Source organism: Lineus longissimus, chromosome 13 (assembly GCF_910592395.1).
Source record: "Lineus longissimus chromosome 13, tnLinLong1.2, whole genome shotgun sequence".
NCBI lineage: Eukaryota > Metazoa > Nemertea > Pilidiophora > Heteronemertea > Lineidae > Lineus > Lineus longissimus.
Window position 1 is genome coordinate 2,708,038 of NC_088320.1, and position 139,721 is coordinate 2,847,758.

At 41.7% G+C, this 139,721-nt stretch overlaps 9 protein-coding genes across 16 annotated transcripts; 4 read left to right on the plus strand and 5 right to left on the minus strand.

Annotated features, from left to right (window-relative positions):
• Positions 1–262: 262 nt before the first annotated feature.
• LOC135497987 (zinc finger protein GLI4-like) lies at positions 263–35,867 on the minus strand. Its single transcript, XM_064788095.1, has 18 exons — positions 35,630–35,867; positions 27,769–27,852; positions 11,851–12,063; positions 11,429–11,549; positions 10,843–11,003; positions 10,581–10,721; positions 9,992–10,186; positions 9,540–9,745; positions 9,276–9,396; positions 8,585–8,733; positions 8,263–8,412; positions 7,863–8,027; positions 7,572–7,742; positions 7,317–7,418; positions 6,962–7,141; positions 6,510–6,642; positions 6,203–6,313; positions 263–5,979 (listed from the first exon to the last, which is right to left on the minus strand). The coding sequence occupies exons 2-18, from the start codon at positions 27,833–27,835 to the stop codon at positions 3,581–3,583; spliced, it is 4,785 nt and encodes a 1,594-aa protein (XP_064644165.1). The 5' UTR covers positions 27,836–27,852; positions 35,630–35,867; the 3' UTR covers positions 263–3,580.
• A 628-nt stretch (positions 35,868–36,495) lies between these two features.
• On the minus strand, positions 36,496–46,927 carry LOC135498461 (cullin-1-like). The gene is made up of 18 exons (XM_064788728.1): positions 46,820–46,927; positions 45,918–46,157; positions 45,324–45,495; positions 44,933–45,100; positions 44,294–44,435; positions 43,874–44,037; positions 43,554–43,716; positions 43,058–43,188; positions 42,638–42,852; positions 42,393–42,441; positions 41,930–42,182; positions 41,300–41,508; positions 40,961–41,053; positions 40,707–40,822; positions 40,239–40,344; positions 39,971–40,084; positions 39,639–39,744; positions 36,496–39,416 (listed from the first exon to the last, which is right to left on the minus strand). Exons 2-17 carry the CDS (start codon positions 46,067–46,069, stop codon positions 39,664–39,666), a joined length of 2,328 nt encoding a protein of 775 aa, XP_064644798.1. The 5' UTR covers positions 46,070–46,157; positions 46,820–46,927; the 3' UTR covers positions 36,496–39,416; positions 39,639–39,663.
• An 84-nt stretch (positions 46,928–47,011) lies between these two features.
• Positions 47,012–52,204, plus strand: LOC135498462 (DAZ-associated protein 2-like). Of its 2 annotated transcripts, XM_064788729.1 has the most exons (6): positions 47,012–47,457; positions 47,825–47,866; positions 48,402–48,494; positions 49,895–50,001; positions 50,226–50,348; positions 50,479–52,204. In XM_064788729.1, exons 1-6 carry the CDS (start codon positions 47,454–47,456, stop codon positions 50,605–50,607), a joined length of 498 nt encoding a protein of 165 aa, XP_064644799.1. In that variant the 5' UTR covers positions 47,012–47,453; the 3' UTR covers positions 50,608–52,204. The 2 variants fall into 2 exon arrangements, with proteins under 2 accessions (XP_064644799.1, XP_064644800.1); XM_064788730.1 differs by lacking the exon at positions 47,825–47,866 and having other exon boundaries at positions 47,015–47,457.
• A 3,439-nt stretch (positions 52,205–55,643) lies between these two features.
• Positions 55,644–59,548, plus strand: LOC135498025 (uncharacterized). Its single transcript, XM_064788152.1, has 6 exons — positions 55,644–55,675; positions 56,234–57,675; positions 57,971–58,093; positions 58,315–58,533; positions 58,725–58,957; positions 59,261–59,548. Exons 2-6 carry the CDS (start codon positions 56,247–56,249, stop codon positions 59,363–59,365), a joined length of 2,109 nt encoding a protein of 702 aa, XP_064644222.1. The 5' UTR covers positions 55,644–55,675; positions 56,234–56,246; the 3' UTR covers positions 59,366–59,548.
• On the minus strand, positions 59,545–64,250 carry LOC135498026 (KAT8 regulatory NSL complex subunit 2-like). Of its 2 annotated transcripts, none has more exons than XM_064788153.1 (9): positions 64,089–64,250; positions 62,996–63,273; positions 62,594–62,793; positions 62,142–62,256; positions 61,850–62,013; positions 61,224–61,472; positions 60,792–60,949; positions 60,325–60,459; positions 59,545–60,087 (listed from the first exon to the last, which is right to left on the minus strand). In XM_064788153.1, the coding sequence occupies exons 2-9, from the start codon at positions 63,229–63,231 to the stop codon at positions 59,986–59,988; spliced, it is 1,359 nt and encodes a 452-aa protein (XP_064644223.1). In that variant the 5' UTR covers positions 63,232–63,273; positions 64,089–64,250; the 3' UTR covers positions 59,545–59,985. The 2 variants fall into 2 exon arrangements, with proteins under 2 accessions (XP_064644223.1, XP_064644224.1); XM_064788154.1 differs by lacking the exon at positions 64,089–64,250 and adding an exon at positions 63,554–63,653.
• LOC135498024 (cyclin-T1-like) lies at positions 63,810–78,966 on the plus strand. Of its 4 annotated transcripts, XM_064788149.1 has the most exons (12): positions 63,810–63,970; positions 64,758–64,839; positions 65,071–65,199; positions 65,434–65,494; positions 65,754–65,816; positions 67,251–67,340; positions 69,843–69,888; positions 71,154–71,244; positions 71,403–71,549; positions 71,738–71,818; positions 72,036–73,742; positions 75,222–78,966. In XM_064788149.1, exons 1-12 carry the CDS (start codon positions 63,819–63,821, stop codon positions 75,279–75,281), a joined length of 2,709 nt encoding a protein of 902 aa, XP_064644219.1. In that variant the 5' UTR covers positions 63,810–63,818; the 3' UTR covers positions 75,282–78,966. The 4 variants fall into 4 exon arrangements, with proteins under 4 accessions (XP_064644219.1, XP_064644217.1, XP_064644218.1 ...); XM_064788147.1 differs by having other exon boundaries at positions 72,036–78,966; XM_064788148.1 differs by lacking the exon at positions 67,251–67,340 and having other exon boundaries at positions 72,036–78,966.
• Positions 78,967–89,413: 10,447 nt separating this feature from the next.
• LOC135498159 (uridine phosphorylase 1-like) lies at positions 89,414–97,489 on the minus strand. Its single transcript, XM_064788336.1, has 8 exons — positions 97,321–97,489; positions 96,494–96,608; positions 93,245–93,406; positions 92,625–92,739; positions 92,270–92,340; positions 91,844–91,982; positions 91,464–91,610; positions 89,414–91,094 (listed from the first exon to the last, which is right to left on the minus strand). Exons 2-8 carry the CDS (start codon positions 96,602–96,604, stop codon positions 90,952–90,954), a joined length of 888 nt encoding a protein of 295 aa, XP_064644406.1. The 5' UTR covers positions 96,605–96,608; positions 97,321–97,489; the 3' UTR covers positions 89,414–90,951.
• Positions 97,490–100,163: 2,674 nt separating this feature from the next.
• On the minus strand, positions 100,164–109,233 carry LOC135498448 (uncharacterized). Its single transcript, XM_064788716.1, has 5 exons — positions 109,217–109,233; positions 103,247–108,218; positions 102,873–102,991; positions 102,404–102,538; positions 100,164–102,236 (listed from the first exon to the last, which is right to left on the minus strand). Exons 1-5 carry the CDS (start codon positions 109,217–109,219, stop codon positions 102,030–102,032), a joined length of 5,436 nt encoding a protein of 1,811 aa, XP_064644786.1. The 5' UTR covers positions 109,220–109,233; the 3' UTR covers positions 100,164–102,029.
• Positions 102,166–130,969, plus strand: LOC135498450 (uncharacterized). Of its 3 annotated transcripts, XM_064788722.1 has the most exons (4): positions 102,166–102,247; positions 116,233–116,540; positions 116,890–118,984; positions 129,287–130,969. In XM_064788722.1, exons 3-4 carry the CDS (start codon positions 118,684–118,686, stop codon positions 129,412–129,414), a joined length of 429 nt encoding a protein of 142 aa, XP_064644792.1. In that variant the 5' UTR covers positions 102,166–102,247; positions 116,233–116,540; positions 116,890–118,683; the 3' UTR covers positions 129,415–130,969. The 3 variants fall into 3 exon arrangements, with proteins under 3 accessions (XP_064644792.1, XP_064644790.1, XP_064644791.1); XM_064788720.1 differs by having other exon boundaries at positions 116,233–118,984; XM_064788721.1 differs by lacking the exon at positions 102,166–102,247 and adding an exon at positions 112,753–112,917 and having other exon boundaries at positions 116,233–118,984.
• Positions 130,970–139,721: the final 8,752 nt, after the last annotated feature.

Genomic DNA, 139,721 nt, shown 5'->3' on the forward strand with positions numbered 1-139,721 from the left:
CACATTCCCGATATTATTGTGTTGTAGCCTGACTATCATTGTGACAATTATGTTACAACCTGGTCTACCTGAGGGTGAGACACCTCGACGCGACCACAGAGAAGACAGTTCACAGCCTTGTTGCCAAAAACTGGTGAAACTAGTCAGAAGCTGTTCTCCCCATATCCACGGCAAATGACATGCATTACATTACCCGAGGTGAGCACATGGTCCCTGGACCATTTCATCTTATGTCCTCAGAAATAAAGGTGAAACGACTGAATCAAAAAGGATTTTTTATTTGAATCTATATCAACATAACATAGTCTAATATCTCTATGGGAATCTACAGAGGGTGTTATTATAAATGTATATAATGGATAAAATACAGTGCCACCTGGTGGCCTTAAATGTAACTCTTCAAACTGTTTGAATGGTTTGAATGGTCAAAACTGTGAAGAAGCATGAACACATTATAATGGTGGAGCCCCTTGTGACCTTAGGCACTTCACTTTACTTCCACAGCTCCATTCATGAATGCATGGTAAAGCCATGGCAAGCAAAATGGCCAATCCAAGGAACAAACCATCAGTAGCTGTGAATAATATCTGGCTGCAGAGAGTGTCACTTGGCCCATCATCACAACTTGCCTGTTTCCCGATGAGTACCTCTTGCAGTGGAATGACCAAACTCTGCCGAGTTATAGGGTCAACCTCTCTTGATTACGAAGCCATAACGACTGACATGATGTTGGAAACATCAAAGGCTGACCCCATAAGTCAGCCATCTTATCCTTCCACAACATGCTTCACCGCTTGGGGCGCTAATCAGAAAAGAGGCGAATTGGCACCCACCCATAATGGCATGGGAACTGCTTGTTACCTTTGTAGATTTTGTTTCAATCAATTTGTTCAACTCTGATACTAGTTCACTGACTTGAATTAGAACACTCTCTCAGTGAATTTGATTGACAGTCTCAAAATGTATGTTTGGAAAAAACCCACTTCAACAAACAATGAAAATCATTGTTCTAACAGCATGTGACATAACCCTACTTATCATTATTCTCAATTAATTACCCCTTAGTCATTTGTCATTCAGCAGTAAAATGTTAAGTACCAGTACATTAATTATCAAAGCAGTGTCAACCCAGGTATTTTAACCAAGAATACAGACTTTCCAGTAGGCCTAACATTCTCTCGTTTCTAGAAACTAAGACGAAAATGTATGCTAAATTTGGCAGTTTTATATATACAATGTACAATCAATGTAAACAACTCCTCCTCATCAAAATCTATTAATTTCGCACAAAAGCACAATTTCATTTCAAAAGTAATCCATGCATACACTTTTAGCTCAAAATTTTGAATGCTTCATCTGGTATTAGCCAAACAAAAATTTAACAAAGATAACTCTCTTCCAACAATATATGGTTGGAGCCCACTTACATTTTTGAAAGTTAACTGTAAGCAAGTTACCCCCTGACCCCGACCCCCAGAAATGCCATACATTTGGCATCTTTGACTCACCAAGCATAGGCCTACTGAGCCTTTTTGTGTGTTCTACTGCCCCTCCCCCCAACGTCAAGTCAAGTCTTGCAGCAGGTGTATTTGGAAAGGTGATGTCTAAGTCTTAATCTTTTCAGGTAAAATGAAATGAAATGTTATAAAAAGAACCTCAAACAAGGAAAATGCATGCAAACCTAATCTCATTTAACATGATATGTATGTACAACATAAAATATCCTTAAGCACTCATTATGGACAAAATCAACAATTAAAACTTGGACCACATGGACTTTCTTTCATGCTCTACTATAATACAGACAAAACTGGTTCCCAGACAAGGCTAGTCCATGGCCAGGTAACACATTGATGCAAGCTGAAATGTCATATATCTGCGACTCAAATGAGTTTTAGAGTATTACCATTTGAGTCAAGTCATACGTGTAGGACTACAGCTATACATGTGTACTTGGTGAAAAGAACCATAATCATTCATTTACTTGGAAAAGTAAACCAACGTCATGATGTACTTAGTATCAGGATGTCTCACAATGTGGATCAAGATTCAAACCAATTTTCCAAAAATCTATTACACCCCTTAAGAATACATAATGAACTTACCAACAAAAGGCAATGAAATTAAATGGAAGAGTTCATTACAAATGCAAAGTTGTGACAGGTTGATAACCCTCTCAATTAAAATGAGCATCTCAAAATGTTAAAAACCTAATCTAAGTAACCAACAAAGTCCTTATCTACTCTATATTTAAAATTAACCTAAAAGGCAAGAATTCCCTTCTATACCCCCATATCAAAATAGCTGATTCAAAATCAGAGGCTTTTTAATAGCTGGGGCATCATTATTATGCTCAATCCACGCAAATGATATATTTCAGTCAGTAACTGAAAATCGTCAAGTATTATGCAACTTGTAAATTTCTTACAAATATGAACTGCTATAGCAGAAAAATCTATACCAAACATGTAAAAAAACGGCACACAAATTCAATGAGCTTCCACTGAGATTCAGAGTGCATGCACAACAAACTCTTTTTGTATCACTGTAGGCCCTAGAAAGGCCTGTTCCACTGGCACATTTTCCCACTACAGTGGCAGTCCAAAGGGTCCGTCGGAAGCAACAAGCAGCAGGAAACATCACTTATAGAATCAGACCTCTATGACATATTTTCAAAGATAGGATATGCAATAAGATAATATCTAGGACGACATATTTTCTGGAGAAAGCACAATAAAAAAGTACTTGGTTTCTTAAAGTCAAATCCACAACACAGGATTCAATCGATTCAATCCTCGAAAGCCAAAGCTTAGAGGACGGTCGAATTATATCTATGCTTCATGTAAGTAGATATCATGGACAGATACTAGCTGAAAGACACATGATAGAAAACAACCCCCTCAGTGAACACTATTGCCCTCAAATTAAGCTTCAACATTTCACCAACAACCCTATCTTTAGTCTCCGAGACCCCCGACGACATTGCGTCTTAAACCCAGCACATATGATATGAAATTATCAATAAACTCTACAGTAAACAAACAAATTATATGAACTGTCTTCCTGCACATTCTAAATCTAATGGTAATATTTGAGATTTATCTGTCGTCTGCCATATTCAAACAAATTCAGACACCTGCGAGTTCTCTCAGTACAGCACTTTTGTCATTCAAAACCTTGATTCTTAGCACAGAAATGTAAATATGACGATGCATTAAAATAAAAGTATCTAAAAACACATTTTGTACAGCACCATGACATGTCTTATGTCACCATTATGAATTATGCTCAGTCTCCATTCTTTGTTTTGAGGGAAGACTTCATTTCTGAAATGAGATTCGTGGCATAGTTTGGGATGAAACTCAACCACACATAAATGCTTCAGTTGAAGATGCCACACTGTACTTGGGAAGGCCAAGTGGGCCTACCAAGCCAAGATGCAAAAATGATATCGATGACTGCTGTATTATTGTGCTCCAAAAATGACACACCTAATATACACCTTGTTTCAGAATTGAAAGCTTTCAGTGTTATCATAATTGCTTGAAATGTTCAGAACAATATCTATCAGGCATCGAGTTTAATATTCCTGTTTCATCTTTGGATTTGGCATTATGAATTTGCTCTCCTCTGCCAACTGTGTCAAAACGGAGTTCATGTCGTTCACAACCATATTTGATGTTGAAAGCATTGACGCCTGGGAACCAGGTTTCATATCGCACGGCGTGCCCCGGTACGATTTCTGGCTCATGGAAGAAGGACTCATCAGTTGGAGGCCATCAGGTGTCAAGGGGGCCAGGTTCTCCAGCAGACGATCCATGGACCCTGCACTCATGTTTGATAGAGCACTCGCACTCTCCATACGCATATCTGACGGCGTCTGCACGAACTGACCTTGACTTTGGCCGGCCACTGAACAGCTGTACTCGGGGTTCACATACTGTCCATACTGCTGCTGTGGAAACGACTGTGATCCTTGAGGGACGTACACTCCATTCTGATTGGCTCCAGAAGATGGTATATTCTGATTGAAATTCTTTGAATTTTTATCAGTTGTGCTGGTGACTTGGTTACAGCCCGGCGACATTTGCATTCCGTTGAAATATGGCGGACAGCTACCATTCTGATTGGTTAAGCCATTCTGGTCCTGGTTCACCATATTTGGCATGTTGATTTGAACATTCTGCGGTTGTTGTCCGCCCATATTCTGCTGAGCATACGGCGGCATAGGCATTGGTCGATTAAATGGTGGCGGCTGTGGCACAACAAACTGATTGGTCATTTCATTTTGCGGTTTCATTTTTGATGCGTTTTGATTGGCTAGCTGCTGGCGTATCTGATTTCGCGAAACTGTCTTTGCATTCGGTGGAATCTGTGATTGGCTAATGTGCGGAACCTGCACCTGTGGACTGTCACAGTTGTGCTTATGATTTTCGAATTCCTGATTTGGCGGCAGTGGTTGGCAGTTCATTTGTTGTTGTTGATACGGTGGATAGCATGGCTGCATGGGGCCTGGCGGTGGCGGTGGCGGCATACACTGATTCGGTGGCCTGTCACGCTGACCATTAGTATTAGCTGCCATGTTGGCCATACACTGTTGCTGCCCATTCTGCATTCCACATGATTGCTGCATGGTCATCCCAATATTCTCCTGCTGCCCACAGTTTATGGCACATGGTTGCTGCCCGAAGCAGATGTTTGGCGCACACTGCCCATTCACGGGCATATTGCCACACTGTTGCATGTGAGGCGCCTGCCCGAAATTGGGATGGTTATTGCCCTGAGGATACCCGAAGTTTTGCTGGTAACCATAGTTACCATCAGCGGCCATATTGGATTGTCTTGACACATCCATTACTGTCCCGCCAGACATGGTTCCTGCTGGTGGTGTCACCTGGTTGGCAACGCTTGCACTACAGTTCGGTATGTTCATTTGCGGGTTGCTATTTTGCGAAAACTGACCATTGGGACTGAGCTGAGGATTATTCGTGCCTATTTGGTCGTTTGGACTCAACTGCTGAGTACTTGGATTCATGCCAAAGTTTGTAGCCTGACCTTGACCTTGCTGCATCTGTCCACAGTTGCCATGGTTACCAGGACTACATGTGCTATCAACATTATTAATCATCGGCGATGGCATGTTTGTATCGATAATTGTGTTTCTCTCGTTAAGGAAGTTGCGCATATCGTCCGGGATTAGCAACTCGTCCGAATCCTCCAAAAGCTTCTCTTCAACTTCCTCTTCGTTGCACGTTTCCATGGGAACATTATCACTGAAATATTGCGATCCAAAATCACCGCCCTCGTCCTGTGTATAGTTTGTCGCGATGCTGCTCTGCGAGGAGCGAAGATTAGCATTACTGCTCAAGCGGCTATGAAGACTCTTCATAGATGACGGCACGGGTAGAGGGCGCACTGTGTTCAAACTATTAAAGCGTTTCTGTAGTTGTCGTAAAGCTGAGAAATTTGGATCAATTGAGCGCACAGGATCGCTAGCACGCCTGTACTCGTTGTTTGGGACCTCGTGTGGGAGGGGAGTTCGTGATGGCGTACACGACCGCCATCCCTCATTCTCCCTCCGCGGGTTCATGTTCATGAATCGAGACATACACTCGTTTGGTTGTCCGTTTATGTGATTAATATTCGACGATTGTGATTGGACGAATAAATTCGTATTGCTGCCAAGATTTGTCTTCTGCATCTGAGATGCCATTCTGTTCACTTGTTCATTCGACATTCCGTACCCAGGCAAATTTCCCGTAATGTCATACTCGTACGGCGAATTCGTTATACTCAGCCGTGCTGAGATTTGCGACACATCGCTCGATCTGCGGCTGGAGAATTGACTTGTGAATGGCGGATAGGGACTTGCTTCAGATCGCACGCTACTCAGGTATGAGCTAATCGTACTCGTGTTGCTCTCCCGTCGTCCTCCTTGGTAACCTTCCCCGGTTGCCGGCAAGTCTTGAGAATTCAACCCTGAAATGTCCGAGATAATTATCAGTGAAGAGAACATACTAAGAGCATGACAACAACTGCTACCAGTGATCTGAACAGAAGCACACCTTAGCAGCTCATACTGCACTCATTTGAGCCTGTCCCAGAAGGAAACAGGTTGTACCCACTTTGACATGGGGGCTGCAATTGGCCAACCTAACCAGTTCACCATTGTGCCCCATGATAAACAAGTGGACAGTCATACCTGAAAGTTCTGATATCCGCTTCTGGTTGAGCGCCCCCTGGCGAATCTGCGTAATCTTCTGGTTCAGCTCCGTGAACGATTGCTGTTTGTTACATTTTGACTTGTTTTCACCTGAAAGAGAAAAGGGAAGGTTAAAGTATTGGCCCAATACCTTGGTGAGACCAGCTCATGTTTACTTATACCCCTCATCTGTTAGATCCTGAAACACAAAGTATGGTCTCGACCAGCATTGCTACTTGGCCAGCACAACAGGGGACAACCACGTCACGCCCAAAGGTCACAATAGTCAACTCGTTATTCAACTTACTTTTAATGGACGGTAGCTGCGGAAGATTCTGGCCGATATTCATATTGTTTGAATATTTACTCTTCATGTTGGCCTTGGTCCGGTTCGTGTTGATACGATTGGCTCTTCGCACGGCTAGGTTACCTTCCAGAATCTGAAACAAACACAAGTTGAGAAAGACATTCTTTAATGTTACAGTAACCAATGAAAGACCAAGTAGCCTCAGTTTCTATTTGACAGATTCTGTATGTTCTCCTTGATTCATTCGATCTGGTCATTGACGTAAAGTGACTGCCCAAGGTTACAAGTAACAGTGTCTCCGCCTTCTATCACACCACAATGCCGAACTATTATTCTGGTCCCCCTCAACCTCTACATGTAGATCATGCAAGCATCCCTTTGAGGACTAGTGATGTAAACTACAAACAGATTGTTCGAATCCACAGTGTATTCTTCCTAACAATTTCTCTTACCTCATCATCCAAAGGTTCTGGTATCTCGATATCGTCCTCAAGCTCATGTGCACTGACGAGGCCACCACTGTTTATGTGATCGTCTGACAAGGGACTGTCGCCATTCATGTTAATCTCCACGCCGCTGTCGTTGTGGTGCATCTGCTGCGGCTGTGTCGACCGCACAGAACCAGAATTATCCTGGAGTAAGATGAGAAGACGTTATTGAGGTGTCGTGATGAGGCAAACTCAGGATCAATTCAACAAATAGATTACGGTACATCATGCTCCTTCAGGCGTCCCTGAGTTATGTTTACAGACAAGGCACTCCCTCACAATAGCAGCAACATGACATAGGTTTGAAGAATAAACTTACCTGTGAGCTCCTGCGGTCACTGGCACCAATCTGCATCGCCGTGACGACCAAACACTCCTCCATCTTTTTACTATTCTCCTCTTCCTTGACCTTCTTTTCATCCTTGAGGATTGAAACAAAACAAAGTTTTAATTTTTTCAACAACTTTAACGATGCAAATTAGTCCAACTTGTTACCAAACTAAACTGCATCAACTTCCTCATGATATTGTTGTGACTACGGAGAAAAGATTGACCAAGCATTGGAATCACTTACCTGATCCTGTGAGGGATCTTTACTATTGTTGTTGTTGTTGTGGGGTTCTCCTCCCTTATGTTTCTTGTTTGCGTAAAACTCCGGCCCGTGGACAGTCTTCACGTGTTTCCGCAGTGAGCTGGGGTCCGTGTAACGCTTAGTGCAACCAGGTGCTTTGCAGATATAAGGTTTCTGGAAGGGCATATTGAAATTATTTCAAAACTTCTCCATACATTATTAGCAGTTGAAGACCAGTGATTCCCGAACCTAATGAAATAGACATCATCAAATTAATGTCTTATGAATACTCACCGCATTAGAATGTGTCCTGTTCTGATGCTTGGCCCGGTCCGACGCGTTGCTGAATGCCTTGGTGCATCCTGGGAACTCGCACATATATGGCTTCTCGCCAGTATGTGACCGAAGATGCGTCTTCAAGTTCTCAAGGCGCGAGTACGCTTTATTGCATCCCTCAAACTGAAATAAGACGAGGGTAAGTCAGACATGGACAAACATCCTGATTGATAAGCAAGTGTTTTTCAAGGTGAAACTGTTATGACTGTCTTGCTTCCCAGGGACTAATCTCAAATTGAATCCAACTCGAGTCACACACTTTATAGGCAACCGAAATTTGGTTACCAACTGAATTTCTAACCAAATGAAGGAGTGGGTCAGAAACAGCCGGGCTAATGCTGACAGACCAAATACTTACAGTGCATTTATGTGGTTTCTCTCCTGTATGCCGTCTCATATGCACCACTAACATATACTGCGCTTTAAACGGCTTCTCTTCCCGGCTGCACAAGTCCCATCGACAAACAAAACTCTTCTTATTCGCTGCTATATGGTCCAGGTTTATATGCTGGAAAGGTAAAACAATCACGTCAAGACTTGCAAGGGCCTGGTCTTAGTCAATCAGCTTACAGAGAGAGAGAGTGCTTGGGCAAAATATCACAACCAACCTCAACAATGAACCTCATCTGTGGACAACGCATTGCAATGTACATTGAAACCACATATGGCCTGTAACTTACCCTGACCAACTCATCCTGTGTCTCATACTCTTTATTGCACTCCTTCCAATGGCAGTTCGTCTCGATAAAGTCTGGCTCACCCTCCACTGGGATCCGGCCAAAATCATACTTAGAATCAGGCGACGGCAAGCTCGCTGTACCAGGCGAATCTATAAGGTATAAAAGATGCATTACTCTGAAGCAGAAAGGAGATGTTTAGTCTTCATTATAGCAGATTATTTGGTGCTGGTTTTATCTTTGCATAGGACTTTAGGCCAAAGAGCCTCGTACCCTTTGGATATTGTTTCTATTTAAGTCACACTTTTTACAACAATTTCGGTCAAGAGACAACAGGCGCTTACCTCTCTATCCAAATGAAAGCAAAGGAGGAAGATAATGAATGAACTGACATGCAATGGTAGCAACATTAAAATGAAGTGAGCCATTCGAGTTGAGAGCACTTGGGTACCGTAGGAAGGAAACTGCGCAGCCCAGAGGGAATGTACACTGTCGAAGAGAATCACTCTCTCTATCACATGAGCATACGGGGACCAACTGGGAATTTAACTCAGGAGCTCAGAGTTGACATGCGCAGATGTTTCCATTGAGCCACTTTGACAGCCCATTTGGCTTGGGTCATTTGCTTTGCACTGGCATTGGCACAAAGTAGACACCTCAGACCAAGATTTCATCAAGTCTGAGATAAACTCACCCTGAAACATGTCCATCGTGTCGGGTTCTTTCTTGATCTTTGTGCGTTTGGAGTCAATCGTCTGCTCGACAGTGCTGCTCACAACACTACTGCACGCATCCTTCGCTGTCGTCGATGGCAGCTGAAATATCATCAAACAAACTGTATTTCTTCATATCAGATTGGTTTTTAGTTCTCAGTAACAGTCAATATCTTTTTGATAGCCGGTTTGAAATTAAGTTTATTACGGTCTGACAAGTTTGAGCTGGCCATTTGATCACTAACCTGTAAATCACTTTTTTCATATTTGATATTCGGCGTCTGTAATAATGTCTCTCTCGTGTGTTGCTGCCCGTGCATTGGCTGTTGCCTAGGTAACATAGCAGGATGCATCATGGGATGGAACCATGGTGACCCTGGAATGCTGCCGTGGCGTAGTAGCGGGTTTGGTGGGAGCGGCTGATGGGCCGGGCTGGCGGTACCGAGGGAGGCTGCAACAAAAGCAAATGTGAATTAATACCTCATTGCACTCAAGTTGTCCAGTGGGGGCGTTCCCAACTGACATGAACTGTGTTACGCTTTCCTTATATTGTAGCCACAAGTCGGAGTGGCAGGCTGCATAAGACCATCACCGCTTTTTAGCCTGACCAAAGCTGGCCAGAGCTCTCAAATCTCCTTCTTTAGGTGATACTGAGGAGTCATTAATAACATAACTTCTACTGGTACCGTTTATTTACCTGCAGACAAATGACCGTAGGAGCCACTTGCAGCACTTGAGCTTCTTGATTGGACGAAAGGAGTGAGTTGCAGCGATCCTTCAGAGCTTCGTGTGAGACTCTGAATATCAAGGTAGTCCGATATTGGTGAGTGAGACAATGCCCTCTTTCTGCTGCGGCCGAACAACGACGGATGGGGGCTGGTCAGACGAGAACCTGAAAGACAGTCATGATGAGGAGTCAATGTTTTGAACCCAAGGATGGGTGGGGGCTGGTTAGACGAGAACCTAAAAGACAGTCATGATGAGGAGTCAATGTTTTGAACCCAAGGATGGGTGGGGGCTGGTCAGCTGAGAACCTGAAGGACAGTAATGTGAATGTGGAGCTGTCCCAAGACTCCAGCTCATGTGCTTCAGACCTGCTCCCAATGAACAATAGTAAGGAATACTGGCCAAGGCACACTACTCTGACCACAAAGCTCTACGGCTCTGTGGTGGAACTCTCTAGGACAGCCGAATTCGTTACTGACCGACTGTTTAGCATGCATCTCAAAGATTTCGAACACAGAAAAAGGAGAAGACCCTTCTCCTCTTGTGAGGACAGCACTTACTCTCTACTGATCCAGGCAATGTGATGCTTCCACTTCCTGGCGTCGGTGGCACATCATACATGCTCCGCTGACTCAGACTCTGCGTCGACGCAAACTCTCCCGCTGCCGCTAGGTTACTGGGGACGAGGTGTGATGGAATGCCTGCAAGCAAAGGACCGATTATTCAAACTTTTGACTTTGACAGACGAATCCCAGCGCACCACAAACATTTGAGCGTCACTCGTACAAGATCTGAATTCCAAGCCTTAGCTTCCTCACATACCTGCAAAGCTGGCAGGGCTGTATCCTCTTGTCGCCAGAGGTGACTGCAGCACCGTCCTCCGATACTGCTCCCACTGGAGGCGGGAGGCGAGCGCGTCACTTGCTGTGCGGCCCTGGAGGCCAAGGAGGGAAACGTCTGAGTGGGCCGGACTTAACGACAGCCTGGAATAGAATCGGGTAATGATGTACAGATGCGTTGGAGTGGCCAACTGTAATAGCAATCACGGATTAGGGTGTGATGAAACAGCATTCTGGCCCTTTCTTCCATCAGGGGTGCGAGCATTTGAACATTTTTTAGTACCCTAATGCCCATCACCACACTGAACTATACATATCATGTCAGAAGATTATCATAAATGACGTTGCATCACATCAACACTGTAGATGCCCCAGGACTTTGCCACAGACTATAGGCCAGCAGGCTCATCTAAAAGATGGGCAGGGGTGTGGATGGATGAGACTACAGCTGTAATCATACCCAGGGAAGGCAGAAGTAGACAGTGATCAGTTGGGGAGGGGGGGGGGGGGTTGATCACACACTCTTGGTAGATGTAGGAGGAAACCTACACTGCCAGTGTTATACTTACCCAGGGTAGGGCTGATGAAGAGACATGTGTGATGGTGGCCAGTGGTACCGGCCCTCATGAGTGTGGGCATTGATGGGCAGTGGTGTGTTGACAGAATATGGCAGATAAGACAGTGGCAAGCCTGTAATGATAAAACAAACAGATCTTAAGTGTCCGTCCATGAATAGAAAGTGATAAGGTGGGGGCCAACGGATTTGACTGAAACTTTTACCATTGGTTAAGTTTTGGGACAGGATTATTACATGAACTGAGTCACCTGAACTGCACACATCCAATATTTTCATACGCAGCCAACCTTGGTGTAATTGTCAAGTGCGAATTGGCTCAAGGAGATTAAGAAGATGAGTTGTTGGTTATCGGCGCACAAATTATCAAGGAGATACCAAAGGTTTCTCGAAGTTTTAGTTCATAAATAAACTTACCAAAATGTGGATCCACTAGCCCATTCCTCGGATCATAATACGGCGATAAGCTTGGGTAGTGTAGAGGATGTCTTATGCTGTCAATAGGTGGAGGTAGTGGTGTAGGCCCCACGCCCCGATCTTGTGTCTCCGGCCGATCAGCCTGGGTGGTACTTGGCTCCTCTGCCCCCGGGCTGCGGGCAGGGTCCGCGGTTTTTGTCTTGATCGGACCTTCTGTAAAGATAAAACAAAGATAATGTATAGTAAATTTTATCAAATATTTTTTCCCTCGAAACTGCGATGTATGAATAAGATGTTATTCCCGCCTTAAGTTTTTACTGGGCCGTTCAAAACTCTTGCATTTTATTAATGTGTCTCCTTTAACACACAACAACATCAAATAAACTTCAACAATGTAGGTCAAACGTTGCCCTCACACTAGTAATTGAAACTTCAATATTTAAGGTTAATATTTCCCCACAGCTTCCCATTAAGATCCAATTACCCTTAGTCTCAGCGGGACAGATACCCTCCGACCTACAGAGATAACCTTCAACCCATTTTCATACATCTATGATAACATCGTACAGTACAGAACACCACTTGATGCTGTGCATACTTGGAAATGTCTCATTCGAAATGAGGCATAAAGGAATTTGAAAATTCCATGGAACTTTATCAAAGTCTGGAGCCATGTTTTGCCTAGATCGGAAGCAAGACTGGGTCAGATAGGACTCGGGTTGGTGATGGGGGGGACCGAAACCTGGGGGCTGTGGGCCAGGACTGGAGGTTCAAGTATTGATATTTTGAGACGGAGGGTATCAGCAAATATTTTAAGAGCAGAGCTCAACAACAATCAAAATAATTATTAGCATCTTTTTGTGGGATCCAGGAAAAATAGTTTGTTTGGAGATGGCCCCTTCTAGCTCTTGTTACTGCAAATGTTTTGTTTTATATTTGGTTGTTCCTCAGAACTTAATACAGGCAGACAGCAAAATCACTGAGCAAAACAATCAAACAGCAAGACTGCTATGGCACATGTAGCTATAGGACACGCTGGGTGCAGTAAAAATGAGATTGAAACACCTTTCCGTACAGCTGGGTGTCTTCACCATTGATATCAGGCAGCTGGGATGAGTAATACAGCCGGATCGGGTGCTGTGGTAGAACAAGGAAAGTTGGATAGATCTGATGATGGTCTGAACACACACTAAACACGAGTCTGTTATATGTTTACGCCATTTTCAACATCCCCAGCACTACCACCAAGAGCGCTGAATGAAAGGTTTTCAAGATCTCGGTTAAGTTACTTTAATTTCCTGCTTAGAGAATGTGCACATCGGTGTTCAATTCATTTTTTGTGGCTCAGGTAAATGTAAATTGATGTTGCCATAGTACAGCATTGCAGTACAAATGTTGAGCACAAAAGGGATGTTAGTTTTGATTGTAACTGTACAAAATGTTTATGACTAAGGAGGTCAAGTTAACAGCAAAATATATTAGACCTGGCCTGGCTGACATAGGCCTCTGTGTTGACAAGTTGCAGACAATTATAAGCTTTGTTTTTACTAAAATAAACATCTATTACAAAGCGTTTGTCTGGATGTTTTTATCTGTACTGCTGATACTGGTATGGAAGAGTCTGTTGGCAGTTTAAGGGGCCATCTCAGCCGCCATTTTGCATCCAGCATCATTTTTTGAGGTATTGTATTGTATCGAGGAGACTAAACACTCGCCCATTATTGTGTGCCTTGTCAAACTGTTTCAAAGATAGCCTGTTATCTGGAGCTGAGCTTTCTCAGGTCTTTTCGAGTGACTTTAGGGGGGCCTATCAGAAATCGGTCGATTTCTCAGACCTTTTTACTGATAGCAGTGGGAGCTGAGTACTAAAGGTGTTGAACACCAGTAGTGATATGACGATCAGAGATAGAGGGATGATTATACAAGCTATGACGGGCCATTTTCGTTGCCAGCAATTGCGATGCTTATTGCCCGAAGGCAACACCCTCTCCACAAGTCACGAAGGTGTTCACCTGTTCCTCCTCAACCTGACTCAGGAGTATTTCGGACCATGGCATCACCACTACTTCTAAACTCCTCCAAAAGCAAGTATGATCATGATGATTAGCCTTATCTGCTGATCAGTTTCACGTTGAAAAACATACAGAGAGGTATCAATGATGGCCACACACGCTCGTAAATGTTTTACAGCCATCATGAAACAATACCGGAAGTAAAAACAACACGAAAGGGACCAATGAAACGTCAGATACACTGGAATACGCCTTTAGCTTACCAGGTGTTTTACAGGGCTCTTGAAGTCGAAGCATGAATATAACAAATCCAGTATCGACTGGACAAGTTTTGAAGTGTATCAATACGCCTGGACCACACAAGTTGATACAGCGCCCGATTGTTTATTTTACACAGGAGAAGCTTTGAGTTTGAACTTGGAGCCTGTGGAGCCAACAGTAAGGTGATAGGTTTTGAGATGTAGGCCATGACACACTCAATACACTCAAAATAGTGGGGGTGTATTCAGTAATGGAGCATGCTTTATGAAAATGTCAATGTCTTCTTTGACTTCTTATGTTTCCGACTTTGTTCTTGACTGCCTGTATACCAATGTTTTTTCACCTTGTTATCACCTGGTTCAGCAGTGTATGGGTCATACAAATGCGCTAGAAATCATTTTTAATTGTTCTGATATGTCTAACCAACAGACTGCATGGTGACACAAATTTATATCATACACTGTGTAAAGAATGAATTCTTGATTAATGCAAGGCACAGAGTTTTGAAGAATGGAAAAGTCAAGTTTGATTTCTCATGTAGGGTTTTTCTATGAACAGGTCCTAGCTCAAAGTGCTTCCTCATCGCAGAATCTTCCAGGGAAGAATGTTCTGGACTTCTATTCAGGCATCAATCAACCTTCAAAATCTAACTTGAAAGTGGAAGGGATTTGAACCAACGACCCTTCGGTTCAGTCCTCTAATCAGGGGTTCTTTCGTTTTTCATTCATCAAGAAATGCTCTTACTAATGCGCTATCGGAGCGAGGGGGGGGCCCCGGGGCCCAGGGGGTAGCAAGTAGAGGAAGAGTACAAGCAACAACCTGTTATCCTCCATAAACACGCAGGTAATTTACGTCATTTTTATAACCAAATCCCTCACAATACAGTTTCCATTATACACCAACATAGTTTGATATTTTAAGAAAACACCGGGAGTAGGTTAGAAACACAGATTGAAAAGGCGGCCTGAATGTGCGGAAGGACCATACTATCTGTCATTGGATGAAGCTTCCGGGGTTTGATTCAACTCAAAAGCACATCATATTGTAGGAATTCCACAGATTCATTGTCATCATTTCACACCAACTGAACAAGAGCGCTGTATAAATCTGAAGTTATTTCTACACCCAATCTACATGCAAGTCAAGTCAACCTACACTGAATTAAAGAAATAGCGCGTTCCACTATAAAATAGCTGTCCCTTGTCCAGGACAATTTCAAGATTTTGGCCGAAGATGATTTCAGATGACGGATCGGTATAACCTAAATTTTGATACAATGCGGCCACACCTGTTTTCTCTGGTGATGAAAGAAACGAAAAAATTTCCACGAAAAAAAAGAATTGATCTTTTGTTGCAACTGGACACGTGAATGCTTCTTTTTCTTCTTCTTCTGTCTGATACTGGTCATCGTCCTCTCAATTCTGCACCAGTCACGAAGGTGGCGGTATAACAAGTCCATCCAGCAAATCCCACTGCATCATGCCACACATCCACCACTAATTAGAGTAAGGTGAGCTCTTACATAACCTTGTAAACATTGCTCAGATGTAACAGAGATGCAACAATTTATATCAGATCAGTTATTGGTATGGATCAGCGCAAGTAATCATCAATTGATCAGATGTCTAACACAGATGGTTAGCTTCTAAATAGATGTAATTTGTAGTATTCAATCAACAGGGATGTAATGATTCATATAGAATCAATTGACTTATGATAATGGTGCAGACAGCCAGGAGTAATATTTGATAGACCAGACGTTGAGTTTGTTTGGTGCAAACTGACGGTTCAACATTACAAGCAAGCAGAGGGCTCGAGGCTACAACAAAACCAGATTGCTTGAAGAAATAATTCGCTTGTGATATCGAAACATCGCTAACCTGCCAGAAAACCAGATGTTATTCCGCAAATTATATATACTGCCAACACTGTGATGAGATGCGGAACACCAACCCTAAATATTTTCAAACTAAACAGAAAGGTGTTCCAGCAATTGGTAGGTCAAGGTCGGGAGTAAGACAAAGGTGCATGTACGTTATACCATTGTGGCTTTCGGCCAGCGTTACTTGGCACATACACCATACTCCAACTGTAAAACCCAGCTCATGGGCCACCAAGCACAGCTTCGGCCCCTACTTCAGCCCTACTTTTAGAGAAATTTTGCTCAGAATCTGGCAAATTACGACTCAGAAGTGTAGCACTAGTTTGATGCAGAAGAGACATGAGGTATGCAGCTTCCCCATACACTGTTTCTCAAACCTGGAATGTGACGTTTCTATATTGAGATTTTCAAAATACCTCCATATTGTCGCTGGGGATGAGAGAGATGGTATCACTGTATAACCTGGCCCGAGGGCCACTCAGCAGCCTTCAGTTAACACAACTACTGTCCCTGAAGTTCAAAGGCATGAGAGGACGCAATAGAAAGGGCAGGAAAGGTAAACTTTTCAGACCCGGTACCCGCATCATGGGGCCTGGAGGTGTGATCATCTCATCTCTGGAGCTGGTGAACAAGGGTTACGGCAAACTTTGCCTCACTACTAATATTTTGGGGGTTACAGTATAAGTAGAGGTGTACCTTACTGCATAACCACCAAAATTTTAAAAAAAGGTTTCCAGACCAAATTCGCAATTGTGTGTGCCAGTAAAGGGTGACCTTTTGAGACCCATGCTCTCATTGACCCTGGGGATTACCGGGCATGGGACCCTTCAGCCTGGGGAGCTGGACCAATCCTATTATGGTGTGGTCCCAGCCTAATTCAAATTCCGCATCATATACACAGCCTGCATGGTGAACATCAGTCCAGGGTGCAGCTAGTGCAAGCACTCCGAATCAGGACTCAAGTTACATTTATCCATCAAAAATGGAAAACAAAAATAAACAGCGGTAGAGGTGAATAACAATCAAATGTGGTCATGATCTGGGAAACTCAGTTTCAATCAACATCAAGTGTACCAACAAAGGATCAAAATTGATGACTTAGTGTGATAATACTCTAGTACCAGCGATGTAAGACCTCTTCTGAATATCCTAGTTCAAGCTAGGTGGCTCTATGCAGCCATTCAGCATGTTCAATTTCGATAGGTATCAAGTTAGCACACTAAGTTGTCCAATGGTCACCACAGCCTGTATTTTGATGAGTACGGGGGGGGGGGGGAGGGGGTAGTAGTTATTGACCAGTCTTAGAACGGTGAATCTAGAGTATATACAATACAAATGAAAGTGTATTAGCTAGGCCTATTGCTCCTTTTTTATATTGTTTACTTTTCTCTGTCATTGATGTCAATTGATGGTAACCTTGACAAGACAAACATGAATTTGTTGATCCAGCAATCCTTCGTGGCAAGTATTGGTCCTACTTCTCCATGCAGGGAAAGTTAACTAATGTGTTGGTGCAGATTTTCAGAGAGAAGGTACAATCTCGAACTGAGGGGCATTATGTTCATCTCAATGGATTTAATTGGCAAATGAATGCATAGATGGATGCAAAATCAGAAAATGGCTATCCAATTTTCAAAATTCAAATTTCAACAGAAAGATTTGGATGGATATTTTGTATCCATAGGCTTACCAGGATCCTTCTGTGAGACTTGACAACTCATTACTATACCCATGTACATGTTAAGTCATGGTTCACCTTTGTTAACCCTTACAAATCTTGGCTGAAAAAGACTTTGCATAATGATATTAGCACACAAAAACATCAACAGATCTTACCTAAAACTTCTCCCACAGCCAGTATTCCAAATTATTTGAAATCTAAGAAATTATTCCACGCAATGAATGATTAGGCTATATCCGAAATTGAAAACACAGATACCGACACCGAGAATGAATTGAGTTTTGTCATATCCCGATTTCTTAATCCAAGTTTAGCTGTCCTTAGTATTTAGTTAAGAAACTTTCCAAATTTCTTATAAATTTTTCCTGTCTTTTAGAACCCAACTGGTTTAGATGCCCCTCATTGTAACAGACACATGCTCATTATCCAAAATCCATTGAAACAGTTGCATTTACTTCATTAACATTGTCATTATGAGAGGAATTAGGCCTAAAGGCCCATTTTATATCCAAAATATGTGACTTGCGTCTCCCAAAAATATGTTTAAGACATCTTGATAGAAGATCTTGCCAACCAAACGATGGCCAAACAAAAATATCCTTTTCCTTTTTAAACTGAAACTACCAAATTTGTCAAGATGCTGTAGCATACTTCACGACTTTGGAAATTTGTCAAGTCTTCTGAAGAAATGGCAAGAAAGTACACAAATTCACTTGTTGTGTTCAAATACTCAATCGATACTCCAGTTATTCAACGAAACAACCTCATATTCCAGCCCCGACACAAGTTTTACACATCTCAAGACTTTGGCAAATATGCTGAGTAATCCAACAAAAAGTCAACAAATCGAAGAAAACTGCACATATTGACGAGTTGTCCCCAAATACTCCATGTTATATTCCGACATGATTCCACAAGATGTACAGTATGTTCTAAATGTTTCCTCACTCGCTTGAAACTGATCTTTCTCGTCTGACAGTAGCCGAGCAACTCCTGGGTGGTCTGCACGTTCTCCAATCTCCACTTCACTAGTTTCTATACAGCCCACCGACCCCATGGTTGCAAATCTATAGGGCACCGGAATGCCACTTTTCAACAAGACAGGCATATTGTCTGGGTAGGATTCGCGTATTGTGGCCAGCGGATCCCCGCATTGTTGCGATAGTTGCTACAAAAGCTTGCCACATTGTCACCATTCATAGAGAGGAGATCATTGAAAAGCTCCGGACATATTTATCCAACTGGTTTTACCGATTTCTAAGTCTTGAGATGTACCTGCTTGTGTGTGTTGATTGACGTTTATGATTTTCATTCATGCGCACTATGACTTGAGTAGTTGTTTAGCAATTTTTCAGAATGTCTGATTATGCTGAGATTTATTTTATTCAAAGTGTCATAAAATGTTTGAGATGAAGATGCAAGGGCAATTCATTTCAATTCAAGCCCACTGGGTGACACATTCAGCAGTTCTGCAATGTTCAATCCAAGATGGACATTCTAGATATCGGACTGGGCCAAAATTAGGCAACTTCCCAGCCCTCACCAGGGGCATAATAACAACTCCCAAGAGTAGAGCGAACACTGAAGAAGAAAGAAGGGGTCACTGCATTGAACCAGTTTGAAGTTAGAAGTTAATTATCATCCTCAATCAGTGAAAAGAAGTCACAATACTGACAGTTGTAATGGCCTCATGAACCCTCCTTTATGCTAACCCTTCAGTTCATCAGAAAATTGACCATTGTGCTTATTTTTAGCCCCTTACTCATCATGGAACCCTTTGAAGTGAGGCAGTGACCCAAGCTGGACCAGTGTGGCAGGGTGAGGTTTTCATCCACCCCTAGCCCAGTGTCTCAGTCTTCATGTCCCAGCATTTGCTCTGGCCCAGAGGACTTTCCAATCTTGGGCTTTAGCAAGATTTGTTGCCTGCCACTACAGTTGGATACCCATTCAAAGGCTCCATCTTCAGCATTTAGAAAAGGAGGTATTTTGATGACCCTGGCCTAGGCACCAGGTACAACGAAGCCCAATCATCCTCAACAGTTTACAGCATGCACTGGACATATGACGACAACTTCAGATACGCCCTCCTCGGATCCTATAAACGAAAGTGACGACTTCAATATTGAAATGTCCAATGACAACATATTTGACACATTTTAGTTAGTATTGTTCATGTTCCTGGAAAGGCAGGACTGGAATCTGAGAGGTTGGCAACAACTAAACATTGTCATTGAGAAATCAGCCAACTATGAACTTTCATCTTGGAAAGTACACCATTGCACCACACTGGCATACATGTAGTCAATCAACTTTTACTTCGAAGTGAAAATTTATCTCTCCGACTCTCTGTTAGAACTACAGATGTCACTACTAGTAGCTAACAGAACATTTTCTGCAACTTCAAAAGAGTTTTTAACAAATCTGATACCGCTCTAATGGTTTTATACCAAAGAGAAATGGCTATTCAATATATCTTCTAAACTTGGCAAAACCTCTTGGGGTTGTAGGAATTTCGGAACCAGATATCAAAATGCCCAAAAGGCTTGGCTGTGGGGCATAGCAACATTTTTCAAGTTTCAGATCTTCGATAAAATATCATCCAAAATGGTATTGAATATCAAATATTATGAATTGGACACTGCGACCACTTTAACAGAACCATTTTGAAAGAGGAATTCTGGAGATGAGGGACAATTTCAATAACACTCAATTTTTAGAACATCATGCAGAGATCTGCAAAAAATGGCCAAATTCCAGGACTCATTAAGATCTCCTCTCACACAGGGGAACCTCACATTATAGAAGTGCTCTATAATTTAAACGAAATGAGATTGAGCGTTTCGTTACATTGCTAGAATGGTCATTAGGACTAATGAAGAAGGCTAGACATGTTAAATATTTCAACTCCTTGATATTTTCGCAGAATAGTGAACATGTCGAAGAACTTCATTTCCTTATTATCTTTATCAAGAGTTCTCAGATGGGTCTTGTCATTCTCTTACAAGGCCTGATCCCAGCGCCAGGCAGTGCTGACATCACATGTTTTTGGGACCAGTAACTTGCCACATTGGTGACGAAAATGACTGCAATTTCTCCAAAAACGTCAGCAAAAACATCATGAAGTTATTTTACACCATTTAATTGAATTGAATAAGTGGATAATTCAAAGAAAATGAGATAGCATCTTCCCTTACAGTAAGAGTTGGATGTTCGTTAGCGCTAATGAGTAGTGGCAGGTATAGCAACACCAGGAGCCGTACATACCATACTGTGGCTGTGTTTGTGTACATTTCTAGTGGGAAACTGGCACCATACCACAAGTTGAACTACAGAGGAAACTCCTTTACTCAAATATGTTTGCAGGACTGCTCATTTGGTTGGCCAGACTTACATACCTCCATTTCACAATAAGATTCTGCACGGCTACCAAATTAGCTATCTGGTTTCCCCCCCCCCCCCGTTATTAACTTTTTGATGACAGGGTGACTCTAACAAAGACACCCTGCAAGTCACAGCCGAACCCCTTGTATAGCAGGACTTACTGCCTCAATCTTGATCAACCTTCTCATATGTGATAACAGCGGCAGTCCACTAACACACCAGGAAACAGAGTTTCCCATACAAAAGCCTCCCGTTGTCCCAAACGGGTGTTAACCAACCCCCCAATACAATACCGAAGACCACACTTGAAAAAAATCAACCATATTTTCAAACAGACGCACCAAGGGTAACCATTAGCGCACATATCCTTGAGCTAATCATAATCACCAAATGTCACAGAAATTAAACACCTTTTGAAAATATCTGATCCTTTTTTATTTAACGACATGAAGCAAATTCTGAAGGATACAATTCGAGCAAACTTCCCCCAAGACACACCCTAGCGCCAAATGCCATACACATATTGCGATAAAAATCTTCCCTTAAAAGGTTAATCAGAAATTACCCCCTTAAACGCGCATGTCAGATTCGATTAAGTGAGGACAATGCACCTTTAAATGGGGACAAGTCTGCTTTGAGAATATCAAAGAATCTGGCTTTAATTTAGTCACTCCGGGTGTTCGATTACCAACACATTGAAAACGCATGTAAATTGAAAAACTGACAATATCGCGGCAGAATCGGTGAAAAATGCCCCTAAATGGACGGCTTCTATCGTCATCTCGGGCCATTCTCCGGCCATTACCATTATTACTGCTCCCGCACCACTAAGCACGAAATCTGTCAAAAAAACTTATGCGCAAAGAAAAATGTGATATGGAAACCTGCCCACAAAAGACAACCGGAGACGAGGGAACTTTTTAGATGGAAAAAACCTGCAATTATCTGCTCGCATACCACACTACCTCCAGCCGACCGGGTATTGTCCGTTCGCAAAACGTCCGGTGATTTGCCAAATCGAATTGGTGCTACAATGAAATCATTTCGAGACGGTACGGTGCTTTGAAAGTTTGATTGTAGACAATGTTTTATCAGTTTAAATTGTGCTAAGAAGTGTTTTTTTGTGTCTTCTTCTCAGCTTTTTTTTGAAACGATCCTGAATATTTTTTTTCAAAATATGTTTTTTCGAGAAAATTTGAGCGACTTTTCTTTGAAAATCACCCTCTCAGCAAACAATAGCTCTTGCAAACAGATGAAGTATCATGCTGTTTTGGCACCTAGATATGTTTTTACAACATGGTTGATAGAATCTAAGAAAGGACCCCGCTTTACAGAAATAATTTTTAAAATCATCCAGTTTCATTCATTGGAGTTCACATTGAATATCACCCTATTTAAAACAGGCACACAGAATCTGTGCTCAAATTTGAGATCTTTACTGTAAGACGCTGCCACCTTTTGCCAAATAGCGTCAATTTTACAAGACCTCCAACAATAACTGCATGAAACAGAACAAAACTTTGAATTTGCTGGAATTCTGAGTCACAACCAACAAGCTTGGACAAATCATCTGCACATCCCGAACAAGATCATACAGTGATCATTTTCGGACTCATCTCTGATCCTTTGACAGTATACCACATTCTGAATCAGTATCAATGAGCCCTATGACCAAATATGGTCACCTTCAAGTGGATATCCATCAAATTGAACCCTAATCCACTATAATATACTTAGTTATTGTTGACATTATCTAGATTGTGATATCCAAATTGCAAATATCTCAAATATCTTAAGATTAAACAATCAAAATTTTATGAATGAATTTGCGCCAAATGTGCTACTGAAATTTAATCGGAACGCTATATATACTTTTATGAATGCGAGAAACGATGCTTTTATGAATGCCATCCTGGACACAGCCAAAAATAAACATGGTATCTCCACGCTCATCGCAGCCTGCGGACCTCCCACACGATATTTAATTCATGTCCATCATCGGTTTTGTTACAAGACAAGAATTATCATAGTTAATCATTTGAGGAGAATAATATGACATGGGTCAATGGTCTAACACTATAGGATGTGACGGGCCACTGGTCTAAAGGTATTTATGAAGTCTTATAAGTTGCCGATCTGAGAAAGACTGCCCTTTGCCTCAACTGTAAAAGGCTGCCCAGTTTAAGTGCCATCACAATAAAAGTGTCACCATTTATTGCATTGAGAGTAAAATCATACAAGTGAAATCACGAAGAAATAAGATGCAATTTATGTCATTCTTTTTCAATTTCAACTACAACTAGGAATTTCATTAATGCATTTGATTCAGCCTGCTCTATTCAACAAGCATTCGCAGTCTGTACAGAAGCTTTCCCTTTGCATTTGGGCAAGTTTTACACATATTTCCACAAATTGATATTATTTACGAAAATCGCAAAAATAAAGCGTCTGCAAAGTATTGGGTGTTTACAGTTTGTGTTCCGTTATCATGATACTGTTCTTCATGTGGTATCATCAACTTGATCATCCTAGATTTCGATCCCGATCTCCACCTATCGCAATCTGATCATGTCATAACTGATTAGATTTGCCGATCTCATTTTCTCCTTTATCCACTGCAGGACATGAATTATGGCCACCAGGTGGCTTTGCGGCTGTGGGTGGGGATGCCTCTGATAAAGGAGACCACTTTCAAACAGTTTCCTGAAGAAGTCCAGCTCCCCTTCCATTTGGTTTTTTTAGCTTTTCGCTGAATCCACAGATCGGAATCGGTTTTGGATTGAGATTTTTCATTCGGTGCTAAAGCCTGTTTTGTCCTCGACCCTCGCTCTAAACTCTACGTGACGGTGTATTACAAATCAGGTTTTCTTGCTTGCAACCATCATGGTTGAAGTATTTCAGGCTTGTCGGTCACCAGCCAAGTTGGTCAAGAAGTACTGGCCAAAGGTTTGTCAAGTGGAGAGGTCATGCAACAACTTCATTGAAAGTAAAAACAATACAGGAGTTGAACTAACTGTTTGCATAGCAGTCAAGAAGCTGCCTAGAGTACAGACACTGAAATGCAGATAGAAGAAACTGGCTGACTCTCAAGTACTAAGCTTACTTTGTAAGTAGACAGGTGAACTCTCGTAAACACCTCTATGGCTAGGTTCAGATATCCATGAAAGTGCTTTTTATCATGAAAGACGCAGATCCTCCTGATAAGATGGTGCCAAGTTTTACTACATCCGCGCGTTAGTAAATAAACACTTCTAGTAGAGGCCCTCAGTTCAAGGGGGGGGGGGAAATACTGACATCCAGTTTGTTATGGTTAGTAAGAGAGATTCTAGAGGATGTTCTGCAGTGGCACAAATGATTCATACTTCCCCTCCTTGCCAAAATGGGGCAATACAAGTACCTTTGGTGTTGCTTGAATTTCAGTTCAGACGAGGTGATACCCTCTTCAGACGATCAATCACTTTGCTTAAATTTCTTTTGTAATTTCATGCGCTACTTTTGACTTTGACCTGAAAGCTGTCAAATTCATCATATCTGATGGAAACTTGATGATATTCCTGCTGGTAAAACACACCTGGCTAAAACAAGATCAAAGTCGTCACCGGCGAATTTGAGACGATTCCCGTCCAACCGATTCCGAATATGACAGTCAGGAGCACTCTCAATTAACGGAACAATCGTCCATACATGTCAAATCGTCAAAATTTCCGAAGTGCTCGCAATATAAAAAGATTGCCATCAGTCGTTGTTTACAAAGTGGTCCTCGACCCCCTAAATTCTGTGCTTGATACTCGGCCGTTTTTAGATTTTGATTCATGCTGAGGTAACGTGAGTTGTCTGTACATTATGGTGTACTTTATGTACAAAATGTAAAGGATATCCTGGCAAGCTTGTATGAAATAGAATTCTATATCTTTGTGTGTAAAAATACATAGAGGTGGTGTGAGGATAGAGTCTACATGTGTCGGCATCGGTAAACATAGTTTTGAAGCAAAGTTGAAACATGTTATTTCCGTGAGGTCAGATTAAAATCGGCATTCCGCCATTCTTCAAAACTTGTCCGACACCGGATGTGTATCCTGATATCATTTGGGAGAGTCCCTGTTTTTGGTCACTTTGATTATCATCAGAAATTGACAGAAAAGTGACATTTCCAATAAGTTCTAAAGCAGCTCTGACAAGATGTGTCAGAGGGTGAGAATGAGAATGAGAATGCTTCTGTGTTTGAAGGTTTCCATAGCTTGATACATTTCCACCCAGCCATGCAGCCTTCGTTAATTTTGACTGACATGTTTAATCCTCTGTCCAATCAAGGAAATGATTTTAGACTAATTACTGAGATTCTATTAATTGCAACTTAATTAAACCAGGTTTTCAGTATTCTACGGAAGTGTAAACTCCGCAGGAGATAAGAAGCCGGCAAATGTTTTAACTCAAGTGGTGGCAAATATACACATCTTAATTAATGGGTGCATTACCTGATGCCTCCGTTAATAACCTATTTTTTAAGAGAGACAAAGTCTTCCCAGTAATAGGCTTTAAAGTGAGAAAATGAATGCGAAAATATAAGACACACAAAATTTTCTGGGTTTACAGTAATATCTGAACAGCAGATAGGAATGTATAATATGACAGCGCAACAGTTCAACCTTTGAGCGTTTAGTCGGTGTCTCCCCAACAGGATTCTGTCGACATAATTTCAATATTTTTTCAAGAACATTTCGGGTCCGAAAGATACTTGGATGTTTTCTGTGTCGATGGCTCTTGACAGACTTTCTCCGCCCAGCCAAGTGACCACCATGTCATGGAGTGTGAATTCCCTGTATTGATGACTTCGTGGTAGTTTTTAACACTGCGATGAACTCGGTCGAGAATGTCGGCCATTTTCAGATTGCGATACTTCGACACTTCAAGTCAAGAGGAGAGATTTCTGGGAATTGAGAAGGCACTGGAGGCCGGTTTTAGTGCTTAGAGAACTCCCATTATAATTCAGTGACAACTATAATGACAGATGGCAGCACCAGTCACATACATGATGGTCTTGGGTCCTCAAAGAGGGAGGGGGGTACTGCAATGCTGGAGCAAATTTAAAATGTAAGAGTACCTCCTTTAAAACGGAAGTCTTGAATTGAAACACTCTTTTCACACAAAAACTTCCCGCACTTTTTCACAGGAAGTCTGAGTGATCAGTTTCCCTTGAGGATATGGTATCATGAATATGGAATGGGGACATTTCATACTTGGTATTCTGACACACTTTTGGAACCTGGATGTATAGTATCCCAACTTTTTGCATGAATCATGGCATGAAATGATTATGTGGAGACAGGCTTTTAAGAGCTAATTTACTTTCTTCAATGACAGTACTAAGTAGTTTTTCTGTAGCTCTGATAAGGTTGTATACAATTCTGCCTCAGGCTCCTCATTAATCACGCAGCCAACACAATATTTTGTCACCGAACGTAAACAATGACGTGAATCCAAAAATAGAATCTTACTCAGGATCCACAAAAAAGACATTTGTTTGTTAGACTTTCAAAGAATTAATGCAGGAGGAGTATTTTTTAATTGGTTTTCAAAATCACTTCGCAAGCGATTTTAGTCGCTGCGTCCCGCATGAGGAAAGTGAAACACCCGTCATGTTTTGCCGGAGGATGGAAATGATGCAATCAATTCAGCGCGTGGAGATATGTGGGAAGTTTGGCTTGTCTTAAGTTTGCGTTTTGCCCCATAGTAGGCGCTTACAACACCCAGTCATTTGCAGCTTCCTTTGTGCTCCATAAAGATAACCTACTCTGGCCTTGACTTGAGATGGTGTAGGCCCTGGCCTATAATATATCATGTATCAGATTATCGTTTCATAATAAACCATCCTGTTTTTATCAAAGGAGGCAGAATAAGATTTCAGACTCCAATGAGTAGATAAGATTGATCAAATAACAATCCAAGTACAGTTTGTGTCAAAAGTAAAATAAAGCATGTAAATAACCTGGCCAGTTTAATGCACAAATTGGTTCCCAAACTTCTCCCCAGATGGCAGGATGGCACTCCTGAACTGCTGCAATGGCCTGGAAGAAGGAGAGGGTTCTTGTCTTGGTGTAATACATTGGGAATCTCGACCTCGTTGCCACCGAATGCACTGAAGTTACCACAAGAGTTGAACGCACCACCACGTAGGTTTTACGTGTGTCCGCCAATGCTGCGAATGCCTGCTATGTCGGCTCAAAGGTGTTCTGTTGGTACACTGTTTACTTTCGGTCATACTACACCCCGTATGCCTCAACAAATGATTCCAAGACCACAGATCTGTTTTATTATTACACAGGTAGCCTGTGAAAATAGTACTGTTGGAAGATCTGGCTGAACATCCAGGATGCCGGATAACTTCCAACACCATCTTGTTAAATTTCATACTCCATGCATTGGCTCCTTATCTCCGCACCAGGGCCAATGATCATGGTAGCAATTAGCAACTGTTTGCCCTTTGCAAAATAACAAAGATCCTCAGCAACCATTTTATATTCCCAAAGAAGAGCAAGTTGCTTGGCAACCATTTGGGATTTAGAAAGAACAAAATCCACAGCAACTATTTTTCGTTTTGCGAAATCCTTAGCAATGTGTGCATTTTGAGATGGTCCCTGCAGAAAAACTCATTCAAGGTGAAGAAAGTGATGAAAAATAGCATCCCATAATGCAACACCTACCTTTGTCGCCATTTTTTCTTTTGATTTCATCTTTCACCGTCCGACCCTCGTCTGTGTCGGTCGCCATGGCAACATCTGGCAAATCTGTCAACGAAAAGTTAGAAGTCATGAATATTCATTAAAAAAATCTCAAGATTTTGACAAAACATCCAACTAGCAGGTGCAAGAAATAAAATTCCCATCTTGCAGTTTCAGTGTCCTCTGGCTCCATCACCACTGCATAATTCAAAGTATCGAAGAAAAAAATGGAAAAAATTAACTTAAGAGGGTTAATTCCAATATCACTGAAAAGTGAATGGGTTAACTGAGGTCCGTCAGTATCTTTATCATCTCAGGACTAAAGATGTCCACTATTCATCCCATTCTATCCTAACAGTTGCATTCATCCCCAGCCAATCCCAGTCCCATTGTTCTGTCAGCCCCTTGGCGATTTTCACGGACCACCACACCCCAAAAGATCACTCAGTTGTGATGAGCAATACAGTGACGCTGTCACAATATGGCGTTACGTAACCAGGGCAACTGTAGATGCCGCTGACCATCGCCAACGGAAACATGTCTCATTGTGAGAAGCTCTGATGCAACGAAAGCACAAAAGCAGTGCCATCATTTGAGTAAATGTTTGTCGATTTTTAGCGACTTTTCCAACGCTGCCTTTGAAAAAGTGTCAAAGTTGACACAGATAGGGCCAACAATGAAATTGATAAAATCGACTGTTGACTGATGGCGCGATTTGTGAGAGCGCTAAGACGGACAAACCATGATAGGACACGTCTCACCATAAGTCACTAAGGAGGTCAGCGCAGAACAAAATGTCCCGTTACATTTTTAGCCATGATGTAATCAACATTACGGAGTCTGGGTCATTCGATTTTTTGGTTAAGTTTTCAAATTTTGCAATGGATGGCCTGCGTTGCTGCAACCTGAACCTCATGGTCTGTACTCCCTTAAACATAGCTGGGGTTAAATCTTCATAAGATGCAAAAACCTTGGTGGTCAATATGGTGTTGTTGAGGATTCGTCCTAAATATTACGGAGGCTAGTTTTAGGTGAATGGCTAAACTCTCCAGCAGAGTTGTGTCCACTTCTACTTCCTACATTTAGACCGACAGTAGTTCTCGGATGATACCTCGGATGATACGTATTGGATGCGTCCAAGAGCCACCTTCTTTACAGAATTCCGGAAGAGACTAGCGCCAGGCCCGGCTCTTTAATCACAGGACATTTTCAAACAAGTCTCAACAAAGGCGCTAAACAGCTCAAGAAATTTGGTGTCAGAATTGTCACCATGAAGAAAGACCCTAAACTATCTTTGACAAGCAGACTATGGACCATCTTCAAAATGACTTGTCCAGCCCCAGGGGAAAAATCCCAGACAAAAAATCACATCCTTTAGAAAAACTGTGAAAAACCTGTCTCTTAAATGGTTGAATAGGAAGAATAAAAAAGTGTTTTTCTTTTTTTAAACTCAAAAATTCATTGTCATTGACTTGATCAAAAGCACTTCACAGCTAAGATCCGTTGAACCATCTCCCAAGCTCTAGACGACAGGCCTTTTTCAATTGCATTGTTCTTACACTGTTTAATTGTGAAGAGGGTGCCACATGTACCCAAATTAGCAAAGATTTTAAATTTTTCTCTTTAAATGTTTGTTTTTGTTTTAAGGGATAACTGACCTCAAGCATTTTCTATGCTCGAAATGGGTCATATTGCGCCTTAATCCTGTCATTTCTTGTCGGAGATAGCAATATAGACTACTTCAGTTTTTGAAATTCCAAATAACTGCTTGTACAACGAACTCACCACGCCTCACAAAACCTCCTGGCATGCCTGACCCCTTTTGACAGGCCTGATCCCCTCACCCCGTTGTCGTGCTCCCACTTACAACCCCTTCCCCTGAATTTCTGACAACCGCCTTGTAATAAGTGGCGACATTGTCCCGCCTCTCAGTGAACAAATGTAGCGTGAAGAGGTGACAATCGCCAGGGGCCGAAAATAAACCCTCCTCCGCTCATCTTATTGTGGAAGCCAGACGACTTTCCCATTCAGAGCACACTCTATCATTTATATGACTAGTTTATAGTCATATCTGTACATAACATGATTATTAGTTCCACCCGTGTTTGATACCACCCGCCTTGTTTTGTGGACGAGTTACCGCCCACAAAAATATCAGCACCCCTGGACCTACCGGTCACATCTTTGGGATATCGTCACCCTGCCTAAGTCATCTTGACCTGTTATGTAACACCAGTAAGACATATTACCAATTGCATGTTCGTTGTCATGTTCATTGTCATGTTTTTACATGTTATCCTTAGTCAGTTGCAAAATAAATTTGAAATAGTTTGGAAAAGAATCAGTTTTTTCCATTTTTCTCAAAAGTAGAAATATGACTTGGGCAATTATTTTATGAGGTTGATGATATAAACTGAGGACTGGTGTCAACCATTATACTTGTAACAGAGGAAAAACATCAAGGTCCAACCGGGGATTGAACCCGGGACCTCTCGCTTATAAGGCCATCACTCTACCGACTGAGCTAAAGGGAATTTCCTTCTAGCCTGGGCTAGTAGAAATGATGCCACCACTACATACTGAAGCAATTTTTCTCGGGAGCTCAGGAGCATACAAAAATGGAACACTACTCTACATACAAGTCCCAGTTAAACATTTACTAACTTAGGGCTTTGGAATTTTAAAAAACCCAACTCCATCATGAAATGTTCGGACACAGTTCATGAAACCAGACTAAACGTTGTGAGAAAAAAACCCTTTAAAAACACATTTATCCCCTCTGGACAGTTTTTAGGGACTTGGTGACCCCTCGGTCAATAGACCAATTATCTTAATTTACACGACTAATTTCACTATTTGTGGACTAATTGACGGAGAATGACACACAAATGTAAAGATCACGACAAAATGGATGGATCAACAAAGTGATTTTTACTTGTCATTAAATCAGTTATTTGCAGAACAATTTGAAGAAGCATGTCAGGCCAAAGGCTTTTTAATCAAAGATTAAGTTCTCAAACAGAGGAGTATAGGATGTTTCAGTCAAGAATAGATAAAGATGATCGAGTTGTCTTGACCACTTTTCTGTCACGAAGCAGACTGCTCCCTGACCCTTGCCAGAGTCATCTTCACCATTGAGACCATTGACTGAAGGTAGAACCTGTGCATCTATTGGAGATTCGTAGACTCAAGAGGTTGTAATCCGGTCAGAGTTGTGTTCACCTTCAGTTGGAGTGCCCTTCAAATCGTGATCACTTCCTATCAGATCGTCCCTCAAGAGTGAGTGACTTGGCTGTGCATTGTTTTTGACCCTCACTTCCTGACACATTCCTGTCTCCTTTGCAGCACCAAGAGGATGCTTCTCTGCTAAAGTGGTTGTAATCTCCTCTCCTGCTCTTCTTTTTCAAACTTCCTTGGCATTGCACGGTCCAGCAAGTGGTTTCAGACCAATGCAGGACATTTCATTGTTAGTTTGCAGAGCTGTCGGGGGATACCACCTCTCCTCTTCTTCCTCTTCTAAGTTCTACATCATTCACTCTGCACTACGATGTGTTATTCTTCAAGGAGTATTCCTCCTTCAAGGTGGGATGCCAGTACAGTTAAGTGCCAATGGGTCAACTGGCCCACTGACTCCATCTTTGGCCAGTAGTAGAGTTTCACTTGGTGGGGTCTTTGGTTTGCCCAGTGGTACACATGTAGCCACCAGATACCAAGGCAAGCTACATAGGACTATGAATTCTCCACCCAAGACAGATCTTTCCGAGAACTAAAGTTTGTGCGATACCCTCTTTCTTGCAAGCAATATCAGCATCTCTTCTCGCCCCATGAAACCCGGATGCAGTTATTTTAAGATAAGATGGCTACCAGCTGATGAGGCCTGTTGAATTGATTTCTTTATTGATGAAGAATTGTGTTAATTGATTATCTTGAATCAGTAGCAGTTCACCTTGGAGAGGGGGGCAAAGGGGGTGCCTAGTAACAATCTTAGGAGACTAGAAGAGGGGGGAATGGGGTACATTATCATGAAGTTTTCTTGTAATTCAGGTTCAAAACCGGAAAAAAATTAACAAAATTTTTGGAAATAAGGAATGCAAAGTTCACAAAGATTGAGCAAAAGTTCATCGAGGACATTAACCAGCATCACTGAATTTTTAACAAAGCTAGTTCATTTTGTGTTTGTGTTAAAATGGGTGTCAATGGCATCTAACTCAACCCAGAGGGGTAGCTTATCAGAATCGGGTCGGTAAACCTCAGACAACATCCCCTCAAAAATTTGCACTAAATCCACACCAAATTCTTTCCCATCTTTGTAGACTAAGTGTTTTTATTGTGTCTTTGACTAATACTTTGCCTATTGTCCGTTTCAAAAGCAAAAAATCAAAATTGAAAATACAACTGGATTATTTTCAAAAGAGGTGAGTACAGTGTTGTCCATGTCAAAAGGGAAATGGTCTTGGTATTGTCTGCGACATAAAAAGAAACAACGACCTATTGTCTGTTCCAAACAAGAAGTCAGGAAGTGCACTGTTATTTACTAATTGAATTGAGACTGAAGAGTCGAATCAAATGATGACTGAGCAAAATCCCAATCTCAAGCAAGGTGACCAGGCAGCTCAAATGCGTCGAAAATAGGAAGTTTTGGCCGGTTTAAGTTACCATTTCAAAATTTCAGCAGCGGACATGACACAAATCAAACAAATTCATTTTTCGGCCTCGAGACTTGGTGCTGTAACTTCTCAGCTCTGACAATGGTCATTGCTATTCCTGGTAGGACTCAATAGCCTAAAAGTCCACCCGAGACTTTTTCAATTAGATCTGAAGAGTGGCATGATTGTTGGCGGTGAATGGATGAATGGCTGCTTTGGACTGAGAAATGGGTGCCAGATTGTTACATCTTACAATGATGCACATACATTTTGTAGGCAAATACTGGGGTGGGAACCAAAGGATGTTGTAGCCTACACAATGTCCATTACATTGAACAGAAGGGCTACTTTTACAGACCTTTTCAAGCACATTTGCTGTTGTTGACAGTGCATGCAACTGTTGCCACGGCATGACACAGTGTGTGTCTCCTTGGACAAGACCCTTCACTTGACTTGCTTTCTCAACATTGAAAACTCAGTCAACTTGGTTGTTACAATCAAAACTCAGTCAGGAATGGTTGATTTGGACAAACTGATTTTTAAGAACTTTCCGTTTGGACCTAATTTGTTGCAAAGATTTTCATTCATTGAGATTGGATGTATCCAAACTCATTTGAAAAATTATAATTGGTCATTAGACATCCACTGGAGCACTGTCCAGAGTCTACCAACAGCGCAAAAACCACTTCTAAGAAAACACGAAAAAAAACTTTCTTTATTTGTTGTTCTTCATGTCCATAAACTTTTCCCTTTTATCTTCGTCCCCTTTGCGCATCGCGATGGACAGAAGACGATCACAGGAGTACATTCCAGTCTGTGTGTCCTGAATAGTTGCAGTGGAGGCGGGCAGCGCACGATTCACCAGCGAGAGCAGGGAGTCCGTGTAGGCGCTACGGGGTGCTATAAATTATCACCAAACGTATTGTCCAGTTGTCCTGAAAACGCATCCAAAAATAGGAAAAGTGACACGATTGTGTCATTCTCTCCATTTTCTCGGCCCATAATGGGGACATCAATAACACCCCTGAGGTGCGGAACTTCGTAGGCTGGGTTCGATTGAATGAGCCGTCTTTGCCAAGCGGATGCCGCGTTTATGCAATGATGTAACGCAATGCGGTCGAGTTGTGCCAACTGAGTGTACCCCACACCGTTCCCCACTGGTCACTGGTCGCCCTCCCAAGTTTGACCACTGGGAACTTGCGTGGGGCAACCTTTTATAGGGAACCGAAATATTTCTGCAACAATGAAAAGATGAGAGAAAGATCTTTACTGTAAGGTTTCAGTTCTAAGATGTTTCCAAGCTTTTTCCCCTTAGTGTGTACCACACCACTGACCAAGGCATTAGGGTGAGAGCAATTTTCATGTTGCTTAGACAATCAGTTCTTGGTTGATGGAATGAATTCTATCTGTACCTAACTTTTGAGATGGTCCCTTAAAGATATTTGGAAATCTTCTCTTGAACACTTGAAGGATGACCCACCATGTCTCAATATTCAGTATATACATTGTCATTGGTCGTCCCCTGTTCTCGACATGCATATTCATAGGGATTTGACTTTTTCTTCAAAAATATTTAAAAAAGTACAGATGTAATTGTATTTTGAGATGTTCCCTAAACTCATGAAGTTTGCAACAAAGAATGGCATGCATTTCCGATGGTAAATCAGTAGAAAAATCAACAAGAAATTTAAGACAGTGCGCATGTGTTTGGTCTTACTTCTACCCATGATTGCTTTCAACAAAATCGTTTTCTTCATCTGAAAAAATCTGCCAAGATGTTTTCTCCGTAAACTGTGTTGCGAATCCTGGCTTAAATTACCGACCGCTTCATTAACGAAGTAAAGTAATTAGCAAAGTTCACAGTGCACTTCCTCTGGGGACAATTAAGATATTCACGATAATGGGACCCACGGGAAATTACACTTTTTTTTCTGCAGAACTCCAAGGGAGGTACTGGCTTGGCTGCCATTAACTGCACTTTTTGAGGACAATCTTGGCAAAGAAAATGAATGGAGTGTCTCGATGCCATGCAGGAACTAATGCACAGTAGAACCTCTCTATAAAGGGCACCCACGGGACTGAAAAGCGCTGTCCTTAATAGAGAGGTGTCCTGATTAGAGAGGTCAAATTGAATTGAAACCACCCAATTTGGGACCAAAACTATTGTCCTTCATAGAGAGGTTGTCCTTAATAGAGAGGTTGTCCTTAATAGAGAGGTTGTCCTTAATAGAGAGGTTGTCCTTAATAGAGAGGTTGTCCTTAATAGAGAGGTGTCCTGTAGTTTACAGAGTACCTGTGTAGGGGGCGCTACAGATATTCATCCGCAGTTGTACAAAAACAGAGTTTGTATTTGTAATGTTTGTAACCATCTTCTGATCAATTTACCAAAGAAGATCCCGCTATTCAGGGGTATTAGAAACATTAATCATTAACAAACTTTAAACCAACAAGTTCTAGCCAGTCCTGTCTGATAAGGGAGGTAAAAATTACATAATGTGATGCAACTGACAGAAATCGAACTAAGGATTTTACCCACTGGATCATCCAACACTAATGTTCCCACCACCAACAGCTATAATCCACTAAACGGTGTAAACACTGATTTCCTCAAAGACCATAACCTGCTGGGGGCATCTGGTTTCGTTCAGAATACATGGAATAATGACTACAGCAACTGGTTCAAAAAAGTTTAGTTCTATATGCTGGAGTCACCTGTACTCAACATATAATGCACACTTTAACCCTTCAGAGCCTGAGGGCAGAAAAGGTCAGACTTTGTTTAAAGGGAATCTATAGGCAGGTATAGGACAGTTTTAAGGGAGAGATGAATAGTGCTCATTTTTGGCCCAAAAATAATTTTGGCATCCCCCACCCCATACAAATGACAATCAATGACGCCTGAACCTAAGTTAGTCCTGAGACAGAAGTATGAAAAAGTAGGACAACTGATGCAAAAATGTACTCAAGATAAGTACAATGATAATACATCATGACGTATTTCAGAACAGACAATTTGACTGACTGAGAGCTCATAATTATCTTCCTTCTCCTTCTCCTCTTAAAGAGTTGAAATATTCTGTAAGTTATTTCCAACGGTCATATAAGGTAATGAAAAGTAACAATTTGAAAAGAAAAAGGCAATGCAATGCAATGCAAGTATAGCCAAATAGATATAGAAACACTGTTGCAAAACTTACACGCATCCACTTTTTCAGAACAGAGTATAGTCCAATGGATATCACTAAAGCATCAGTAACTTCATCCAAAGTCATCAACTTTCACTAAGCGTTTTCTCAACTATTCCGACGAATATTTCTAAATTTCTTTCACAGTCACAATCCAATGGTTATAAACTTTCCAACAGTACTCGTAGTTCTTCCTACTTATCTCCAGATTTGGTGAAATCAGTGAGTGAAGCAGACCTCCATCAGCCCTCTAAACTTCCCTCCATGTGGATATTAATGTATGCTTATTTATGTAAATTAGCGTAACCTTTAACTATGACCTTTGAACTCATGAGGATGACTGGCGCTAGGGTTGCGTTTTCTCGGTAGATGGCGATACCGTACAAGGGCTAATTTTCCAATAATGGCAATATTGAGTGAGACAATGCGAGCTTTATGGCTTGGGTACATCTCTTATCTGTGCCTACTTTTTGTAGGAAACTTTTCAAAAATACAAACCTGGTCCTCCTGAGGGGGATTCCTTTCCTTAGAAACTTCATGTTAGCCGATAAAATGATCAGGGAAATCCGTGTGTCTGGAAAAGAGGGGCACCCAGGCATTTCCCAAAGTCATCGCCAAATATTTCAAAGGATTTATTTCGAATAAGATGGGGCAAGCCACCCTTTGGTCTGTAGCAGATGATGTTAATTTGAAAATGCTACAGAATGGGTTTCTCCTCAACTCCTTTCATCATCATCTGACGGCCCTAGATCGACTTCCATGATTCAAAGTTCAGGCTGGTAACTTTTTTCTGAATGAGCAATTACCTTTTCCGTCTCAAAAGACGAATAATATTCATGAACCTTCATCTTAAAGTTCATTGAAAACATAAGCTTGGATACAAATTTAACGTCTCAGTTTTATTTAAATAGTTTTAGATGCACAACTTATAGCATATACATTAACTGACAATACATTACATTTTTTTTTGTTTTCGTTGGGCTCCTAAGCCAGTCGTTTCAAATCATTCACCACTTCTGGGATTGCAAGTAAATTACTGTAAATCTTGCTCTGTTCCGTCTGTCCCATGGCTAACATTCTCCACAAATGAGAGATTTTTGATGCACTCACCTGTGATAGTTATCACCACTCATTTGCGTGGTACTTTAAATTCCCAAGAAAATTACTGAGCGAATACCTTTTAGCTTAACGGGTCTAGCCCAAGCACTCTCAACAAAACTGATTCGGTCATTGAAATAGCATTTCAAATGTTACCAACTTCAGACCACCCGAGACAATGCAGAGCTGAAATTAGCAGTAATTGCAGGTAGCCAAAACAAACCCAATGCCACTTGAAGGGAATTTCAAAAAGAAAAAAAATCCCAGTCAGAGGCTCGAGCTATTGTACACTTATCACAAATTATGTTAAGTACTTTCTTTTAAAGGTAGAAGACCTGTTGCACTAGTTGGGTAATCAACAGCCTTGATACAAATTAGGTCCTTCTGTTGCCCAAGCACAGCTAGCAATCGAGTTTGCCCACTTCTCCCTTGATACCACAGAACGAGGGGGGCCTTCCCTCAGAAAAATTTTGGTACATTTTCCAGGTATCTGAGGCTAAAATCAGAAGTAGTCATTGGCTTCTTGGGGAGAGGCACCCTGTTGCTCTCCATTGAAAAGGGAGACGTGCGGCAAATGCACCTCCCCTTATCCAACACTGCATGACCAGAAGCCAGAAAAAAAGGGGCCATACATAACCTCCTCATCATTCACTGGTTTTGTAACCACAGCAACCCCACCCCCTCCCCAAAAACACGCTTACTACATGTATTTATACTGAATACAAAAGATTCAGTGTACACATCATACACTATCTATTCCAAGTGCTTTGTTAGTTTGCGCAAACTGTAAATTTCTGGACAATATTTTGACACCTATGTACAAATTCAACACAGAAATCTAAAAGTGGGACATGGCCCCTTATTAAATGCACCTCGTAAATACCATTTGCAAAGTGAAGTCAAGCTCTTGAAATCTGAGTCGATGGACAACTTGTTTCGAGAATGCTGTCAAGCCTATTTGAATGTTTCCCTCGAGCTCCGAAATCATTCAAACTTTTTTCAAGAAACACTGTCACACTAACAACAACAACCACTCAGTCCACTTGATTTCACTTTGGGCCCAGTCAGCAACGTGACGATAACTTTAACTGGGTGTCAAGTCTGATTGACTAAACTGTAGAAGATAACGCCCAGTTGACATCAACGAAAAGTTAGTGACTTAACTTGTTTTGAACAACAGGATACAGGTATTTAAATGTGCGCTTGTAGTCGATATTCCCTCATACCACCCCTCACAAGACGTCACCCCTCGAACTAAACTAGTAATTACGAACAAGGAGTGGCACCATATCAGTTTATAAACATTTGGGAGTTACAGTAGGTATGTATATGCTGTCAGTTCGACATATCCGTATCCATTTCATGATCTTACGTATGGTTATTTTGAATCCTTTCAACCATACGTAAAATCGATATGCAGGGGTGATTTTTTGATTTGCAGAAACTTGCTACTGTCCTACCATCACAGGAATAAGCATAGAGTGTTTTGATATTTACAGCTAGTGCTATTCATGGAGAAAACTAAAGGACAACTGCCATTGAAAGGACTGACCCCTAGTCCATCCCAAATATAGTTGACTCTAACCAAACGGGAGAACATGGCCTATTCACATTTGAAAATCGCAACATAGAAATTTCTAGGCACTAAGAAAGATAGCATCACACGAAGACTGGCTCATCATAATATTCCAGATGGATAATCGTTTTTCCAGGGTGGTCTTCTGGTCTGTAAAACCAAAAGCTTACAACAGGAGAGCCCGCAAACCGTCATATCTCATTTAATCATGGTTTGTCAAGTTATATCATGAGCAGCATGTTACATCTTGAACAGCCACGTGACATAATGGTTAGCCAATCTTGTTTCAAATAACCGGTGCTCTACGTGACAAAAAATTACAAAGTAAAACAATCGTTCATCATAAATTGTGCAATTTTTCAACAAACTAAGAGAAATCCCTTGAACATCAAATACAAACTGGTACATGTGACACCTCGGGACCACCCCTTTCTACAGGGCGACTTAAAACAAATGCCACGACAAAGTTTTTCAAACCAACGACCACAAAAAGGTGGTCATCTACACAGAACAGGCCAAAGAACCCTCAAACTGGAGTTCGATGAGGAGCAAACAAGCTCATATCGTTCAACACTTTGTTTTCTACCTTAAAAATTTGGCTAAAGGGAAAATCTTAGTCATTGCATTTCTGCTGAAAAACAGAGACTAAACACTAGCCAAGAGCCATGAGATGACCATTTTTGTTCACTACACAGAATCTGATGAACTGGGAAATAAAACTTAGCATTAATTTTCAAAAGTGGTCACCCACCACTTCTCATAGTTTGTGACTTGAATGCTCAAATATTACCAACAAAAATCTTGATACCCAATGAGCATTCATTAGTTTATTCAAATGAAAAATGTACCCCCCCCCCCCAAGATGTTGCAAATCGCATACACACCAATCTCTTTTACGAGGGGTCAAGTGTAGAAAGATGCCGAGAGCACAAATTGGTGGTTTGCAGCATGCCAATGTCCAACAATTACAATATTCTAAAGCCAAACTGCTCGAACTCGTGATCACTCAGAGTAGTCAGTCAGGTGAATTGAACTGGGAGACGTAGTCCGGACGTCCAGATTTTTGCGGGCAGGAAGTTCACACGCAATAGCCACACAAGGATTCAAGCACATTGGACCGGCTTCCTGGAAAAGAAGGAGATGAGAGATTGCAGAATTGTAGAGCAGCAGGTGAGAATGTCAACCCACCTTCACAAGGCCAGCCAGCGAACGGCCAAGAAGCACATCCATCATTACTGAACTTGGCGTATTCACAAATGCAACTTAGACATTGCAAAATTTCATCTTTAGTCCATTTCATGAGAAACACTTCTGCACATTGTTCTTCAAGAAAAGAAATTTACTTACTCATTGGTAATTGCACTGGTGTGATTTAAGCAAGATAGCTGTAGGTGTCCTTCTGTCCTTCCACACGCTCTAAGTATTCCTTCTCTATAAGAATGTCTATACATTTCTGAAAAGAGAGGTCAAAATTAGCATCAAGAACATGTTTCAAATTCCCTAAGAATACAACCAATCACGATACAATGGTGCCAACAGGAAATGCCCATCCACCTTCCGATGGATTAAACTTGTCAATTCCAAAACTCTCAGCCTGAAATGACCAGTAATAAGCTCAGCATAACTGTGATAAGACGTGTCTAGGTACCAAATTGGTCCAGCAAATCTCTCAGACGTACCTTGATTATAGGCACTCTTGGTTTAAATCTTGACGACAGTTGATTAAGGACCTCGGCCAGCAGCTGCTGATGTTTGAGCACTTTCCTCATCTTCATTATCCTGACAATGGCAGCCTGAAACAGCAAAAGCATATTTTACGCCAAGGCCAAAACATACCCAGTTAGTCGTGTTGCAAAGAAATAAAATCACACAGAATCAAACTAGTACAAGCCCTAATGTAGACGCAGAACATCACTAATCCACTCAACAATCCCGCACAGCTCATACCTGTATTAATAGTTTCCTGTCTTCTTCTATATGTTGATGTGTCGATTCCTGTTCTGCTTTCACCTCGGTCTTCATCGGCACATTGATGTTCACACGAAGCTTCCGGCTGAAAATGAGCAAATTACCAAAGATTTACTTTACCAAACGGCTAGCGTGACAGTTTATTTGTGACCACATCAAGATGCTCATTAGGCTAGAGCTTTTGCCTGGTACTAGGTGACAGACTGGTATTGGTTGTCTCACTTAACAATGCAAAGGAGGAGCTAGAAAGTAGGTCAAACCACGACAGCAGCCAGGTTTTGAATTTGATTGAATTAAGACCTGGGAATAGCTGGTGACAAGACCTCGAGATTGACAGCAAGACAAAGGAGTCTTCTTGGCCAGAATAGGTGATCATCAAACCCAGAATGCAATATACAATACAAATATATGATGATGAAGTGAGGAGAGCTAGAACTTGTTACTTACTTCTTGTATTGTAGGAATAATGAAAGAACCGAGCAGGGCTGGAGGTCGTTTTCATCATGCTCAGACACCAGCAGTTTAGATTTCAGCAGTATCTGCAGCACTTGGACTAACGTGTCCTGAAAAGGGAGACAGGGTCATGTAACAACAAGGAATGACAATCAGAATGGTCCGCACTTAGTTCCAAAGAGAAGTGATAGGATCAACACTGCCAAGAAATGTAAACTTCAAAATGTCTAAAGTTGGCGAGTCCCTACCTGTTTAATTTGTGTACTTTCTAACAACTGCTGGACTGAGAAACTATCTCCTTGGTTGTACTGTAATAATACGGCCATCTGAAACGTGGACGCCTGCAACAAATCAAGACCTAAGTGTTAGACTAAATGGCAATGTGACTGGATGGTTGTGCAGGCAAGTTCCCTCTGACCAAGGCTGTATGTTACCAGTCTTGGACATCTCACCAGGTTGTACTCCAAGTCCAATACACTGTAAACAGATAGAAGTTGGCGAATTCCTTCTTTCTTTCAATTGGTGATGGACTTATCATGTTTCCAGCCAATGCGCTTTGTACATATGATCAATGAGCATATTCCTACCTGTAAAGTGTATCTGTTTTTGAAACAATTTGTGACCAGTTCTCCCTTCGACATCTGATAAAGCCACATGAGTTTGCGGCCGCTGTGTTGGCTACCGTAGAATGTCGTAAACCGCTGGAAGCTGCGCTCTAATTCTATCGGTAGGACAAATGAACACGACTGTTGGAATGGCCACGAGCCTGAACTTAGCACCTGGATGCAGAAGTCAACTGAAAGAGAAAGCATTCTTTCATTAGTTCATGAAACACAATACAGACGACAGCAACAACCGTTTCAGTGCGTTCCCGCGACTTAGATCAGCTTGTCTTCTGGTTGGGTACATAGATCGAGTGAAAACTGCTGCTAGTGGCTGAGACATCTGTGGTTCAAGAAGTGGTTCTCAGCCGCACTAGAAAACGGTCAAGCAGTCCAACCACTTACTGTTACACATGTAGGTTGAATTCCTGTTTTCACCAGTTTGCTCATGGGCTGCTTACTAGTCTATTGGCCTTGACGAATCCTGCACTAACGTCAGTGGATTAGAAATGGATATTTTTCCAGTGTGAATCACAGTTGGCCACAGTTGTGGCCAAGAGTAAGCTATATCCTTGTTTTGACGAAGGGATTTTCAGTTATAACATTTCGACTTACTGTCTAAGGGTTCTCCCGAGTTCTGCAGATGTCTCTTGAACTGCTCATTAAGATCTTTGCTCACTCCAATATCCTGGAACATGCGCTGCAATTTGGAGGTGTACTCGAAACCGCACGCCTGCTTCAGTTTTGAGATCATGCTAGCCTCAGCATCATCGCTAGCCGACATGTGCTGTACCAGCCGCTTTGCGAGCATCTTGCTATAGAACTTCTGGAACACATCCTTGTCTTCGATGTATTTAAACACAACCATCTGAAGAAACACGGTAACATAATTGGCATCAGCGTATTGAAGTGTGGCTTGAAATTATTCTCTGGAAGCTTTTTCTTACATGAACTGATATCATTGTTACCCTCTGAAGTCTCAAAGTTTCCATGAAAAGTTCTCGCTCCGAGTTAGCTTGAAGTCCTTTAACAACTGAAAACCGTCAGATGACAAACGATTTAACCGGGAAATACTTACAACTTGATTTAATGTATCCTCCAATTCTTGTTCTTCTGGATTCTTTGAACTGGAAGAGAATGAAGATAATGCTTCAGGTGGCATTGCAAACTTCTCCAGAAGGGGTCAATAACACAATGGCGGTCACAATTATGCTTCGATTTTAACATTACCTACCACAATTTATGAAGTTTTGTTGCATGGACATCGACTTTGGTGTTGGATACTTTTTAAGAAGTCCACCAGCTGAAATGCTGCTACCTTACCTTTTCTTTAAGAGGAGATCACAGTAACGTGCCAAGAGCTCTGGTGACTTGCTGGAAGAATTTGCCATCCGCGTGACGGCGTTATTATTGATAAAGCGGCCGCAAGCCTTATCCAACGCTGCAACGAAGCCAGCGTCGTTGTTGAAGGCAGTCATCACGAGGGCATTGTACTTCTTGTGGACGTCGAGTATCGTCTGTACATATACTTTGGGGTCCTGGAATGTGAGAGTGCAAGGTAAGCCTTGATGTTTATAGTTACTGATGACCAAATAACTTACTCAGCTCTGATTATCACCAAACCAATAGGGGTTGCTACGGATCACAGACTACATGAGCGCTTCAAAAGCATCACACTCGCACTCCTCGATTAGAGCTTCTCAATCAGAAGCTGACGCTTGAAGAGTTAATCCTCTGACTTACATTATGGGCTGCCTCGCCACACTTCTCGATCGCTGACAATCCCTGGTTGTGGATGTGTGTCTCTAACAGAGACTTCAGCTCACCAAGGCCATCCTGGATCCGCGACACGAGTTGGTACATACGACCAAGATCTAAAATCAGAAACAACGAATTTGATTGGAATAATTGGAATGGAGAGCCAGTGGCTTCCCAGACTCGGGGCTTGACACTGAAGATTGTGAGGGCAAGGCAAAACAGGTTTTAGGGCAGGGTATTTTGTTTTTTGGCTTCAACCAAATGGAATGTCACCAAGGCAAAATGCTTGTCAGATTCAGGCTTGTTTTCAACCAATTTAAGACTGCTTGGCAAAGGAAATTCTTGATGATGTTATGATTGTGTTTTATCTCTACAATCTATTCTAATAATCCAACAGCCATAATTTCTCAGAATGCATCAGAAGTGCTAGTGGTTTTACAGTAAGAGCACCTGGACAGATTTCATTGCCCTTATTACCTACCATCATTCTTATCATCATTCAACAAATTCTGGAACTCTGAGTGGAATATTTCGAGATGTTTCTCGATCAGTACTTTCTCACAGACCCTGGCCAGACTGTCGTATGTGCTCTCATGAAGGTAGACCTGCACCCTTCGTTGTTCTTCTACCAATCGGGCCTCTGCCTGGAAGAGAGAATTGTCAACGTTTGGGGTCATTTTGAGGTGAACATTTTTCTTAGGGATAACTTTGAGACCTTATCTCTTTTTAAGAGTGTTACAACAAGTTTCAATATTACAGGCCTTTGACCTATTTTTGAGCTATTAGCCATATTACACTTACCTTCTTCATGTACTCGGTGACAGGGTTTTGTCGGAGAAACTCGGTGCTCTCACGTGTGTAGAACGTTTCCGTGTCCTCCAGGAAGTGACTCTCAAAATGATCTTTATAAACCGTTAACGTGGGACCTTTCGAGGTGGGCTCCTCTTCATTCAGACCCAATTCAACTGGAAACAATATGAACACATTACTAAACAACAGTGCTTTCAACATTCTTGTCCGAGGATAGCGGCAAATTGATCTTTCCTTAGTGGCTTGAGATTCTGTGCCTACTATTATTGCAAATTGAGTCATCCAGACATGTTTTTGATGGGTCGCCTCTAAGTAAGGCTAAAAATTAACAATCCCACAATTAAGAGAAGTGTTAACAAGGTACGTATATTCCCCTGGCCAGCAAAAATTTGTACAAGAGAGCAATCTCACCATAGCAATTGATTACTCCGCTGACTAATCTAGTGTTGATGGTCTCCCCACTCCTCTCGCGCTCGATCAACTTCAACACGGCATTTGTCACCTGCTTGTTTAATTGTTTGAACAAATTGTCTCTCCAAGTGACAAGTGCAAGCTGGAAATAAGATCATATTCATATATCAACAATCCGTCTTCAACTAACTGTCTATAACAAACAAATTTCACTTACAAAGTGACTCTTGGATGGATCACTGCAGTTTTGTCTGTGTCCTTGAGCAAGACAGTTTACCCTACTTGCTTCTCCCTTACTCAGGTAATGGGTACCAGGCTTGCCCGAGGAGTAAACTTACAAGGCTTGCCTGAGGAGTAAACTTACAAGGCTTGCCCGAGGAGTAAACTTACAAGGCTTGCCTGAGGAGTAAACTTACAAGGCTTGCCTGAGGAGTAAACTTACAAGGCTTGCCTGAGGAGTAAACTTACAAGGCTTGCCTGAGGAGTAAACTTACAATGGACCAGCATCCTGCCAAGAGGGACTGAATAAGTCTTAGGCACTTAATGATAAAGAAACCAGGACAAGATCTGGCTCAGATGAGCTGTTCTGCTGCTCAGACGAGAGCCAAACAGACTAATACACCATCATGGAATACTTACAGAATAAATCTCATAGATTCCCTTCCTGCCCTCGTCACATTCTCTCCGCACCCAGTGTCGGTTGAGATATGCGCACACCCCATTTAACACCTTGCTGGAGAACTGATACTCTTCCCACTGTTGGGTGTAGAACTTCAGCACAATCTCATCCATGAAATCCTGTCCATCCTGAAATAACAAGGAAAGGAATATATCTTTATTGTAGGCCACCTATCTAAAAATACAAAGATAGTCCAGACGTAGTTTAAGGGAGACTTCACAATAGGAGTCAAGCTGTCAAGTGTAAATGGGAGGAACATTTTCTTCCAATTTGAAAGTTACAGAGTGTCCTCACTGAAGACAGATGAGACAGGCAGCATCCACAGGCACTTCCAGCTATCTGCCAACTCACCTTCCTTAGATTCTCCAGGTAATTTTTCAGGAACTCCCTTAGCCGTCTGTAGAGCTCAAGACCAACTATTTGTGCCCCACCCTGCGGCTGACCCTTCTTGGACTTGGAAGTGGGCGTCCTTTGCTGACCTTGATTAGACTGGTGGACACTTGTGCAGTAATTATAAACATGTCTGGGTGTGGTCAAGGAATGAATTTTAAATTGTTGCGAAAAGGCAGAACAGGATATTGAGGAAACGCTCTCTATTATTTTGATAATTTGAACATGAGTTAATGGTTCTGGCTCCGAGTGAACATTAAGGTTTGGGTAGTCAGTAAGGTCCAGGCTGGAATTCACTTCAGAATGAAGAGTAGATGTTTCTTTTTCAACAATGATATGAAGAACACTGAGGGTGCGACTTTACTTAGGGCTTTGATAGCAGAAAATTCAGGGAGGTGGAGCCAAGGCAACTATTCGTCTATGACGCTGTGCAAGCATAAAAGCACTTATTACTTAATATAAGTTATCAGTGCAACAGTTTAAAACCGTTGTGGAATCGAACCAAAAAGTTAAGGCATGTTTCTCCTCCAGCATGAAGAGACTGAATAAGGATACGTGTAAAGTTCCATGTAACGATTCTTCTTCATACTCTGTCGTTTATAGACATGGTCTATTCCAGATTTTAGATCATCCCATATCTGGTCCAATCCTATTTGCCTCAGACCATGCGGGTTAGATCCACCACCGCCACGCGACACACTGGCCATGTTTGCCTTGGAAGGATTTCACAGGAATATCAAGCCTTTTGTTGCTTTCTTAACGGCAGATTGATTATTATCTATTCAAAATCCTGATCTGAAATGGAAAAGAAACTTGAGACCTTATTATGAGCACCATAGAATAATGTGACATGTCCTAGTATTGCCGTTACCGTAAGAGGTGTGTTGCAATTTAAACAACAGAATTGTTACTGTTAGGACCCGACATGAAAACGGACAAGGCCAATGGTTTGCGCACTTTGACTAGTAAAGCCATCTTTTCCATTGGTGTCTAACCATGAATGTAGGCCAAGCTAGCTTCAACGTCATTTTCAAGTAAGGGGCGTATTCTCATCATGATTCATAACGATACAGTAGCTTCACAACACCTGTCGACACGAAAAAATAGGAACACTACACACCATGCATGCTACAGTTATACACTGCCTGCATGCAGACTGCCACTGCCAGTCACCGAGGGTCAGCACGGTCAAATAGCAACCACAGTGCACGGCAAGAAACGAGGATAGAGGACAATCAAATCACCCATCTCTTATCTAAATATTTCGACCGAACTAGACTCCACCACCGAGTTTCACAAGCGGAAATGGGTCTTCATCAGATTTTTTGTTGGGCACACAACAAAAATGGCGGATCAACTTCGAAGTCGGGGGAGTTTGTCATACAAAATTCTTTGAAGGGAAACATCGGGGCTTATTATGTGGATTTTGGCGTACTAATTTTCTTCTTTGCAATTACCATTATTGATTTAGAAGATTTAGAACCAATTCTTTTATAAAAAAATGCTGTAAAACACTTTATTCCGCGATCATTCTTTCCACCAAATCCGATCCAGTCCAATAAATTGTTGTTTCACGCAATTTCACGCGGTGACCCCGAGATCTGGGTGAGAACGCGGAAACTGCTGACGTTGTACGCAAGTGGGTTTCACTTTTTGGATTTCCTTGGGAACAAAATTACTATTTTCTCTAGAATTACACAAACTATTTTCTTGAAATTTCATTATTGGGTGCAGTGAAACTATATATATCTTTTGCCACCAGTTTTGATAAGTGGCGTGCATTGAAATTCTTTTGTGCATCATCAAAACCTGTTGTTTTCATCATCTGTTTACAATTGTTCTTGTTTATTGACCTCTCAACCAAGGGCCACATCGTCATAACCAGATATACGAAGCCAGAACGACCTGTGCATTGTCACTGTGGTTCTCGTGACTCGTGACTCACAATTGCTTAACTGTAAAACAAATCATATCTTGTCAAGTCTTCGAACAGAGCACACCACTCACCAGACTATCAGACCAACCACAATTAACAGGAGACTACGTCACTGTGACTGTCACTGAACGTCATATTCTAAAAAAAAACGAAACATGGGTAAGAAATAGAAGAATTCTAGCTGAATACTAGGCCTAGGCACATTGACATTGTATGATAGTATGTCATGTATATCACGACTAAGCCAAATCCTGTGCTAATTTCAATTGTAATGTAGGTTTAGGCCTCTGCATACAAGGGCACATCCTGAGATACAGGTTTTTGATACTCCTACATCGTATACAAAATATCGAGAGGCGGAGTATATACTCAGACAAACAGTAACTTTGGACATGGAGGTATTATTAATACCTCCATGCTTTGGAAGAGACATGAGGCGAAATTGAAGGTTGTTAATTTCTCTATTTTTCACCTGCAAAAGAACCTTCTATTTCATGAGTTTCTTCAATTCTTCTTTCAACAACAGGAAATGACCAATCAAGGAGCAACTCTTCTAATACTAGTCCATGTAAGTTCATCAAAAAGAATTCGAAAGGTCTGCATGACATTTTTGACAAGAATTTGTAGCTTGGATGTGCTCTCAACCCAAACAAGCATGGTGGAATGCTAACATGGTTGATTGTGATTCAAACATATTTTGTGATGTAACATAATAACATATATTCTAACATGTGTATGAAGGAGCTATTGTGGCATGATTGACAATTTCCTTCCAGACACATTCGATACGTACTCTGCCTGGAAGATATAATATTTTACCCAAATTACCTTCATAGAGTTGCTCCATCCGTCAAGATGAATTCCACACTGCTTGATCACCTAGAAGTTCCAAAAACTCTTCTGTTGGCTTTCAGATGATTGCAAGTCCCCCCCCCCCCCCCCCCCATCAGTAGTCAATCCTTATAACAAGACTTTGACTCCGGGGGTCCCCTCCCTGTTTGGAAATATATTGGTGTTAATGGATGATTCCAAAGCTTACCATCTTTGATATTCATAGTGGAACTCTGGTGTTTTTTGATCCAATCAATATTTGTCTTTTCCAGCCCACTCCCAGAACCAAAAAGGCAGATCGCCCTACCCACAGCAGCAACAGGCAAGGGGCTACCCAGCCCAGCAGCCAATGCAGCAACAAGGAGGTAAGGGAACAAGTCTGATAGTTTGGCGATAGGAATTTGAAGAAGGTGTTACATGCCAAGTAATCTTGGAATGATTTTTACATATCTTTTGACATGTTTGAGTTCTTGTCCCTGTCCCTGCCCTGCACTTATTGGTTTTGGGCACCTCAAGGTTCAAACATGATTTGATCCGTTAAGAACCTCATGGTTTGATTTCTGTAACCTAATTGAAAGTATTTGGTAGGTTGAGGCATAAGACTAAGAGAGGGATATGCATCCTTGTGGATAATGAAGAAATTCCACCAAAAATCAGGACTTTTCAAACACAGTCAGTGATACTACAAAATCCTTTGATAATGATTGACCGGTTGCCTCAAAATTCCAAGGCTGGAAAGGTGATTACAGGGATTCTGACAGTTCGAGGAGATGTTTCTGCACAATAGTTCATGATGCATCCCAGCATTACACCGGATACAGAAATTGTTTAAACTTATGATGGTGGCAGCCACTTCTCCTGATTGAAAGAGTTAACCTGCTTCTATTCATTCTTCAGTTCAGGTCGCCGGGTACCCAACTGCACCATACCCGGGGCAGAGAATACACCCATACCCGGGAGGAGTCCCAGGTTTTTAACCCTCTAGTATCCAGTGCTGTTCCTGCGTCATTTGTAAATAAATATTGTGTGAAAGCTTTGAATTTTTCTGTGATATCGGAAACAGGTTGCTCTCGCTGTTTGTGCTGTAAAAAAATATGTGTTTTCTTAAAATGATGAAGTGTTGTCCTCAGCTTCCAGTTCGAGTAAACGGTTGCCTTGTAAATTTTATTTTATTGCTGCAACTGAACATTTTATGCCCCCCCCCCCTCCAGGAAGAGGGGCATGAAGTCATGATCACAATGTCTATTGAGAACTTCTGAATCTGTCACAGGCTTACACCCCGCTTCCTCTTTCAGGAGTTTTAGACGTAGAGGCCAAATTCTTCTAGCCAGATTCTCTCCGATAGAATATAGACCAAAAATGTTGTATATTTCTTTTAACAAATATTGAAAGATGCAGTCCAGTATGTCCGACCACAAGCCATGTAAAATATGTTTAGAGTCACAGAAATTTCCCACATAAGTACATACTGGCAGTCACAAATACCTACTGGTATGCAAAATTGCAATCATTTGTTGGATAATTTGCATTTCTTGCAGCCAAAGGCACAAACCTTTTAGACTCTGCAGTTACAGCTATCAACAAATTTGAATAAACAGTTACAGCTATGCACACATTTGAATTGTGATTCAGACTAGTATGTACCATGTACAACCATTCCATTTTGGAGTCGGGATCACATTATGCCTTAATAGAACTTACAGTAGAACTTGTCTCCTACAAAGAGAAAGATATCAGTCGCCCTCAAATATACATTTTTTTCCAGGTTACCCAGGACAGCCCTACCAACAGGCACCCTACCCCGGACAGGCGCCTTATCAAGGACAGGCTGGTCCAGCCTTCCCAAATGAACCACCACCGCCATATTCACAGGTAAGGACATTATGTTGACCTTCCGTTCAGCACCAGTAGTCCCGTTTCCAAGGTCCCACTTCAAAAGTTGCATATTGGTCACTTTATAGCATGCAGTACTGATAGTGTAGTAGCCTACAGTTCACTGACCTGTATTTGTTGCGCAACAAAAGTTTTTGTAACTCTACACATGATACATTTGTATGTTAGCAAAGCAAGCCTTATAACATCAAATTTGTTTGCAGGGACAAGGCAACTACCAACCCCAATACCAATACCGACCACCAGCGCCAAACCAGACTGTTGTAGTTCAGGGTGGATTTGATGCTGGTGCCAGGTTCGGACCTGGACAATCTACTAATATTCCTGTAAGTAAATTTCTATTCTCCAGTTGAACCCATTTGCAATAACAGTCAGTGCTTTGTGACAGTAAAAAATACTTGCCATTATTTTCACCACACATGTATATATATCTATTCACCGTCTGTCTATTTACAGCCACCACCACCAGGGTGCATGCCAAATGCTGCGCAGATGGCGACAGCTCAAGGCCAGAATGTCGTCGTTACCCAGCGTCCTGGCGACTTTTGGACAGGTGGATCTGATGGCGGTTACACGATCTGGTAATGGAGACGAAATCGTTTGAATATTTTTACGGAGCACAGCAACTTGATCACAAGCAAGCTTCATTTCGACATTAGGAGTTGATCTTTATGATTTTAAAAGGGGCATATGGGATGTCTCAGTTTTAGAAAGAGATAAACGACATGTAGAAAATGATTATCTTTAGTAGCTCTGATTAGCTGTGAATGAATTTTAGCAGTGAAGAAGTTTTGCTGCTGTGAACGACCTTGTGGGTTACAATGACCCCTTTGCACAAAATTCCACCCAAGTGATCTTATTCATGTCTAGTGTAACTTAACTTGTACATTTATAGTGTTTCACGTGGGCCTATTACACCCGAAACAAACAATATAATGACTGAAATTACTCCTCTAGGGTCAATTAATATGAAATTTTAGTCGAATCTCACTATCTGTACTCCATTGATATTCATTTTGATGCAATCTGACTCTGACATAAGTACAAATGTCAAGCAAGGCAGTCTCTTACTCTGATGGATGATCATCACCAGCATCTGACTGGCAGGAACAAAATTTCATTGGTTGGTTGCTAGTGACCAAACGCTCGGCTTCAACTCTTGAAAATCTGTCACTTAGAACTCTGGGATTGTAAATATTGTGCTCCTTATTTAAGACACGTTTCATTTCCTCAACTAACGAAAAAAGTTATAGAGGTTTCAGAATGGATTTTGATGGGTATAATTGTTGTATCATTGTACATACTTTGTAGATAGTCTTTCACATAGTTGCCTATCCAGATAAACGTATTATCCAGATTCTTCATAATCTTATACCTAAATTCTAATATGCATGAAATCAATTAGGCAGATTGTGGTTTGTTCTGACACGGACTAACTCCTTTGTTTGACGTCCGTCCATGGAAAATGTACACCATGACATAGAGAATTTCAACTTCTTTGTAAATTGTCTGACTATGCACTATATTTCAAATCAGCTATTTCTTGGTGTCTTTTAGTGCTATCTTCAAGTTACCTGTGAAAGAGTGCCTACCCCGTGTTCTCCACAATGCCCTTCGTCCAGGCCCACCACTTAAAATTGTTGACACTTTAGCACCCTAAAAGTTTGCAAAACACTGGGTAGGTAATGGTTTTCTTTCAGAACACTTTGACAGACTTTGCTGCCAGCTTGGGAAAAACTGAAATGGAATCTAAATTGTGTTAAAAACATGGCTACAACACTCAGTCAAAGAAATTTCGAATGGAGAGCACTGGTTACCATCTGTAATTTGACTACTGGTAGCATAGTTTTAACTGCATGTCTTCGAGCACACGGACTTGTTATTCTTTTCTATAAATATGTGACTGTTACACAGAACTGTCTATCAAACTTAATTGTTGATCGAATAATGCCTTATGTTCATTGTTTACATACGCAGCAATAAAGGCACATTCCACATACCAGTAATTGGTTTTCAGTATTATTGAAATATTTTTAGGTAAAAAAATCTTGTACTTGTAATTAACAGTAAATCAAATGAGCTGTTTCTTTAATGGATAACTTTATGTCTAAATGTCAGCGACCTCTGATATATGTGAATAAATGTGTATAATTGAAAATAATAAATCTATTGTATAATATTACGATGATTCGTCAGTCTGTGAAACTTTGGTTGAGAATTGTTTTCTCCTGGTCTTGTGTGGGTTACGTATGTTGTCTGATGAGTGTCCAAGGCAACATGGTCCGGCTTGAGATTGTGACTTCGCCAAGAGAGAGGCAAGGGGCCATGCAAGGAGGGAGATGAATGTCCCATTGTTGTGTTATGGTGTCTCTTCCTGGGTTGTGCTTGTCGCTGATTAGTGTCCAAGGCAACGTTGTCCAGATTGAGATTGTGACCTCGCCAGGAGAGAGGCAAGGGGACATGCAAGGAGAGACATGAATGTCCCATTGTTGTGTTATGGTGTCTCTTCCTGGGTTGTGCTTGTCGCTGATTAGTGTCCAAGGCAACGTTGTCCGGCTTGAGATTGTGACCTCGCCAGGAGAGAGGCAAGGGGCCATGCAAGGAGAGACATGAATGTCCCATTGTTGTGTTATGGTGTCTCTTCCTGGGTTGTGCTTGTCGCTGATTAGTGTCCAAGGCAACGTTGTCCAGATTGAGATTGTGACTTCGCCAGGCCTAGGCGAGAGGCAAGGGGCCATGCAAGGAGAGACATGAATGTCCTATTGTTGTGTTATGGTGTCTCTTCCTGGGTTGTGCTTGTTGCTGATAAGTGTCCAAGGCAACATTGTCCAGATTGAGATTGTGACTTCGCCAGGAGAGAGGCAAGGGGACATACAAGGAGAGACATGAATGTCCCATTGTTGTGTTATGGTGTCTCTTCCTGGGTTGTGCTTGTCGCTGATTAGTGTCCAAGGCAACGTTGTCCGGCTTGAGATTGTGACCTCGCCAGGAGAGAGGCAAGGGGCCATGCAAGGAGGGACATGAATGTCCCATTGTTGTGTTATGGTGTCTCTTCCTGGGTTGTGCTTGTCGCTGATTAGTGTCCAAGGCAACGTTGTCCGGCTTGAGATTGTGACCTCGCCAGGAGAGAGGCAAGGGGCCATGCAAGGAGGGACATGAATGTCCCATTGTTGTGTTATGGTGTCTCTTCCTGGGTTGTGCTTGTCGCTGATTAGTGTCCAAGGCAACGCTGTCCGGCTTGAGATTGTGACCTCGCCAGGAGAGAGGCAAGGGGCCATGCAAGGAGAGACATGAATGTCCCATTGTTGTTTTATGATGTCTCTTCCTGGGTTGTGCTTGTCGCTGATTAGTGTCCAAGGCAACGTTGTCCGGCTTGAGATTGTGACCTCGCCAGGAGAGAGGCAAGGGGCCATGCAAGGAGAGATATGAATGTCCCATTGTTGTGTTATGGTGTCTCTTCCTGGGTTGTGCTTGTCGCTGATTAGTGTCCAAGGCAACGTTGTCCAGATTGAGATTGTGGTTCACTAGGAGACCAACAAGGAACATACAAGGAGAGATTTGAATGTCCCAATGTTGTCAATTGCGATGGCTCCTCCAGGCAGAACATGATGCTGATATTGATTTCAAATATTGACCGAGTTGTGTCAGTGACGGTCGGTTACAGAGAATATTCAGACCTCAAAAGGATTGGCGACAACTCCTTGTTTGAAATGTGGGGCTTCAGTTATGAAAACACTGGAGATTATACAGCGTTGAAGCGGTCCATGTCCCCCTATCGGTAAAAGTGGCGTTAAATGCGTTCTCATTAATATCCCGAGTACGGGTCCACCATAGAACCAACGTTTTTATGCCTGATGGATGTGAGACCAGTCGCCCAAGTTAAGAGTGAACTTGTCTCTGCATTCTGGTTGTGATTTGTCCTCGAAAGACCATGTTTCGTAGTGGTAGATGTTAACAAGATTTGCCCTGATGACCTTTTGATTTGATATAAGATAATAGACCATGGAGATTAAGGCCGAGGTGCAGGGCCGTATTTAACTTTTTTGTCCAGGGGGGGCAGTGAGATAGATCGCCGAAGGCGATGTGCATATGCGCCGCAGGCGCATCCGAATGGGGGGGTCTGGGGGCTCTCCCCCAGAAAAATTTGAAAATAAAAGGTCTGAAATGGCATTTTCCTGGCATTTGGAAGTGTGAATCAATAGTATTTTTACTCTAAAAAAGGACCACTTTTATGAAGTATTTTACGAAAATACCACATTTGGACAGAAAATGTTAATTTTCATAGTTTTAATTGTGCAGGATACCGTTAACAAGCAATAACAAGCTAGTCTTTACCTAATGTTGCATCATTGTGTATAACCATAGAAGACTAGGGTCAGGGCACTGGACTGGTCAGATTATCAGGCTATCATGCTGGTAAAAATACGGCTAAGATTAGTTTGTCTTTTTATTACTGTCTGAAAATTTTTTTTTCAACATTTATTGCACAGGGGGGGCAGCTGCCCCCCCTGCCCCCCCTCTAAATACGGCCCTGAGGTGCAAGCGGTCTTTGTTTAAAGACAATAGACAGTGTATTGGGTTAATACTGCAGTGTCTTTCAACTGCCTGCTATGGGACGGAATAACGCACCAGAACGATCAACGCGCATACCATATATGCAACATGTCTTGACTGAATGCAAAAGGGTTAACTGGTACATGTATATATAATATTCTCAATTCTGTCATTTAATTTAATTTTTTCAAAAATTTCTTTCTGAGCATATGCGGAAACCGTTTCTGGTCTGATATCACTTTAGATTTCATAAAAATCTCCACTACTAAAAAGGTGAGAGCCAAAAAGCGAGGTCTGTGAAGTCTTTGGTCTGTAGAATAGACCCTGCCCCCAACTGACAACTCCACCTCCACGGAACTCAAACTTCAACGTGAGTTAATTGTAATCTTACTCTCTAATACATGTAATAGTGTCTAAAAACAATATTCAGTTAATGGAATTACACTTTTTTTCCATTACTGTTTGCTTAATATTGCCCTACTGCCTTTTTCAGGAATCAATTTTGAGCATTATGTTTACAACGTAGTTATTATAACCCCGGCCCCCTCACTCAAAATTTTTTGTGACCGCATGCGCGTACGGGAAATGTACGGAAAAGGGTCACTTTTTCAGGTTTGAGGTACGGAGAAAACCCCGTTCAAACCATGAAGAAAGGGTCAATTTTGCCGATCAGTTCCGTTCAATTTCTGTAAAAAGGGTATGCAGAGAGTCCCATTTATGTGCGCCCCGTATTTTAGGGTCCACACCCCGTATTTAAGGGCATCCTTTTTGTTCGGTAAACGACCACGCCGCAGACACGTGCTTTCTCCCGGTTTTTCTCCATCAACGAGGACCCCTACTTAAGGGGTCTATCATTTTCTGTGTTCCCTACCAAAGGGGGTCACTCTGAAATTCTGGTACAAGCATAGGTACCCCCTAAATTAATGGAGTGAGGGGGCCGGGATTATAACAAGAAATATGACTCTAAAAATGCCAACTACTTGCAACTATACGTCCATCACTGAAATCTTAGTGTATTAATTGCTCGCTATAAGCTAAGTGATTGCGCCCCTAAACCAACTGACACCTCCACATACATCCACGGAACTCAAACTTTAACGTGAGTTAATTGTAATCTTACTCTCTACATACCAAAGTGATTTATCTAGGAATAGGCCTACAGTTGAACTTCACTGAAAACTAATGATGTTTTGATGAGTTCAATGAATCCTTCAATTCCTTTCGGCTTGGTTTTCTTGGCGAACTGACGTCCGACAATGACCCGTTACGCCATTGCCACGCATATTGTGAAAACAGATCTATTTTTGGACGAAACTCAGCCCCTCACAAACTTCGGTCAATTTCGCCAGTGATGACACTGCTTCTAGTTCTTTTTGTAAATCATTTCATGCTTAGATAGGAGGTGGCTTCCTTTCTTCGATGTCTTTTTTTGGATACATGGGGTAATGACCAATTGCAATGTCAAATTGTATAGAACTTCTATACAATTTGACATTGTGTCATAGTGTCTTCTATTAGAAGACACTCATTTGGGACCAAAATCACTCTCTTGGTGTCTCGCTCTATCTGATCTACTGTGTGCTACAGCTATAAGAGAAGGTTCCGCTATAAAATTGCACTCAGATGAAGAAATATTGACTGGCATTCTTTTTTATAGATAAAGAAGCAACATGTATCTTCGCTGGAAAGGACAGATGATTCTGCAACGTCTCTTCACTGATTCAAGTTTGATGATTGTGTTGAATAAAGCAAGATGTTTGACAACACAACAACAGAGAGTTTGCAGAGTTATGCTTACAACCCCAAAACAACAAAAGCTTGCACCAGTTTGTGGATTCCCAAGTGGCATTTCAGAATATTTATTTGTGGATGATGGTGTCATATCAAGACGGAGGATAGTCACTCCAATCAGATGTTATTCAAAAGGAATCATGGGGGATGCAACTCTAACTGACACTTCGTCTATGTATTCATCAGCTGGAGGAAATGAACTTGCAACTCAAGATGAGCCGGGTCCCAAAAAGCCGCTTGACTTTATTGACAGTTTGCATGCACAGCTTCGGCATTCTGATGTCAATGCAACTTTGAATCTTGTCACACAGTTTGATAGTCAGATGGTTACAGAACATGTCTTTCACTCCATTGTGAAAATCTACTATCATTTGCGTAACCTGCCCAGTGTAGATCGCGATGATGCCATCACAGATTTAAAATGTGACGAGCGGTTTCAGCTTCTCTGTGTCATGGCTGCAAAGAAGGGACGATTCAATACACCGCGGCAAGTGCTGAGAACAATCAACACGTTGGCCTTGATGAAGTATAAGAGTGATAACAAAATCATGCAGGTCTTCTTAGAATTGGCAAAACACCATGTGAATTTTTACCACTGTGCGGAGATTGTCCATCTTGGATTCTTGTTGTCCAAATTTGAAGAAACTGAACAGGTGTGCATTTTGAAGCAGCAGCTGACTTTGGCGCTGAAACTCGTGCTTTATAAGGAGATACAGTTTCTGAGTTCCACACAACTTTGCAACCTCTTGACCGCGTTCGGTGAGAGTTTAGGTGAAGATCAGATGCTGCGAGTCTTGGGTGCTTTGCTGATACAGAAGGATAGCAGCAAATTCAAATCATATGAAACTCTGTTAAAGTTATTGGCCAAACTGAGACAACGAGATATAATGTTGATAAGAGTGTGTTTGAATAAGATCCGACACCTGGTGAAAGTTGACAAGTTCAGTGACGAGAGTTTGTTAATTGTCTTGAACAGTTTAGTGGACCTTCATTACTATTGCCAGCTGACCTTCACAGATCTTGCTCATCATATCTCCAATAAAGAACTCGGTGCTGCAGAAATCTGTGCCTACCTAAATGCATTCTTGGCATGCCGCAATTGCCCCAAAAACATTATGGAAAAGTTTATCTGTGGATTGGAAAATGAGTTTGAGAGCTTGGAGATTGCCAATATTGGGGAATTAAACTGGTTTTTGCGGCCCCTTGTATTGTCAAATTGGAAGGATGGACGTCTTGGACATGTTTTGACAACAATGAAGAAAAGGGCAGATGAATTGGTTGAAAGGATAGACTCCAGTATCCAGAAAGGTATTTCTTCTCCAACCATGGTTATTTCGTAATTGCATTTGCCTTTGGTTGCTCTGTGGCTCAGGGGATAGGTCTTAGAAACCATAGCAAGCTCCCCAGTGACCGGAATTTGCTGTTGATGTCGGCCTCGGAGAGCAATTGGTTCACATTGTATAAATTTACCCGTCTTGCATGTATTAGAAAGAAAAGGCAAAGTGTAGTTAACATGTAGCCATGTGCAAGGTTATTGTCTTGTGATGATTTTTGAGCCGATCGTTCATTGTGACTTTCATGCGCTGAATTCTAATCTTTGCAGGTTCCCTTGCTGGCTACTCGGAGCTGCTTGTGAACTTGCTTGTGGTTGGGTATCGAGTGGAGGATCTGCCCATCAGAAGTGATCTACTGGACAAGTCCATTCAGCAAGTACACAGGATAACTGGTAAGATCCAAGGACTGTGTTTGAAAAATAACAGAATTTTCATGCGTACACTGTGGGACTACATGTACATCAGTGAATGACTTGTTTGCTGATGTTGGTAACATCATCCAAGTGGTCTGGTTAACTGAGTGTTTTAACCTGTGGTACCGTAGAATAGGCACTCCAATCTACAATAATCAAGCAGTTGGGCTTTTTGGTATAACCTACTTGTTTATTTTTAGACATTACAAAACGCATTAAGGTCCTCCATGACGTTGGTTTGGTGTGCCTCGCCCACAAGACGGCGACAGGAATAGATCTCGCCTGTACGTCTTGTCTCAAAGATACCTTAGATACCGTGATTGATAAGAAGAACACTCTGGTACAGCCCATATTGTCTCGCATCCTTGGCGGTGATATGTTCACAGTCGAAAAAGTGTTTGAGTCCGGGATACTACTAGGTAAGCTTGTCTCCTTGTTACACAGTGTCCCACAGAGTTCTGAGATCAAAATGTCCCTCCTCGATCTCTTTGAAGTTGCTGTACTAAGCTGGGAATTGGACATATTGGCGTAAAATATGGGCCGGTAAATTTAACTATTCAAATATTAAATGGTTCCTGCATTTGTCATCTTCATCTTGGAACACTTTCAGCTCATGTTTTTGTACTCGACAAAGACAAAGGTTCCATGACAGTGACTGAACTCGTGGAAAATGTTGAACACCGAGAGAAGTCGGCCATCTTGAAATCTTCGACCGGGTCACAGCAAAGATATGCCATCTGTATCTTGAGGACCAAGCATGTTCTGAAGAATCTTCGGTGTCTGACTGGGCCAATTCAACTTCAACTTGATCTCATGAAACAGCTAGGATATTACACTGTCGTGGTAGGTTTTTGAAGAAGTTTATATCTAGAAAACATGCATTTGTTTATCACTAGTTTTTCATCATCAAGATTTCGACTTGAAAACATAACATGACACATCATGAGGGCGAAGAGTGAGATTGCGTATGTAGCCAGTTATGTCTTGTTAAACAAGTGAAAAATGACACGGTACATATGAAAACCTGAATTCGATACAAACGTGATCTTAGACAGTGATTGTCTTTGCTCTTTTTTAATAATTTGTAGTACACATTGCAACTATTGATATTCACTTCCTTATTTGTCGTTATGTTCTTCCCTTCAGATTGTGCCCCACGTCTGGAATGCTGTGCCTGAACGTGAACGTCTGGATCTGCTGCAGTTCAAACTAGAAGTGGCCAAGGAAGATGGTGTGGCTTGCATTATCTGAACATTAAACACTATTCTGATAATTCAGGCGTGGATGACTTTTCTGCTAGTCAGAGAAAACATCACGAATACAGCGGAAAATGGACAGTTCATGTATTTCTTTGTACCCTCACTATGCTGAGGTGATTGCTAAGTCACAAGTGTGGAGACAGAAGGTGTAAATAAAGTAAACTTCTGATATCAATTGAGTTGCGTTCATGTATTTTGACATATTTACACTCTTTCAGCTGGTTATCTAATCTCATGCTTGACTTCTCCTGACTGTCTTGTCCAGCAGGTTAGGACAACACTCAAGATTATTTGAGACCAAAACATTTAAAGAGTTCTCCAACAATCAGTAGCTTTTAGGTCTTGGAGACAACAGGATAGACAATGGAACAACCAACCTCCAACCTTTCAGAAATGAATGCAATCCATTGCCGGCAGACGTTTGACATGTTGTCAGACCTTTGTTGATAGTCAGTGCCTCCTTTTGGCTGAACGTCTATTGCATCTCATTTAAGTCCAAGTCATTATTGCAATGAATGGAATATAAGACTTGTAGAGTCATTTCATGAACTGCTACACAACCTTCCCTTTATGTTCATTGTTCAGTCCAAATATCAGAAAATGTCAATTCCTTCAGGTTAAGTCCATGTCAGAGACGGAGTGCAATCCTGTATCAATGGGAGGTTGTAGCAACGATGGAACTCCGGCAGCTTGCAGTGACATACTCTCCTCGGCCTAAAAGAGCAAAATGGATCCATCTTAAATTTGACAAATATGAGAATTCTCACGCCAAATGTATATTTTTGGCTTAAGGCTGGGTCAAGTTTTTAATGTCACAATTAAAACAAAGAGCAAGGGGGCAACAAGGACTTTTTATATTGATGGTGATGCTGACCCGGTTGATAATGATAGTCACTTTGACAGACTTTTCTGGTATCGTTCCATAATAAGCAACAATATCATATCCCCTACCTCCAGAAGTCCAGACCCCATGATCTTCTCTTGCTGTAGGACCCGTGCCAATGTGGCCAGCGGCTGATCATCGGAGTTGTCCATAATGTGTAGCTCCTCACTCCCAACGTCCAGCAGACCATGTGAGTCGGAATGCTGGAAATCAAAATTAGTCATAATCACACAGGTTTAGCAGATAGCTTTTCTTTTTGAATATGATTACAACACCTCCTTCTGTCACAATCCACCAAGACTTTTAAGCTTAAATCAGGTGTCAATATTAAGAAGATGTGTTGTAACTCAGCAACCAAATGTAATTCTTAGTCAGGTTGGACAAATGGACAGAGATGGATGTTGGGCCAAGATGTCGTGCTCAAACATTCATGGGCCAAAATGACTTGCCGCTGAAGTATTGTGGAAAACAGGATTTTGGTAATCCACTGCGCAGGAAGGAAAAAATTCTTTAGTAAAAGTTAAACTGTCCTTACGGAGTCCTCCTTATCTGGGAGTCTCGGCACAATTTCCCCTACTGCTGGGTGCAGAAGACAGCGTGGATCTGGCATGGTCCCATGCACGGGCTTGCTGCACAAGCCCTTACCGAAGCTACACGGCTGGAACAAAACCTGGCGAGGGTCTTCTAAGATATCTGGTTTAAGGTCAAGGGGGAAACATACAAGACATACATGACATCGTGAGTTTTTTAGTGAGCGAGTCAGGATCCATAATCTTAGGAACAAAATATAATGGCCAAGGTCCACCATACTCACATCAGCCAAGTACATAAAGACAAATTGGCCTGGCGCTGCCAGCGTAACACTCATTTTTTTACAAGGTTTGATTTGCTGTGATACAAATCCAACTATAAAACCAATATAAGTGAAAAACAAGTAATTTTGCTCTTAGTTTCAAACAAGGGATACGTTCCTTACAAAACTTGGAGAGCGGCATGACCCTCAGTTCACACCGCTGGGCTGTACCCTCACCAAAGGAGCACTTCGGAAATGACGGAGGGTTATAACTCTGTCCCTCCGATGCTGAAATTCTTCGCTCTTTTGACTGCCGATGTAGTAGCGCCTCCTGGCCGAACCGACGATGGTACTTTTTCAACGCTAACAGCTTCTTGTATTTAGTTCGTTGCACGGGGTCATCTTTTGCAGCATGCACACTCCCTGTGTAAAGAGTTGTTATACTGCTGATCAATCACTTAAAACAACAGATTTCAGAAAGAGATAATTTATTGGCAACCTTCTGCTGCCAAATATGTTTAAAACAGTGAAATTCAGCATTGTCAGACCGGCAGCCTGCAAGTGACATTGTCGATGCGGAGTCACTCCATGCACAACCACCTTTTTTCATTCGTGCAATATCAATGCCATGCCAATTGAAAATTGGGTTCTGATGAAGCCCTTTTTTCAGCAATCATCATCACTTCGACATTACTCTCCCTTGGGAACTTGGCCAGTGTTGGTCTTTCCCGGGGGTAGCAAAATAAAGGCAAAAGCAAAGGTACAGTTTCCTCCGAGATATAATTTTGCGCCCTGCATACCCAGTGCCTCCCTCTCCTGCTTGACAGCATGTAGATATCTCTTCCGTCTCTCTCTGAGAACATGCTGTAATCTCTTGAACTGATCAATGTATAAAGATTGCAGGCGGATCAACTTGTCCCTGGTGATGAGTGCTACCTCCTCAGCGGTGTACACATCCGCATGCCTGAAATGAGACAACCTAGGTTAAGGCCGGAAAGCAGAACCGGAGGAATAACCTGACACACTCAATAAGATAAGATGCATGATACTTTGTTTTTTGGCTGACAATAAAGACTAAACATACAAACTTACTTTTGCGAGTCTTCCTGCTCGCTATCGATGCTCTCTGCATCACTTTCACCATCACCGCGCCAGGCCTGGTCAACCAATGGAGGTTCGGTATCCGAATCATCGGTACTAAGGTAGTCTGAAGATCAAGGAAGAAGAGATCACAAACTGTAGTGTTCCATAAGAGCTAAGAAGGGTACCGTACCTTGGGCAAACTATAATTTTTTAAAGGATACAATGACATTAGTATTTATATCAATAAATGGGATCAAAAGAGTTGCTGATAAGGCCTAAAGATCACTGGTTCAGTTCAAATCTGTAACAACACCAAACGAAACTTCTCCCACATCTGATAAGAGAATTCTATTTGATATTAAACAAAAAAAGCTCAGGCTATGGTTTTATGAATGGTCCTATCGCAATCGATTAGCGAACCATGGATAAAAACTTGTGCCTTCAACTCAAATCATCCTTACCGAGTATTCTAGAAGCTGAATCAGTTGTGCGCTGCTTCCTCACTGGGTGTGTCACAATGGGGAAGTCCGAACCAATCTCCGTCGTCTTGTTATAGTTCTCCAACTCCTCCAAGATGGTTTCTGGCGACTCCTTCAGCATGCGCTTACGACTTGCACGTTGCCGTAGTGCGGCGGCTTTACGGGCGTGGTCGACACAAAACCTGAGAAGGGAGAAAAATGAGACACTTCAGATGAAGAGAGTATCAACATGATCACGGGGGCAACACTGTTTCAATTTGTCATTTCATTCTCCTGATGAGCATTCAAAATGAAGTGACAACAATCGTCCAAAATGAATGCAAGTTTTTTCATGACCTGACTTAGGATCTGGAACTGAGCCATGACCTGATGCATTACACATACCCATCCTTCTTATCTGATTTCGGTGCAGCATTTGGACACCTCTTCCCTGTCTTATTCGACATGTAATTACACTGTTTATAGGGGGCGTTCTTATCTTCAAGGATGTGTTTGATGCAGTACTCATATCCATCGAGGCGGTTTTGCATACAGATTCGATGTGAATAGTTACAGAAGAGTCCTTCAGGTGGCTGCTTGATTTTCCTTGCGGACAGGTATGGCACTTTCGACTTCAACATTTTGAGCGTTTCTCAGCAACCAACAGTGTTGACGAGAGCTCACTGAAAAAAAGAAAGGGTCAAACTTTGATATCATTATTGTAAATTGATCGTCCAATGACTATACTGCCACATTAATCATTCTTCATACTGTCGCAATGTCATGACATAATTAAAGTTAATCACAACATTCCGATGATGGGGTGGAATAAAACATAATATTTAACAAGTCACAAATAGATGACTCATCAAAACACAAATATGACATCACCATTGACTTTTGGCTTGTGCAATGTGCATAACACAATAGGCCCATATCTTTATATGTACAAAATGTACTCACTACCAGCAACATTTCAATAATTGGGTATTGCACAAGCAACATAAATCAACATTCAAACAAGTTTAAAATATCAAATGCTACCAAAATAAATACACTAATACTGAGTTATCACGAAATGACCATGAAAATACACAAAATACCAATTATTTCAATTTTTCTTTTAAAGTTTTATTATTTTCAACCAATCAAAATCGTCGACACATGAAAGTCCGTCGACTGGGCATGCGCACGACGCTCAAGGTCTGTGCGTCGCGTCGCTGTGTAAATGGCGGGGGGAAAAGAAGACCGATGGTGTTTTACAAAGGCTCAAATAGAGAATTCCCCCAGCCGAAAATGTGGAATAGACGCAGAAAAAGAATTAAGTTATAGGCAACAAGCAGCCAACTATATTCAGGATATGGGCCAAAGGCTGCAAGTGTATCCTTTTCAGTTTGAAATTAGCATGCACTGCGCAGATCCGGCTCGTCGGCCATTTTAAAAATTCTTCTGTTTTTGCCTCCGTAAAAGTGGTAATTACGCCCAGGCTTGAGCTCACCTTTTACCAAACTGCTATCCTTGGTGATCTATAGATGTTGCTGCGTTAAATGACCTACAGTTGAATCCTTAGAAAGTCCTAATATTCTCATAGTGACTACTTTTCGAGAGCAGATTTTTGCGTGCACGTGCAGCCATTTTGGCTGGTCACATGGTCTGTCCGAGGCTGCGGCGAACATGGCAGACATTGACAATGACATACATCATGTGCATTGCGTGTACATTGCGAGCTGTCTTCATTCAGAATAGATGTCAAATGTTTTTTAGTGACCTGATTTATCTCCCTTCAACAATACTTGTTCTTATGTTGTGTGCTGTTGTGTGAAATATGGATGTTTAGATAGAAAAGTAGAACTGAAAGCCAAGAGTAAGACCAAGTAAATAACAAGCAAGGACAAGGTCAAAGATTAAGAAGAAAGTGAAAAAAATCTGTCACCGAGTCGCGAGTCCGTGATACTCAACTCAATACATGTCCGGCCTGTTGAACTAGTGACGTGTATCTATATGTGTTACTGTTCAGTAATATATTATATTGCACATTTGTTGATTTCCCCGCTGTCGATCTGAAGAAGGTCATTAGATGCTAATGTCATGAAGTTGTTGCAAGCAGAGATTCAAGATTGTTCTTCTGACTACAAAACAGTTAGATTTTCCTTGACTACTTTCTCAGAACTCAACTATGTATCAACACGGCCATTGTTTACATGCACAGGTTCTTTATGTTCCACTCTTTTACAAAGTTCCATAGAAATGTAAGTAAATGTACATGTATTCCATAATTTAAGCATGCCTTTCTTGCTTCTTGAGACATGTACTGATGTAGCTATGACTGTATTTGAAGTACCTCTTCTTTGGTAAAGATTGATTTACACCTTACTTGCTCATGCTGTGTGTGGGAGACAGAAGGCGGCCCCTTCAGCCCCCCCCCCCATCAGTCGTGTTTTCCCCCCAAGTGATGTACTTTCTTCTGACATTTCTTCCAGGAAATTGCTGCTGCCTGTTTGTTCCTTGCTGCCAAAGTAGAGGAACAGCCGCGGAAGCTCGAACATGTTGTCAGCATCGCATACCGATGTTTGCATCGAGACCAACCAAGTCTCGATACGAAAAGTGAGGTAGGTCAAAGTTGAAACTATATCACATACTAAACGTGATCGTAAGAAAGATGTAGAAGTGTTTACCTCTTAAATTGTTGGTACCGCTAAGACTGGGCAAAGACCACAAAAAGTTTGAAAAGTTCTGGTCAAATTTGCTTTCGGAAATGGGTTACTTGTTTCGTATATATTCAACACAATATTTGTGTCTAGACTGTGACCAAAATGTTTCATGCAATGTTCTTTCTCTTTCAGAAATACCTGGAGAAGGCCCAGGAATTGGTGTGCAATGAAAATATATTATTGCAAGCATTAGGTGAGAATAGTGTGATTGGTTTCACGAGTTTGGTACATTTTATCTGATTACTGCTTATAGCAGTATTAGTAGGTATCTGGGCCAAATACAGATCATAGTGAGAATTGATGCTGAAGGTAAAATCTTTTGTTTTTTATCATGTGTTGATTTGTATAACTGCCGTACGCTCAGGTCATCTCCAACCGACATGATAGTCCTGTCGCTAGAAAAATGCTACACATATAGGGTTAATTCATATCTTATCTACATCTGCTTTCAGGTTTTGATATAACGGTGGACCACCCGCATACGCATGTGGTCAAGACGTGTCAACTGGTCCGAGGTGAGTAAATGTGCGATAGCGGCAAGTATACTCACTTGCTTCATTGTGACTGGTTTATTGGTTTATGAACACAAGAATCTGGCAATGGTATGACTGTGAAGTAGAAAAAGTCAGACACGGTTGATAAACCTCCCTCCCCCGTCATTGAGATTGTCTTAGGAAAATGGGGCTGACCATCATTGCATCAACTAAATCCATCAAAATCAAGTCACCCTGCACATTCTCGTTTTCTGTTCCTAGTGGTTCTTGACTGCTTTAAATAGTGCCCCTTTGGTCTTCTTCACATTCATACCATAGCGTTCTGCCTACCTAGCTTTATGTTGGTGCTATCTATGTGTTGTCAGGGCCGGTTAAGGTTGCCACTATATGCTATTGGCTGCTGCATTCAGCTTTCAAATTTCTGTGTTTGGAGTTGGTGTGTCCTGAAATAAGGGAAAATTGTTCATGTGTCTTACTTCTCAAATGGGTAGTCCTTATCTGAGAAAGTTGAGATGTTGAGATGCGTGCCCAACACTGGAAAGAAACCCCGTGCAAGTCAATGGGGACTGACCTCACAATATCCAAAAATCAACTTGTGGTCGGCCAGAGTAAAGAGCACTTTTGAATACTATAAAATTCACTTGCAATGTAAAGCTTTTTCTTGAGAATTCATTTGATAGATGACAGGAGCTTTTATGATGTTCAAATCAAGTCAATTTTTTCTATCATAGACATGTTATTCAATGTGAAATTCAGCGCACTACAGAAAATTTCTACTCCAAATGTCTGAAAAATTCTCCATGAGTTCAAATTGTTACAGTAAAAAGTAAGGTGTCTTTTGTGAGTCCTCTTATGCACTTTTACCCTGGCTTTCAAATGTCTTTGCGATTGAGTAATATCTGACATGAGTTGTTTTGAGGAAAGAAGGATTGAACATAGTCAGAAGCTCCTGGAATCTTTGATGCATGATCGCATGCATTGGTTGCTCATTAGAAAGGAGGGGGCACCTTTGTTGTCAATGCCAAGTTATCTAGGTTCATCAACCCATTACACAACGTGGATTTTAATCTGTCAAGACCAGGTCTTATGAAAATTCTTCAAAATAATGACTTTGCAAATTGTGACATGTTTGGGTAAAATAAATTGCTAGCAAACAATGCACTAAAAATATCTGTTTCTTTCTGCTCTTGATAGTTTTGGGGGGGAAAAAAATTAATTTCAAATTTCTTTGGACAAAATTTTTGTTAAATTGCTTGAAAGTATTTTCCCATCAATTTATTTTCTTGCAATTGCCTTCAGTTGCTACACAGTTTAATTCGCCAACAAGAATGTTAGGGAAGAAAGAAACCATTTGAAAAGTTGTTGTGAACCTGTCTCTCGTTTGGCTGCAAGGTTGCCACGCCCCTGCCGGGTTTTGGAGAGAGCATAATACGTTTGGTTCCCTTGATCTTTCAGGCAAGCTGAAACGCATCTCAGCGGCAAAGAATAAATATGAAGAATTCTTCAGGAAGACGCTTGGTCTCCGTGTACCTCCAACCGTACTAGGTAGACTCACAAATGCTAGTTTAATCCTTAGGACTGGGGGACTCTCCAAAAAGTCATAAAATCTAAAATCTTTTGGCTAAAAAATTAAATAAACTTAAAGATGAAAATCTCTTTATCTCCTCTTGAAAAATCATATTCATTGAAAAATTGATATTCCAAAATATTGTAACTCGCAGGCACTCATTGTCATAGTGCATGAACTGTAAGATTCTCATTCCTTCTGCATCTTGACTGAAGGAGTCGGTATAATGCCAGCTGAAACATTAAAAACTTCGTATCACAGTCATCTCTGTGACGTATCAAAGCTTTTCAGAATTTCAATGATTTTTTTGGCATTCAATTGTTGTCAACACCTAAAATCTTTCATTTCCGTTTTTCAACCAATTCAGTCACATTGTGTGATTGATAGTGAGCACACTGCCCTCAGTCCCAGGAGGATCATGCTTCTGTTCTAGATTAATATACTGCCTTCTGCTTTGCGTTTGTTTAAACTTATCCTAATCCTAATGTTAGTTTCCTGTTGGATGAAGTAGGGGTTTTTTTTCACACAGTTTTAAAACACGTTGTTGGTGTTCTTAAATGTATCTTGAGGGCGGTTTGTGGGGTATGAACGCACAGAAAATTGGGATTGATCCCGAGGCTGACCCTTCTTTCCCAAAATATTTGAAGCGCGAGTTGATATTTTGCGCCAGTGCAAACGGACTCTATAGACCACCCTTCCCTCTCCTTTCACTTATGCATGGGTTCTTTTAGACTGTCAGTAGTGACCTCTCTCCTTCCAGTTGAAGTTACTCCCACTGTCCTGGGCCTAATTCTCTTCTTTCTTTAAAGTCAGAGATCATGAAGCATCATAAAGTAACTCATACCTGTTGGTTGACTGATAAATTGCTGTGGCATGCGATTGGCTTAGTTTTGCAAGATCTTGTCTGTTGATCTGGCATTCGAAACATAAAAATCAACCATCTTATCAATATCAGTATCACTCTTACTTGACTTTTAAATCAGGCTAGCTATAAACTGTAGTGTGTCAGAAAAGAATTAGTGGTGAATGAGTCACTCTAGGCTTGGCAAGATCGCATGTCACAAGTAAAATCTCCAGGTCTGCGCTGCTTATCAGATTCTTTGTTGTTGGTTCTAATCATCGTGGTGAGCATATTCTAACCAAGTCAAGATTGAACTAAATCTAGTAAATGTCGTCAATAATCTCATGTCTGACAGCGACGTTCACACTAGAAACAAACCAGGCTTTCATTTCATGATGACATCGTTCCTCCTTTCTAATCCAACTGATCCATTTGAAATTGTCTCTTTGAGCGCAGTGACCCTGGCATATTGTCTGGTCCATTTACAGAGATGATCAGATAAACTGCAATATAGTCCGATCTAATTCTGCAGTATCATGAGCAGTCTTAGTGTTGTACTATTCTGTTCATGTGATGTGTTGTGTCAGAACTAATCCCAAACATTTTCAAACTAGTCTGAACTGCACTAGTTCTAGTTCTAGTTAGAATGAAAAACAGGGGTAGAGAAATACTAGAGAATTTTCTAATTAGTAATGAGTAATAATCTAATTCTAAAGCCATTTGGTTTTGTTTGCTAACAGATATTTCTGATTGGACCTTCCAGAGCCATTTCAATCATTATATCTCTACCCCTGTTTTATAGAATGCATGTTGGACTCGGCTAAACATAGTCTCTTTTCAGCCTGCATGGAAAGCTTTCAAAATCTCCAGGAGATAGCCCATGTAATATTGTAGTTGTACGCTACTGTTAGTTTCATTCTAAATGAGGAGAGCGCCATAGAGTTTTGAATTGGAGACGATAATTTTCGTATCGGAAAGAAAAATGGAGGTAGTTTCATCACATTAGGATTCCATGAAAATTAAGAGTCCTGGGAAAGTGCCGTTGATGCAAACAATATAATTTCATTCAATTATTGTGGGCCTTGTGTAATGGAGCTACCTTCATATTTTCTCCAGTGAAGGATCGGGGAATGTTGTCAAAGCCGTACACCTTGTTGGCCTCTTTCATGCAATCAAGGTGCGTCTGCATACGTAGATATTTAAATCGCATTTTGTCAGAGAACAACCCGCTATTTCATTTCACCGACTGAACCTGGTATATATTTTGAAAACGGCCCCAGGTAATCAATCTACTTGTATCAACAACCCCGATGTGTCAAAATATTGCAGCTAAGAAGGGGCTAAGAATTATATAAAGCTGTTGGTGTTTGTTTACAAACATTATCCAAGCAGATGCGTAGTTTATATTCCCACCTAAAATGGAACTGGGGGTTGTTCTTTTATGTTTCCGCAAGATTTCAGACAACGTGTTATTTGTCTACGTGGTTACCATGTTTGTAATTGTTGACATGGTGACAGTTGCCATAGTGACAGGAAACTAATGCATTCTCTTGCTCTTCCATCCCCGTTGCCGTGTGGTTGCCATCGTCTGGGCTGTGCGTACGCTTCTGCCGTTGGACCGACCCGTTCTTGATGACAGCAAGCAAGGATTTAGCTCAGACTTCCTACTTCCTGGCAACCAACAGGTGTGGTCATCATTCCTTGGATTTATGTCGACGGCTGTTTGAAGGCCATACGTCGGTCACGCAGTTATGTGAGGGTCATGTTGTGATGCAAATTGAGAAAAGAACATTCTAGATATTTGTTCCACTGTTGTGAAATCTTCAAACTCGGTTAAAAAATATGAATGCACCTGAAACCCTTGCTAAAAAAGCCCAAGTAAAAAACCACTTTGTTCAAAGTAGTGTATCATAGACCAAGTGAAATTTGGATTAAAACTTTTTATATGTACTGATTTGCCCTGGATACCGGTATAAACTACCCTTTAAGCCCCTTTGATGAAAAGGTAAGTACAATATGAGTTGAACCCTTCACATTCCTGTTATGATCAGCCGCTACCATGGTAACGATGATATCAAAACCGCCAGAAATGAGACAAAAAAGTGCCTTGTCAAAATTCATGACAGTATGTTTTGGGGTTTTCGGTTTCCGTTTGGGTAATAGGTCTGTATTTCCGGCATTTTGTACCATTGTTGCAAACTTTTGATTCATATTTTCTCGCCTGAAATGATGCTTTTTTGCTGGGAATAAAATTATTTTTCGTAACCCAAATATTACATTTTTGCCTCTAGCATTTTAAACTATGAAAAGGTTCTTGTGAAGAGGACTTCCCCTGCACTCAACATGATATCGTAACAAATGTGGATACCCCATGCTGAAACAACCAACCAGCATTTGGAATGAGTTAGATAAGGACAAGTTCATCCCAACCAAACAATATTGTTTGAAGTGAGAGTATTGCAAAAGCAAATATTTGCCTCTTGCTAAGTGAAAATGAATTGATTCTTTAGCACACAAGCATCAGCTGTTGTGGTCTGAAGTGAGGGCCTACAATAGTTCGGTTTATACCTAATTTGGAAATGAATCACATCGAAAACAAGTCACGCTCATGAATCCCTATAAGAAAACTTTTGAAATGTACAAAAATCCTGTCATTACATTTTCGCTTTCAATTTGCTTTCTTTTCACAGGAAATATACAAGATTACAACTGACATGATGCAGCTACATTTAATCTAAAATACATCAATTGCTTTAAACAGCGCACTCTATGTTTTGATTCATGTATACTACACCTCCCTGCGGCACATTTGGATAATTTCAAATGTTCAAATGAAACTACGCCTACAAACTTGACGGTTTGATGACAAAACTTAGAAGTGCTACCTTTGTTAATGATATGCCTGAGGCATATTTTGTCACATACTGATGGTTGCTCTTGAATATTTCAGCCTTCACCTGACAAGTATGTGCCTGGCTGCCAAACCCACGGTCGTGGCCTGCGTGGCGATTCACCTTGCCTGCAAGTGGTCAAGTTGGGAGGTGAGTTAAGATCCGTGATTTGTCAGCGAAAGGTAGGGACTTTTAAGACCACATTCCTTCATAACTGGGTCGGAATATAATCGTGAATGAACATTCAAACAGGGAATCGTCAAATTGAGCGAGTCTAATGGGATTCTAATGAATGTTTTGGTTTTCAGTTTCCCAAATCGAAGGAAGGCAAGGATTGGTGGTCTTACGTCGACAGATCTGTCACATTGGAAATCCTTGACGACCTCACGCAGGATTTTCTGAATATTATCGAGAAGTGTCCCAGCCGTCTCAAGGGCAAGATTATGACATGGAAGGTGAGTGGACTGCTCTATCCTCTCCTTCACTGTAAGTCAATGATCAGGCACTGATTAGTTGTAAGGATGACAAACTTGAGGTATTGGTTGTCCCAACAAACACTGGTAGGGTGTAGGGTGGGGCTAAAAAAAATATCTCTTTATTCAGAGTACTTCCAAACTAAATCTCTTTCTGTTTTATTTTTCAGTCTGATGACAGCTTAGACAAGTTACAAGACCAGTATGCGGTGACTGCTCTCTCAAGCTTCAAGGATACGCGTCCGTCTAAGGTAAGAGTGAGCAGGTTCTCCCATTGGAAGTTTAGCCAAGTCAACCATGCAGGTCTGTTTTGAGGCGTCGACCAGTCTCTTCCCTGACAGTTTTTAGTGCGTCTGGCCAACATGTTGGAAACAGTGCCACATAGACATTATACGTTGTAAAGTTCATTCGTACCACATTATAATGATACTTGATTAACTATGCCTCATCTATGTCTCTCATTTCCAGCCTTTGTTAAAGGATGAGAGACCTGATGATCACAAACGATCCGAGCCAGGAACAAGCCGTGCCTCCTCTCCGCAGAAAATGAAGCCGCCATCTGATAAACCAGATGTTGGCCATCCATCTGCTGCAGTTGGTGCTAGTCATGCGGAGGTGACAGCTGGGATGCGACGGTCCAAGTCTGATGCGAGTCTCGTGCACTCTTTCAAGGAATATAAAGAGATTAAGGCAAGGCAGGAAGCAGCAGCGGCCGCTCAGCAACGGACTGGTGTTGGTAATGGACACGCCAAACCTATTCCACATGCTGCTGGTTCCAGCCGGCCGCAACCAGAAATCCCACCTATGACCATGAGGATCAGACAGCCGATACCAGAAGTTTGCAAGTCTCAACCAATGCATGACGCACGGAGACCTCAACCAGGCCCAGAGGTTCGAAAACCTCTTCCGCTGCCGCAAGAGGTTCGTAAACCTTCTCAACCAGGACCTGATTTACGGAAATCTCAAAGTGTGCAAGATGTTCGCAAGCTTCAATCAGAGACAGAGGCACGAAAGTCTCAGTCCACACCAGAGGTGCATAAGCACCCAACGCCTGAAGGTCGTAAGCAGGCAACACCTGAAGGTCGTAAGCGGGTGACACCTGAAGGCCGTAGGCAAACAACGCCTGAAGGTCGAGCACGTCGAGAAGAACAAATTAAAAGTCCGCTGATTGGAAAAGAGCGGTGTGAAGTTCGATTAGAACGTATAGATAGCCGGGATCTATCTTTATCTAAATCAGGGCGGACTGACATTAAATTAGACTCAGATTTGAAATTTGAAAGACCTGATATTAAACAGGAAAGACTTAGTACCTCTGTCAAACAGGAGCGGCCAGATCGGTCGTTTTCCAGCACAAAACAAGACCGTCTGGACGGTCAACCGGATAGATTACCAAGCATCAGTTTAAAAATAGAGAAACACGGTGAGGAGCGATCTGCTAAACCAGTTAAAATGGACACTTCTGAGCCTGAGAAATTGCATGAGCGTGAACCGTTGGTTATGAGGATTCCTGTCGTTGAACAGTTGACGGCAGAGCGCGAGAAAAAGCAGGAGAAAAAAGAGCGTGAACGACGTGAGAGACATGAAAGAAAGCGCTTAGAAAGGGAGCGTGAAAAGGAGAAGGAGAAAGAGAAGGAGGGGTTGAAGTTGAAAATAAAAATAGGTGGTCTGCAACCTGAAATACAACAGGAAGGAGGTATGAACCGATCAGCCAGTAGTGTTGATGTTAGGACTCACAAATTGAACATGGACTCACAGCAGATGCCTGCGCGTCATCATCATCATCATCATCATGGACATCATCACGATCAGAGTTCTATACGACACTCGACTAGCTCTAGTGATTTGAAATTAAAAATAAACACTTCTAAACTTCAACCACCACCTCCTGGTGCGACACCTCCACCACCTGGGACAGAATCACCTGGCCAACGTAAAGAACTTCTAGGAATACGTATCAACAAACACGACCTCAAACAAAAGTCCAGTTCGTCGCGGAAACGGCCGCGTAGTCCATCAGCAGGGCATCATTCGAAACATTCGCGTCGAGAGACGTTCAGCCCGCCTAAACCTTCCGCATCGAATATGATGAATCGCTCAATACAAGATGCATTGGGTGGTGACCACCCAAATGGCAGCGGGGACCCTGACCCAGCTCTACCTCCACAATCGGACCAGGCAAGTGTTGGCCATGTCCAACTCCAAGACACATTAATACAGCGTCAGTTGATAGATCTATCCAAAAGGCAAATAACTTATCAGCGGCATGTGCTCTCGCGGCAGCCCTCGCTGCCTCCTTTACAAGCTGCACCGCCAATGCCTGACCATCCGCCCTTGCCACAGCCTCCCCTTCCACCACCAATACCCACAGAGCCCCCACCACCTTCACCCCCTCTGCCACCATCGCAGTGACTGTCATTGCACCTTGACTGTTACAAGCTGACCATGTTTATCATTATCACCTTGACATGATCTCTGATGTAACTAGGCTGGCACAAAACCCTCTTTGAAAGTGCTTCAGTCTTTGTGTGGCAAGTTGAAATTTCACTGTTGTTTTCACGTTGGCCTGTTCGGTCACTCCTGTAACCAAGGGTTGGACATAGTCCTGACTGGAACCGTTTCCGAACCAGTTTGATCACTGGCAAACTTTCCCAGAAACGTCTCCAGGGATGAGAGAGGATACACTCAATAGGTGGTTCTGCTTGATATCTCTAATCCTGTTCTCAAAGGTGAATATTTACGTTGAAATATGGCACTGGTTATGGTGGTCGTGGCTGCAAGTGGATGCCTGATAATCTATCACTGCATGTTGTTGTGTTCGGGATGAATCATGAACAGTGTTTAGCCTTGACATTTCTGGCCAGATTTGAATGCTATGAAGCTAAACACCGTTGATGAATTCAGCTCTTGGGGTTGTATCTTTGTGTAGTATAGTAGTATTGTATTGTTGTGGTGCATGTAAAAATGCAATTCTGAATAGGTTGTCGAGTGATTTGCTATCGATTTGCTAAAGATTTCTGGATTTAGAAATCATAGTGGCTTATTACAATGTCGGGAAAAGGCAAGAAAAAAATTATAAAATAGAAGAAAAACTTTCAAAACCAGACAACCTTGTTGTTAGAGATGCAGTTGCATGTTAGTGTTTGCTGTGTTGGTTGTCGTTGTGAAGTGATCGGAAAGACGATGTGGAAAAAGAATTTGTAGTAAATTGATAGTTTGCAGTAATTTACTGAGCACAAATAGTTAAGTTTGCTTTATTTTATTTGACTCGTTGCGAATATTGTAAGTTTCTTTCCTATTTAATTTTGGATACATTCATGTAAATATTTGCCTCTCATCTTCATTACATAAATGTGTGATTACTGTTTGTATAATTTGGTTGTGATAAATTTTCCTCGAGAAAGTGCATAAAGGTGATGCGGTGTTTAATTTGAGAAGGTAATGGAAAGTTCTCCATGTCGAGTTGGTGCATTTAGATTATGTCTGTGATAGATGCTTGTAATAGAAAACTTCACGGGTGATCCAGGATGGGTTTGCATTAACATTTGGTTCACATTGTCACATGTCATTGTTCACTTGTCAAGGAGCATTCGTTAAATCAACAGATTCATATGTTGTGTGTTACTTCGATAAAGAATATTTTTATTTTCTCCACAGTTCCTCCGAAAGCAAAGATGCCAACCAGTAGCACGGCCTGAAGGTGTCTCGTCCCAATGACCTCTCGCCCTAGTTGCAACCCTTGTATTGTAACCACAGTCACACAGGAGCAAGATGACACGTCCCTTTAACTAATTGGATCTTAGATCATAGACCACTCCACCAAGTCACAGTTAGAGTATGTTTGGTACATTGGGACACGAGCCATTATCATTACTCTTTCTTGTTGAACTGCCGTAAAAAAAAGAAGAAGGTGTTTACTCCTTTATTAACAGAATTTCATGAAGCAAGTGTTGATGTGAAAGATGCCTTTCTGGCTTGAAAAGGAAGACAACTTCACCTCGCTCAACATTTGTTTTGTGAAATTCAGTTTAAAATGAAGTAAATTCCATCATGACCATGGCAGTACCTTGTAGAATGAGGAGTAATGTGTAATGTTCTACTCTAACATTGATCATGGTGTCCCATCTATGTTTGGAAACAGGCTGGAGTCTGGTTTGCAATGCAGCTCGCCACAGAAAACCTCCAGAATACCAGTTCTCAACTTCAGCAATCAAGTCAATACAGGTGCACACTTTGGGTGATAAATTTCTGATTACCTAATTTCAAGAAATAGTGGTTAACATTGAGTAGATTATGGTTTATACAACATTAGAAGTGTTGTTTCTTTGTCCCAAACAGCACTGCACCTCATATATGACTCGTATTCTGGAGGTTTCCGAGTATTTTCTTTTCATCTATTCGTGTGTGATGTACTGCACCACCATGTCCTGTTTTGGGTGGGGCAGAAAACATTGCAATTTGCTATATTTTATTTTTGATACTTTGATATATGAAAACAGTGTTGACATGGTGGTGCCTGTGAAAAATTGTGTGTCTCTAAGTTTGGCAGCATGTTCGCCAATTCAGGTGTACCACTTTTATGTGTGTGAAATTTCAAATTGAATTCAGACGCTGTCTGTGTATTAGTATAGGTTATCATGTCACTGATACACTATTTCGGTCCATACTTACGAAGTTATACGGGTGGTAGACGAATTGAAAAAAAGGCAAATTTGGTTCTTGTGTCAATTTCAGTTGAAATTCTTATTTGTCGAAATAAATACATATTTGCAAAGCTCAATATACCGTTGCGTCATCTGACCTTTTTAAGCGCTGTGGTCTGCCACCTCTTATGCTTTTAGAATTCGAAACAATTAACAATTAAGTATGCTAACAACTGCACTTGCCCACCATTTGCCCCATTCTCCCTGCCCCAGGACAGCGATCGGCGGCGCTGGTTGGCACCTTGGCAAGAAGGGGGACTGGCCTAACTGAAAATCTGAAGCAAAATGAAAAGTATGTATTGTACAGTTTTTCACTCCATGCTTGTCTAAGTGGTGATGGTGTTGAGTGAATTAGTTGATGCACGAGTCTTTTGTTACTTACGAGTCAACCATGCAGCGCATTCTCTGTGCCAGGGCTTTTAATGTACAGTTCCGTGGGGCGGTAAAAATGCGAAGGTAGGCTAGGAAGATGGTCCTGCAAAATTATCTTTAAAAAGGCAAACATTGTAATGTAAGTTGTATCTCAGTGATGTGTGCCACCATAAAGCCTATATGCTATTTACACTGGTCGGCTCAGTTGCGGTCCAAAGCAGACCTGCGAGTGTGCTAAATAATTGCCCGTGGCCTCCAGTTGATATGCCTCTCGTACTATCGTTGATCTTACGTTGTCAAGAGAATTATATTATAATGTTTTGTTTTTTTAAGATGAAGGTGATACATGTATGATAATCGTAATTTATAAGACTGTTAAGTCAAGGGTGTGTAAAAATGTAATCATTCGAAAAAAGTTACTGGAGAAAATGTGGTGTTAAAAGTGTTTTGAATGGTTTCTACCATGTTATGGGGTGGAGCGAAGGAAACCCCAGGCTGGTGAAAAAATGTAGTGGTTTGAAGGTTTAGAAGATCCCGATGTGTTTCTACAAAATGTATTTAAATTCATTTCGCTCTATTAGTTTGCCGAGACGGCTTGTTCTTTATTGTATATTTCCCAGAAAATAATATGTGAGCCGTTTCAGTGCATCTGGTATGAAAGATAGGCGAAAGTAGGCATCCTGTACATTCTCTTAATCATGTATGTATGGTGTCGTTTATAATTTGGATGTATGTCATCACAAAAACACAAAAACTGCCATAAAAATCTAACATGGCCTCAGTGGTCATCGTAGTCATTGTTTAGTTCGTAACCATGGTAACGGACGATGATTTACTGTAAACCGGGAAATTTTCGTGTGCATTTCAATGCATTTTTTAACAACCTGCAAATTTCGCCAAAAAAAGTTGCAGCGAAATCAAAACTTCTTTGCAATTACTGTTACAGTGTGTTCAAAATGCTAAATTAAAACTTCATCTTTTTCGCCAAAGATGCAGTTTCATAAAAGTTGCGAATATTTCCTGGTTTACATTACCTTTGTAATGTGTGAATATAGTGTACGATTGCCGAGTGGGTGAGAATAGAATTTCTTTTTGCGTGTTGGTGACTGGCTAGCTCCGGATCCAGTTTGTGATGAAGGGATGTTCATAATGTTATCGATGGCTTCCATCCCGATGCCTGGTGCCTCAGGTTGGACAACTCATGCATCAAAGGACACCCTTCATCATAGGTATGACATTTTGCCATTAGACCTTGCCTGCTGCTGGGGAAAAAGTAACAAGTTGGGCAGTTTTAATATATCCTGTAGTTTTGATTGACACAGAGCTGTCGTCCGTAAAGAAATAGAGATGTTTTCATTACCGCACCACATTTGTTGTAGAAAGGTAATAGTGCATCTAGTGCATTACAGTTGAAATCTACACGTTCCTTCAGTTAGTGTTTAACAGAGCATTCACAAGAATGTCACTGTTCACAGTCGGGACTGGCCTTCTTGTTTCTTTGCCCAATATACTGGAGCAGTCGGGCCAGATTGGCAAAACAATACGACTGAGTTGTGGGGTGATCGGGATCTAGTCGGCTTTATCATACAATGTTGTGATGTTTCTCTGCAGTTCTCTCCCCTTGTGGTCAGCTGTTCGTAGATGTTGGCGATACTTCTTGCACTCCTTGGGTTAATGGTGCTATGTAATGTCTTGCAATGAATAATCAGTTTGAAATGTTCTCACAAGCAAGACATCTTCCTAAATCGGATCACACTTAGGCACTGTTCTGTACCCTTGGAGTGTAAAACTTAGGCAATTTTTTTCAAGTATCCCCAATATTTTGTAAGTTGCCATGCTGATTTTAGACTACCCCGGCTGTCTTAGTGTCAATGCACTGACAGTCCAGTTCGCTCTGATGGCTCCGACATTTCTGCAATCTTGATTCATTATGCAACCACATAGCAGTAGTCATTGCTATGCATATATTTTATCACATCCACTGATGCAGTTTTTGCGGTAGGAGTCTGGTGTTCAACTCCAAAGTAAAAATTCAATGTTGTCATTTAGCAGTATGTGTTAGCGTCTGGGAGTTGCAGTGACTGTCAACTCCCGACAGAGTTATTCCCTTTCCCTGAAACTTCAATAAAACTTTTGTAACGCATGGCAACTTGTCCCAGATGACCAGATCGGTAAAGACCTGCGGAGGACATTTTTGTAATCTTCTTAAACATTTGTCGAAACTCATGTTCACCACTGTCATTTTGTTAACGATTTCTTTCACTGTATATTGAAGTAAGATGAACATGTTGAGACTTGACGATGAAAGTAAATGCAATATGTTGAAAAGAAAATCTAGTTTTGTTTGTTTGTTTGTCTCAGCTGCTGAACAGTGTTGCTATTGACAGCATCAGAAAAGATAACTGGTCAGGAGCAAGCTTGCTATCATCGCAAGTTTGAGATCAATGATGAAGGCCTTGCTGACTCATTGAGGACACTTGACATGTGCTCTGTTAGCAACATGAAGCCCCAGCTGGCTATAATCCAGAAGTACTAAGGTAGCAGAAAGGGGTGGGCGTTTGTGGTTTCCGAGTGTGAGGGGGTATAGGGGTGTCTGTTGACTGTGCTTTAAGAGAGACTAGGCATGGTGCCAGTCTCTCTTAAATCTCGGTCAACAGACGACCATGCCGTCCCGAGCGCTATGGACCATTCTGGGAAAACTCAATGAGGAAGGTATGCTCATTTGCATAATCTATTTGCTCCTGCTCGAGGTAATCTTGCGCACTGTTGCTGCTGCCCACTTACATCGTGCTTGAAAACGTCTCGTTCAAAGAAAGTCTGGCATGCGCGAGACTACTGTGATAAAAATGACCATTGCAGAGACTCTGTGACGTAGGCATAGGCCTATATTTTTTACAATTAAAAATGCTCTCAAAAGACGGTATGGAATGATTATTTATTAACATTTCCTAAACTATATACATTCTAATTATCACTTTACATAAATAGGTCGGTGTTAGATCACTGTGACCCGTTATAAATGTTTCGCCAGCTTCGTCATTTTGCCGCTACGCGGCGCTTTGGGTCCTTGCGTCAAGGACGTTGTGACGTGAAGCCCTAAGGTCTCGTTAGGGAGTTTTTCCCAAATGTACGCGATGATGACGTGCCCCATTATTAACAGGACGTAACATCTATTTTAAAATGCGTTTCCAAAGTGAATGCATGAGGACAACCCATTTGTGTCGTATATCACTGGAAACGCCCGATTCCCCTGATTCTGCAAGATGTTAAATCGGGCATTTTATTTCTTTAAATAAATCATAAGCGTCGCATTTGCTCCAAGCTCTGTTCACCATCCCAAATGGCAATATTGCCAATTGGGCCGGACAATCACGAAAATCCAGTAAATATATGTGAACGAACGGCGATCCCCTTTAAACATCCTGGCAGCAGTGGTTTTCAATCTACTCCGCCACTCGATATAACGAAGGAGTATAAAAAGCCTGAATCGCAGGATGCCCTTTAAATAATTCTGATTGGAGAAGTCACGGCCAGACAGAAATACTTTTCCATCCCAATGTTGCCTCGAGAAATCTTGCTGCTGATACGAATCATCCTCGGAAGTACTCGAACGCCCGAAAAGTTTGGAAATGTTTGTTTCGGTGCTTTTCTTCCAAGATATAATAGTGATAATGATGATAACGAAAATAATAACATGATTATGAATGAATAGATAACGAGATAATGAAGAAAAATGCAGAAAAAAAGTGGCAGATTCAACGGGAGTCGAACCCGTGACCAGCCGAACCACGGTCAAACACTCTAGGCGCTGTAGCGTCAAGGCTTTCACGTTAAGTCGGGATTTTATACCATACAACTTGTCGCCATATTGAAAACGCGCCGGAATTGTGACTAGGTCGCGCAGGTGGCAGAGTGATTGTCCGAAATAGATCCAAGTAATCTTATATTTCGATAGCTGTACAGATTTTTCTCAATATATCGCATTTATATACCACAGTGATATAAAAGATGATGCTTGCAGTTGATTTTACGTTTGAATGGCCTTTCGAAAAAGTTGTTAGAATCAAGGTCAACAGGGTCAAAAGAAATAGTTTGGGCGCCAATATGATGCGGGCAACGTGGCGGATTTGTTCTAAAGTTCGAGTCGATTCTCTTGGAATCCATTCTACCGATGCTCACTGTGCCGGCTGTGATTTGAAGGGACAAATTAGGTTTTGGTATCTAGGTAACCAAGATGACAATGTTCGTATTCCGTTCCGTGCACCTCCTCATCCTGCAACATACTTACTCTCGCTAATAATGATTTTGCAAGTTACCTGAGGTTTTTTGTATATGTCTTTCAAATCTAAGGCCATCGGTTACATTCTGTTTTGGTGAGATCTTTATTGCAGTTGGTGATTTTTTAAAGGCTCACAGCGTCTGCCCGTTTACAGTGGTCGTCGCTTGAATGAAAATTACACACGCCACCGCCGTACCGGTACTCCAGTAAATATATGTGAACGAACGGCGATCCCCTTTAAACATCCTGGCAGCAGTGGTTTTCAATCTACTCCGCCACTCGATATGACGAAGGAGTATAAAAAGCCTGAACCGCAGGATGCCCTTTAACTAATTCTGATTGGAGAAGTCACGGTCTGACAAAAATACTTTTCCATCCCAATGTTGCCTCGAGAAATCTTGCTGCTGATACGAATCATCCTCGGAAGTACTCGAACGCCCGAAAAGTTTGGAAATGTTTGTTTCGGTGCTTTTCTTCAAGATATAATAGTGATAATGATGATAACGAAAATAATAACATGATTATGAATGAATAGATAACGAGATAATGAAGAAAAATGCAGAAAAAAAAGTGGCAGATTCAACGGGAGTCGAACCCGTGACCAGCCGAACCACGGTCAAACACTCTAGGCGCTGTAGCGTCAAGGCTTTCACGTTCACGTCGGGATTTTATACCATACAACTTGTCGCCATATTGAAAACGCGCCGGAATTGTGACTAGGTCGCGCAGGTGGCAGAGTGATTGTCCGAAATAGATCCAAGTAATCTTATATTTCGATAGCTGTACAGATTTTTCTCAATATATCGCATTTATATACCACAGTGATATAAAAGATGATGCTTGCAGTTGATTTTACGTTTGAATGGCCTTTCGAAAAAGTTGTTAGAATCAAGGTCAACAGGGTCAAAAGAAATAGTTTGGGCGCCAATATGATGCGGGCAACGTGGCGGATTTGTTCTAAAGTTCGAGTCGATTCTCTTGGAATCCATTCTGCCGATGCTCACTGTGCCGGCTGTGATTTGAAGGGACAAATTAGGTTTGGGATCTAGGTAACCAAGATGACAATGTTCGTATTCCGTCCCGTGCACCTCCTCATCCTGCAACATACTTACTCTCGCTAATAATGATTTTGCAAGTTATCTGAGGTTTTTTGTATATGTCTTTCAAATCTAAGGCCAACGGTTACATTCTGTTTTGGTGAGATCTTTATTGCAGTTGGTGATTTTTTAAAGGCTCACAGCGTCTGCCCGTTTACAGTGGTCGTCGCTTGAATGAAAATTACACACGCCACCGCCGTAACGGTACTCCAGTAAATATATGTGAACGAACGGCGATCCCCTTTAAACATCCTGGCAGCAGTGGTTTTCAATCTACTCCGCCACTCGATATGACGAAGGAGTATAAAAAGCCTGAATCTCAGGATGCCCTTTAACTAATTCTGATTGGAGAAGTCCCGGTCTGACAGAAATACTTTTCCATCCCAATGTTGCCTCGAGAAATCTTGCTGCTGATACGAATCATCCTCGGAAGTACTCGAACGCCCGAAAAGTTTGGAAATTTGTTTGTTTCGGTGCTTTTCTTCAAGATACAATAGTGATAATGATGATAACGAAAATAATAACATGATTATGAATGAATAGATAACGAGATAATGAAGAAAAATGCAGAAAAAAAAGTGGCAGATTCAACGGGAGTCGAACCCGTGACCAGCCGAACCACGGTCAAACACTCTAGGCGCTGTAGCGTCAAGGCTTTCACGTTCACGTCGGGATTTTATACCATACAACTTGTCGCCATATTGAAAACGCGCAGGAATTGTGACTAGGTCGCGCAGGTGACAGAGTGATTGTCCGAAATAGATCCAAGTAATCTTATATTTCGATAGCTGTACAGATTTTTCTCAATATATCGCATTTATATACCACAGTGATATAAAAGATGATGCTTGCAGTTGATTTTACGTTTGACTGGCCTTTCGAAAAAGTTGTTACAGTCGAGGTCAACAGGGTCAAAAGTATATATATGTGTATATGTATATATATATATTATATAAATTTTAGTTTTACACTATTATGTAAGTGCAAGCTCTAGTGAGCTCACACAACTGTTTGACAGTCCTGGCTCCTCCATCGTGCTGACAACATGATGAGAGAGATGAGACAGTCACAGCCATTGGCTGCTCTGCCAAGTTGTCAACATGGTGAGAGAGATGAGGAAGTCACAGCCAGGCCGAATCAGTCCTGGCTGCTCCACCGCGTTGACAACATGATGCGAGAGATGAGGAAGTCACAACCAGGCCGAACCAGTCCTGGCTGCTCCACCGCGTTGACAACATGATGCGAGTGATGAGACAGTCACAGCCAGGCCGCATCAATCTTCGCCGCACTGCCTAGTTGTTAATAAGGCGAGAGAGATGGGACAGTCAGAGCCAGGCCGAATCAGTTCTGGCTGCTCCACCGTGTTGACAATAATTATGGTGAGAGAGATGAGACAGTCACAGCCAGGCCAAATCAGTCTTGGCTGCTCTGCCAAGTTGTCAACATGGTGAAAGAGATGAGGCAGTCACAACCAGGCCGAATCAGTCCTGGCTGCTCCACCGTGTTGACAACATGATGAGAGTGATGAGACAGTCACAGCCAGGCCGCATCAATCTTCGCCGCACTGCCTAGTTGTTAATATGGTGAGAGAGATGAGAGACAGTCACAGCCAGGCCAAATCAGTCTTGGCTGCTCTGCCAAGTTGTCTATATGGTGAGAGAGATGAGACAGTCACAGCCAGGCGGCATCAGTCTTCGCCGCACTGCCTAGTTGTTAATATGGTGAGAGAGATGAGACAGTCACAGCCAGGCCAAATTAGTCTTGGCTGCTCTGCCAAGTTGTCAACATGGTGAGAGAGATGAGGAAGTCACAGCCAGGCCGAATCAGTCCTGGCTGCTCCACCGTGTTGACAACATGATGAGAGAGATGAGATAGTCACAGCCACAGTACTTCGATCGTTTCTCCTCCGCACGTGCTAGGACGTGTCTGTCGGAGCTGACAGCTATCTCGATGATTAGGACCTCCTTTTCCTTCTCATAGAAGACGAGCATGTCGGGGTGCCGGTGTTTTATAGCCGGGCCCGTGGGGACTAGCGAGTCCCAGAGCAATCTCAGCTTCTTTCCAGAGTACGAGTGGTCATTGGAACCGGCTTCTCAAGACCACATACCGATGGTATCCATCAATATGTGTCTCCTTGACTGATGTAAACAGTACTGGTACCATTATATAGAGGATGTAGGGGCATGCAATGGGAGGATAGGTCATGCCCCAGACATCAACAATCGGTGATCCTCAATATTGGTCACCATGGCATGCATGCATGCATATCTTAGAATAAATTAACTATGTTGCATATACATGGCTGTATAGCAAAATAGTCAAAATTAGCAAAGATATGCACATGTCACTGTGCTACGAGTATTTGGCCAGCATGCGTTCGTCTATTACGCGATCACGACCACTTCAATACGTTGAGCAGATACACGAAAGTTTGATACCCAACTAATTTTTGAAAGATCAATATTTTGGTTTTGCTAATGTGCCTTCACTAATATGTTCTTTCGTTTTCATCTCAAGAAATATCAATCTGAAAGTGATCTTGATTTTATCGATAGATACCTATTACACCAATTAATATTCTTATGTAAGAGTTTTTTTAATATATTTGTCATAACAATTTTACAATACCCAAAATATGGGTCATACCAGCAGACCACAGGCCTAGTCTACATATAGGCCCCTGCTATAAATCAGATACTTGGTCGTGGTCAATTGGACAGATTACCACTCGGAAGAGATTGTCCCCATGTTTATTAGAAATGTCTTTAGGACCGACTGACTGATGAGATTGCCCATATGATTATTGGAGATGTCTCTTGGACAAATTTCTCTTCGAGTAATTTCTAATTGAGGAGCCAGCACAATTAAATACTCCATTGGCATGTGTGATGTTATCATCAGTATCTTTGTCACAATTCTGTATCCACTTTCATCTCGGTTGTGTTGGCATTTGTTTCAGGTATCGCACATTCCCAGAAACCCAATGTTCTGTTGATTGTTGTGGATGATTTGAGACCAGCTATTGGCTGCTAGTGCTACGGCTAAAAATCAAACGAGGACTGACAACGAATTTGAGGGCTTCTTTCCAAAATTACACTGTAGACAAATTGATCAAGTAAGGTATTTTTATGTAGATATTGACGTCATTTTGGTGGCACGTTTAAGATGACTGTGGTCCCAAGTAGTACTCAAGTTGTACTTAAAGAGTTGTCAGGTAGATATTGTGTACTGCCAGTCTCGTGAGATCAGATAACCAGCTGGCAGAGGTTGGTTGTTCCATTGTCCGTCCTTGTGAGATGATTACCACGGTACAACCAAATCAGTTGTCTTGTACAGCTAAATGACCATTTGAAGTTGTGTCAATGACTTCCCAACCTGACCAGATAACCAGCTGGCAGATGTTGGTTGTTCAATTTTCCATCCTTGTGAGATGATTACCACGGTACAACCAAATCAGTTGTCTTGTATCACAGTGTAATGTTGTCTTGTACAGCTAAAGGACCCTTTGAAGGTTGTGTCAATGTCTTCCCAACCTGACCAGATATCCAGCTGGAAGAGGTTGGTTGTTACGTAGGCTGTCCTGTCATCTCCAAAGTTCATTAGCGGTAACCTTAGTGTAATTTTTAGGTTGTGTCAAGGTCTTCCCAACCTGACCAGATAACCAGCTGGCAGAGGGTAGTTGTTTCGCGTCAGAGTTTTTATGTTGTGTCAAGGCCTTCACAATCTGAATAGATAAGCAGCTGGCAGAGGTTGATTGTTTCCACATCCCACAGACCATGCAGACAGAAAGATATTGGGATTTCACCAATCGCAATTGCCGTTGCCTGTACCATGACAGAAGACGGACAATAGTGCGATGGGCTTCATGATTTTGATTGGGTTGGGGAGTTTCTGGGCTGACAAGGGCAGACATACATTGGGTCAGGTCAAGTATTGGGGTTGAGAAAGTGCTAGGTGTTGGTGTAGGGGGCCTACCCTAAGGATAAAATAATGTGTCTCAATTTCACCATGGCAATCTGACAGCACTTCACCATAGTGAATTGGGACGGTGAAATATTTTACCATGGTGAGCATGGTAAATTCTACATTCATGGTGAGCATGGTAAACTTTGAATTCACCATGGTGAACGCTGCATTCCAGAGTTCCGGGGAGGTAGCGTTGTCAGTACGTTGGTTTAGGGGCGCAATAACCTAGCTTATAGCGAGCAATTAGTACACTAAGATTTCAGTGATTAACATAATAGTTGCAAGTATTTGGCATTTTAGACTCATAATTCGTGCTATAATAACTACGTTGTAAACATAATGCTCAAAATTGATTCATGAAAAAGTTGTTAGGGCAATATCAAGCAAGCAGTAATGGAAAAAAGTGTAATTCCATTAACTGAATATTGTTTTAGACACTATAACATTTTAGGCCTACTTTTCCGTAAACCACGAGAACAATGTATGTGAAAAAAACAACACATATAAGTGAGGCGCCGAGTATACAGTAATTGTAAGGTAAAGAAAAGCTCGGTCTCTAAAGTCTGGAGGTCCGGAGTCCGTAACTGTGACGGTCACGAGAGTGATTTGTCCTTACGGATAGATCGAGAGGGCGGTTTGGGGTTCCACCGACGGTGCTCGCATGCATTAGTCGTATCCCCGAAACCTTTACAACGCGAACAAAGCTCGTGGCATCCATGACGGTATAGGAATTGACGGTGAGGTAACAAAAAAACTCGTGGCATATCGGATGCGCATCCGATGACGGTAAAGAAATTGACGGTAAAGGATCTCGTGGCATATCGGATGCGCATCCGAAGACGGTAAGGGAATTGACGGTGAAGGATCTCGTGGCGTATCGGATCCGAAGACGGTAAGGGAATTGACGGTGAAGGATCTCGTGGCATATCGGATGCGCATCCGAAGACGGTAAGGGAATTGACGGTAAAGGATCTCGTGGCATATCGGATGCGCATCCGATGACGGTAAAGAAATTGACGGTAAAGGATCTCGTGGCATATCGGATGCGCATCCGAAGACGGTAAGGGAATTGACGGTGAAGGATCTCGTGGCATATCGGATGTGCATCCGAAGACGGTAAGGGAATTGACGGTGAAGGATCTCGTGGCATATCAGATGCGCATCCGATGACGGTAAAGAAATTGACGGTAAAGGATCTCGTGGCATATCGGATGCGCATCCGAAGACGGTAAGGGAATTGACGGTGAAGGATCTCGTGGCATATCGGATCCGAAGACGGTAAGGGAATTGACGGTGAAGGATCTCGTGGCATATCGGATGCGCATCCGAAGACGGTAAGGGAATTGACGGTAAAGGATCTCGTGGCATATCGGATGCGCATCCGATGACGGTTTTATATACATATATATATATTATATAGATTTTAGTTTTACACTATTATGTAAGTGCAAGCTCTAGTGAGCTCACACAACTGTTTGACAGTCCTGGCTCCTCCATCGTGCTGACAACATGATGAGAGAGATGAGACAGTCACAGCCAGGCAAAAAAAGTCTTGGCTGCTCTGCCAAGTTGTCAACATGGTGAGAGAGATGAGGAAGCCACAGCCAGGCCGAATCAGTCCTGGCTGCTCCACCGTGTTGACAACATGATGCGTGTGATGAGACAGTCACAGCCAGGCCGCATCAATCTTCGCCGCACTGTAGTTGTTAATAAGGCGAGAGAGACGAGACAGTCAGAGCCAGGCCGAATCAGTTCTGGCTGCTCCACCGTGTTGACAATAATTATGGTGAAAGAGATGAGACAGTCAGAGCCAGGCCAAATCAGTCTTGGCTGCTCTGCCAAGTTGTCAACATGGTGAGAGAGATGAGGCAGTCACAGCCAGGCCGAATCAGTCCTGGCTGTTCCACCGTGTTGACAACATGATGAGAGAGATGAGGAAGTCACAGCCAGGCCGAATCAATCCTGGCTGCTCCACCGTGCTGACAACATGATGAGAGAGGTAAGGAAGTCACAGCCAGGCCGAATCAATCCTGGCTGCTCCACCGTACTGACAACATGATGCGAGTGATGAGACAGTCACAGCCAGGCCACATCAATCTTCGCCGCACTGTCTAGTCGTTAATATGGCGAGAGAGATGAGACAGTCACAGCCAGGCCGAATCGGTTCTGGCTGCTCCACCGTGTTGACAATAATTATGGTGAGAGAGATGAGACAGTCACAGCCAGGCCAAATCAGTCTTGGCTGCTCTGCCAAGTTGTCAACATGGTGAGAGAGATGAGGAAGTCACATGGTATGAAGGGCTGGCTGCTCTCGATGGAGACAGTTTTGACATACAGCCCTTGCTGGCTGTTGTCTGGGACAGTTGGGATATGCTCTGTCAGTGACATCAAGGCCTGCTGCTCTCTTTGTGGGCTGCAGTTGTGACTAGATGTGCAAGCTGCTCTCATCGAGGACATACTGTTTTGACATGAAGCTCTTGCTGGCTGTCGTCAGGGACAGTTGTGATATGCTCTGTCAGTGACATCCAGGCCTGCTGCTCTCTTTGTGGGCTGCAGTTGTGACTAGATGTGCAAGCTGCTCTCATCGAGGACATACTGTTTTGACATGAAGCTCTTGCTGGCTGTCGTCAGGGACAGTTGTGATATGCTCTGTCAGTGACATCAAGGCCTGCTGCTCTCTTTATGGGCTGCAGTTGTGACAAGATGGGCTAGCTGCTCTCATCCAGGACATACAGTTTTGACATGAAGCTCTTGCTGGCTGTCGTCAGGGACAGTTGTGATATGCTCTGTCAGTGACATCAAGGCCTGCTGCTTTCTTTATGAGCTGCAGTTGTGACTAGATGGGCTAGCTGCTCTCATCGAGGACATACAGTTTTGACATGAAGCTGTTGCAGGGACAGCTGTGTTGTGCTCTGTCAGTGACATCAATGCTTGGCTGCTCTCATCTGGGACAGTTATGAAATAAATGCCTTGCTGCTATCAATGAGGACAGTCTCGACATAAAGCCCTTGCTGCATGTCATCAACAACAGTTGTGATATGCTCTGTCAGCGACATCAAGGCCTACTACTCGCTTTGTGAGCTGCAGTTGTGAAAAGAAGGACAGGCTGTGTGTCACATGAAGGCCTAGCTTAGAGCTCTCATCGCAGAGACTTGTATGAAGGTATAGCTAACTCTAATCAGGACGTCTTTGGGCATAGTCTGTAAGTGACATGAGGGAGGAGCTTGCTATCATTAAGGACAGCTATGACATGCATAATGGTCTGTGGCGAGACAATCCTAGCGGTCTCCGAGGATATTGGGTACCATTGAGCCTTTGGTGATACTGAAGATAAGATTGTTATCATTCCGTAAGATGGCAGTGTTGAAGACTTATCACTGCTAGTGATTCTGTTCCACAACAAAAAAAGCAAGACTAATATCACATATATTTACATTTAATAAAATAAACTATACATGTATACACTACGTTATATACCAGGGCACCACCGATCACTGTCGCCCCCTATTGCAATAGAGTAGGAGATTTTCTTATGCTACAATCTCCTACTGTTCTCATCATCTCGGAGGAAACTATAGATACTATCCAGTAGATACTATCCTGGAATGGATGCAGGAGTCTGTGGAAGAGGTGCACCCAAGAAAAAGATGTTTTTATGGTCAATATCTTAACATGTGTCATCTGCTCTCGCAAAAGCTGATCAGAATTCAACAGCAGACCAGTTTGGAATGACTCTGACAGGAAAATCGTAAAATCATAAATTGATCCAAGGAATAAAAAACATGTAAACTGTTTGTCAACAATGATAAAATTATCATAAATCTAACATAATGCATTGCTATCATTGCTATATGAAAGGGTTAAGGATAGCAGCTTGAATACATAGCTAATATCTCAGAAGCAATCACATAATCGTTTATGCAACACAACACCAAATGGCACAACTTTACACCTTGGTGTATCAAGGATAATAACATTTTCTTTACAACCTATGGTAGTTTTCAAGACCATTGGTGATATGAATAAAGACTAGCAAATGCTTTTATCTAAAACTCCATGTACATTTACACTAGGCCTTTCTGTACAAAATTGAAGTAAAAGCATTTGCTAGTCTTTATTCATATCACCCATTATCATGGTGCCTATAACAATAATATTACCTAATTAAAATCAGCAAAAGTATCCAACATACTCGACGTCGAGAACGTCTGGGATCATCTTGAAGGAAGAATGTTTACAGGGTCCCTGCGGAACATTTTGATTGATGTTTTGTTTCTAGCTTTTGGTGGGGACAGGAAGACAAGTATAATGAGATCTTTTATATCAGGTGCTCTAAACTGGCACCGTAAGCTTGGCCCATATTGAGAATCGGAAGGCGTTGCCAGCAACAGAGCAAAACTGCCGAAGACATCATCACAACTATACAAGCACATATCTATGCCTTGCAGTAATAACAGTGCTACTAGGTAGTATTCAAAAACAACAAAGAATTACTTTGAAATGTAATTCCAACAAGCTAAGTCCGTCATATTCATTGCTACCAAAACAATTACTAACTGGTGATCAAAGCACAATCACAAAACAAAGGCTGGAGATAATCGAATAGACTAGATTTTCATTATAGGGCACCAATTTCAAAAGAGTAATAGTACAATGGATACTTATTATGTTGATTAATATAAGTTAACATCAACAATTACTGTTGCCTAAGACTTTGATTAAATCATATATTTCATACAAATCTGCAATAATGGTTTCATTCTATATTGTCTGGAATCTCTTTAAGATGCTGGACCCATGTTACACGATGCCCCATGTTGCGCATGGCAATTCAACCCAAGTTCTTACTTAGATCCAATTTGAACTGAGTGTAAACACACTGGACCCAGGGCCCATTGTTTTGATCTTCGACAATGTACTCTTTCTGATGTAGTGTGATCAAGCACACAGGTTGTCTATGTTATGTGTTTTCAATCATTTAAACCCAACTGTTTACGAATATAACGAGATATGATTTCTTGCGGCCGAGCTTGCCATTGTTCTAGTACGTTATGAGGTGTAGCCACTTGATCCCCTTTTAGGCGGTCGAGTAACGTCACGCAGATGACAGCACCTGAAATACATTTTGAATAATTACAGACAAAAGTGAAAAAAAGAGATGCAGCTTGTGCCAATACCAACTTAGGCAGCAAAGTCTTTGATGAGCCTCATCGCCTAGTGGCTTACATTGCTGGCTAGCACGCAATAGGAGCTCTGTTGGATACTCGGGAGAACCCGGGATTGTATTAAAAACCGAGGTTCCTTGTATCTGGTGTTGATGCCTAGGCAAAAGACCCCACCAAGTGAGAAACATGAGTAGCCTGCGATTGGCTCTACCTCTGACTGAAGACGCAACCAGGCCAACCAACTCATCTGGCGCCTGAACGTAGAGTCAAACCCCCAATGCTTAACCCTCCCCCTCTGCGCACTCATTGATACCAACCTTTAATACCAGCATGATGAGTGTATGCCGCAAAGCAAAGAGATTCCATTTCTATATTTCTCACTCCAAGATCGTACGCTCGTCGCAAGAACGCCATTTTGTCTGCATTTGTATAGTCACAGAATGCACCATCGAGACGACCTTGACCTGAAAATGGAATTAAACACACAACACTGAGTATCAACAAGTGACACCTTTAAAACAGCATGGGAAGTTCAAATACTTCATACAATCATTCTCCTGAGTAAAAAAAAATTGAGAACTGTTTTTCTTTTCGCCTTTTGCTTCTCCCTTTTCTACAAGTGCCTATAACAGGTCAAAGAGAATCATAAGTTTACACTTGGCGCTTTCTCCGGTTTCCTCCTACGCCACCCTCTCACCTTCATAAAAGTCTAGAGTACACATCGTCTTCCCGAGTATTGTTTTGAAGTCGTCCTCTTGACCCGAACATGACAAGACCTCCTCAGCTAACACCATGTCTAAGTCTGCATCACGCAGAACTTGCTTGCCTAAAACATGCTGAAAGACAGAAACAGACTTCAAACTTGATCCTCAAATCTAAAGGCAAACTGTGCAGAGATTACCTAAGTGCACTTTTGCTGAATGAACTAATAAGTACAACTGCACCTTGCTTGGAATTCGAAATCTGTGTCGTATGAGATTGGACTTAATCTAGAGCTCACTTGATCATCATTCAGGCCTTATGCTAAATTGGTATTCATTGTGAGGACTAGTTTCATTTCAAGTCAATAGGTTTAAGATTTAGGAGCTATGATGATTATAGATTTAAAGGTACAAGAACTTACTAGTTCTAAAGCTGGCCTAAAGAGGGCATCCACAGTAGCTTCACTGATGACAACAGTTCCAGGCTCTAAACCTAGAAGTTAAAATGATATTAGGTTTACATCTGATTCTGAGGCTTGGAGGGAGGACTTAGGACACCCTCTCTATTAAGGACACCACATTTGGTCTCAAATTGGTCAGTCCCAAGGATGACCTTTAGTAGAGAGGTTCTACTGCAGAATGGATTACACAGCAGGCAAGAAACGGCTCTGATTGAACGTGGCACTGAATGAATGACTGAAATGAAACTTCTAGTTCCTGGTATTAGATCCTGGCATTACGGTATATCCAGCATGGTTGAGCTGTTTTTACTCTTACCTAAACCACCACAAGTCCCCAGCCGGAAGAATTGGACATCCTCGCAACCAGCATGATGGCACAACTTGATGAGTTCATGCAGCATGATAGAGACAGAGGGAATACCCATACCATGCTGCAATATGGACGGAGATTTTAAAACTCTTTTGCTAAACTTGACCCGCAGCGCCGTACATCAAATGACATCCCCCCCCCGCAGAGTGAATGCCTTTTTTCTTTTCACTCTATTAACTGTTGTGTATTAATTGTTTACCAATAAAGGTCAGTCAAACCATTAGGCCTGTATGTCACAAAAGGGCAAAGGTAAATGTACCTTCAATTGATTGATTAAAGATTGAACAAAAGGGTTCAGATGAACTTTTATCACATAGGCCAACTGTCCTCTAAAGTTTAAAGTTTGCATATGACGCCCTATTGTGGCCAGGGCCTGGTTGGCCTTTTTTCCTTTTTATAGTAAACTCTATTTTAGGGAAGCATTATGAGACTTCGTTAATGATAGTGTAAATGCCAGAGACCTAAATCTTCAAATCAAACCCAGAACCCTTTGAACTGAATACGAGCTTTACATCGGCCCAGAGGGTCGCGGGCCGAGGTTAGGTATGGCTGGGGGCATTACTTACACTAACAGAGAGCACCGGTCCAACTTTATACATAGCGTATCTGTCAGTGGCTCCAGCAATGTCTGTCAGGGTTTGTCCAGCTGGGAGATAATATTCTAACTCGTCGACCAAGAAGTGAGCAAACTTCTCCATCCTCGTGGGGCTGCCTCCAATACAGACAAACTAGAAGAAGGGAAAGGGTACAGATGATTAAGGGTTGACAATAGCTGCCAAGAACTCACTCCCAGATTTGCGTGAATAGTAAGTGAATCCTGTGATGGTGAGCACATTGGACATCACATACCGCATGTACTGCTCTCAAACTGACATAGTCAATATTAGTATTGAATCTCCATTGTAGTGATTGGTCTGCCAGAACCATTTCCCCGAACCCATCATTATCGGTGTTGCTATGGCAACTGAGAACATGCTCTGAATTCTATTCCCAGTTTTTCTCACGGCTCAAGAAAATCTGAAGTGATAGTGCACCTGAATTTTTGTGAATCATTCGCCTGCCTTCTAAGATGATAGGTTTGAAATTATAACATCTCTCTTACTTATAATCTTGAAATTATGTTTGAACAGATCACACATCCAAGAATGGGAACATACATGTACTTTATGTACCTGCCACTTCAAAGCAATGCTACTGATAAAAGCTACATGTTCTTGCCTATTTGCAGAGAGTGACAGAACCGGGTCGAAGTTGTGATTGTATGCACATGCTATGCAGGACTTTGATTAAGGGTGTTTGAATTGATAGCCGAGAAGTGCATTTCAAACCTAGGAAATGCCAACGGATCCAACAGTGTTCCCACTGAATGACATAGTGAAGCAAAACTGATTATCTAGCCAAAGAGCCGTAACTATGGTAACTCAGATCAACATCACCATGATGTGCTGAATATCTCGAGGAAAGCGACAATCACAGAAAATATGGAGAATATTCAATGAATTGCCACAGCCATACACATCGGCCCAAATTCATAAAGGGTGTTTAGCTTAAAACAGCTTTTAACTACTGAATAGACAGATTCAGGCCCTTCATGTGAATCTTCACAGAATATGAATAGGCCCTGAAACTGATCAGAGAGAAGTTGTATATGTCTAACCCTTAAACGCCCTTCATGAATTTGGGCCATCATGTTTAAAGAATGTCATGATAATCTCCTCAATACTGACATGACTAAAGGCTTGTCATAATTATGTTGCCTACACTCAAGTAACACTTTATTGTTGCCATGGTACCCAGAGCCAAATAGAATATAAAAATCCGAGATGAAAATGTCACAATTCATATAAGGTCTAAAGGCTAACCGAAGCTTGACGATGGTCAAGCAACAAGGACCTGATTGTGAAGCTAGTTATCCTCAAAGCTGAAGTCTGTTGTTCAAGATTTTTCCGCTTTACCAAGTCTGAACAGAAATGAGACATGATCAACCCGAGTTGAGTTCAGGGTCAAATGTGCACTGATACTTAGACTGACAATACAGTGAGGACTGGAAAGGAGAGGGTGTAACAATGATTGGCCTTATAATCTAAATCATGAAATGTGACATTAACTAAAACTATATAACAGGCATTGAAAGTTTTGTATCAAATTTTGTAACTCATTACAGCTACTTTAAATGAATTGTGACATTTGTTGTATCACATCCTTAATGATCCAATCTGTCACTCAGTCACCACAGAAGGCTAGTTACTCGAGGTCACTGCAACCAAGAATAGAAGTTGATGTCGAGCGTGATGATTGGGAGGACTGCAAGGGTTAAATCTTGTTCCACGCACACACTGTACTAGCACTGCATGTGTGTTCATGGACCTGTCCTTATCGATTAAGGATTGCAGACACATAGATCAAATTCAGTGGGGTCATAGAGCGATTAGCACTGTGGTGGCTGAAGACCAAAATCTAAGCTTGGAGCGTTGGTATAAAGCCTACGCTGTTCATTAGATATTTGAAATTTGTAATTGAATTTGAAAAGTTCAAATTGTGTATTATGGACTGTCGACCTTCGACTGGGCCGTTGGGTAGACAAATAAAAAAATACTCTTCTAAGTATGTAGTAGTAGCAATAGGCACAGTAACTGCACAATCTACATATCTATTCTCCTGGACCACCAGTAAATACAAACAACAATGTTGTTGTGAATTTCACGAAGGCAATAACACACTCTCACATCTCATTCTGTCTCGCTTTAACCAAACCTATCAGGGAAATTTATTCGCATTGAAATGCCAACACAATGAATGGTACTGGTAATGTGTGTGTAATGTATGGATGAAAAAGCTGGCTCTATAATATTAGATTGATGCAGCAGTCTTTATATCATTGACCAGCTGCTTCACTGCACCTTAGCTGCAAACGACCTCAAATCAACTACATGTACACCACAAAATAGCCTATTCCGTGGACTTTATACAATGTACAAGTATCTACTTTTGGTTCAGTCCGATCTGAATGCCTATTGAATTTTATTTGTGACAGTAGGCCTAAATTATCAATCACAGGAGGACACCTGTCCACCCTTGTTGCCAACTCTATTCAATAATCAATATCGTCCTTTATACTCCTGACTGTGTGCCTGGATTGCCTTGCAAATAAATTTGAGGTTTTGAATAAAAAATGTGATCCGCTCTACCAAAACTAGGCGCTTGTCGCATCTGAACTTGACAGGTTGATACGGACTTGTTGTTCATTTCCCTATTGTAGACCTTTTGTGAAATGTGACCAAATCAGTTTGTAATAGATTTCACAAAAGGTCTACAATAGTGAAATGAACAACAAGTCCGTATCAACCTGTCGAGTTGAGATGCGACAAGCGCCTAGTTTTGGTAGAGCGAGTCACAAATGTCGATGTTCATGTTTATGTCCACACTACAATGCATTGACAGCTGCAGAAGGAGAATCACCTTACCAGTCAAAATATTGTATTATTGTGAACATGGCATTCATCAAATGTGACAGTATTGGCTAAAGGGAGAATGTAAAGAATCCAATTAAATTTTTTTGGGGTGAGAATGCGAGAAAGGACCCACGAATCTAGTTCGTGTATATAAAACCCAAGATCAATAATATTATAAGCAACATATCTATAACAATTGTAAACTAAAAATATACCCTTTTATATCAGCTTGGAACATATTTCAAATTTATTACAAATGTACTTCTTCCCTTGTACTAACTCAAATGTGAAAGTATTGACTTCTATTGCTGCCTTTAAAGCCTCCTCCACTCCTCCACTTTAAGAGAATATATTCTGACTCACCTTGACATCACCAAACATTTCCTTGAGATCATGCGTGCCGGTGCTCAAAGCAAAATGGTAGAGGACGTCTTCCTCCATGGTGGAAATGTGCGGATTCTTCACGTAGCTCATCTTACTGGAATGACACAGAATAATAGATAGAATACTAGACTAGATTCAAAATGCTGTTTGAGAAATAAAAAGAAACAATATCTGGAAGCGAAGCTGGAGAACATGTACCTGTGTTCTCTGTGGCCAAAAACAAAACTTCGATCTAAATAGTTTCAGCAAAAACTAAATCATTATCACAAGTCCCAATTTAAGTTACACAACAAGTACGATATGTAAGGTCGACCAGGTGGTGGTCATAATATTGCCCCAATAGGACATTTTGAGACAAAAATTGGCCAAGTTCCAAATTAGAAAATCTCACATGACATACTGTGTGGACAGGTTTAAGCCAGTTCGGGGTGTCCATACTGTTCTTCATGAGCCTATAATAACACTGTGTATAATTGGAGCCCCTGGCTCAAACCTGCTGACACACTATTTCAGGAGATATCCGAAGTTTACTTAAAAGAGGGGTCTCTCTCATCTCACAGAACCTCAAAACAAAACAATTCACGCTTGTACGTGGTGGAATATGCTTAGTACTGAATCATACTGGACCAGAGCCTGGTGCCATTATACTCGGCATATTAGTCCCTCATAAATGGTCAATGTAACCCCTTGCCCCTGCCTATATTCCTCCTTTAACATGTTTAAATGATCATGAGCCTGGAAATCGGAATGTTTTCCTCCGATAAAAACACTGTTCACAAAGTAAATATAGGAAAAAAATATCTAACCTTTATGAATATCGATTCTCTGTATACTCCTGGTAATGACTGTACTTGGTTTGTAAAAATCGGTGGAAGAAAAAGGGGCTTTCTGACGAAATTAATGACACATTTTTAGACTTCTCAGTCAGATTTATTTACCTTTTCGTCCGCGTGTCGGCGGGTTGGTATAAAAGATGGAAATGGAAACCGGAAGAAGAGACGATGGATGGATAACCCCGCCTGGTGCGTTTTTGGCGCAATGAAATCAGCGCCTCTAGGATTGGTCGTCTGCCAGGTGGTAAATTCACTGAGCGGGAGCTTCAAAATTTCTCCTAAAAAACTAGGATTTTACGTTTCTTTTCGCAAGTAAAGACTTTTTGTGGGAGGTAAGTTGATAGATAAGATATCATATTCATAGCACAAACATACATAGATTTTGACCCGCTTCTTTCACTTTGATCCAGTATTTCGATTTCATGATTTTTCTGCAACGCGCAAAAGAAATTTCATTGGCGCCCACATTTGGGCGTTCACCTCGTCCCAAAAAAATGTCGATTGGGAGTTCCAGCATCCTAGGCGAGTTGCCTGATTCAGATATTTGTGTTCTATTCGTATTTCTATGTCTGGTGAACTAGATTTTATAAATAATTTGAGCGTTCTTTCGATTGAAAAACGTGCAAAAATGATTGGCGGGAACGGAACATGGGAACGAAATATCAATGTCTCACCTGCTGACCATGTACTAGGCCTATGTATGCCATGTGCATTGTGCGCGCATTGGACTGGATGTTGTTCAGAAGAGGGGTTCAAGGGGGACTATTTGCAGTAGCAGAGGGGCTAATTTGGCACATACAACTACAAGGTTGAGGTCCTTTGCTTGGGACAGGTTCCAAGGTTGTGCCTGACATCACATGGACATGAAATCTGTAATGTCTCACTCCAGATTGAAAATCTGAGATTGTGGAAGGACATGATGAAACCTTGACAAAGAGGGAGATGTACCACCAAACAAACCAAGAGAAGACAAGCTCTTTGGAAACTTACTGGTATACAAGATGTACACCATTATTTGTGCAGGGGCACCTAAGATTGCTTTGCTAAAACTCAATAGGAACTGACCCCTGTGGTTGAAATTGGGTGTCTACAAAACCAAGACCCAAGACCCAAGACCTACAAAACCAAGACCCAAGCCCTACAAAACCAAGACCTACAAAATCAAGACCCATCAACATCTTGGGTCTTGGGTCTTGGTTTTGTAGGTCTTGGGTCTTGGGTCTTGGGTCTTGGTTTTGTAGACACCCGGTTGAAATTATATTGTCTGATTTGCAAGGTCTGCTTTTTTCCAGGATAAGGATTGAACATGGCTTCGGAGAGTCTGCATGGCTAATACAGAGGCTCTGGTCATGATGGTTGTGCTGATGGGTCTTCAACATGGAGAACTTTAGCGTAGTGGAGACTGCATGGAGCAAGGCATCTCAGGTGGGGTACAGTCACATTGGCACTGGCACCAGTCAAACATTGAACTAAAACTTTTTCAGTATATATGAACAAGTTTGAATAAGCTTGGTGGCCAGCTACTACCAGTACCAGACTACAGGATGCATACAACAAGGACAGTAGTGGATGATTATCCGACAGGAAGTATAACAGTACCTGCCACAAGGTTAGGCTGAGGATTATGTGGAGAATTCCCCCAGAATTGTGATTATTCCAAATTGATGCATTAACTTTAACTTTTTGCCTTCTTTTTCAGCCTGGATTCATAAGGTAGTTTGGCAACCCATCATCTTCATTCTCCATCTTAGACTTGGATGGACGGTCCTGTTCTAGTGAAGAATCCATCGTCCGTCGTAATCCATCCCAGCCACCGCTTGTTAGTGATGAAGATGTGGTCCGCTTCAAAACTGCAGTGCTTAGAACATGTAGAAAGCATCGGTCAATTAGGGGCCTACAGCTATGCCCATCCTATGACTTGTGATACTGAAAGCTTGACAACAGAGGGAATTGGTCTGAGGTTGCGTCAAGAGCCAGAAGACTGTGACTACAGCAGTCGCACACACAATGACATTCATTGGTCATTATCATTGAGAGACCAGAAATAAATGGTGATGACGACGACGACAGAGGATAATGATCTATGAACAGGGGTGATGGCAACTTGCCGTGTCACATAGCTACAAGGCGACCATTACAACTAGATTACCTCACCATAAGAAATTGTGAACCAGTCGGCAAGATGATGTATGCTTCAGGATATTGAAGAAATCAAGAATCTCTTTGTGATTCTGTTATATCCTACAAAAATCTAACGGTTTGAGTTCTTTTTCAGCCTGGGTGCAAGATCATTGGAGAGAACTAAGGGAGACTCCTAGTCCTACAGTCGAAGAAGACGGAATAGTTTGGTTTGGCGTGGCTAAGTATCCAGAGACAAACTGTCAACCAAAGGGGTGGAGACCTGTGTGCCTCTGAGGCATGAAGTTTCTTTTTAGTTATTTGTGACAGAGTTCATTCTGCTGTAATTTTGCAGTTTGAAAAGTCCTTGGCTCTGATCCAATGCTGTCGAGCTGCCGACATAGCGATGCCAGTCATTGTACTTGTAATAGTTTGACAATGACAAAATTAAGCTGACTAAAATGCAGATTTGATTCTGATGTCCCAGCTATGAGTGGTTGCTCAAATGGTCCATGCCATGAGACCAAGTTCGGCCATGTCCCTAAACTCTGAATATATGCCACATGAAAGCTACCAATTTGACCGCCTTGCGCCTGCCTATATCGGGGCAGTCTGACTGATGTCGCAAGTGCTGCTATCTACATTGTACTCATTTCTTTTTATACATGGCAATAATAACGATCCAATAACCCAGAATATAAAATCATATTCATTTTATTGAAAAATGAAATAATCTCTTGACAAAAAACAATAACATCAACTGGTAATATGAACACAACCTGTAAAACATTTGCAGTCGCTAATCCATAAAACTTGTCTCTTCGAAAAATTGGCTGGAGCATCAACAAATCGAGATTAGAAACTAATCAAGTTGTGACCAATAACTTAAGTGTTTGTAATTAATGATTAGCTGCAATTTTTATCTCATGCAATGCATCAATTTTTCCAATGACAACTCACAACAGGAACACTGATACATTGCTTCTGGTGGCGCTCCAGTCAAAATCCGCAGGTGGCAAATTCGAAATTGGTAAAAAATGCGACAATAACTTTCTACATAATATAAGTTTGTGAATAAATGCTACAAAAGTTTGGATTGTCAGTTTGCTACAATGTATATTTCTGAGGGGCCATCTCAAAATGATACAGTCCAGGAATGTCATGAAGTGAGTACACCCAATTTGGTTACCAAAGCTTGCGATCAGCGATACAATGATGATAATGATAGAACGCCCCCCCCCCCCCATCGATAAGGACATTGACTGATTATATTTCACATATATTCTGATTTGAAGCAAGGGTCAGCCCCCAGCATGGTGGTTGACAGTATCCCAAAGCAGGATGCTTATTCCAAGGGAACCCTTGGGTACCCATAAAAAAACCTATCAAAACTCCCAGGGCCTATATAAAAGTTCACATTTCATCCCAAGACATAGTATATCGATATCAAAAATAGATTTTAACATGATTAGTTATTTACAAAATTACTACAAATCAGCAGTTGCAATTAATATAAATATTTCGAAAATAAATCTGTGACGTAACAAGTCTATATCAAACGTTTTGAAGTGTCATGGATGTCTGCCATCACATTTGATTCAATTTCAATTATTATTACAATCACAATAGCAATAGATTTCAAATTTACATTACTACATTCGGAGTCTTTCATTTCTCATTCAACACATTTATACACTTTTTACATTTCGGAATACATATGTATTAATTGTTTTTGCATTGTTTAGTTTCATTCAATTTTACATTTAAAAACATTGAGTCAGGGCATGCCCATTCATGATAGTTTCTGGTACATCCAATGCTCTTGCAATCATTCCATTCAAGTTTTTATTTCACTTCCATACACAATTTGTTGTTGCAAAAGCAAGTTAATTTTACAGTTCTAATATATTTCTCTTATTTCATTTGTTTCATTATGAGACCTAAATTCCACGAATGATACTTATGGGCAGCACAATACATTTCCCACTGGTCAGAAAGTTTCAAATCATTTCGTATGGCACAATAAAATAGCACATTTGTGGCATTTTTTTCCAAAACACAGAAAATGTAGGCCTATATATGTGCAGTGCTGGTCAGAATTAATACCACCCAGTTTTTCCATACCTCAGTTGTTCATAGCATGAAATGTACAACAGACACATGATAGAATCTCATACTGGTCCCTCAAGAAAGTTATTTTTTTACTTTTTTATTGCCAATTAAGACACCTCGCAAAAATATCCTGGGTTACAAAAAATGGTTACAACAAGGAGGAAGACGGTGGTAACAATAAAACATCAACCAACTTTCAAAAACCACTAAAACATTTGAAAAAAGTGCAAAAACTGAGAACTCTCAGGTAAAACATTGAAATTAAACATTAGATTTTGAACATATTTTCTGAAATACTGTACTCAAAACTGGATCATACTAAGTATGCTGTCAATATTTTATAACTCCTTCCACAGATTATGAAAGTTTCTACTGCAGTTTGTATTGAGCAACATTGTCAATTGTCGAGGTAGATTGTTAAATATGGACATGGTAAAATAGCAAACAAATGCTCAGCTGGTGCTGCTGACTTCATGGTGGAATTGATTTGCCTCCTGTGCCGCCCATTTTGGAAGTATCCGCCGCCTCGCGTTTGTAAACCAATAGTTGAGCTGATTCGTACTAATCTTTGTATCTTGTAGAAGCTGTTCCTTCTCCTCCTCGTTCGGATATGGGTTGTTACGATGTTCGCGGAGCCACGCCATCATCGACGCTACGGCCTGGAAATAAGGTGAGGTAAAATGAGAACATGTCAACTCGCGGAAAGGCGAAAATATCTGCAACCCATTTGGGTAGATCAGTGGCATCATTTGCAGTAGGATAGTTCCACGTACCGTGGATAAGGTCTGCCACACACTAAAAGGGGTAAAAGTTTAGATGTCCATACCTCTTTTGGCAAAACTGGATGTTTCTTGGCCTGGATTCCCCCTCGGAGACTTCCTGTGTCACTGTTCATGTCAAGGTCACCAGGAGGACCTAAGTGACCTTGACCTTGGTACTGACTAGTTGACTGGCCGTCGGGCTGAAGACAGAAGCAACAAAATGAAAGTGAATTAAGACAAGGACGTGTAAATTATTATCTGCAAGTCTGCTCCTCGAGTGTGGGTGTGAGCTAATGGCAACAGTGGTGACATCTCTCCATTTTTTTTGTAACTAATGTCTTGACTTCCTTGCCAATTGATGCAATAAGTGGGCACAAGCCACGACTTGTGTATATTCTTTGGGAAGGGGATTCCGAGATTGATCACTGAACATTACAGACCGTAGTAAATTCTAACAGATACTGCTAATAATGAAAAGGTGACATCAGTACATGTATATCACAACATGTCTTTACAGCAAAATGAAAATCATACCATTTGGAAACTATTGCGGACAGCCTGGTCAAACTTAGCACAGAATTCCTCGATAACACTGGTGGCTTTCTGTTCCTTTATATCCTCCCCCAGCTCCTTTTTCTTCGTCGCTATTTTCTCTGGAATGATACAAACAAGATGAATATGAAATCACAATAGATTAAGAACAAACAATCCTCATTTCCTCCTACATGTATCTCAGTACATTATAACTATTTGTGTTTGTGTGAGGAATGTATCAGAATCAAATTCAACCCAGTCCTGTAATTGCACAATGACATCAATGTGTCATTCATAGACGACCAATTCAACCCCTCCGGCTCCTACCAATAGTCCCCCTTAAGGCTTCTAAATGAAAATATCAACTGACTTACCTATGAGTGATTGATGAGCATACTTCAAGGCATCCATGATGACTCCTTCTACCGCCGCATTACGATCCTGGCTGCTGTTCGTGCGATTCCTCTGCAGATAGTTATGTAACAACTTATTGAAGTCTGTCGGCAGATTTGCAATCAAACGGAATGGAAACGTGGGGCTGTTGAAGTTCATGTCGGCGATGATGAGGTCACGTAATAACGGGAACAACGGATGGGACCGGAATGCCTTGGATTTGTCACAGACCAGATTTCGTATGAATCCTTGTTTTGCATCATGCGCGGCACTGCTGAGCGTCTTTTGTGGAACGTTTGTTTGCCCTGGGATGGTCTGGGTGTTTTCTGGTTGCCATGGTGTTTGCGAATGACCCTGAGAGCCAATCACAATTGACGTGAGCTGGTCGTCGGAGATATTGTTCGGATCGGGAGGAGAGAATGGGGAATTTGTATTCAGATCTGCCGCAGAATGTCCCAGGTTGTCGTGGAAAGGACTCGGACTTGGCACAGTTGAGTTATGACAAGTATCTTGCGTAGCATTCATCAGGAGACTTCCATCGAAGTGTTGAGTGGGGCGCGCGGTCGTATTTGAAACATTTGTCACCATGGAACCAAAACTCTCATTACTATACATTGGATTGTCATCAAAGCTCACATGTTCCTTTTTCATTTGGAAACCAGGGATTTGCGGTTGGCGGAAGTTATTGAATTTGTTTGTCGACTGTTCCATACCATTCTGACGATGATTAATTGGCGTAAAATTTGAGTTTTTGTCAATGCAAACATTCGGCGCAACAAGGCATGATTTGTTTTGTCCGTTTGTCTTAAGATTCCTTGAATTACCTGCTTGGTATTGCTGATGTTCTGACTGAGATGAGAAATGGTCCCGTGGTTTAATCTGAGTGAAGGAGTGAGATGATTGTCCATCCGGTTGAGGCAACTGTCCTGACATGCTATAACCAGAATTTTCCATTTGGCTATTAATAGCCCGTTGTTTATATTTCTGTACCAACCAGTGCTGGGCTTGAGATGGGCCGAGTACATGTCCTGGGGACATCATCGGCACTTCTTCAGCCGTACCAAAGTTTGTTGGGGGACCCGGTGTACTCAAGTCTAGATTTGTTGGTGGGCCAGAATCACTGAAGTACTCTTGAGTTCGGTTAAAATGTGCACCATTCTGATTATTCATCTGTCCCACGCTTTGGGTGTTCAGATATCCCGTGTTTTGGGCGTTCATATGTCCATCGCAATGTTGCACATATCCACCACTTTGTAGAAGCTGCCTCTGAGTCTGATTATTACTATGGAAGTTTGGCGTAGTACTGGGTGTTACGATATTCTGTCCATCCTGTCCATCCCGTGATGCAAAGCGACAAGACTGTGAACCTTGCATCGAATTTTGACCAAATTCAAAGTTCTGCGGCTGTGTTTGGTGAAGAGATTGTCTAACTCCAAGCGCCTGTGGATATGGCACTTGTCTCGGATGATATCCCATTCCCTGTGACTGCTGCCATTTCTTATTCATTTGCGTCATACGGATATTACCGTTGTTCTGCGGCGTACTACACATCATTTGCATATTTCCTGGCTGTGCATAATTTTGCATTTGGGGCGGAACATTGAAAGATTCATCAGGAATCCCAGAAACATTCGCCATGTTATTGAATGAACTCGGTGACTGTGCACATGGCGGGAATTGGCCATTTTGACAACTCTGCGGGATCACAGGTACACTGTTATTCGGACTAAACATCCTCGAATTGTTGTGATTTTGACTCAGTGACTGAACCTGAGTACTTGGACTAGAACTGACAACAACTATAGACTTCGATTTTCTTGCATTGTCTGTTGGCGGTAATTGCCTCTGAACAAACTCAGCAAGAGGCGTGATTCCATGAAATTTACTTCCAGGACTGGCTAGATTTGTATACGACCCACTGCGGCTCAGCGTTCCGTTTTGGTTCCCAGTCAAGTTATTTTGTGTCGCAGGACGAGCCACTTGCGATTGGTTCCCATCACTGTCGAAAGTCAATGGTGTCCGCGCTTTACTGATTGGTGACCGATCCCGTGAATACTGGCCATAAGTCGGATTTACGCACATTTGTTTCCGGGGCATGTGACGGGTAGGGCTTGTCTCAACGCTACTGTTCCCTGATGCGAAATGAGCGGCAGTTTTCCGTGAATTTCTCCTGAAGTAGTCATCTGGATAGGCAGCATTTGGCTGCCCTTGGGCACTATGTTCATTCTGATCATTAACACTAGGAGGCACATTTGCTCCTTTATTCCAGTTTTTCATATTCGGATAATTTCTAAAATTCGACTGTGCATTTTGATCATGTTGCACATTGGGCATCGGAGGCTTGTCTCTGAATTTCGGAGTGACTGTTGGTGTGCTGGCCTTAAACACCTGACCACCTGATGAAGTTGTGACCGTTGAAGTGAAAGGGTAGCGATTATAACCGTCAACTTTGTTCAGTTTCTTCTGAAGGAGCTGTGAGAATGACATCGCAGGCAGTGCGGATTTTGTCGAGATGTTGTCCATACTGCCATGAATACTCGGGACAGGAGTCGGCATTGTACTGCGGCTTGCGTTACTTGCCAAGTCACCAGAATGGTAACCAGCATCATGAGGTGACTTGAGCTCCCACTGGGTCGGATCTGGACACTCTGTATCACAAGTCAAGTCTATCACTCGGCGGCCCGGACCCGGTCCAGATGGGCGACAGGCCAAAGAGTTAGATCCTGACATCCCACACATGCTTATGTCAGAAGCTAAACTCAGTGCACTACCAGGTCTGGACTTATCTTGTGACATCTCCATCACTGGTACATTCGGAACTTTAAATACACTGTCGCTACGATTATGGACATCTATTGGGTTCTGCAGGTTGGGTTTCGGACTGCCAGTTGTTGTATCACAAACCATGATCCGCTGTGACTGTGATATCGGGACGGTAGGACTCGACGGATAACTCGGACAAGGCGATTTTGGCTCATGTTTTGGGCTATTTGGAAAATCAGAGTTTGCTACTTTGTTCAATTGGTTCAGTTGTGGTTTTCTGTCATCAGAATCAAACTGTAAAGTTCCACTAAATCGAACGCTGTTCGGAGTTAACGGTGCACTGTATAAGTTCTGATCCTGATTAAACACCACCTTCTTTAGTAAAGCATCGCTAGAAGAACTTGACTTTTGGCTGTCTCCTTGGAAACAGACAGTCTGTCTCTGGTTGCTACGGTAACCAGGGAGGGTTGTGTTCCCTTGGAAACCAGGTAGGGGACTTTCAGGAAAAGTTGAAGACACGCTCGGACTACCACAGTGCATTTGACCTTGACTTTCTATTGGCTCGTCTTTGATATCCAGATCTTGTGAGCCAGAGTTGTCAAGGTCTTTCGTTGGTGAAGAAGCTGCTGTTGTCGGTGACGTCCAGCGGGAAACAAATGGAGATGGGTCATATCCAGATGGCGAAGGCATACGTGATGGCATTGCAGAATTCGGGTTGGTTTCATAGCCTGGAAAATCAGAGGTCAAATCTGGATGGTTGGTTGGAGATGCTTGCCTCGATTGGGCAGGCGATGATAAATTACTATTATCGCACGAGAGAGGGGAAAATGTTCCGCGGCGTGATCCGACTGAAGATCCTGATCCATTGGAAAGATTGTTGCGCATTTTCTGTCCGACAGTATCTTGAATGTCTCTTTGATTAGCCATTGAATTCACAAAGGACGAACTGTTCTGAGAACTTGTGCCACTTTTGTCAAACTGTGAACACAAATTATTCGTAGCGGCTAAAGTCTCACTTGGGGAATCGCCAACTTTCTCTAAGATATTATCGCAGTAGAGAGACATGTCGAATTGTGACGCCTGGTTTCCATGACTGAAGATATCGCCCACGGCTTTGTCATTTGGTGAGAATGAAAATGGTGAAGTTGAAAGCGAGATTGGCGATCGAACTTTTGGTGTGCTTAATGTCGAATGCTGATTGGATGACTCGTGACCTTCTGCTGCTTTGGAAAAACCTGCGTCCGGTCTCGCTGGTAATAAGGAATGTGAGGTGTGAACATTGAATGATTTTGGCTCCTTCTTTATCTGCTGTTGACTCTCCGTGAAGAAACCTGCCCCTGGTGCATCATCCATATCCGATAGCACAATGCTTGGTTGCTGATTGGTAGGCCTTTTTGACACTGTCATTGACTTATCACAGTTCTGATTTCCCAAATTCGAATCCGGAGTATTCAAACCTGTTCCCAATTGTCCCTGTGAGTAAAAATTGTGATATTGAGGGTTCATATAACCCCTGTGACCTTGACCTCTTGAATTGTGCATTGTCCTTTGGCCCTGACCTTGATATTGTCCATTTCTATCCTGAGAAAACTGACTAGCAACTGGAGGACTCTGACTAGACGAAACCTGACTCATTTGAACTTGCGATAAATGTCTGGGACTTGGCTGAAATGATCCTTGAGAGGTCATGGATACATGGCCTTGAGAGGTCATGGGTGGCACACTTTGACTTGGACCATGCTGCACAGTGTGACCCTGATGCACATTATGACCTTGACCTTTTGACACAAGCTGTTGCCTTTGAGAAAACTGTGATGGCTGCATGAACGGTACCTGCCCCTGTCCTGCAGGGGTATTACTTTGCACACCACCACTGCCGCGTCCAGTCACCGGTGTCCAATTCTGCATATTAAAAAGATCCTGAAGATTTGATGGCGTCTCTGATGTCCCCGCGACGATCCCAGTTGTCAGTTGATCATCGAACTGGATGACTGAATCAGACGCCATGTCGTAAAAATCCAAGTCCATGCTATCTTTGATGCCGATGTCGGTACATATCTCATTGAGAAGATCGTTCTGGATTCTTTCGTCGCCATTTTCAAATTCCAGCTCCTCGTCTGACAGGAAGTGGCAGTTGTCTTCATCGTCTGAGTTACCAGGGCTACGCTGGCTGTCTCGGTATTTCAGATCCTGTAAGTAAATGATGCAGAAAGGGTTAATATTGTCATTCAAAATGTTTGAAGATTAGAGATTGAAGAACTCAACTCTCTTCTCCAAACTTGATCGGCTGAACAGTACTGTAAGAAGAAGTAATGTGAACAAGTCGCAGTTTATTGTAAGTAATATGATTAAAGGAAATCTGCCCCGAAGATCTTATAAGAGGACAGCTCCTGGCTGATTGTAAAGGTCACGCATGAGCAATTGAGATGCCGCCACTAAAATCAAATTAGTGTCTTCTCACAAAAAGCCTGACCACCCACACTCATTAATACAATCAGAAACCATTTCATGCACTCAATCGCATGCTAGGCGATGACCCCCTCAGCGGCACTCATTCTTGAAAAAACAAAAGTCTTTTCAAAACCCTGATCAAAATCTGCTGGACAACCACTTGAGGATGTACCTTGGTAAAAAGTGCATTGCCCTGACCACCCACATCACACCAACCAATAAAGACGTCCAGCTAATTAGCCTTGTCCCCACCTTGGGCAGGACTGAGGGAGAGTATCGCCGAGTCCTACAATACATATAATGTTTTTAAACCAATACCATAAAACAATTTAGAAAAAAATTGTTACTTCGCTTGGCATCATCATCAAAATATGGCTAAGGACTATCACTGGGCCTACTTTTTAAAGGCCAATGCAGTTCGTAAATACCTTTAAGCTTGTAATTAAATTTGAAAATTTGTGTAAATAAAGCTTCAGATGTGTGTGGAAATGTCAGAGTATAAAGGCCTATCTCCACAAAAACGTTTCATGCTGCACACCATTTGTGGGCAACACAGCGTAAAATGACAATTGTTAATGCATGTGATATGTGGCTTGGTGTGGAGATAGGCCTTATACGATAACTGAATCATACCAGAAGCCACATCATCTTTACACACATGACCTAGTTGCAGAAGTACTAGATGGAAGGTAGAACCACAACAAATGTCTGCAACAGGAAAGTTAGAAAACACTTACCATATTGGGTCTAGCAGGGCCAGTTCCATACATAGTTAACTTTGTCCTAGCACTCCTAGATCCCAATGCAAGGTCCACAAATTAAATAAAGGTAGGACTTGTATGTAAAAGGTCTAAGTGTGCACACCACTTGATAACCTGGATTGAACTGCAAATCCTCTTGAGAAAACACGGGGGCATATCCTGGTAGGGAGAACTGTTGATTTAGTGAATCTTAGCATGACAGGCTTTATAATAGCTCCCATTATCTACCCGACACCCCCAGGGGATTTGGTGGACTGGCCCAACAATGCAAGGATTTACTGCCAGTGAATATTCCTGGAAATCTTGCATTCCAAGCTGGTATTGTTGTCCAGGTTTTAGCTAATTAACGCCAATATCTTAATTGTTGATTTAAATCTTTGAAGAGCAATCACAGAGAAGCAGGGGTCAAGTTTGTTAAACAAACCAAACTCTGCATTGAGTGATCAATTAATCACCTAATTAACCTTTAAACTTCAATCAGAAATTAGCAATGCTCTGAGATCAAACATGAAATTGTGACTGTGAAAAATACATTCAGTTTGGCCAAATTCAACTTTCTTGATATTAAATTGGCGATTAAGATTGTACTGGTAACATTTACTATCAAGCCAATACATGTTAGTAATCACCCTAAACTTTCCAAAAGTTTCCGCAAGCAAACCAAACTTGACGTCTAATTCAATACATTATCAATCTATAACTGATCTTGCAGAAAACATGGTCACGTTTGGTAATTTGGAGTAACTTAGACTTCCCAGTGCAACTCGAGAGCAAATCAGCAAAACCTGATCCACTCACTTTTAGGTATTATCTTCTAAGGGAGTGCATACATTAGCTTAAAGTTTTTGTTAAAGTTCTTAGGCTACTGCTGGGCTACTCAAACCAAGAGCAACACCTTGTCTGAATAAATTCTTGAGTTTTCTCGGAAATATCTCCTTTGTCATCATTCCCAAAATATTTCCTTTCATCGCATGAGTAGACAGACCCTGGGGTGGTGTTCCGTTTAATTAAATCTCAGGGAGTTAAATAACTAACATTCCTTGCAGTTAAAGTGGCCTTGTCATGATGCAGGCTAAGGTAACTAACCAGTGCTATCAGCAATGTATGACTGCTGGTGCTATGAAGGAATTGTTATGAAACAAATACTGTAAATCTATGCCAGACATGATAGAGGTTTATTGTCCAGTTTAGATTGATACATAAATGGTGATACTATTCATGTGACAAAAATGAAGTTCTGTACTGTGCCACCATGTGGTGCCCTTGAAACTGCTCAGATTTATGAATGAGAATTTATTTCCCACTCATGTTTTACTGGGCCATTCATAACTCCCCATTTTTACAAGTGTTTTGTGAAAAGTTTCCTTTAACCCTCCAGGCAACAATGCATTGAGGACATGATTTCAGTCATCACTAGTTTAAAAATAACAAGTTACATCACTCCGCTAGAGTAATGGTAATACTGAATGGGTGGAAGTTTGCGCATCAGTTTTTTTGCCACACACGCATTGGCAACTTTGATGAGATTCCAAGCGAATCAACAAGAACTTCAGTGCAAATTCACCACTGATGACAACATTGGTGCAGAAAAACTATTCTAAATACTTCCAAAAGTGTGGGAATAAACTACCAGCATGGTTACTGCTGGAACCCAATTTAGTGAAGCCAAACATTTCTTATCCCACTCCTTATATTAGTATAAGAATGAGAAATGGAAATAAACTGCCAATTGTCCTCAAACACCAAAGCTCTGAAGTGTTATTTCAATGAATATTTCGGTGCATGTAAACAAATACCTGCCTGAGATATAATTGTGTCCTACTCCCAATAATGCAGGTGTGGGGACTTATTTATTCTCAATCAAGATAAGTCCCACATTATGCAGATTTTGACACTTTTCATTCATGAATCGGAAGGCATGCACTAAATCATGAACATAATCTATGATTTATTGACAAATATAATGGGCATGACTCCAGTCTTAATTCCCATACAAACTAATTAACCCATTATATTGTAACATGTTTCTAAATTAAAGTGTTATGTATTAGTTGATTTTTGAATAAACATTCAATTGTCCTTAAAACACAGAAGCAACAAAGTGGCTGAGCATATAATATCTCACTAAGCAGCAAAATACTTCGGTGTTTTGAAAAGTGGGCATTATTTTCTGCAGCGGGCTACTATGTTTTCTCCCAGCGCCTGAGCAAGTAGGCCTAAAAAATAATGTCAAAAAGAAAAAAATTTTGTCAAAGGAAAATTTACCATTTCAGTATATTATATCACTGTTTGTCTAAATTTGTCAATAACTGAAGCATGAGAGACGGCACTCCTTGGCTGGTGGTACACCCGTCGTCTGTGAATTGTCGAAGCTCTCCGTTGTCTTGAATCCCGTATCACTAGGTGTGCTCATTCAGTTCTTCGAGATACACCTGGAAAAAACGAAACAAGATGTAGAGGTCCCCAACACAATGGGCATGTGACATCCAAATCTGCAGTTATGTGTGGGTCAAAAGGATTAATGAGCTATCACTGCACATTGCAGACACACCCAGGATACTTGGGATGGAACACCAGTTTGACATTTTTATGTAACACACTGTAGAAAATAGTGTACAATGTACATACATGTAGGCCTACACACAAAACTTCTGTCAAAACAAATTTCTCTCTCTAACTTTACTTATTTATCTCCATAAGTAGCTTAGCCTGTGCCGGTACATGCATTTTCCGTTTACGACACACCAGTAAAGGAATTTCGAGAATCTGACCGACATACCGGCGCATTTTGTAGTAAATCGGGAGAAGCACTTTATTGTCTATAAATAGCTTGGGGAACACCATCATGACGCTCTGACCATGATGACATCATCAATGGAATTCCGAATGGTAAAATTAGATAAAGACACGTGTTTTTATTGACATTGACTTTGTTGAGTATTCAGCATTTTGGATCTACCCGGTGTAACAGTAGATCGTAGTCCGACGTGAGAAATAAAGCATGTGATTCCTATGATTTCATCTCCGATTATTCTCGACTCTGTTGCCCTGCCATACGCTACCCGCTTTACGAAACAGACTTAGAGAGGAAAAATGCGTGAAATTGAGACACATTTTTCCTGAGAGTTCCCCCAAAGCACATGATAATAATAAATAAATGGGTTTTTGATAACAAAAATTTACTCGTCTTTCCATTTCCGGTGATGATATACAAAACAAACATGACCTTTCAATAAATGAGCATTTGCCCCCTGCCCTCCCCGCTAGGTACGCCCCTGTACAATGGTACATACTAACTCCCTCATGTTCAATTACTTATTCGCGAGCATGGGTAAGGGGGAGCCATGTCGTAGGCCCTGTTAGCAAAGAGGATGACTCAATATCCCATGCACCCGGTCGTGCTTCAAGAGTTAAAGAGAGACGCCTCCGTAACATGAACCACCAGACTAGCCTAATATCGATCTATCAGTAAGAGCTCAGCTTCCCCATGTTTCCGTTTCCATCAGTAAAGACGAGGCAAGTGCACACGCGCTATATGCTTGACGACGGCGCGCTTTCTATGGATTCAAAATGCATTTCATACAATACTTGTACTTTGCAAGGTGCATTGCTTTTTCCGTCTGAACTGTGTTTGACGTTCAGCAGCTGAATATCACATTGGATTCAAAAGCGAAAAGGTGAGCTGGTCTTTAATAATTTTCCATCCAATATATACATGAATACATGTACACGTACTAATACCTGAACTCCAGTTATTTTCCTCCTATATCATGCACATCAGGGACCACGTGAGAGCTCTACATGTAGTATTTTAACACCTAAAGTTCCCCTGTTGCTCCATCAGCGTTAGTCGGCCACTAACGCTGGCGTTATATCATTCACGTCCTCGTAATTGCGAGTTGTCGGCAACCTACAGTTCGACTCTCGTCTAGTCTGGGATCCTGACCGCACTCTCGAGCATGGCATGCAATTTAACTGACCATTGGCGTCGCCTGACGTTAGAAATTCGAAACAGATATATTTGGACCAACATTAAATGTAGTGGGAACGAACAGCGTACCCCATTAAAGGGACCCATTTTGAAACCCAGATGAGAACGTAGGAAAACGCGTCAACTCATCGGTCTTGGAACATGTAGTGTACCGGTAAAAAGAAATGCAAGTCCTACGGACCTTGGTTCCTTAGGAAAGGTTGTCCTACCCGGACTTCCGTTCCTGGGCTTCGATTCCTATATAAAAGGTAGGACTCTGATTAATAGTGGACTTAGATTTCTTTTACAGCAGAGACAGAAATTAAAGTCCCCGTATCCAATGTCCGTACCCATTTGAATTGCATATACAATAGAATGTACTATGGCATATAATAGAACATGCGTTAAAATATCTGAGGTTTTGGGTTATCGGCCAGCTAATCACTCGTAGTGTAGAGGTCATGGTCCCTGCCTAGTAAGTCAGAACTACAGGTTCGAGGCCTCCTCGGTCTGCTCTTTTTCTTTTTTTTCTTTGTCACCTCTTGCATAATCGATTACAAACATTCGACGGATTCATCAATAAACATGATAAAGGAATGGGTCGATCACATTCAAACCATGATCATCAGTCTAGCCTGCTTCGATTTCTAGGAAAGAAGGTCTTGGGTCTCAGATTCCTAGTTTTTCTAGTAATGGAAGTCCGCCTAGAACGCTGATTACTAGCTTTTGGACCTACATTCCTAAGGAGTCACGGTCCTAGGACGTTGGTTGCTAGTAACCAAAGTCCTAGGACTGCAGCTCCTAGTTGTCCAGGACAAAAAAAATCCATAATTTTTTGTCTTCCACTTGGTCTATAGGATGCCCGGGTGAGATGTTCTCAGGTAAGATGTCGACAAAAAAGAATAGTTAAAAAGCATGATATGCAGATGGCAAAACTGGGTTCCCTGACATTTGGCTCCAAAAGCGTCCATGAAGAGACCTTTCTCAAAAAAATCGTGTTGAAAAGGTCGAAGTGAAACATATTTGGTCACGATTTAAAGGAATGTGCCTCTGTAGAATCAGCCGAGGCTGAGGCCGGCAAGGAATTGATATTTGGTCAATGACAGTCTACCGACACAAACAAAACTTTGCATTCATGACTCGTGACTTTGTAAATTTACAATAAATGGCGCGGCAAATAGCGCAGATTGCATCGAGGACACGCGCCTTCTAGTGTACTTGCTGTCTAAGTCATCCTGGTTGTTGCTGGTCTATGATTGTGATATATAGCCCAACTCTGACGTGCCTGGATATATCTCCATTTCATGCATCATCTAATATGTCTACTTTGCACATTACTCATATATATATATTCGAGTCAATCTGCGGTGATTGTGAGACCTGAAAGTCGTCCTACACCTTGGCGGTTTGGCGATAACAGTGGTTCCGAAAACATAAACTGTACATGAAATCGATAAAAAGCACATACGAAATAAGAACATGTGAAATTAACCACAAACTTGCGTAAAAATGACCTCTCTGTCGAAAGTAAAAACATCTTTCAAATACCAGCCGAGCAATGACATTTACCTCATTTTGGACAATAGAGCGAATGCTTTGGGTCAGTGCTTGCGAACAGCCAATTACGTGCCCATATTCTACCGTCAAATGCGTGGTTAGCTATTGCCCATACTCCGGCACAGTTACTGTATAGTGTGGTGAGGCGGTGAGGCTTAGAATGCCTGTTTTGAAGAATCGTGGCTATTGCCCTGTTGATGATGCCATCCGTTCTGAAACCAATTCCTTTTTGCACCTGCTCCACTTATACTAGGGACAGAGCAAGCATGAAATGCAGCGTATAACTGCTCGAAAGACATGCGAGTCTTGTCATGAGGTATACACTTCAAATTTTCCTTATATCCAATGGACAGTTGGAAAAATTAATATCCAATGGATAGAGGGTGGTAGGGGTTGTCCCGACGCCCCCTTGTAAAAAAAGCCACATCCCTGTTCCGGTAGCGGATTTCGGCCATATCCCGAATTTCAAGAGATTGCTGGTTTTTCCGAAAACCTCCCATTCAGGTGTGAGGGTTTTTTTTACTGAATTCCTGTCTAATTATTGCTGTAATGGAAATTTCTTTATCTCCGATGGTCGGGAGTCAATGAGCTAAATTAAGTTTCAAAGATTTCTGCGAAGACTTCAATCTTCTCAAGATTCGGTCTGTAGTGACTTGATGGTCGCTCCTTTGACAGTTCGATCACAAACGACTCATCGATTCACCAGCCGATGACAGGGTCGTCTCCGGGCAAATGATTTTCGAGTGATTTATTACCTAGTATCGACCAGGACACGTCAAATAGATCTAATTATGATGCCAAGAGCATGACAATTTTGATTAAGTCGGAGGGGGATTTTTCACCAAAAGAGCACTAAGATGACCTTTCCCCGCTCTGCTTCCCGCTGTTTTGTTCACCTCAAAACGTTGTGAGGTAAGGTTTCCAATTAATGCGATTTTGCTCGAGTCGCAGAGAGGATGCGACATGGTGAAACAAAGCATGAAGCGAAAAGCTTGTTGGTTCGGTTTGGGCAGTGAAGCATAAGATATCAAAGCTATGATGCACGCCTTCTCGCAATCGCACTCAGTGGAAACCTTTTGAAGACTTCCGCGACACTATCTCACAGCACAGTCATTCCCCTCTGTCGGTTTCCACTGCATGCGAATGCGACAACGGACTCATTACGGCCTTGTTTATATTTTACGCCAACTGTACGTGTGCCTTTGAGATTAAAGCAAAAATATCGGTCAATATGGGTGCGCGCTTGCCAGAGCAGAGGTGTGGTGCTATAATGCTATAATGATTTATTTCAGTTTTATTTCAGGACGTTAATTTTATTACAGTCCGCTATAAGCCTTACATCTGTAACTCAGTTCATTTCTCATTTTTATGGCCACTTTCCGTATAGTTACATCTCTCACGCCACAATAAGTATATTTATACCTCATCCGTCTCCCGCCTAACTCAAAATCAATTCCATTTCCAGTTTATGGTGAGTCGAAGTAGGCGGTAGAGTGATTGGAGGGGATTCTACAGCATCAATATGTGAGAGCCGAATCGATCCGGGGGCAGTGCTACCATTGCCAGGCGTCAAAACGTGGCTGATTCTGGAAGTTTTTCGGGCAGAGATCGGATTCACCGCGCGGTAGTTCATTTGGTATTTGGTCCCGCCAATGCTACAGACAACGGGCTGAGCGTATATCATCCTGTGATTCATTCGGAATTCAAAATAACGCTTGGACTGTCGGTAGCAGTCACGGAATGAATTTGAAAACGAACGGGAGATCAAGATTGGTTAGTTGAAATCGAAGTCTCGGAGAAAAGTTTTCCAGCTCATTACACAAAAAGTGGATACTGTTCCTCGAATTTTCTCATAATTTTCTTCAGACACGAACATATTTCAGATTTCAACATTTTGGTCTCGCACTCGGTTTTGTTTTACAACAATTTCATTCGTAGATTATACCATGGATAATCACTGATTTACACTGAGAAAAAACACACTTCGTTTAATTCTGTCAAGCTAATAGTTGAGTTCTTGACCAATAAAATTATCAAATCCTGGTTTTCTTATCGGGGATTTGACTGAAACAGTATTGGTTTGGTCATCAAAAATTGCTTCGATTGAATTCGAAATTTACAGGTTTGTCGAAGTTGGCTGGAAAAAAAATCGACGATTTTCAACTAATCAGAAACAGACGAATACATAACTGCCGCCAATTACAAAATGGCCTCCAACCAAATTCATAATTGGGCTAAATGCATTTATTGGGAATAGATTTGTTGATTAAAATTGGAAAATTTAGATCAGATATTGGATATTCCTCATTATGGATTCGCTGGGTTGATTTTGTGCATTGTCATTGGATGGATTGTCGTATCATTCTAGAAGGATTATTCAGCTGATACGAATTTGAAATACGAACTCTTGAGAAAATGAATTCGGAACGAGTATTGTTCGGACATTTTTCGCTAAGTATTACTGAATTCGCGAGATTCTCTGGCAACATCAGTAATAAAAATGTAACGGTTATACATGTACATTGTATATGTGTGTGCATTTTTTCTCTGGCGCTCTCTATCTTCTAACCGTATCTCTGGAGGAGCAGTCAAGGTATAAGCGGACGCTTCTTTAATTTCTTAAGTTCTGCTGGCGCCTTGTATCTGCTGGATCCCAAGGCTGGCTGAATTGGAATTGTGACATATCGGTTTTTTTACTGCTTCTTACGGTTCTCTTCTTTAAGACTTTATTAATGCGGAAACGAAAGGCTGCCAAAGCTTCTTTCATGTTGGGAAATGTAAAAACTTCCTCTATTATTTTGGGAAAAGGGAGCCAATAACATCTGTTTTGAGCGTTTAAGCTAAATCTTCTGTTTTAGTTATTCTGGGCGTTCTTGGAAACTGCTGATCTTCTTATAACTTGGAAGACGCTGTGAAAGAAGTGGTGCCTGGTAATAACTTGATAAAAGTGCAACTATTATTGGCTTAGACTGTAAACATAGGGAAATTTCGCCAGTTTGTAGAGCAGCTATCCAAGGAATCATCATAAACTCACCGCCACTGAGCATTGGTACGAAATGTAACTCTAGGTGCAAGATGTTTACGCTGGATTCGCAACTAGACTCAACAATTGGCACAGGTTTTTTTATGTGATCGACGGCTTGTTTAGCTTCCTTGGAATGATATTTCGTATCCCTCTCAACAATCAGACAGCCATCAACAATACAAACTAACCGTCGGATACAGGTGTCATCCATCAGTCAGAAAGTGAAAACGGACCTACTTTTCTTGGAACTATTGATATGATTCCTAACATAAACATGGAATCGAAACTGCTTGCTTTATTGATGCCCTTAAAAGGTACTTTTGATTATATATCCATATTAAAAAAATAAGTGTGTCATCGTCAGGTGAATGCCACATTGATGTTAATCGAGAAGTGATTCAAATGCCAGACGACCATCAGCAATACACTGTAGTATTACCACGCATGCGCGCAGAATCTGATCCGGAGACACAAGTTCTAGCTCATGTGATTGGTGGAAATGGATTATTGATACTGACACGGTGCAGAATCTGATCATAATCCACGGAGAAACAAGCTGCAAATCTTCTGATTGGAGTAGTAGTCTGTAATATAACGATTGGGCGCGAATTCTGATTGCAACGAACGGAGAAACTAATTAAAACCGATTTGATTGGAGGTGAAACTCAGTAAATGAAGATTTCTCTGGTTGAACCTTTCTATTGCAAGAGCTCGTCTACATTCCATGAAATTGCTCAATTTTTCCCCAAAAGATAATGAAGTCATGTCATATACTACGGATCACGTTGCGAGGTGTAGTTTTCTAGTTGATCTGTGATAGGCTTTGGGGAAGATGCGTCTTTTTATACCTAACTCGTGTCGGAGAGAAGTGATCAGGAACTTTGGATAAAAATGGCGGCCGTAACCCATGATGATGCCATTGAAGTCCTCTCAATTCACGAAAATAACAATCAAGCATTCTATGACTTGACGCCCTCAGACTTCACGGACAGGTTCCGTGTGATAGGCGGAGACGGTGATGACATCATTGACCATGATAAGACTATGGTAATACCCAAGGTCAGGGAGGTCCAGTCGTTAAAACAGAAGAAAATTGCTCGAATTGTGATGGCTATTGCCATAATTATGCTGCTGACAAGTATCGTCCTTGTGGCGGCAACATTAACTATGTCCGACCATATTGACGACATGGGTAAGTGTAACCTTTAAGTACTTGTTCATTTATGCCTTCATTAAGTAGTTTCGCAGATTAAGTGATCAGCACAAGGACCAAATCTGGCTGGGCATTTGTTCTGCATGTTTGTCGATATTAGTTCCATCAAAAGTGCACCAGATCACGAGATATCGACAGTGGACTAAATTTAACTTGTCTTAGATTTGTTGCACCATTTTGTCTCCAGGGAATGTGTCCATCATGTGACTTCTCACAATTATCGGATTGGTCATTGATTTGTGACGTCAATGGCACTTTTGACAGACTAGCAGATTAGATTTTGAAGAAAAATTACATCTGCCAGAGAAAATTAGACTTGTTAACCAGACCATCGGCAGATTGAATAGATCTGCGTAGTTGCCTTTTGTTGCAAATGCTAAATCACCAATATGACCCAAAATGCGGCGTATTCGGGCGACTGACTAAATCGAGGCTGGTGGTCATCGTGACAGAAAATCTTTCCTCTGTCTGAGTAGTCAGTTCACTCTTTCGTTACCAAGTTACAGTCCTGTGTTTTCGTCACAGTAGACTCTTTTTGTCACCAGTCAAAAGTTCTTCCGATAAACGCCAGTCAGCAACTCTGAGGTTTCGCTTTGTGTGAGTATTCAGTGTTGCTTTTTCTTACCAGTTAGCAACTCTGTCTATTCCTATGCTGTGTTGTGATGAGCCAGGAATTTCAGTTCGATGAAAGCCACGCCGGTTCATCCAGAAATACTATGACTTTCTCCCTCACAGCCTTAGGCAACAATCATTCTAATTGTTTTGCCACTATCGCCATCAACACTGCCATTGCGCCGCAGGACACCAATAATATCGTATGTATAAATATCATGATTATTTCTGAGTAGACATGCTATCGATGAATTTCCGCCTCTGGCAGTCAGTTATTGTGAACAAGAGTATTAAGGGATGTTAAAGAATTCTTGGAATTCTTGGCGAACATTCTATGCTGTACGGTGGCTGGCAAAGGACATAACATAACTATTTTCATGAAAAAATTCAACTAGTCCTGAAACATCTCGATCGATGGACTAATTTTTATCGATCTATCGAGATAATAAGTCTAGCAATCGAGATATTTCAGCAATGATTATTTCATGTTAAAAAATAATGTGATGTCCTTTCCCAGCCACCGTATAGCATTGAGACAAAATACTAAAACAGAGAACAATGTTTTGATAATGCTGTCAAGCCAATGATCTGATGTTGCCGTCTTTACGGAGCAAAACCTGGTCCAAACGTCTTTCTTTTAAAAGTTATCATCATTGATTTACCATCACAAATTACAGACACTTCAAAGAACGCCACTCAGAGAACCGGAAACGAATCATACCGGTATCGCGATGTGAACATGAGTATTATTATAGTCACACATAACTATGGTATCATTACCGTCTCGTTAGGCTAATGGGGGACGCAGGTGGAAACAAGTGACATTTATTGAAATAGATGAGAGCAATGGCAGGTATCTCAACATCAGTGTATATATTGCTTGCTAATGATTTCCGCTTTATGTTATTATTTCAAAAGGTTGAGAGAAGTAGGCCTACTGATACCTGTCACGAAGAATAAAGCAAGTCATTTATTTGCGCTAACTGATATCTATACTTTCCTCCCGTTTCACCAATCTAATACCGGTTGAAAATACCATGAAATCGAAACATAGGCCAAGCCATAACTTGTCGTCATGACCATCGAAGAAATGTTAAAATCCTCTTCATCATCTTCTTTATGACTCGCCATGTTTCTGAGCCGTAGAGAACAGTAGGACTGACCTGACGGCTCAGTTGGATATCCTCAGCTTGGTGCGAGTAGTCCTACCACACCAGCAGTTGACGCGTTTTGACCCTTTCTGCCTAAAAGCTAGCGGTGTTACAAATCAATCAACGGCATATCGAGCTGAGGTAGATTGATGTGATGACACGCGGCTGTCGCCCGGCTTTGCACCATACATACAGCATCTATCATCCCGGCAGAAATCAGTCTATTGATCACAGCTCTATGGTACATTATCGTCTGCCAGAAAGACAGAGAGAGAATATCTAACGCAAGGCTGATGCCTTGGTGACATTTAAGATCTCAATGTGGATAGAGACAGAACGGTCTCTCTGGTGGGTCTATTGTCTATTTTCGTCTGCCAGAAAGACGGAGAGTATTTGACACTAGGCTGTGATATCGATGACATTTAAGGTCTTAATGGGGATATAGATACATGTATTAAGGTCTCTCTGTTCATCCAGGTTCTATTTTTTATTATCGCCTACTGAAAAGACGGAGAGTACACTAGGCCGTGATATTGCTGACATTTAAGGTATCAAAGGAGATACAAAATGTTTAGACATCAGAGCGTCTCTGGTGACCCTGGTTCATTGGTACATTATCGTCTGCCAGAAAGACGCAGGGAGATCATGAACGCCAGACTAATATTCATTCCGGTTACGTGTCGCAATAGATTCTTCAAAATCGTTAGTGGCAGGTGAAATTGAGGGCCGAAATGACTGAAAGGAGTGCCTCTGACCCCAAGGTTGCTTCTGACTCCTTTAAAAAATCTGTTGACAAAAGATTCTGGCGGATCTTTTGTGGTCCGTAACAGGTATATCAATTTCAATCACCATCGTGTAATAATAGGTTAGAATGTTGAGAAAGACATGTTGGGCAGAGACCTGTATTCATCCACGACCGGAAGTGTGGCACAGTCACATAGAGCTTATCAAAATGTCAAGTTGTGGTAAATACATGGCTGGGATGGACCAAAGTGGAATTAATTCTCAATCTGTGGTTGATTCTTAATCTACAGAGTCAGGCCATCACAGAAATATGCTTTTTGATAATATATTTAAGAAAATGTGGTCTCACTGGTCAGTTTAGAACTTGTACTTTGACAGGGCTATATCAATGCGCCAGTGACGTTTTGATGGATATGGTGTACGGAAATCTTTTTTTCTCAGGCAATCGGTATTGGAATTTTTTTAAACTTTATTATGCTATTGGCAAATGGTTCTTCTTGACACGTATAAAATTTTGTGCAGATTGATTGGTCCAATGAGTACTTTTTTCACCAAAACCTATGCACAACAATGTACACGTAATGTACACATGTTTTAATAGAGGACTCTGGCCTGTTGTTGTCCTCACTGATGAAAATGCCTGTCGTCTGGTGTTGCACCGTGCATCACATCTGGTTTCGCAATCAACCACCACCAACACTAAATCCACTGAGGACTGTTCGTTGTTGCTAAAGGAACAGGGCCTCGTTCGACTGGAGATTACACTCATTGGGGATGCAACAACAGAGACGACTATGTTCTACAGCGATAATTCTCGTGGATTAACTGGTAGTGTAATCTATCGATCCTGGACTTATCGTCTGCCATAGACGCAGTGAAAATATCAAACAGGTTGGTGACAATGATAGTAAGGTCTCAGTGTTGATACACACATTAAGGTCTCATCTATGGTAAACAAATTAAGGTCTCAGTAAACGACGATAGGGCCCGAACTTGTTTTCGATGGTTATTTGAAAAATAACTTGATAACGTCCAAGGTTTTACGGTATCTGTGTCAAGGATGCCCCGATTGAAACGCAGGTGAAGGAATTGATTGTCAGAAACACTTCCCGAGATGGCATTGGAAATCATTAGATGTACATTACGTTCAGATACATACTTTATATTCTTGTGGCTGTTGCAAATAGGTGTGCGTGTGTGTGGGGGGGGGGGGGGGAGGGGGGGAGGGGGTATGAATATTAAGTATCAAATATTCTGTAGATCACAAGCGCCGCAGTTAATGGAAAGAGCATGTTAGAAGTGATTGGTCACGATGATAAATGGCTCTCGCCGACGCAGTCGTCCAAGCCATGGCCCTTTGTAGCATGGGCTAATGCCATCACCAGTAGTGTGCCGGCCCATCGCTGAATTCCGATTGACATCCGGTGTATTCAGACAGAAGTTGATGCATGTCGAAAATCTGTATTTCGCTTTAGCTTGTTGTAAGATTTATATGCGTTTAAATTAAAGGTATTGGCAATGTATAAAATCGAAAACAATTTCCGAATTTCTTAGATTAATGTCTCCACTGCTGGATCTCAAATTCTGAATCTAAATATAGTTGAATGTAACAAACTGCATGTATGTACATGTGGGCAAAGAGAAAATATCTTCAATATTGGATTCCCTCTTTTACTGAAAGTCTTGGCCCAAGGTTGCAGTTGTTATATTTGGACGGAATTATGATCCTAATGCTGTAAAAGCAATAGCTAAATGTATTCTAAAGCTGCTGTGACAACCATTGTCTTATTTAAATTATTCAAAGAGGTTGTTCATTTACGTCCATTAATCACTCGGGGGAACTCATGAACTGATGGTCTGATGACTGGCCCCACATTAGCTCACGCAGGGTGAAACAGTCATGCCAAGGATTTTATTTTTGATTTCTGAGAGCGGTAAAATAATTAGAGATAACTAGTGGCGAGTCCCTGGGGCAAACGCTGGTAGGGTTGTTCCGAAATATGACAGAATGATTACAGTGTTCACGCGACCCGTTCGTAAATTATTGATAATCGGCGAAAGAAACTTGATTCATTACTGCGCTGAGTGAAAAAGCCATTAAACACTTCCAGCATTACTCAAAACTGAGACGAAGCACTGGGGAAGGTCTTTTTGGCATCGCTTTGCTTCAAATTCGATAGGAATTTGACATTTAAGCGTTCGTGTGACTCATGTATATGGTGTATGCAACTGTCGAGTACGTCACGCAGATGAAATAAGTCAAGACACTGATTATGCCTAATTAAGTCTTGGGCGTTGGCTTCAGCTTCGATCTTCGATCTTCGTGACAACCAGCCATATACTTATACTGCACTACTAAGAAACTTTAAATCTGAGATCACAATCATCATGATAGATGCAACAGCAAGTAGTTTTATAAAACGCGTTCCCTGAATGACGTCTAATTGACCAATTACTGCTAACATTTCTCGAGTTTCCGCACAAGAATCCATAACGTCATCTCCGTCTGTATTGGGAGACCATGATAAGACGAGGAGTCCGTCTAGTTCGATAACTGGATTAGGTAACCATGTCCACGATCGATGTAAATTGGATCTGGGGGAAATCGACTCAGGTTTGACAAGAAAAATAAGTACCAAATTGAATATTTGGTGGTTGTAATGCAAGTATCGCTAGTTCTTTTGCGAAAGCTGCCGGATTTGGAGCCTACATAGACGATTTGATATTATAGCCATATAGAAAAAGTAACCATCCACCTCGATATTGATATTAGTGTGGGCGAAGACCTATCGAAATGATTCTTTACCGATAAATTATAGTTACACCAGGACTTTATTAGCATGGGCATATTGATGAATAAACGCGTTCCCTAAAGCTACAGTGTTAACAATATGCCTTCAATTGTCTCTCCAGGGTAGTTTCAATAAAGTATGAATAAAGTATATCAATAAAAGAATGCTATAGGCCTCGAATCGATGGATGTATAGACTTAGCAAATTGGTGACCTTTTTAAAGCTTATGATAATTCGACAGTCGACCCTTAGGGTGAGCTATAGCATGCGCTTACTTTGAGGATGAGGTCACGACATCATATTCTGTTAATGACAAAATAGAGCTGGTAATAATTTTATATGCGCTTCGTCATGCTTGGCTCTTGATTGTTTAGGGAAAATATGTTTTACCGCAGTGACATAACTGATATTGCAAGCATTTCCATCTAACCAGAATACTTCTAAAACGACTAGCCCGGGGAATAACGAATCAGATGATAGATGTCTACGAGGCGCCACAAGAATGGTCAAAACTTCGTCAAACATCGGCACTATTCGGCATTGACACACCCTGCATGGTACAAAATGGCCGCCGACAGAGACACTAACTGGAGCCCCGACGCCTGTGTAGCAGCAAACTGTCATGACACCACTCGCGCATCAAGTAATGTCCACAATTGATTGTCAATTGATAGCTGTATGGCCTCTCTGATGGGAGTGGATGGAGTCAATCACAGCCGTTCCGTCAATAAGAGAGGTGATTATGAGAGAGGATCGGGTGAGAGGAAAGATGGTGGGGGAAATGATATAGGTTTGTTGGTTGCCCTTGGGAGGCTTTAAGTAAACAAAAAGTACATATACAATGGGAGTGCGTGAATAGAATCAGAATGTGGCAAGGATTAGACAGGTAATTTTGACTGTTAACGCGAATATTTATATTTCCTGCAGCAGCCCATGTACTGGATTTAGATGCGTTTTATTTCCCAAATCGCCAATGACCTTGACCTTCATGCTCCTCGCATAGTAGCTAGTGTTGATATCTTCAATACCAAATAGCCCCTCCCAAATATATCATATCAAAAAAATGCCAAATGGTATGAAAGGTATAGGGAAAGCCGACACGAGTTATCACGTTACTTATTCTTACGTGACTTGACCTCGATTGTGAAGAAATGCAGCCACACCTACATGTGTAGGTAGGCGTAAACATTTTTCTAACGCCCATTAGCAAATTAACAACCGGGGAAATAAAAAAATCATTGCTGCCTCGTTGGACGCTTCTTGAGTCTGTGTTACATTGTTAAGGAGCTTGTGATAGATGGATTAGCAGACGGTAATGGAGCTCTTTGGGTATGTGGAGGTGACAAAGACATCATTATTTGTTGCCATGGTGATGGGAGCAGACGCTGGCAACAATGCAGCAAGTCTCATTAGATGCTTTCTTGACTGCTCGTTCTTATAGGTCTTCATATTGCAAGTACATGTAGGTTTGAAATTCCGACACAATATCTAGCTTCGATAAAATCTGCATGTGACCAGAAATGACCAATCAAGAAGAGTTATTCATGACTTCCTTTCTTTCCTGTTATTGCTTAAAACATTTCGTATATCACTGTACCATTCTTAATCACAGAGTGTCATCTGGTGTCATATACATATACATGTACATGTAATCGAAACCATGAATTATCTTGCTATATTTATTTTTAGATATTGAATCTCAATATAAGCCGCGCCGGTTGCAACTCTTGGGTTGGCGTTGTAGTATATTAATTATTTATTTGCAAACCTAGTTGAACAATAAAGAACTTTCCCAGGCATTTGACCAAATTTAAATGCCTAGATAACCTTACCAATACAGAAATGTTATAAATAAACCGTTGTCCTGGAAACGTATCTTTAGGCATTCAGAAAGCGGTATGTTTACCTGTTATCTGCCGAAATATATTCTGGCTGTTTCATTCATAGTTTGTTGTATAATGTAACAGTGTATCACTCATTTTCAATGCCATATTTTCCAATGCATGCAGTTAAGGCTACGCCGTAAATGACGTGATTTTCGCTCAGTCCTTTCTTTCTTCTCTGTTCCCTTTTCCCGCTGTTTCGTCGTGACCTGCTTGTAAAAACAGGCAGTGAGAATGCATCAGATGACATGCCGCCGTAGCTTTTACATGTATCAACAATGATGCATATGTTGTCTGTAACAGGGTATAGTCTCAAAAATACCTTGGCTGGAGTGAAGTATCGTTTTCTAGCAAGAGAGTGGTATCATCCTAAGGACACATGTAGCTTTATCAATTCCACTGCAATCATCCAGAAACGTCAGAACATGCCACCCGATGTGAACATAGCCAGTTTGATCGAGCGCGCAGAGTAAATCAGCAAAAAACTGAAATTGAAATTGATGGGGGAATGCTTAACACGACAAGGCGATGTCACTGGCAGGATTGGTGCAGGAGAAGTTGACGCTGATATACGCAAGGTGTAGCTCGCCTACCACTCGAAACAGAAACTTTCAACCGGTACACACTTCATTTACAATCATGATAATTATTTCAAATCAGTTTTCTTGATAGACTAAAATTAAATTATTGCTGTTAGATGATAAACCGATGTCCTTCCTTGGCGATTTGACATTGTTAGATAATGTATTCCTTCTAGTTTTCATAAAACTCATGATGGCCCGAGTGTTGAATGGGTCACCCGTTACTTTGCTCTCTTTAGAGGCCCCGGCGGTGTCTTCAAAGAAACTATCAACATCAAGTTATAAAAACTACTGATTAGAGTAGATTCGCTCGAATGGATAAATTGACGTCATATAGAATGACAGCGGGATCATGTAAGCTTAATTAGATTTTACGGCAGGTTGATTAAATGGATCCTTGGCGTGTGATCGATGGAAATTGACGTTGACACCGCTGCACGTGACTGAATAATGATTTTACAACATCAATTCGATCCTCCTCCTTGCGCATGACCGGAACTCTAGTTACTGATATGCTTCGATGTTGGCCCATTGAAATAGGCTCCGATCCGCTGTACCTCTTGAAAATTACAACGAAAATTACTTATCGGTGTCAAATCAATGCAAAACATTACTTACTTCGTCGCTATACAACAATATGACTTGCGGAGTGGTTACCAATGTATTTCAAATGATCCCCCTCCTTGCATGATGGCAATAGAAAATGCTCTGTTGGTTAGAATTCTTTGATCATATCGCAGTAAAAAAAGTCGATCGGTTGCCCAATGCGAAGAGATCGATACATTGTAATAAGTCATTACATGTTTTACTAAAGTACATGTATGATTCGTTTGATCTTGCCGACAACTCGTATGTGACAGACTCTTAAAGTAGCATTTGAGGATAGAATAGTAAATAGTCAGCTGTGGGCGTTTTCATCAGACGATACTAAACGATTTTCTATACAAAAATAGCTGCATTTCGTTTTACTTTTTTACTGATTTGCTATCAGTAGGTTTGAACGGCATTGATTTTCTTTTTGGTTGTAACTTGTAACTTTGCCAGAGAAGAGCCATGCTTCAGCAGTGGGTCTATCAAAGTGAATCAAAGAAACTCTCAACCGATCCACTCGCTTAAGTGTTTTACCAAGTCCTAGTACTATAATTGGGGCAGAATTACCCATCCAGGTATTTGAAGATGTGTTTTATCAAGGCAAAACAATCTGAAATCGAGTTTGAAATCAACTTTGTCTGATCTTCTGAAAGGTAGATATACCCCCCAGGTACACGAAGCTTGGTTTTACATTTGGAGAGCAATCTGAATCTAAACTACATGTATCTATGAATAGTCTTAGTCTTTGAAGATTGAAATTGTAAATCATTTTTTGCAAGCTGCTGCAGGAAAAGTCCCAGTAGAAATAGTTTTTGAAGACTGAAATCATTAATCCATTTCTTTTGAAGCTGTTTTGTTGAAATAAAGTCCTCGTCATTGAAGAGTAAACCACTATCTATCCAGCCATCCAGGTCTTTGAAGGTTGGTTTCATACTGTGGCAGTGTAGTTTAAAATCTAAATAATCTAAAATAAGAAATCCTAGTCTTTGAAGAATAAAGGTATCTACCCATAGTCTTTGAAGCTGGGCTCAGTCTGAGATATAAATCATCTGGGCACAGTCCTCGTCTTTGAAGGTTAAAAATACCAGTGTACAGTGGTTGAAGCTGGTTTTATAAAGGCAGATCCTTCAATAGCACTCCTTAGTGGAATCGATGACATGTTCTCAGAGACTCGATGATAAATTACATGCCTGCGTGAGCCCGGGAGAAATGAAAACCGATGTCACTGGGTTGTCGACGTGCGTTTGATGTAGCCTACTGTATCATGTTAACCTTTCACGACCTGGACCTATTTTGAAGAAACAAGAACTCATATAAATACATAATCAGATCAATGAAACACAGCCCACTCAACAGCACCCGTGATACCCGCTTGTGTGAGACTGTAAACCACTAAATAAAAACCTCTGTGGCGTTTCATAGTATCACCAGAGACTAAAACCTTCGGTCTGATATGCTTGCCTGCTTTCCCACCAGGGGGTAGAATCCGACAACCTTCAAAAGCTATGTCAGATGATTTATCTATAAAAATCGATGCCAAATGTTGTTATTTATTGAAAACAAAGATAGTAGACAGGCTTGCAAGAAACGGCTCTAATCATTCAGTGATCGATCTTATCACGCTCACGATTTATTTTTTCCAACAATGACGTATGATATTGAGTTGCAGCTCAGGTTTTTTCACATGATAGATTGGCGTTTCGAGGTATGAGAGTACAGCGTTTGTGGTTTGATTTGTTTTGCTTTAAGAAGCTCGCTGTTCTCTTGAGAAGTAGCCAACGAGTTGTAAGCAATGGGTTGTACGTATACGGGAGATTTTATTAGAAGAAAAGGTAAACTCAGGTGGTGGTGGTCCGTAGCGATTCTGACGCGCAGATCGATCGTGAAATCTGGATATTAAACACTTCCTGTATCTTTCTATTTTCAGTGAGAAAGATGCACGGGGACATCCGGCCAATCAAGACCAAACCAAGACCAACAACCTCAGGCACGACCACGACCGAATCAACCACACTTCCAACACAACATCCACAAAATGCAACAGACGGGGGATGACGTCGCATGAACGTTAGCCAATGAAAGTATCTGCAATAAAAGCGACGCTGTGATAGGTCTGTCAAGCTGTCGCGCGTTGGGGCTGAGCCAGTACACTTATCCATTCCAGGAGATAAGAAAACAGTCGTTAAGTTGGAAGTCGGCCATTTGACGCAGAAGCATAATGTTTTGATCCACCTCCCAAGCATTAAAAAGATGAGAGGGGCGGGGGATTTGGATTATTTCTTAGAATAACATAGCAAGATTATCTCATTCTTGGTATGATATCAAAGGGCATAGGCGGTATACCATGGACTGATAAAATCAATGAATCTATGTAGGAATTATAAGCACTCCAGCATTGCCACGGTATGCATGATGTCATGGATGAAATGACAGCACTCAAAATTGTATCACACTCCGTGATACCATAAACACCAGTGAATTCGCCGAGTCCTCATCAATATTTTGTATTTTAAATGCAGGAACACATACGTGTTAATCTGTAACTTATTTGATTGATTAATTGATTTGTATTTATTTGTTGATGTAATTGCCACAAGCATACATGTATCTTTTTGAATCTTTTTACTGGACTCGGCGATATGCTCCCAATTTTTTTGCGAGCCATCTTTGTTTTTTTGGGATCACGATTTGTCTGTGAATGTCACATGTCCACGACAAGTATGCGCACTATCAAGCGGACGCCTGAAACGACCACCGCAAATGCGATCTTTGTCATCACAGATCGCTGCAATAAATCACTCATTTGCAGGGCGCTTGTAGCCACAAGCTTACCACGTCATAAATGTATATGTCTGGTGATGCTTTCTGCCATCGATGAGAAAATTAACAACAAGTTAATTTGCACTGAGTTGTCACAGATAATATATATTTTGGAAAATACTGTGCCCGCCGTCTTAGCGGAGACAGTATTAACTTCCAAGCAATACATATATATGCACATAATATAATATATTTCCATTTTTACGATATTATCGTAAAAATGTAAATATTGCAATTTTAAACGTTTAGATGTGAACACGTTCTGGTGTGTCGTTCCTATATGACTGGCGTGCCCGAATCTGTAACTAGCTCGGCGCTGCTCACATTAGTACCGGTACGTGCATGTAAACAACAAGGGGATTCATCAATCTTTGGTCCATTTTGCGTCGATACACACGTGTGCGGGTGGGGGTGGGATGGGGGAGATTGAAAAGATGATTTGAACATACATACGTACACTTATATCGACTGACTGATCCTTTCTGGACGTATTGACCTCTGGGCCCTTGTTTATAGGAACGACTCCCCGTATCGCGAGACGACGAGATAATGCTGTACTCTGTGTCATTGTAAATACATCGTAATGACCATGTAAATTAGACTGTGGTTGTAATGTACAAAACGTGATCTTTATACAAAAATGTCAAACCTAAATGTTTGCCGAAATTTCTCAGTACCTTTAGTATATAATACATCGCCAAGTTTATTTACTTCACTGCCATTGGCGGTGTACGATGACATATACATCACTAGATTGAGAAACTGCAAGGGAGTTTTCGCAAAGCCCCCCCCCCAAAACACCAACGCCAACACCCATTCCCATTGCTGTACAATGCGATAAAGGCGGTCACCTCGCATCACGGGGATTTTGAGAAAACTGATTATATCCAAAGGGCAAAAAGTACACAGCGCGTCCACTATGTGTCTCCCTATGTGTCTCCGCGAGCAATAACAGTAATAAAAATGCAATTTTTGGTAGGTTTATCGAGTTTATGTTTGTTAATTCAGGTCACTTCAGATCACCAAGGTAGGACAACAATAAAATATGGCCTGGCCCTATGCGAGTGTGAACGTAAGGTTCATCTTACGACGAGATGTCGCAACAGTCATATCTGGAGTGGAACATCTCGACTGCGACAACAGCACAACCAGGCCTATTTGGACAGACCACGCGACGGTAGTAGAGTTCTTCTGAGAAACAGGAGATGGAGCTCCGGTCGTTTAGGATATTGTCTATTCAGTGTGGCTGAGACGCTACCGATGATGACAGTCTGTCTCCTCCCTTATGCAGTACGGGCTCTGGTCTATTCCTATTAGTACAGGTACAGACATCTTCAGGTTATAACCCTGCAGCTAATCCCCGCCTTATTGTGTATTACCGCACTAGTCTTACATAACAGAACAACGGCCGGGAATGTGTCCTCGGCAAACACATTCATACCTATCTGTAGCGGAACAATGTGCACAACAGGCATTCGGACAGACCGTCTGTGTGTAGCAAGGTCTTATGAGAAATAGCAGATGGAGCTCCAGTCGTTCAGGCAATTGTCTGGAGCACCCTGTTTCGAAACTCCTCAAAGTTGGTATGTTGACTGTGACACTAATGATGACAGACAATCCACCCGGGTCGACGATTATTTGATATTTATTGAGAATCTCACCGATAATTTGGGATCACTGACATTATGATATCGACTTCTTCTTGATTGAATCGCTGTTGAATAATCTGACCCTGATTTGGCCGGAATCGAGAACTGCAGATATGCCTAGGACGACGATTCTGGCCAATGGCTTTGCATTTTTTTTACTCTTACATTTTTTGCTTATCCCCTTAAGAAAGGTCTTAAGTGCCGCTACAGATGGGAGGCAATTGGTCAATTCATGGAGGTATTATTAAGACATTTCTACCCTCAATGTATTGACCTTGCTCAGCTTCAAGACGACGAACGTTAAGAAAGGGGCCTTTGTTGCTTGGTATTACGGCTCATTCGAATGACGTGGCGAATAAAAGAACATTTTATATTGAAGAAAAGTGAAGTCAAGAAGGAAGTGAAGTCAAGAAGAAAAAGATCCATCTGATTTTTGATTTTTGATTTTTCCATTTTCTGTGTTTTTGGTCGTGATTAAAGGACTATATTGAGACGGTGACTTGTCAGCTTAGAGTTTGGCAATAACGGCGCTAATAATGCTATTACATGTACGTGTATCTTTAATAATGCTATTATCTCTCAGTCGCGCCATGACAAAGTCAGTCTCGCGCCTCGATCCTCTCACTATCGAAACTCCCCTCAAAAGAAGTGCCAAAAACGTGAAGTGAGCGTAATTAATTGTGGTATTTTGATAAAATATAAATCTTGCGATGACATTTATTCTGGTCTTATTCAATTTCCTGCAAAGCCCTGATCAGAATTGATTATTCTGCGGTAATTAGGCACAAACCTTCCGAAAGATACGATGGCAACGCGGATAATATCGTCAACATTTTTGCAGCCGTGACTTTTGAAGACACGCCACGAGTCTATAGCCGTCTTGATCCCTCCCAATGGCATTTGAGACTTTTACTTGATGAATCTGTCACAGTTAGCTGTGATGAAAGCCACCGCTACAGCAGTACTTAAGAATATAACGCAAATACACATACTATATTGGTATCCGTGGTCAGCGTTCCACATCATGCCATATGTTTTGAGCAACTAAAAGACTCGTAAATTTATCCTTTGCATCCAGTGAACTGCCGCAGTTATGGCCCCAGGTCTAGGAAATCTCATCCTTTCCAATATTACAAGGACCAGACCAAAGTTCAGAACAAGCCAATGGTTCTTCTGCCAGGCTTCTATTGCTAAGATGTGCCTCGAACCATCTTTAGCGCTCAGAGTACAAAGTAAAGTCGTCTCGTGTAGGCCTAAGCTTCTGTTCCCTTTGGAGGAAAATCAATGGTATCCTAGTAACTCTTCCAGGGCTCAGGAGCAGGGATATGCAAGGCATAGACAAAAGACGATCACAAAGAAAAGGAGCTTCTGGTGGCATTCTTCAAGGCGTATAACTGGCAAGGCCTTACGATACCTTGGTATTCATCAAAGCACAAAGCAGGGAGCGCCTTGTACCACTTTTTCTCGAGAGAAGACAATCTTACATGTAGCGCACCTAGCCTCGACACGGCAAATAACAGAGAAACAACTGAATCGAGAATGGAGCGCACTTAGCACCAAGCAAAAACGGTTGTGTAGGCCTTTGGTACTTTTACCTTCAATGGTAGCTAAGTAACCCTCTTAGGGTCGGAATAGCGGGGATTGTCAAGTGACTATCAAAGGAGAGAATGTGATTTGCGCGGGCTCTCCTGTGCCGTTCTTAAGGTTCTTAAGAATCCAACACAGTGTTAAAGAAGAAAAAAGTGCAGTTCACTGCATGGCCTACGATCTTTCGATGTTATCAACAGAAAAGATTACGAAAGACGATGCATCTTTAACCTCTTCTCCTACGCACTCTGCCCATCAAAAGCGACGCGTTGGCCTTGGCAATAATTCTGGCGCACTAATACCATGGCATAGGCCATGTCCACCATCATGGGTTCGAGCCCTAACCAGACCACATTATATCAAAGAACATAATCCTGATCAAACCATGCACCACGAGCAGGTGCATAGTGTCATCCTCGAATAACCCGAGTCAGTCGTATTCTCCTCCCCTCGCACACGTTCGGTCGTCAGTGCCGAGTGTTGGCCTGAAGTTCAGGATGGCATAGGGTACGCCTAAGTTGTTTCCCGGCATCAAAGATTAAATTGTAATCACAGAAACTAACATGCACATGGCATCTTCTGTAGCTTTGCCTGGTGCAAACCCTTCCTATGTTATTCCCTTAAGGTACTGGCAATGATGATGTGTCTACCGTATTCACTAGCGGTACAGACTAAGGTTGCAAGAGTAATAAAAGATTCATAGTTGGCAATTATCTGCTTATTGTTCAAAGCCCAAGGGTTAAGACATATGCTGACTTGCAGAGAAATCGCTCAAGTTTAAATTACTAGCAATCATCTTGTCATTGGTGACTTGGTGGCTGTAGTTTGGGAGAACTTGCGACGTGGTAACGCGTCTGGTTGTCTTATTTTCAATAGATGGTCTACCCAAGATACTAATACAGTAAAAGCAAATCCATCAAATAGTCTTCAAGCTCAATTCCCAAATGCAACGAGGCGTTCTCACTAGATGTGTATGACAGAACGAGTACTTCGTATTTCTGTCCGTAACGAACACTGGTTGTGGTCTGAGGTAATGTTACTTTTGATAGGACTTTTGTAAAGTATACAAGTGTCGTTTTTAAGTCTTGAGGCGCAGGAAAATCTTTTCAACGTGGAAACTAGTTTCTTCTTCTTCTCTCTATTCGATATCGGTCATCATACCTTTAGTTCTGTAGCAGTCACAAATGCGGTGCAAGGGACGGGCAAGTTCCACCAGCCTGAGCGATCCCACAGCTCAGTCTTCAGTTCTGCTCCCCGTAGCCCCGCCTTAGCCCGCAGCACACTAGCCGCCAACTTTGGCGACAAGAAGCGTTCAGCTGACGCCTCTCGACGCCGAAGTTGGCGGCCATTGGATCCCGGTCAGAGCACACCTGCCCAGAATCGGCGTCCAGTAGCGTCTTTTCCGCCACTTTAGGCTGCCATTTTGAAATCATGTGACATCAAGACGCATGACTGATTGGCCATAGCCTCGCCGCCGACGCCAATTCAGGCGGGAATCCGTAGCACACCTGGCTTCTTCTTGCGTTCAAACGCGGCGACATGCGTCAAAAATCAAACATGCTAGATATTTGGCGTTTAGTTCCGGCAAGTGGCGGCAAGTCGCGTTCGCCGACGCCGTTCGTAGCAGACAAGGGATTTTTCAGGCGTTCAGGACTCTTGCGGCAAAAAACGCTTGTGAACGCCGAAGTTGGCGCCTAGTGTGCTACGGGCTTTACGCCGTTCGGACGAGAAGTCGGGACAATCCTAGGTAAGGTGTGGGTTGGAGTTTGGTTGGCACTGCCGCACTGGCACCGATTTCTTTTAGAAAATGTTGAAAGAAAAAACACTCCCATGGGTGCTCTCTACCATATACATATACCACGTCTATACCACGTCTAATCTTAAATGCCATGCACATTACATCATATTCACCATATTTTATCATCTATTGATGTGATGGGCTGATTAGAGACGCTTTATGTAACGATAGCACGAAGATCCTATTTCAAACGTTGTGAGTATCATCCTAGACGCCTACGATGCTTGTCATTTTCCAATCAGATGTTTTCCATTCTTCCTTGTGAGACGCAGAGGCGGATGCGAAAAGAATGATAGTCTTCCGAAAATATTTCCCAAACGTCACGAAGGGACACTCCCTTGCAGTGGTTTTCACAGGGTTAGTAACCACTGGCAATGGCCTTCGGCACAGAAGAAATAACCTTTATTGCGATGCCCGGCCAACTCTTGTCATCCATAACCCTAATAGGCATTGAAATGAAATGCTACCCGCTTCTCGGCCTGGCGATTACATTTTGAAATTTGATAATCCCCGTTGATTGGGTCCAAATTGATGCCACTTAGTCTAAATGCGGTCGCTAGGCAAGCGCCAATTGTTGCTAAGGTAACAAGAAACAAATCACAACGGACCAACGGAAGAAATCGGGAGAATGTAACTTGGTTGGTTTTCTTATTCTTTGAGGTGGACGCGGTCTTTGAAAAGAATCGCCTTAACCATTCAGGGTCAGGGCTGCCCGGAGGTACCACTCGGAGGCTCCCCTTTATATGCTGCTGGATGCTGGTGGGACTGAGCTACCGATAGCGTACGAAAATGATGTCACCAGGTTGACCTCACGGACGAGGTCGTTGGAGAGAGTCACAATGACCTTGAGGGTCAAGCTCAGTCTATCATGAACACTAGTGGGGAGAGCATCATTTAATCGCTGTTTGTCGACATGCTCGCTTATAGACGTGTTGTTTGGAGAAAAAACGACTTCTGTAATCAGCAGCAGTCTCCAGAGCCCTATTTGTCATGTCTGTACGCTTCTGGATGTTTGTTGGCAAGTGGGACTGAACTGCCGGTAGGCGTACGGAAATAATATCGACATGCCCACTCGGCTTCAGGGACGTAGCTTTTGCAGAAAATAACGCTTTCGACCGTTCAGGGACAGACTCTGCCATCAACACAGGTCGCCATAGTCTAATCCGTACGCAGTTGGATGCTGCACGACCGGAAAGCGGGACTGAGCTGTTGACCAGCCCACTTCAGGGATGTGGTTTTTGGAGATCAAATACACTCTTAACCTTTCAGAGTCAGACCCAGTCATCAACTTTAGTCGCCAGGGTCCTATTTGTACGCTGTTGGATGCTGGTAATGACAAATGGGACTGAGCTGCCCGTAGGCGTACGAAACGATATCGACATGGTCACTTTGGGACATGGTTTTGGAGAACAAACCCACTTTCAACCATTCAGGGCCATGTTCTGCCAGTTGCACCACCAGTCATCAGAGCATCTTCAACGCTTTTTGTAACATCTGTCACGAAAGTAAGCCGCCAATTCAATTTCTAATCCGGATTGAAATTTGAGGATTTTCTCCTCCTGTTTCCGTAATTTCTACGCCTTTCTCGCCGAATCTCTTCAGAATGATTAATCTTAACAGTGACATCTTTCACCACTCCAATCGAAGGCGTAGATCTCATCACGGATAAAATGCATTTGAATAAAAATATTGGCCAATGGCTGATGCCACGGCTGCGTTTGGAACGGGGTCGTGACTTCTATCTTGCAAGTCTTTTTCTGGTTCTTTATCAAAGTGACTTCCTCCTGAAAATATCGCACCACAAATCCTTTATCCCGCTCTAACATGGCCATATTCATCCTACAGGCCCCGTGGCCATCTTGTTGGCAAAATGTCACCAGCGAAAACAAGCCACAATGACGATCACCCAGCCATCTAACTCGATCATTACCAAACATCCTGTTAGTCTCAACAAAGGGGTCGTCTCAAACATGATAATGTACGGTTCCAGGTACTTGATGTTTGGAGCATAGAGGTGTGGTATTCTACACAGGCCTTGGTCACATGATACCAAAGATGTAATGGAAAATACGTTGAGTCTCGTTCTAATGATATCGGTCCTTTATGTCACAACCAAGGACAACAAGGGAAATGTTTACTTTGAGTCATTTCAGATTAAGAATTGATATAGCTCGCTCTAGATCCTTGGTTGTCTAACCGAGACCGGTCAAGTAGACGCCAAATAACGTCCAAGACCCGGGGCTGGTGCGTCGAACTTTGGTATGCATTTTTGGTCAGATTGTAAGCTTGGATGAGGCCCGGGGATGAGGTCTACTTGCCGATAAGAACATTGGACTGCAGAAGTTCGTGCGTGTCGACCCAATGGCTACCCTTCAGGCAATATGAACACGTACATGCATATTGAGAAGTATAAAATGTCGTCTAGTTTCAAGAGGCCCCCTTTCAGCAATCTTTGCACAGTAGCTTTCTTTGACCAAACCGTAAATTTAGATCTCCACGAGTAGCCCAGGGCCACTGTACTAACGTGGCTGATATGCCACAGCGCGATCCTTATGTGGCCGAAATTAGATTTTCTTCCCGCATGCATAGAAATTAAGCGCTGATGACGCACTGATACGCCACGGTTGGACATCAAACGGCGGCTGGAGGCTCACGGTCGGGGAATCGTGGCCGCGGTCAGGGAGCCACCGGTTCGTACGAAAGGCAGACGACTTTATCTTGACCCCCACCAGGGGCGTTATTACTGAAGATTTGGTAGTGAAAACGCATGTAAGTGATACATGTAAACGCAAAGTACTTTGAAGTAAAAGAAGTGGAAATGAAACGCATTGCTAAGGAAACAAAACAAAAAGTTTAATTAGGTCATATACATCAGTGCTTTTATTCGAGACCAGGAAATGATTTCATACCATTATATATTTCATTACAAATAATTTCTACTAAAACATTGGGTCATTTTCCTAATTAAATGCAATGTAAACATTTACACCAGAGTACAAAACATTGTAAGAACATCTTTGCGAAAATCTCGCAATGTAATAAAGGAAAGAAATGTCATGAAATGATAAATGAACGCATTCTCTTACAAAATGTCGTGGAGCAGTACAGTATATAGACAATTTAGTGGTGTAGGTCTTTTATACCCTCAATAACTCAATTTCGCGACACGGTGCACCGTTACGTCAACCCAGTAGTGCAATACACCATCACGCAGAACTTATCATGAATATTTGGTAATGCAAAATGATATTCGATACAATACGGCTAGTATCATCTGTCGTGCTTATACCTGGTTGACAAACATATTCGTTGACATGTTATTTCAACCCTTCCCCAGCATCATATCCATGATGCTACCGTAATTTTAATCGTGTGATAGTGTTGAAGAAATGAGAACACACTGTATTGTATTGCAGCTCAACATTGTCGGAGTATCATGGAAAACCAACATCGCATTGAGAATTCCCATTTAAAAATCAGACCTTATCTTTTTCCTCCTCTCGATCATCTCCTATTCCCACCACACATTGGTTACTTAACTACAAGCATAACAAAGGTTTGTTTACTGAAAAATTGCAGACATGTAGGGCCCTGGATGGATGATGAACAATGTTGAACAGGCATGACAGGGCCGTAACCATGCCCGTATGTTTTATCGGTGTCTAGGGTTGACTCGTAACCACTCCAAAGAAGCACCGTATCATCTTACTGTTAATCCGAACCGATCCTAAAGCTTCTTCGCTTTTTGGAAATTTTTTAGAGGAAAATATTCACCGCAGAAGTGTGCGAGTCTTTGTAGTGTACTGTATTGTGCATTTGTTTTTTCTACCGGCAAGATCGAATATTTGAAGCGACAGCTGTTCGTCGTCTCTTGGTGCAGGTTTCGTCCAATCAGACGCACAGATCCTGTTTATGCGAAGTAGTGATAAAAAACCAGCCAACCACAGAAAGATACTGCATTTGTTGTTTTCTTAAGAGTAAAAAATGACTTGAAGTGCATAATGCTAACCAACTGGGCCACTGGCTGCCAAAATATGATTTTGTCTAAAAACTTTGTTTTTCCTGTCTTCTGCAACATGTTTTGCCTTTTGATATTGTAAAATATATCCTTTTCCCCCATCCCCCAGTATCAAGCGACATCACACACGGACAACACGATAAACACACTCACTCAGACATCACGGTATCAACATTCATCAAAGCAAATTCAATTGTCGGACGGGACATCACACCAACCACGTAAAGACACACTCCGTTTACATCATCCCAGGCGAATAGGCGCTATTCAAAATGCATGCGGAATGGACATGATAAATCAGTGGGGGCGAGGTGTAACGCAATCAACCTCCCTCTAGGTAAGCTAGCTCCATTCAATATGCATGTGGAATGTGCACGATTAAATCACTATGATAAGGTTTAAGAGAATCAGACACACAAGCTATCGACAAGGGAATACGATTGTCGAGGTGGCGATATGAAAATCCTAAAATGGAACCATCTATCAGAAT

Bases quoted from the DNA above. Each gene is read 5' to 3' on its own strand.
- LOC135497987 (XM_064788095.1), bottom strand. From the start codon at position 27,835: ATGGCGACCGACACAGACGAGGGTCGGACGGTGAAAGATGAAATCAAA. The intron at 12,064-27,768 runs GTAGGTGTTGCA...TTATCTTTACAG, and splicing joins AAGAAAAAATGGCGACAAAG to AAGGTCCGATCAAGACAAAA. The intron at 10,722-10,842 runs GTATGTGAGGAA...CTTTGCTTGCAG, and splicing joins CAGCCCTGCCAGCTTTGCAG to GCATTCCATCACACCTCGTC.
- LOC135498461 (XM_064788728.1), bottom strand. From the start codon at position 46,069: ATGGCCAGTGTGTCGCGTGGCGGTGGTGGATCTAACCCGCATGGTCTG. The intron at 44,038-44,293 runs GTGAGATTGCTC...TATTGTTTCCAG, and splicing joins CGGAGTAATCAATTGCTATG to TTGAATTGGGTCTGAATGAA. The intron at 42,183-42,392 runs GTAAGTATTTCC...GTGTTTCTTCAG, and splicing joins AGGATACATTAAATCAAGTT to ATGGTTGTGTTTAAATACAT.
- LOC135498462 (XM_064788729.1), top strand. The intron at 50,002-50,225 runs GTAAGGACATTA...ATTTGTTTGCAG, and splicing joins CACCACCGCCATATTCACAG to GGACAAGGCAACTACCAACC. The intron at 50,349-50,478 runs GTAAGTAAATTT...GTCTATTTACAG, and splicing joins GACAATCTACTAATATTCCT to CCACCACCACCAGGGTGCAT.
- LOC135498025 (XM_064788152.1), top strand. From the start codon at position 56,247: ATGTATCTTCGCTGGAAAGGACAGATGATTCTGCAACGTCTCTTCACT. The intron at 57,676-57,970 runs GTATTTCTTCTC...TAATCTTTGCAG, and splicing joins AGACTCCAGTATCCAGAAAG to GTTCCCTTGCTGGCTACTCG. The intron at 58,094-58,314 runs GTAAGATCCAAG...GTTTATTTTTAG, and splicing joins GCAAGTACACAGGATAACTG to ACATTACAAAACGCATTAAG.
- LOC135498026 (XM_064788153.1), bottom strand. From the start codon at position 63,231: ATGTTGAAGTCGAAAGTGCCATACCTGTCCGCAAGGAAAATCAAGCAG. The intron at 62,014-62,141 runs GTAAGTTTGTAT...GTCTCATTTCAG, and splicing joins GAGCAGGAAGACTCGCAAAA to GCATGCGGATGTGTACACCG. The intron at 60,088-60,324 runs GTAGGGGATATG...TTGCTCTTTTAG, and splicing joins TGGGGTCTGGACTTCTGGAG to GCCGAGGAGAGTATGTCACT.
- LOC135498024 (XM_064788147.1), top strand. From the start codon at position 63,819: ATGGCGGGGGGAAAAGAAGACCGATGGTGTTTTACAAAGGCTCAAATA. The intron at 64,840-65,070 runs GTAAGTAAATGT...CATTTCTTCCAG, and splicing joins TTACAAAGTTCCATAGAAAT to GAAATTGCTGCTGCCTGTTT. The intron at 71,245-71,402 runs GTGAGTTAAGAT...TTTGGTTTTCAG, and splicing joins GCAAGTGGTCAAGTTGGGAG to TTTCCCAAATCGAAGGAAGG.
- LOC135498159 (XM_064788336.1), bottom strand. From the start codon at position 96,604: ATGAGCTACGTGAAGAATCCGCACATTTCCACCATGGAGGAAGACGTC. The intron at 91,983-92,269 runs GTAAGTTCTTGT...TCTGTCTTTCAG, and splicing joins TTAGGCCAGCTTTAGAACTA to CATGTTTTAGGCAAGCAAGT. The intron at 91,095-91,463 runs GTTGGTATCAAT...AATGTATTTCAG, and splicing joins TCATCATGCTGGTATTAAAG to GTGCTGTCATCTGCGTGACG.
- LOC135498448 (XM_064788716.1), bottom strand. The intron at 102,539-102,872 runs GTATGATTTTCA...TTCTGTCTTCAG, and splicing joins TCCGCAATAGTTTCCAAATG to CCCGACGGCCAGTCAACTAG. The intron at 102,237-102,403 runs GTATGGACATCT...CCTTATTTCCAG, and splicing joins ATCCAGTTTTGCCAAAAGAG to GCCGTAGCGTCGATGATGGC.
- LOC135498450 (XM_064788720.1), top strand. From the start codon at position 118,684: ATGGCGGCCGTAACCCATGATGATGCCATTGAAGTCCTCTCAATTCAC. The intron at 118,985-129,286 runs GTAAGTGTAACC...TTCTATTTTCAG, and splicing joins CGACCATATTGACGACATGG to TGAGAAAGATGCACGGGGAC.